The sequence below is a fragment of the Harpia harpyja genome, chromosome 19, assembly GCF_026419915.1.
Source record: "Harpia harpyja isolate bHarHar1 chromosome 19, bHarHar1 primary haplotype, whole genome shotgun sequence".
Lineage (NCBI taxonomy): Eukaryota > Metazoa > Chordata > Aves > Accipitriformes > Accipitridae > Harpia > Harpia harpyja.
The window spans coordinates 5,939,344-6,062,911 of NC_068958.1; the positions used below are offsets into that span (position 1 = coordinate 5,939,344).

A 123,568-nucleotide genomic window follows, 5' to 3' on the forward strand; every position below is an offset into this window, starting at 1 on the left:
GGTCTGACCCTACCCCAACTCGTAACTTTGGGGTTGTCCCATACTTCCCCCTCAAAACAGAGCAATAGCTTATTTCACCTTCGATGCAGAAGCCGTTCTGACATCACTTAAGCACAGGGCATTTGAAGCGCTGAAGCTCCTGGCGCCTGCAGAGCAGAACTGCAGAGGGATTCTGCAAGGAGCACTGACCCGGGAGCGACTCCAGCACCCTGCTCCGAGAGAGGGTGGTATGAGATGGCGGTGGTCTCCTCCAGTGCTGGAATAGGACACTGATGAGGCAGGACTGCAGCCTGAGGCCAGAGCATCGCCCACGGCTGCGTGTGCCCAGGAACCTGCAGCACCAGGGCTCAGCAACAGCCCTGCTATATCGTTCGAGCAACGCGCTTGCTGGCAATACACAACTTCGTTTTTATCTCGCGTTCAGGGAACGGTGCGAGTTCAGATACAGGCACTGGCAGCACAAAGTGTGCCTGTGTGCGATAAAGGCATGTATGGAGAAGTCCCGGCTCTGCAGCGGGAGCCAGAGACACGTTTGCAGAGAAGGAGCTTTGCAACCTACTGGCAATTGCAGAAAAACCAAGTGGGGATGGTGCGAGACAGGGAACGTGCTGTGCATAACCGCGGGACCCTCGGGGAGCCGAGACAGAAGCCCATGGGCACAGGTAGGCCGGCAGAGTTGAAAAACGTGCCGACGCATCCAGGCTCATTCCTCGGCGAGGACGTCGGTCTTTTCTCGATGGCTGCAAGACCCTAGGGCCTCGCTGCTGCAAGAGGGAGAAAGGACAGAGCTGGTCTTGCTGCCGACCGAGGGCTGCTCATCCCCACCGAGCTGCAGCCGCCTCTTCCCAGCCCCTCGGGCTCAACGCGACATTTATCTAGGAACAAAAACTCCCCCGGCACTACCAGACACACTCATGCCAAAGCCTCATGCAGGATTATTTTTCCTTGTAAGCAATGCTGAAAGCAATGCACAAGGGCAGGACACATGAAAACTAAGAAGGGATAAATAAAATGTCACTTCAGCCTCTGGGCCTGCAGCAGCAGGGACACGTACACGGACTGACGGGGCGAAGGCAGGCAGCTCTGCACAGGACGGCTGGCAGGGTGCAGGGACCAGTGTTGGCCAAGGCTGTGCCCCTGGTTCCTTGGCAAAGGGGTGGGAGGAGAGGTAAGTGCCACTGCCTGCCTTCACCTTTCCACGGCCTCGCTCCCTGCTCCCAGCAGCTGGAACAAAGGTCCGAGACGTTCAGCAGGACTTTTCTGACCTCCACCATCTTTCACAGAGATCCTACTCACCCCTGAGACTCACCGCACACACGCAAACACACCACAGCAGCTCGCTGTTGAGGCCAATAAGCCCATCCTGAGCCGGACGGTCGTGTCAGAAACACGTCTGGTTTCTCCCACGGAGCATTGCCAAGGTTTTGGTCATCAGCACGTCAGCTCTGTCCCCGGCACTGCTCAAGCAGGAAAGCGGCCATCAGCGACGAGGCAAGCCGAGGGATATAACCCAGCAGCACGGGATGAACTTCAGCCCTGCGATCCCTCCTCGGTTCGACAGCAGACGGATGCCACTGGCATTTGTCCTCTGGTCGCCTCTCTGCACCACGGCACTGCGGCACAGAAGGGCCAAAGAAATTATGTCCTTCCCTCCCAGGAGACAGATCCGGATGGAGGGGTATGGCCGAGACCATGCGTATTCTGGAATACCAAGTATTATACAGTAAAAACCTTTAAAACAAGAGATTAAATAATTCTTCTTTCTTTTTGTGCCTCTCTGTTGCTCTTTTAGCCTTCAAGGAAGCGGAAATCCCCGGTCTGGTCTCTCCATGGGTTTGGGGAGATCCTCTCTACGCCTCAGGCTCCCCTCTGCCCACCAAGTCTGTAACACCATCATTAGTGCTCTGCCATAGCAGAGCATCACCAGCCCTCGGCTTGCCACTGCCTCAAGGCCATGGCGTAGTCTCAGGGGAGGGAAAAAATAAGTGTGTTCTTTCATTAGAGATAATTAAGAATCCACCTTTGATAAAAGCCTTGGAGGATTTCTTCTCATACTGAAATGGCATGAAAAAAAGGTACAACCACATTAACACAGACAAAATGATAAGTTCCTTCAGAGTAGCTGTGGAATGGTTGCTCTTAGTTATTTGAGGATTAACCAGCACAGACAATAAAACTACTGAAACAAGGGCTCCAAGCTCAGCTAGTCCTTGGCTTCTTTACCAGGTCTGCCAAGACTGGGGCTATCTGTGTTACTAGCTTTATTCTTTGGTGGACATCTGTCCACAAAAAACTGGACAGAGGCCATGAGATCACAGGCCACTTAACACAGATGACAGACTGTAACAGCTTCTGGCAACCACCAACCAAGCGCCACACGCACTTGCCAAGTCCTTGAGTCATCTAATAAAAATGCAGGTTTTTCAAAGTCGACTTTGCTACATTTTGTGCATATTCCTGTGGGCTTGTGGTCACGATCAGCCTCTCTATGCTGCTCAGCTCCTCCAGCAGCTACTATGGAAACCAGGAACAGCACCCATTTCTCAAGGGCAGATAGTTCAGGGGGTTGGGTTGTTTCAGCCATGATTTTTGGAAGCATTGCAAGAAAATGCATGTTCAATCAGCACCTGGAGTAATTCTAATAGCTCTTCACTTGCAGAGGGTAAAGGAGTTAAACAGGTACCAAGCAGTACAGCAGGGACAACCCCCAACTGCTCCCATCATTCCAAAAAAGAAACTTTAAATGGCTCAGCACGCCAACATCACATTCTTACCAAGCCAATCTTCTCCATAGCAAGAGGTTTATTAGCTATCTGGGGGAGCACAGCTGATACGGCCTTGCTAGGAGGTGTCGCATGCCACAGCAAGGGGAGATTAATGCAAAGAATTTAAGGTCAATGGTTTGGGCCAGCTGCTATTTATAAAGAGGAAGCAAAGCAGAACAGCAGTATCACCTCTAGGCCTTAAGAAATGTTGTATAGTCAAGGAGAACATACTGGGAGGGCACACTTCAACCCATCTTCAGCTTTTTCTTCCATCTCCAAACCAGCAAATTTCAGAAAATTTTCTCCTCTGTTCTAGTGCTGTGGTCCCAGGATCCCTAGCACTCGCTCTCTTCCATTAGAGGGGAAGGGAGGTTATAAACAAAACCCCGACAACAGTGCTGCCTCTAATAGGACATGTGGCACACCAAGGTTCATGATCCGGGGCATATGTAAAAGCCTTAGAGCCTATAGTCTTGCAAAGCCTCTCCAGATCTAAAAATAAGCCCTCCGTGTACACTATATTTCCTGTATTTCAGTGGTCTTCCTTTTTAAAGGGCACCTACCTAATGTCATTCCCAGGTGCAGAGATAGGAAGGACACTTTCCACAACTAGGACAGGAGTTAGGTCGAACGCTAACATTTTAGGTTGACTTGAAAAAAGCAGTTTCTTCAGGAACTGTTGATAGATATAAGTATTTAGTTTATAAGACTGGACATGAAAACAAGCAGTTACCAACTATTTACAATTCCAAAAAGTGACCACATGCCCACCAAACCAGAAAATGACACTTGTCATCATATTGTGTAGTATTTAGGGGAGGTGAAAAAAAAAAAAAAAAAAAAAAGAAATGTTAGAACTTTTCTGCTGAAAATAGAAAAAGCAGAAGTAGCCCAAAATGTCCTGAAAGGACCAACAAGATAAAACCATCCAATCTGCATGTATTCAACTAATACATAAGCTGTTATTTCAAATGCATTTTTCACAGAGCAACAAAAACCCATTACATCATTTAGAGGTTTCATGGAGGTCAGATGCATCAAATAGAAAAAGTGTTTGTCCAGAAGGCCTTCAGGGCATTCTTTAAAACATTTGCTCAGTATGTTCAAGTATAAACATATGAGAATTTCACAAATGATATTGACTAAAGCTAAGAGCTACAGGGAAAAAGTACAATCTCATACATGTTAGAAAAAATGTAGCTGACAGTAGAATCCAACAGCCAAAGCCTTAAGCAGCAAAATCACTAATGCCTCTGGATGGAGGTCACACTTCTAATTCAAGGGCCAGAAGTTTTCCCTATAACCTGAGTTCCATTTTCTGAGTTCTGTAAAATTTAGAGAAAGGTAAAAATAGGAGAGCTTTTACTTCCCACCCCTTTGCTGAATGTTACTGCCATGGGAACGTGTTCTGCACGCTGCCAGTTTCTTCTCAGTTAATTTCCTATTTCTCCACTAAGCCTCTGGCTCACACATGACTCACTTTTAGCACTTCAGTGAGATAAGCATGTGCCCCATCCTATACTTAAAATTAGCAGGGCAAACTTCAGCCCCTTCTTAAGGGCCTAGGATAATCAGTCATTCTCTTCAATGAAAAATGTGCTGGTTTGTATCAGGAACCAACGTGAGCTACCCCCTTGTCTAGGCAAGGGATGAACAACATAAAGCTAAGTCCAGTACGGGGCTGGTAACCACAGCATACATCTATTTCCTCTAGATGCAGGGAGATAAACCCTTCCAACACAAATAACATCAAGGCAGATAAAATAGTTTAATATAGAGCGAGAACAAGTGTTGCATAAAAATAAGCAGAATCTTTTTCTTAAAAAAAAAAAAAAAAAAAAAGTCTGAGAACTCGTATTTAAAAGAAAAGCTGTTTGGATATTGATCCTGTAGGTGACTCATGAATGCAGGAGCTATGGCACAGTTCTAAAGGAGAGTTCAGGATGTTCCTAGCTTCTCCATCCACTAAACCCAGAGGAAGATCTGTGGAGCAAGAAAAAAAACCAACACAGCAATGAGTGCTAGAGTCTCCCTCAGGCAGTATTAATTCAGCAGATCTCTCAAACTTCCAGTCTCCCTAGTATCAGAAGCTTATTATGAGAATGCATTGGTATTTCTAGCATCTTTTACCTGAGACTGCATCAACACACACTAACTAGATATAATTATGCTTATTCTAGAGCCTACCATCCGGAGAGATACGGGCTCTCTCTACTTGGCAGGGAAACAACAAAGTTTAAGAAACTTGCTAAAAGTAATCCAGCAAGCCAGCGGCAGAGTGGATGAGAGTTAACCTCAGCTCTTAGTCCCATTCTTTAACTGTAAAAATCATCACCTCAATTCAGCCGGAAAAGTACCGATTTATTTCATTCCTTGTTTCAACCTGATAAATGGAGTAGATACTAGATTCACACATGCAGCTTCATGTGCCTGAGAGGTGGAGAAAGAGCATGATCTAACTGAAAATTCTCTCTTATATGAAAGATTAAACTCACTGGAAAGCACACATTCAGAGCCTGGACTTTGAGCTCTATGCAGTGCTCTATGCACCAGAAAGGAAATCAGAACTAGCATGTTACTGCTACTTTCAAAGCTTGCTCTTGTAAACCATTCAACTGTTTTATTCTGATTCTGTTCGTATTTTTAATGAAGAGTTAGACACAAAATGGTACTTACGTGTTAGATGATCCAAAACCAAACCCTGAAAGAAATGCAAGATTAGAAAAATAATTGTTAAAAGGTAAAATGAATGCATAACATTTGTAGTAAATGTCCCCTCCCACACACAGATTGAAAAACGTTTCTTTCCTGCCTTAGGCCAGGGAAGGAGCGATGGGCAAACAATGAAAGTCAAATCTCCATCTAGAAGAAAAGTGACTTGCCTTGGTTCCTAAGAGGGCTTTGCTTTCACTGCTAATCAGCTAGGTCCATTCATTAGTAGCAACTGCATACAATGTGCCTGGTTTATTCACCTCTCCATGAAAATAGAGGGCTGCTTTCTGAAGGTGAAGTTTGTGCTTAATGCAAGCCAATGGTGACAGGCAGACCACCAATGAACATATCCTCTCTCAAAGGCTCTGTTCTCAGCCCTGTGTCAATCACTGCAGCTTCACTGAATTACATCAGATGAAAATTTGGCCATTGGTGTTCTAGCTCAATTTTCCAGTGCATATTCTTCTGACATTAAGTACTTACATACAGATACCCACGCATATGGTACTTTCCTTTGAGAAGAAAGAACAACTCCACAAAAAGGGGTGCAAAGCAATAATCTGATGAGGTGTGCAGAAGAAGAGTGATTTACTGACATGCCACACAGCCAATCAAGTGATGGAATTATGAGCTAATGTCTGAGAAGACGCTACACCCCACCCTGCAGCTCAGTTCTCCAGGACACAGTGCCTTCCCTATAGCACGACCAGGAGCAGGCAGATTTTTGACAGGGAGCTGAGGAGTCACACCCAAGTTCCAGGGAAAAATGGAGACATAGGGCCTGTTAAGTTCATTATATTTTAGCTTCTCCTACCTCCTCCACCTGTCCCAAAAGCTGAGAATCCACTGCTTTGTGTGCCGAAACCGGTACCCTGCTGTGACAGCGATCCAAATGTTGGGGTATTTTGATTTGCTAGCGTGCCAAACGATGCTGTATTGTTACTGGTACCACCAAACCTGCAGTTTAAAGAGAAAATTTGTGTTTGCAAGCATCTTCTCACTTACACTGCAAGTTTGTCCCCATACCCGCAATGATAACAGTGCACTCCTTAAACGAGGATACATCAAAAGAACGAGACCACATAATTGTTCATTCTGGAAAGTGATTTTCTGGTTTGGGAAAGGCTATCGTACATACAAATGTCTGTTCAGCTGCCATTCTGCGCCAGGCAGAAAGGCAAATATGTTCACGCTTACACAGGGTAATGTTTTCAAGTGCTTGGAAATACCAACTCCCGCCATCAAATGGAATATATTAATTCACCCCTTTAAGCTCAAAAGTACAGCATTGTTTCGTTTCACAAACAGGGCAGCAAACACAGAATTGGTATGAGCTGCTCATGGCCAGAGCACAAAGCAGAACCTAGATACAGAGCCCAGACTCTTGACTTTCAGATGGTACCTTACCACTGCCCATGTAAACCATCTGCAGATTTCTCAATTCCTTTCTCTCCCCAGCCCATTTTGAATCACACACAGTTCCAGTGCTTTCCTGAAGATCTGCACCTACGTGGCACTTCTCCCCTTTGGTTTACTTCCCTAAATGCTTTTGGGACTGAAATAAGAAACACTTTTATGTATGGAAATTGGTCTCCCTTCTCCACCCACTCCGTCCAACCAGGTATTGTAGAGCTATCAGCATGACACACTAATGAGACCACAATATGCATTACGGTTCTCTGCTCCCCCCATAGACTTCTCCCAATTCTGAACGTAAGAGGTGCACTCAAAAAACGAGCTTCAATTTTTTCTCTAACTTAAACTAGGCAAAATGCAGACACAAAATTTTCAAATGACAAGCTCCACTAAAGCTCTGCAAGTGCACAATGCTACTACAACTAACCCAGCACCAGCTCTCCCCTGAGCAGACAGTTGGTGAAGTCAAATAGTGTGCCAGCTTTGCAAGGCTGTGCCTCACACAAGCTACTGTCATTTCTGACTTAAAATATGAACTGACAGCACATTAACCCACCCCCCCATCCATCCAGATCTAGTAGACTTTAAAAAAAAAAAAACAAACCAAAAAAAACCCCAAAAAACAAGCCACATCAAAACATATCTCTCCAGATAAAAGACAACCCTTGTAGCAGTGTGACAAGCAATTCATCTGGTAAAGGACATCACTTCTCCTATCCCAGACACTGTCAACCATAGACACCACTTCCATATACTGCATTAGCTACAACGGGCAGTTCAGTGACTTTGCATCTTTGGCCCTGCTAACCATCCCCTGTGCCTCTGGTTTGGCTCTTGACCAATGTACCTTGCAGACAACTTCAGCCTAGAACCACAAATGTGGTTTTCTCAGCAAGGGCAGAACAGGTGTTGTAGTTCTTTTTTAAAAGCAGCAAGATGGGGTGATGCATTTGAGAACAAGAGGTTCTTACAGTTCCATCTCCTCAGGACTACGCCACTAAACACACAAATTACGTGTACCCGGTGAAAGGAAGTGGAGGTGAAAATAGTGACATGGAAACTTGTGGTTCAAATTGCTTCTTTCAGTTACAACTAGAAGAACATGCCTGTTGAAAAAATGCTAAGCATAGTAGGAACAGAGAAACAGGCTAAGCTATAGAACAGATTTTTTTTTTTTTTTAAACATATAAAAGACATGAGATACAGTCATCGCCTGGTAACAATTTAATCAAACCTATCTTGCCCGGATTTTCAAGTCTTTTGTAAAGCTCCTATACAAAACAGAATTGAGAGGCACTTGAGGTTAGTTTATGAAAGCAAAACAGTATGTGCTCACAAACAGTTGGAATTGCAGACTTTGAAGAAGTGTAGTGGCTTCTATTTTTGACACCCGAGTCATTTATCAAGTGATGCAGATTTTTCAGAACTGAAGCAGCAATGAATTGCATGTATTTAAGTTAGCAGGGTGTTCTCAGGAACTCGGAGCTAATACTGCACAACGTATTGGCAAGTAACATCTTTGGATTTGGGATTTTTAAAGTTTCACTTCAAGAGAAAGGCAGAAAGGAAGTCCTGCACAGATGCTACATTATACTGCAGAATTAAACTATTGCTCAAAATTTTGCAGTAAGATTTGGGTTTTGTAAAGCTGCCTGGGAATTTTGCACACTCTTTTAAAGTTTTTAAAATCAAAATCAAATTCCTCAGGTAACTCTGAAAATATCAGACTGAGTCTGCACCTTTCTAACAGAGAAGAAATTCTCAAAACTCCCCACAAGTTAAGCCAATGAATTATCTTTCTTGAGTCTGCCGACTGCTTATGCAAGACCTCTGTTTGCATCACCATGCTTCTTGTTCTGAATCCCGTCTTATCTTTAAGCTTCCAACATTGTCACTGAGCGCGTCCAGTTTCAGTACAAAATCCTGCAGCACAATGGCTGAAAGTTGGAACGGAACAAAATATCAGCTGAATTGAAGCTAAGTTGTCCCTACAAGCGCATCCTTCTTTGTGCGGATTTAATTAAGCTGCCTCTATTTTTACCCTTTCCAAAGGGACTCTCCAATTTGCTGCACCAGAGTTCAGGACATAGCAGAAGAACCTAGCTGAAGCCTCCCACAGCTCAGGGGTGCCCTGGCAGATGGGTATCTGCCTAACCTCATGGGAAATTCACAAGTTACACTTCTAGATGGTCTAACGTGCCTTATGTAAGGGCAGTTCCTCCTGAAACTAAAGACAAATGCTTGTGAAATATGTAAACCCTAAGACCGGGAAGGCATCCAGTTTCCTCTTTTCACTGGAAGTTTTTCTTTTTTTAATTGGGTCTATTCAGTCTGAATATAATTGTAGGGCGTGAAGGAGAGTTGCTTGCTGGTAGTGCCATGTTGAAGAAGTGCATTTGCTGCCTATCGCAGAAGCTGCTTTGCAAGGTTTGAAATTCTGTATAATAGGAATAATGTGCTGTCTGCTCTGGTGCCAAGCACAGGCTTAAGGGGTAAAGAAACAGGTAAAAACAATCAGTGTGGGATAAACACAAATTGCTCTGGGAGCACAGGCTGTCACAAGTGCTTCGTCCCACCCCACAAAGGTGAGAGAAGAGACTGAATTCTCATTAGTATCTCTAGGCCAAATCTCACAAGTGGATAAGGTGGCTAGACAAAGTCACAGATAATGATATTTATTATTTTCTTTGCTAGGCATAGTTTGTAGGCCTAGATTTGAACTCATTAAGTGTGCACACAGAAAATACTCCTGCATTTCCTTAGACACTTGCAAGATGACTCACATCCCCCCTCACCCTGCCCCCCACCCCAATCTCTAAAGCTAGAGATTCAACATAGGAGTTTCAGCATTAAAACGAGATCATACACATTATTTCCTTTGGGGTTAAAGCCTTATTTCTATGCCTTTTTTATATTTAAAAAACAAACAAACAAGCAAAAAGCCCCAGAACCCCCACAAACCAAGGATACTTAGAGCTTAGCCATCAATCACAGAATATATTCTTTACATTAATGCAGCAGAGGTAACAGCATAATAGTTTTTGTCACGCAAGAACATTGTTTTCCCAAACCCTGGACCCTGGTTGGCTTACCCAAATCCTCCAGCGCTGGCTGCTGCTGTACCCTCGCCGAACACTTTGCCTCCCGTTGAGCCCAGAGGGCTTGAAAAGGTTGGGGCTGAACCGAATGCTGGCACCCCTCCAAACCCAGGGGATCCCCCAAAAGTCGGAGGGCTGCCAAACACTGGAGCAGCACCGAAGCCACCTGAGCAAAACAGAGGCAAAAAAGGGAAAAGAACATCACGTAAACAATAATACAGAAAGAGAAAGAGAAAACAAAACCTAAATTTCCTAGTAGACAATCTCCATAATGGCGCTGTTCATCTTATCATGTGGACACAGCATTATTTATAAAACTAACCGCCACAAAGCTTCCAAACTGCAAGGTATTTTGTTACAAAGACATGGATAAAAGTGCCTGAATGCATGCAAAAAACCTGCAACTGAGTAAGAGACTATCCAGAAGAAAACCACATTCTGGGTCTCTTGAACATTTGAGCACAAGATCAACTCAATCCCCAGAGCTGTACTGGAAGGTGGTAATATATCATGCATGCGCTTGCACACTGTGAAGGAATCTCCACTTGCGTTATATAAAAAAGACCAGTATCTTAATCGTGAGATAGCAAACATGCACAATAACCAAGTTATAGTAAAAATACATACAACAGGTGCTAGACTGATGCTTTTATTATTATTATATAAAAAAAAAAAGACATATCCATCCTTCATCATAAAACTAGCACTCCTTACCAGAAAAAAAGCTTAGCTTATGCAGTCAGTTTTAAAGTAAAGTTCTGCTCATCACCATTTAAACAAGTTACTATCCAAAGGAACTGCATGTAACAATGCAGAACGAAAAGTCTGCTGTAAAGGTCACCTTTGTGAACATTTGCTGCTGTGGTTTGGTTGCAGTGTTTTACTCTGGCTTCTAATCTAAAGCTGTGGAAGGACATACAAGTGTCCTGTGGACAGAATTTCATGCATGCAAGTGCTTAAACTGGAAGAACTCCCCAGTGCAATGGACAAGTCTCCCCCATCTCTTAAGATCAGAGGGTAGATTGCAAGCTTGCTTTTTAGGTGCTCCAGTGATGCAAAAAGATTCAGGAGGCAGGGTCTTATCTAATCCTGGTTTAAGTGGTAGAAACTAAGATGCAATGATTAAATGCCAGGTCAGTGGAACTGCACGATTCCTGCAGGGAATCAAGAACTGAACTCTGCTGTTGGCAATTTCTGCTTGGGGTTTAGTTGCCTTCTGCAGGTCTGAATGGACTTCTACCCAGATTATTTTATTCTACGTTCATCTGCTGATATTATTGGCCTGTTTCTAACTGACGTTGTGGAATGTGAAGGACACCTGCTCTTTTGTTTGACTAGGGATGAGGATGGGATACCACCACACATTTTAATACCCTGGGTGAAATTCCAGTCCATGTCAAGGTAATGGATACTGTTTGGCTGTAAACACAGAAGGTCTGGGAAAAAAAAAACAAAAACCAAAAAACAATGCTAGGCCTAAATTATTTAAACACAGATCAGATATCTTGTTACCTCTCTCTCTAGGACCTTAGACTATTTATCACAGGGCCTGAAGCTTTGCTCAGCATACGCTCTCTTCTGCAATGCCTATTAACATGTTTCACTTTCCTTTCTCCACTATTTGTAAGTGGTGAAACCAGGACAAAGGGGGATTCGAATCAAGTAAACCTTTCCACCGCAGCTGGGAGAGGAAGACACACCATTCATTTCAGTATTTAGCAAATATAACCAGAGGAGAGAAGGCTCTGAGGGCCTCTGTCAGAGTGGATGTGCCTTCTGCAGAAACCTCTTGAAAATCCCATCTCAAGAAGAATTTTGAAACCAAAATAATAAAAAGCAAGGAAAGAGTCACTGGGTGAATGAAAGAAGAACTTCCTTCAGGAATGCCTTTCTCCTCCTCTAGTAAAAATAACAGATGGGAGGTATGCCTGAGACAAGAAACTCAGTCCGCTACCAAGTGGAATGCAATACTTGAGAGACACTTTACAAATGGTTGTTGGATCTGATAGCATCATCATTACGCTCTCACCCACTTCACTGACACGAGAGCACTGCTACTGCCAAAGCAGAGAGCGCTGCCTCTCAAAGCACTGCTTCTCCAAAGGGAGCTCTTGAGCACCATTGTCTCAAGACAACTTCAAGGATGACCAAGCCTCCCCTACTTCCCCCAGTGATGAAGCTTCAATAGACACACTTGGAGCAGAACATCTATCTTCATCAATGTTCACTGTAAGAATGGTCTGAGGATAGAGAAGAAAAGCTTTGCTCTGCCTGACCCTTTGGACCTCCATTTTTGCCTGGTAATTAACAGAATGAACATTTTGCCATTCAGTTCTAAAGAACATATCACAGTCACCACTACTTTTGTGGCTCGCTCTTTGGGCAGATGACAGTAAAAAGAAAAGAGGTTTTGTGAAATTTCCAATATTTGATTCAATTAACCAACAGAGAGAACAACAGCTCAGCCACAGAAGAAAGTACGATGACAGGTCAGACTGATTTCAAAAGAGAAGGACCTGAAGCATGTCTGATAAGAATTTTACGAGGAAGCTTTCCCACTGTAGACACTTGTGCACTCACTCACATGAAGAAATGGGGACAAAAAGGGTTACAAAACCCACAGTGAAGTTTGGAAGATAATATTCCAAGGAAGCATCTAAAATAGGAAAAATTTATTCAGTTCCATGTTCGGTACTCTTCATTGTACGGTACATAGCTCTCTGCTCTTAAACTGCAATGGGAATTTCTGGAATGAACACCTGAAAATGTAGTTTACTGGATGCTTTTCTGCACAAGAGACTGTAAATCACTGCCTTGAATCCACCAGCTAAAGTTCCATTCACTAAGCCATTAGTTATTTTGTATTTGTTGTTCGGAGACAATTCATGTACATGTACTGAGTCCAGGCTCATATCTATATGGTATAATACTCTACTAAATAGCTCTCAGGTAAGTGTGGGTGCTCGTAGTGAGTGGAATAACAAAGTACCTGCTTTGTTTGGACTGGAGAACCCAAAGCCTTGAGATGCCACGCTTCCACCACCAGAGCTGAAAGTGCCCGTAGGCTTCTGGTCTCCAAAAGATGAGCTGCCAAATCCAAAAGTCTTTGCTCCGCTGTTTCCAAATAAGCTAGAAGAATCTGGGGAGATGAAAAATACTTGTGAAGCTCATATCAGACAATATTCTACATTACACTTCATTAGCTGCATCAGAAGAAAGGGAAATGCCTTTCACTTCCCCAACCCCAAGCACAAAATGAACACCACATTGAAAACAGCACTCTGCAGAGAGAAGCCAAGTTTTCCCTTATTCCTACAGGGCTTTGTAGTTCCACAAAGATCCATTCTGGATCTGGTGGACCACTGACAACCCTTTATTGCTACAATCTAGCAAATCACAGTGATGGATGATTTGTTTAGCTGCATCCTGTGCTGCAGTCACTAAAAGACGATCCCTCAAGCAAGAAGTCACAGCAGCTAGAATCAGTCTCTTGTAACAACACAAATATCAGTCCACCACAAATTAAAGATTCTCAGCTATTTTGGCAATGGCCAGTATTTCTTAACATGACTATCTGACAGGACCTTAAAGTAGGAGCCAAACTTTTCCAGCCCTACTGAGAAATAACTCAAGTTTTAATCTTTCACAAGGCTGCACAGAGTTTTAGCATCTAGTGGCAGGACACAGAATAACCAAAGCTCTTCTCTGGTGAACCATCTGTTTTATTTCATCACAAAACCCAGCACTGCAATAAAGGAGGACTAAATTAGTAAGGTTAGGGAACTGACCTCAACCATTAATCCCAATGGATCATTAAAGATGTAATAAAATAAATGGATTTGCTCTCCCAAGACTTGAAGTGCTACTTCTAGCCGCTTGCAGCTAATTCTATGGCTTTCCCTTGTTCCCCTACTTTTATGTCTTAGACACTGCTTCCCCTTCTTTGTGCTTTCTACCTGCTGGACTCCACCCCTTCTGCTTTCCCCTTCTGCCGAACTCAAGTCACAAGTGATGAAATCACAAAGCCCGGCAGTCTCATTAAATAGAAGCCACACTTAAGAAATCATTATGAATAGGTTTTGTGACACCAAAATCCATGTAACAAGCACAGATCTGCAATAGCTGCACATGAAAGGCATGAGAGCGCCTGCTAGTATTTCAAACTAATTGCTACAGCAGACAGTGGCATACATGCATCTCAGCTCAAATTTTAGAGTATTACTGAGACCTGTTAGCCCAGAAAACTCAAGACTAGTGTGTTTTTAACTTGACTCTGGCATTTTTTAAAAAAATAATCATTACGCTAATAGACAGTGATTGATTCTTGCCTTTACTGTTAATCCTTTATAGCTTCTAGAAAAAATTTCTAATAGTCCCTTAAAGTCCCTGGTGCAAAGGAACCTGAGGGTAGCTTTAACGTATTCTTAACTACTTTTCATGCATCCTTTTGTTAGGTTGGTTGGCTGGGCAAGAAGCAACATGTGGGAAAGTTGGTGTGGCGCCTCACGTACAGATTGATTTAGCTGAAACACCCATGCGGACTGATGTCTTTTAGCTGACAAGTAGAGAAAAAGAAAGGACAAGTGCCGAGTTCCTCCTCCCAAAGAGGGCTTTAACACAATTCCTCTCATCTACCCAGCTTTCACGATGCTTGTACAAGTTTATCTGTGAGAAACCCACCCTGTCTATCAAACCTGGATAAAAACTGATAAAAGGAACTCTATAATTCTGCTTCCTTACCAAAACAGACCACATCTCCAAACCAACCACTGAGCATATTTATTTTTCTTTACTACATCCATGTGACTGAAAAAATTCACATCTCCTAGACACAAAAAATGACTGAGAACTTATCCATATATTATAGCAAGTTTTGATAAAATATCTTGCATGTGCTGCATAAAGATAGCCATTTCTACAACAAAGCTGAGGAAACTGCTATCCATCACATACTTCTTAACTTGGTTTCTCTTGAGCATAGGATTCTTAACAATTTTTACAGTGTTAGGGCAGATGAGAAATAATTAAAGCTTTCTAACTTCCAACCAAGTTGGAAGCAGAAATTCAGTGACAAGAATTTAGAGTATTTGATTTTAAAGAACCATTTGGCCAAGAATTCCCTACAGTATATATTCTTCACACTTCTTGCATCTGCTTGTTTGTTTCAACAGCTTCCCTACTTGTTTTGCACAAACCTAAAAGAAAAATTCTGGATTACACATCATGCATACTCTCTGTCTCTGTTAACCCCTAGAAGACTTTCATGTTAACACAGAATTTACTCAAAGACAACTAGTGGCAGAAAAGCAGATGGGATCACAAAAGCAGATGGAAATGACAGCACGTTTTCTATTCTTGTTTTGTTCACTTACTCTGGGAAGCTGCAGATCCAAATCCTCCACTGGAGGAACTGAATGGATTCTTATTGGCTGCATCCTGACTTGGCTTTCCTCCCAAACCACTGAAGAAGCCTCCACCTCTCCCACCACTTCCAGCTGCAAACAAACCTCCACTGGACGAAGATGGCTGCTAGAACACAAAAAGGACAAAAAAGGGGATTTAAGATAAGTCAAAGCAGCACAGGCCCCCGAGGCTGATTTTTCTGTCTGGCCTGTTCCTCTGGATGTACAAAGGGGCTGATGAACCAGCAAGCAATTACCTTCCAACACGTAATGCAATGAAATCTTATTTAAGTCTTAAACCTTGTCTATGGTACAGAATAATGCCTTTGAAACTTGCCCTACACTGTCCACTTTCTATTTAGCATGGAATAAAGGCAGGTGACTTACTGCATCTCTATCTTACCTGGCATGTGATAAAATGTTTTTCTCCCCATACCCCTTGGAAAACATTCACGCGGATGCTGCTTTGGTACCCACTACAACAGCAAATATCTTCGGTACAGACTGGGACACTTTTTACTAAGCATATCAAATTGTTGGGTTTTCTGTTTTGGTTGGGGTTTTTGGTCGTTGGTTTTTTGTTTTTAATATATCGGAAATAGGTAGGGAACCCTGAACAAGTCCACTATACATAACAGTGTCTTGTTTCTACAAAAACCAATAAATACTTGCCTGGCCAAAGACAGTGCCTCCAGTATTAGCTGCTTGCCCAAACACAGAACCTGTGTTACTAGAACCAAAACCTGCTAAGAAAAGAAAAGAAAATAAACCACCAGAACAATTACCAGGTTGTAAGACAATTCAGGGAGGTGACACTAGTCCAGAACAGGGAGAGGACAGGTCTCCCATGCCAAAACACAGGGATACAAATGATGTTACCAAATGTATGTAGGTTGGACAAATTTAAAGTATGTGCCAACACACAAATAATCAATTCCATTGAAAGTTTATCTGAAAGTCATTCTCCTTTTCTCGTCAGCCAACTTAAAAACAAACAGAAAATAAAAGGTCTTTTCACTTGTGGGACTGTTGCTAACAATATAAGGGAATTGAATTTCTGTTAACATTGCTATAATAATGCTGTAAGTCATGAACAAGCACTGTAGCATTCTGATTGCCCTTGGGTAGGGAGGATCTGAGCTTTGTTACCTAAAGATTCCCGTTATAGATAATGAAATGTTTTGATTAAAAAAAAAAAGAACTCCCCATTCCGTTTCCCAGTTCACTTAAATGTGCATTTTGTAATAAACCTTGCATTTCTATAATTAGAATACCTTTCTCAAGCAGAGTTCACTTCCCCCAGTTTAACTATTCTCTGTTACTGTAGTTAAAATGAGCAAGCAGTTTGCCTACAGTGCCATCATTTTTAATTAAATGAGCCTAATTAGTTTTTCTTCTTTGGAAATACAAGTTCTCTATTATTACTATGTACTTTTCACTTTTCCATGGGAGCTCTCTGAAGATTATACAGACAAAGCTTTGGAAAAAACCAATATATTGTAGCAATGTGGAGAACAAAAGGAGACTGTCAAAGAAGGTTTGGTCTGCGCAAGTATTCAATTTAACTATGTAGACAGGTAGCTAATGGTCATGTTACTGCTAGATTTAATTTTGAGATGTTTCCAAATGCAAAAGCGGATTTAACAGATTAGTTCCTTGCTAACCCATCACCTTGAGGGCTTAAAATTTTTTTGCCATCCCAGATTGTGACACAGTACTATACCTGGCTATACAGCCACTGTTGCACATACTTAATGCAGCCCACTGAAGGAAGTGCTGCATCTGTATTCTTTGCCTTGATTATGGTCTCAGAGCTGCCTTGCCACTTCAGTGTAACAATTTACAACAATGTACTAGTTTAAGATCTTTTACACCATGCTGAATCCAACCCACTTATTGTGCAACAGGCAGGACAAAACATAATTCAAAATTAAGTCAAAGTAGACTTGTAAGTATAAAATGAATGCAAGATTGGGTTGAAAAGGCTATATTCAGAGGCCTACTGATGAATAGCGAAGCAGAGCAAAAGCTTCTTTGGTCTCCAACGTTAGCCTCCCTCTCACACACACTGCAGCTCCTATTCTTTCTAGTTGGAACCCTCCCCCCACACACCAAAAAAACCCCAAACAAACAAAAAACCCACCATCAAGTGCCATAGGGGGGAAAAAAACCAAAGGCATTAAAAACTGTCCTACTTTCCCCAGTGATATACTGCTCTCTGTACTTCAGCCAGACAGCACTGCTGGGATATCGCATCTCCCTGCAGTTTGTTCTTACCTGAAGCTTGGCAGAAGCTGAACCCAGCAGATGATGTTGTAGTAGTAACGGCAGCAGCGCTACCAAAGACGGATCCCCCTTGCCCAAAGCCAGCGTTCTGCCCAAACACCGGAGGGCTGCTTTGTCCAAATAACCCAGCTCCAGTGCTGGCAGATGGCTGCCCAAAGGAAAAGGAGCTGGCGCTGTTGGTGCTAGCCGGTGCTCCAAAAACACTGCCACTGCTTGAGGCCGCTGTGGAAGCCGCTGGCTGGCCAAAGGTTGGCATTGTCCCAAACCCAGACTGGCTAAAGGTAAAACCACCTGAAGAACTGCTCGCTGGTTGCCCAAAGGTTGGTGCTTGTCCAAAGGTTGGCTGACCAAAGCCCCCGGTAGTGGTGGTGCCGAAAGCAGAAGTAGCAAAACCTGAGCTGGCAGCCTGTGTGGTAGCAGTGGCAGTGGACAAGGTACTGGTGGTGAGTTGCCCAAACGGAGAGGATGCTGTGGTACCTGCTGGTAGTTGTCCAAAAACAGGTGGTGTGGAAGGAGCAGCAGTTGCATCACTGGCAGGCTGGCTAAATGCTGATCCAGAAGAGCTGGAACTTGGAGGCTGAGAGAACACCGAGGAGCCTGCAGAAGTGGGGGCAAACACAGAGGCACCCACAGCTGGACTTTGAACACATGTAGTAACATCAGAGGTAGCGGCCAACGCACTTGTGGCTTCTGCAGGAGAGGCAATGTTTGTTGTAGAGGTTGTCGCTGAGACATTCTGATCTGGTGGGACAGATGCAGAGGTGGCAGGAGGCACCGGTGCCTTCAAATCACTTGTGGAGGCAGAAGTAGTAACAGCATCTGGGGGAGGTGCTGCCGATGTGGTGCCAGAGCCCCCAGAGACGGTGTCCCCAGCTGTGGCCTGGGGTAAAGCGGGTTCTTTAATGGACTCTGAAAGCTGTGTCTGTGGTTGTGGTGACTGCGTCATTGGAAGTGAAGGCCCAGCTGCTACAGCTTCATTTTCAGATGGCTTTTCTGACACAGACGGTAATTTGGCATCCCCTGCACCCTTATTAGAAGTTGCAGCAGGGACAACAGTTTGTGATGAACTCAAGAAATTTCCAAATGAGAGGGACGTTGAAGCAGTGAGAGTAGAAGGGGTAGAGGTGGATGTGCTCATACTGTTTGCTTGCTGAATACCAAATGAAAAGGTGGGTTTGTTGCCACTAGAGCCTCCAAGATTAAATACCCCAGAAGACCCTGTGTTGGTTATCTGGACATTGCCAAAGAGACTGCCTGTGGCACTAGTGCTGATGGACGGGGATGCCGTGCTAGCCGACGTGACTGCCGTTGAAGCAGCTTCTCCAGCTTTTCCTAATGACAGAGGAGCACCAAAAGTAAACCCAGAAGGTATTGTAGATACTTTAGTTGACTGTGCTCCTGCAGCACTGGTAGATGGTGTTTTAGTGGTGGTCTTGGCATTATCATCTACCTGACCAACCCGTAGTCCTGAGAAACTCCCAAGAGTTTCCCCAGCTAGATTGCCCTGAAACAAGTGATCTCCTGGTTTAGATGGAGGGATATCCAACTTGCCAGAGGCTGTGGAAGGAGCAGATGTTGTTACAGCAGGTTTGTTTGACTGGGTGCCATCTGCTGAGGAGCTATTTCCTACTAAGGCTCCTGGAGCACTTGCTGGCTTGAGGGATCCAAAAGCAAACGAGCTCTCGGGGACTACTCCAAATTTGGAACCCCCAGCAAGCGAAAATGAATCGGTCTGGGTGGACTCTTTAGCAGCGGCTGTCAGTGAGAGAGACAGAAGTTACAAATTGAGTTATGGTATGCAAAGCTCATTTATCATTCTTCAACAATAATTGCATGCGTTAGTGCTTCACAGATTGTTAGACGGTGCTCTTGCCTCAAAACTATAAAGCCTCTGACCATCAGGTAAATGCCACTTCCATGTGCATTCAGGAGACAACAGTGACATCTGAAGCCTTTATGGACAGGGTTGCAGTGACAAACACTGTTACTTTCATGTCATAGCCTCCACTTAACCATCCTTCTCTTTGAGTACAGACAACTTCAGCCTTTGGCTCCTATCTCTTTTTTAACAGTTTGATAAAAACATAAAAGACCTGGTTAGTACAGACCATTTGCTGTTAACACCATTTTCACCCCTTCTTAGTTGGTTCAGCTAAACAATTCCTGACATTCACTAAAGAACTCTGTTTAAACCAATGGCTCAGAACAGAGTTTGGGTCATAAAAACACTTTCTGGCACTTGAAGAGTCTTCTACAGAATCAAATCTTTCTTTACAAATTCAACTATTTATAGACCACTGACCAGCTTCTAGACAGCCTGTTTTCAGCTTTGAAAGACTAGACAAAAGCTCTCAAATGTAATTGCCAAAGCACCTCCACTTATAAGATATACTGCTCTCCAGCAGTGTGAAACTGCTGAAGTTTTAAGGGAGACTGGACTAGTTTTATCTGATGTATTGTCATTTCGTTTCTGAGTACCACACACAAATCCTGACTTGAAGACATTGCATTGGTGTTTGGACTATGGGTTGATTTGGACAAGGTACAGGAAATCTGCACGGAGATCAAATAACAAAGAGCAAAAGCTTCTTAGCACAGCTGGCATTATCCTTGTGTTTTACCCTATATTAAGTATATTTAAGCATATTAGTAACTGACACTGAATAATGTAGCATTTGTTTCCTCCTGAGGCACTAAATCTCCTTCTGTTCTTCTTCCATCACCAGCCAACAGAGGCAAAGGTGCTCCTACCATTTCCTGGAGCAGCGTGAAGTTAACTGCCCTCACACAACGCTGTTGTTTACAAGTCTGTCTCCTGCACCTCCCACTCCTCCTTTAATCAGTGTTATTTACCTAAGCTAACTGAATCTTCAAGTTTTAAGCCAAGTTAGTTCTCTCTGCTTAACGTCAACAGAATATTAGTAGCATTGCTGTGGCTGTGATGGTCTAAGGGTATAAGCAAGCCAAGATTTGTAAGAAAAGGTGGTATCTTTTATTAGAGCAACCAATAACATTGGAAGTGAGATTTTGACCATACAATCTCGTTTGCAAGACTGAAATTAGAGGCAGAAAGCTTCAAGAATATTATAAAGCAGATGTATCAGTCCCCTTTTTCCAGACTGGGTAAACATGGTCTACCTATGAAACAGAAAGGCAGCCTATATATCACCAACTCAATTTTAGAAGCCAGACAAAGCCATCCCAAGCATTCCACTCCCATTACTAAATACTCATTCCACTTAATGACAGCTTTCTGTGTCAGACCACCTCGGCAACTTTAAATTTACAGATTAAAGACAGCAGAGGAAATGACTAGGGATGTTACCCTTTTCATAAACTAGTACCTCCTAGATGTTCTTGGCAGCAAATATTTTGCTTACTCTTAATCGAAAGGCAGGTGGCCTAGATTTCTGTGCATTACAGGGCATAATCCAGCATACGTATATAATGTTATTGCAGCTACTGCAATTTTAATAATAGAACTGCAACATAAAACAAGAACCACACGAATTGGGAAGAGTAAGCATTCTCTTAGCAGGGAAGAGGTGTCGTTTGCACACTCTTCCAAACTAACCTTGCGAGGAAGCAAGGCTGGGCAGCGTCGGTGATGAAGCAGCTGATGTGACAACACCAAAATTAAATCCAGACCTAGGAGGAAAGAGGAGAAAGGGAAAGAGTACACTTAGCTCAAAGTATTGAAATTTCCAACCCCACGATTAACACAGCTTTGAGACTCAGATTTCCAGTACAGACTTGCACAAAGTCAGGCACACAGGCACAAGAACAGTTTCTCCAACAACTAAACAGGCAGGGAGAAGTACGCACACAGACTGGGCTCCATTTGTTTCCCCTCTGACAAGGTTTCTAGAGGGTTAAAGAGAGTCAGAGTTCAAAGTTCTTCTGACCACTCCTCATCCTCCCATATTCTCTCCTTTCTGCTGCATGTTTCTTCCCCATTCAGCTCAGCAGCTGAACACCGTGCACCAAATCCTGATAGCTTTTGGGAGACTAGAAAGAGCAGAAGCCACAGTGGTGACTACAGTTTATTTAAAAGAGCTAAAAGGTAAGAGACAGTGCATGTACAAAAGGGAATAACTGGATACTACCACCCATCAAAAAGGAGATCACTCATAGCAAGACAGAAATTAAGTTTCCATGACTATTTCACACCAAAAATATTCTGTCTTGCAAAAATACTGTGATCTTTCATAATGAGCACTGCGGTCCTCCAGAGACCTTCATTCCCTAAGGCTTTTTAAGCTTTCTCCAATTCTTAAAAAACAGCTGCTAATATAGAAGTCAGGCTGCGTAACTAAGACATCACTGACAACTGCACTGTATTTAGCATATGGTTTACAGACTGAGGCACTGCAGCCTGGGATAAAGGCATGGTTTGTTTGCTTTTTGAATCTGAATTTCCATCTCTCAAAAGGACTAGTTCAGCCCTTTGAAGAGCACAGCAAGGCGTTTAGGTAACATCCACTTGACAAACTTGCAGAGAAATGGTTAAGACTGAAAGAAACCAGCCATTTGAAAATATGCGTATTCTGAAATACTTAATGTTACCCACTTCATAAAGAGAAATTCACTTGAGTATTAGACAGGTAAACACACAGAATTTCAAACAGTCATTTCCAAGGAGTCATCCCTCTCCCCCAAACATAAGCCATGATCAAAGTAGTATTTTTTTCATATCTGAAAAAACACTCCATAACAGAGATTTCAGAATAACTATACGTTCCTAACATGTGCCTTGCTTTGTGTTACTGTTATTGTTATAACAGAAATCACTAGATGGCATGAGGACTCTCTAGCCACCTTCATGAACAGACTATTTTTCAAGCCAAAACATGGAATTTGTTCTGTTGTACTAAAATAAATAAGTAATTCAGCAAGATTGACCATCAGCACAAATTTCAAGTCCTAATTGGGAATTCCAGCACTTCTGTCTCTCAAACCTCTGCCAGCATTTGAAACCCATATATGTATGCCCAGGTTAGAAAACCCAACATCATTCTCTTTGGAATCCATCTTCAGAGGTGACAAGTGTTAATATGACCATGTTCAGGTTTGTTGTTCTTCTCTGAGAGCAGAAGCTTCCAGTGTTCGACCTCTTCTCCTGCAGCTGTAAAGCCAAAGCTCATTCTCACATGCCTCTGCACAACTTGCTAGGGATGATTTTCCTGCTACTGCTCTTTTTTCACTAAATAAAGAACAAGGTTTAAAACTAGCTATGGACTGTCTCATCTTCCTCTTCCTTAACCCCAACATACAAGATACAGCATAAATGTTGTTCTCTGACTCCATGAGAAGTGGAGACGTGCACTCAAAGACAGTCACTGAACCCAGTGCATCAGACCATGAGTGGGTGCTTTAACCACAGTCGTATTGCTCTAATCTCAAATCATCACCTGATGATGAGAAATACCAGTACACACAGTATATGATTGTTCACTAGTCCATTATAGATAAGCCTGACAAGAAACCCAGTCATTATTTACTCTTGATTAGTTACAGACTGAAAAATCTCAAAGCAACACGATATTGTGTCAAATTCTCACAGACCTTCAGACCTCACTCAGGTAGGCTTCCATAAACAAGAAGGTCTTCCAAAGAACTCTGGTGTAGCCCCTGCCCTCCCAATCTAACATTTGCAGGTGCCATTTTACAGTACTACGCAGCTTGTAGGTAACACTTGCTGTAACAGCCAATATTCCTATTTAACATCAAATACAAAGAGATCTTAACATTCATACAGACCCCACAGAAGAAAACGAGAATGCTTTGTTAAGCTGTGCAGTTGTTGCTTGTACTGATGTCACTGTAGAAGAAGTCACAGCTGTAACTGTTTTTACTGTCCCTTGTCCTGTAAGTTACAAGAACAAGCATTACGAAAAAGAAAAAAAGCACCTTGTCATCCAACTATGAGAAAAAGAAGTAGTTTGCAGATGCAGTCTGCAATTTTATCAATTGGAAACAAAGCTTTTTTGCCACTTATACCAGGTCTGATATTTGTACACAGAAACATTCCTGCTACTGCTACAATATCAGAGAACGCATGAATTATTTCAAAGATTTAAGGCAGTAACATATATCAGATTAGAACAAAAGACAGGTGTCATCATCTTGACAATAAAAGTTAAACAATAAAATCAAGAAATCCTCGGTAAAATCTCTCATCAGCATATCAAAATACGTTTCAAATAAAAAGAAAGTGCTATCAAATTCAGGAGCTAACATTTTCAATAAATCAAAATTTAAGAAGCGTTTGCCAAGTCAAATACGATTCCTAGCTATTTTTACTGCTTCTTACCCCTGGCTAAGAGGCAACCTACATCCACGGATTAAAGGCAGAAGACCAACAGAGATGGATTTCAGACATTTATGCAAGGGGCTTACAAAGGCATGTCCAATGCAAGCATTATTATCTAATATACATTAAAAATCAATTCCTTCTTTCCCTCAGTGTTTCCTCTTCCCCCATTTGCACTGAATGATTTAAACTGAGCATTCCTTTCCTTAGAAGCTTCTAAACTGTGTGTGACTGATCACAGTGTCTGAACTGGCTTTGAAGTTGGTCATACAGATCAATGCTCAACAGACCCAGTACCTGAATTAGTTCATTTCAAGCTAGTTCAGGTACTTGTATAGTGCTGCATGTTTAAAGAGCAAATCGGCATGTTTAAAATATTTAAAAACAGCATGATTTTCATGTTTACAAAACAAAACAGCAAAGATGGCTGCTTTTGATTTGCTGTCAAACCACAGTAGCCTTTGGTAGATGTGCTTTCAACATTTCTCGATAACGGTTACACATTCTGAGTCCACTCTGAACAAGGAATTGTATCACTGAATTCTAGATGCAGGCACAGAGACAAAACACATACAAACCACCCTCCTGCTCCTCTGTACCTTGGTTTTTCAAATTGTCTCCCTCAAGATTGGCACAGCAGCCTCTCAGTGGAGGCAAATCTTTTTTCCTCAGTGTCTTCATTGCCTGGATTGTGCACCCTGACAGGTGGCAAGAGACATCCAGGCCTTATTTCCATCCACTAAAGACAACTTACCTGAGATTTTGTTGCCAGATGATGTTGGACCAGCTGTAGATGCCATAGGACAGGGTGCACACACAGAGGAAGGTGGAGTCTGTCCCTTAAGTGAGCTTGTTAGAGGTGTCTAAAAACACAATACCACTTCAGGTCAGTGCAGTCTGTCCATTAACAAAGGTCCTTCTGACCTTGGTCTGGTCTTGTAAGAGTCATGCAATGACTTAAGAACAAACTAGAGGGAGGTGGTTGAAGCACTTAGAAATGCTCTTCAATCTTGGACCCGTTATGTCTTGACATTTAAATACAGGGTCAATAGTCAACTTTTTCAAGAAGTCTCTTGCAGGGACCAGGAAGCCTCCACGGGCAACAGCTCAATGATGCCAGGGGACAAAGACTGCTGCATGGTTTTTTGATGTGTGGACATAAAACCTAGCAGCTTGTTGACCAATAAGAAATGTTTTCAGTAGAATAACAGGATAGGTAAACTACTCTCTCCCTTGATTGCCTAGCACTTTTTTTTTTTTTTGGTGAAATTTAGCTATAGCTACCTAATACAGTTTCCTTTCTTGTTAGTTGCAACCCTCACTGCTGCAAGGCTGTGGCCATTAGAAAGCTGCAAGTCTTCAAAAGAGAGAAACGGCAAGACGACATAAAGATATGCCTCACATCACACTGTCGACGTCACAGATAAATACATGGTTTGCCAAGAATGCAGGGCAAGCTGTGAAAAGAGATTTTTAGATGACCTGTTCACCAACAATTAAACCCCCAAAGTGTGTTGAGCATGCCCAGGTACAGTATTCCACAGGGAAAGGGTTCTATATCAAGATACCTGTTTAGCTTGATTTGTAGCAACAGTTGCCAAAACTTGGTGGACTGCCTGGGCTGCAGAGTGAGGTACAGATGATCTTAAAAAGAAAAATTAATATGTTAAATGAATGACTAGTCTAAAAGAGGACTTCCATGCCTCTAAAAAAGCAGAGCTTCCTGAAGTCCTGAACAACCGCCGCTGTTAAAGATTCCACACACAACTCCAAATGAACAAATCTGATTAGGGAATAAACCTCTTAAATGAATCAGCTGCATTTAACAAAGGCAGTCTGCAAATGTGTTTAAAGCTCTAGACTGAAATGATCAAGTCTTCTTCACACACTCTTGTCTCTGAAGAGAGTCAGGCCTTTCTATTTTACAGGGAGCTGATGAAAAATCAGCAGGTAAGGGGATTACAATTTTATGCCTAGTGGATAACAAATTTAAGAAGCCTCCTTTATAGTGTGGAACCCAGACAAGCACATGCAACTCTCAGAAATGCTGAGCAAGGAAACAAAGCTGGGGGTGGTGGGTAGAAGCACTTCACGTCTTTGAAGTGTAGTATAAACATTAATGAAGTCATGGTAAGAACTGTGATAAAATTAACCTATATTCTACATTATAGGTTTGGGAATTTTGACCATGAAATAAATTGTACATCAGAGCCCACAGACAATTACTGCAGAACGGCAGCTACTTCTGGGGTGAAGCATCCTACCTACATGCTGTGGGCCATTAACACACCAAATCACCGTAACTTGGGAACAGCCGTCCAGTTTTCAGTTTTAGCATCTCAAGTCTGTGGCTCACCAAGTTCAGCAGCTTAAATGGCTGATACCAGCAGCTTTTGGAAGCTTAAATTCAACACTGAGTGCATTGTCTTGGTGGCAAAGGCCAGCTTTTCCTTACCCTAGCAAGCTCTTTCCATCTTGACTCAGGCCAGGTGCTCCCTAAGGCAATAAGCAATCTCTATACTATAGAAAGGGCTGAGGCTGCAAATCCCAGACAGTAAGTGAATCTGGGCATCAAAACATGTATATCTCCTAAAGCACGAGGATTCCCAAACTGCATTTACTATTTGGTCAGCTACAGGCCAATTCACAGAAATTTCCTACTATATTCCAAAGGAAGGGGACACATGGCATGAAACAGTAATTTTGCATAACTATTTGGTCTTGGATAGGGTTTTGTGCCTTAATCAGCTTTGCATTACTAGTAAGTCCTTCCTTCCAGCAATGAGCACTCTCTCTCTACATTGCATGGCCTGGATTTGCCCTCTGCCCAGAGCAAAAGTAAAGCAAACAAGGAGAACTTCAGATTAGCACCGTAAAGAGTCCATGTTGGGAAGGTGCAGCTGTAAATTTCAAGTTCATATGAAGCCTGAACAAAGAAGAAAACAACAGAAGGTCTGTGAAATTCATGATAGGGTGGGACCTTTTCCCCAGAAAAGTCTCAAGATTACTTCACCCACCACTTCTCTGACAAGGCTATGAAAATGCTGGTTTTGACTTCAGTTGTGGAAAGAGGATTTTTTTGCACTGAAAACTATAAGTAAGTAACTGAACTGAGACCACCAACACACCTAGCCACAGGCCATTGAACAACTGATAACAACTGAAAAATCATTACTGCTTAACAACCCGAAGAGTGTGCTGTGGTGGCAAAAGAGAGCCAGGATATCTGAAGTAGCAAAAACTGATGAATTAACTTTGCTGGGTGAATGCTCTTTATTTTAGTGCTGAATCTGACTGGCAGGCATGGTTCATTTGGGTAGAACTTTTAGAGAGTACATTTTTATGAGGTCAGCTATAAAGTAAGACTGTAAAAAGCTTTCAAGATATCAAGCTAGCTAGTGCTCTACAAGGTAGAGAGATCAATCAATACTGCGAGTCTAAAACTACTTGAAAGAAAGACAGGTCTTTAACTACAGTTCAAGTGAAAACCAAATCTCAGTTATGTATCGCTCACTCATGTCCTTGTCTATGTACAGCCAGTACTGGTTACGTTTCTCATCATAGTTTTGATGAAACAAAGGGTGGAGAACTCTTCCTGGTCATAACACTGCTTTTAGCAAAATTTCCCAAGCAGAGTTGTTTGCAAATTTTACTTTCAAAAGAAAGAGGTTCCCCCTTTCAGTTTATCACTTTTAGGAGAAAATAAAAATAGTAAAAAGCTCCCAAACTGTTTCCCAATTAAAATGCAGAAGAAATCATGAAGTAAATTTCACGGTCAGCAGTTGAGTACCACCACTGTAAGACTCTGTTCCCTTTTTGAAAAGCTGCATCAAAGGAATTTCACCTTTTTTCTTGACAGTGAAGAGTATACACACATGTATGAAAACCAGAAGTGATGCAACAACAGAATTTGTTCCAGAAGCTGCATATATAGCCCACAGTTATATGGATAAAACACTTGCAACTCCATGTGGACTTATAATCAGATGTATGTGGTGAGTTTATCCTGCTTTATGCAGTAAGCCCAACTTTGCTCAGACTTTTCAGTAGTGCCCTTGCCTCCCCAGCCCAGAAATGGCCATGCATTATCTTGGTCTTAAGCAACAGCAGAAACTTCAAGCAAAGACAGTTTCAAGGTCGTTATGACGACAGGGAAAAGGACTAGTTCTGTGGCTGGTGACAGAGCCTGGTGATAAGACAGAAATCTCTGGAATGAGCTGAGCTGGCTGTTGTCTGTAGGAGGCAGAGAAGTAGGAAAGCCAAGTGTTACAGCTAACTCATGAGAAATCTTAACAAATTCAATATTAAATACCAGAAGACAACATTCATAATTTACTCATGAGGAAGACAACCTTGCAGCTCTGTATTTTTCCAAATACAGAGCCCCTGCTGACACCCAACCCTTCAGTCAAAATTCTGATATCAAAAAATTTGAGACAAGTTTCCAGAAAAGCCAGAGCACAGTTCTCCCTCCCTCCCTTGGCGGGTCAATCTGGGTACAGATAGAAGAGGCATAACTCCAGAGAAGGTTTGCTCTGTAATGGATGACAAAGTAGAAGGAACAGCTTAAGGCCACAGACCACACTCAGTGACAGAGGGGTGCGGTTCTCTCACAGAAAGAGGCAGAACAGAGGTAGCGACTGGAGAGATACCAGATCCAAAGTACATATTAGCAGTAAAACCACTGGATCCCAAAAGGAGATGATGCACTAAAATGCATTTCACAGGCTAATGGAGAAGGAGGTTAATACTGATCTTATTGCTTGTTCAGGACAAGCCATTAGCAAATCCTTGAATGACCTGGAAAGAAAATATTTCTTCTTTTCATTCCACAAACCCAATACTCTTTGCTAAATGCATCCACTTTAGGTCTTACATAGTTAAGACTATGTAAAATACTACTACTGCTCCCCACCGGCAGATGTGCTCTATTGCAAGTGCTATCGAAGGCTACCATGAAGAAGGGGAGCACCCACTCACCCTATTACCGCAGAGACAGCTGGAGTCAATGCACCAGTCTTGAGTTCTCGCACATTCACCACCTGAGGAACGTTTTTCAGAGTTGATTCAGTCAAGGAGGTACTTACAGCTTTAAGGAAAAACAAAAAAAAGGGGGGGGGGAAAGTAAAAATGATCTCCATATTAAGCATTTAATTCAATATGGTGCCTATGAGTAGCTCCAGAAGAAATCCATCCAAGTTCCTAAAAGGTATGTGGTGTATCTGGCCCAAAACATTCGGTATCTCAGCCTTCAATAAGGACACCAAAGCAACGGACAGCTTTCTATATAGTTGGTACATTTTTCGTTGTTAGCTGACCAAATCTAATTATTCTTACAAACTTCCCCCTACCTACATTGTAACATCTTGGGTTGACAGAAATGACCTGTGTATTTACACCCCAGCCTCTGCCAGAATTCATGTCACTAGCCCGCTTTCTGCATTTATGCTCTCTTTGGGCAAAGAAAATAAACTAATCCGATTCCTCTACTAGTAACGGAATTTTGTTTCTTTTCTGCACTGATGCTGCAGTACTGGGGAAGCACCAAGAAATGTCTAAAACCAAACAAGGAAAGCTTAAATTGGGGAACCTTTCTCCTGTCAACTCAACACCTTACAAGCAGATCCAAGGCTTAACTCAACAGTTCACCTTTAACTTTTCAATATTAAAATTGTTTTACAATTCAGATCTTTAATTGCATAGCTAATAGTGAAGTTATTAATATAGGCCAGTGACACCCTTTCCCTGCTCTCCAAGAGTTTCTTGCACACAGATCAATAGCCATGCCAGGATCTCCTAAGAGTCATTGACATTTCTGCCACTGCACAGATGAGAAGGGGTACAAAGAAACCTGAGGTGGGAGTTTCTCAGGCATTTTGTACTAGTAACTTACAGGAAGAAGGAAGACAAAGAAACACGGGATAGCTCGGAGATGCAACAAATACAGATCTGCGTCACATTTTGTTTGATTATCTTCTCCTTTGAGAGCACTAAATTCCTGTGAAAGACACATTCAACTGCTCAGAGGTCACTTTGGCAATTAGCCATCCTTTTACCTGGGGACTGGTTAGCCATCTGCCTCCGCAGAGCTGCAGCAGCAGCTGCTTGTGGTGCTGGAACAGTGACAGTGGGAGCAGGGGCCCCATGTTTCACAGTCTTTGTTGCAAGCATTGTACTGTCTGCCCCTTGTGGTATGATTCTGTTTGAAGACGTAGGCACTGAAAAACAAATGAACAAAAACATTACAGTTCACTATATCTCTACAGATCATGGAGACTTGAAAGCCTTTGCTGAACTATAGTTCCTCTAAGTACACAGCTTCCTTCTGACAAGACTGATGTGCGGGCCTTTTAAACAATCCACACAATCGGTCCCTGGCAGTTTCTGTATATCCCAATGAATTTAGCAAGTAAGTCCCAATAGCTGTCATTTCAATGCATTAGATGACTTTCAGTTTGCTCTTACAGACACTTCTGCTGACACCTTATTTTTCTCTCTGGCTACAGAGATACAATAACCTCTCTCACACAAGGAAAACTGAGTATATGCAAACATAGTTCTTACTGTGACTCAGTGGGCTCAGAACTCCTAACCTTGGCCACACCAACGAAATGCAGTAGTACTTCAGTTTCCTGGTCTTTGGGCATTATTTTAAGAAATAATGGCATACACTTAAGGCAAATTACTAAAGGAAGACAATGCTACCTTATGGGCAGTACTATCTGAAAGAAACAGGCTATCAGAAAAAGTCAGTGATTCAAGACATTTTAGCGCTTTTAGCTCAAGTTCATGAGGTTACAATGCCACTCTGCTAACCGCTTCTGGAAACTTGGCAATGTAAATCACCATGCTGCAATCTCATTTCTCCAAGACCTGAAGCACTGGCAATGGATACAGTAGTTAAAGATACCAACAAGAACATATGCAGAATAGGAGAGACATTGCAAAAAACGACTCACGCAAAGCACCCAGGGACAGGTGCTGTTTCCCAAAGGATGGAGACTGAGCCATCAAACCAGGCTGGATAGAGGGAGTACGGACCACAGGAGCATGACGAGGGACTTGGACTGGAGCAGCCTCTTCTTCCTGGTCCACTGCCTGTGAATCATCATTCTCCAGCGACTGGGAAACTGAGGATGTTGAACTGACTTCATCCAAATCTTCATAGTATCTTGTGGACAAGAAGGCAGATCGGGACAAACTTGCTGCAATATCAGAAAAAAAAAAAATCACATGTGTATATTAAGTTGAGGGAACCATCCAGCCCAGCAGCCAAGACAGAGACACCCCATTTTAGGATGCTCTTCTACTGGCTTGTTTTAATCCTGCATTGACAGGATTTGACTTCTTAACTGCCAGGAAAGGCAGCCTTCAACAAGATGGTAACTGAAGAAAATTCTTATTGAGAGCAATGAGGGAACAGGAAATGAGAACTAAGGGTTGAGAAGTGAGAAGCCAAAAGCTAACTTCAGGACTGATTCCCACAGCAGGTAAGTCATCCTCCTGGAAAGCATTTCAGACTTCTACAGTAACTAAAGGTTTACCTGGAGCTGTAGACCGAATTGGTGGAGTTTTCCTCTTGGCTAGGAAATTCCTCAACTGTGCCTGTTTCACGGGGGATAATTTAGCTGGAAAACCGAAGACAGTTATTAGTCTATAATCAAACTGCGAGTCAAAAAAAGTAATTCACATTTATGGTGTGAATGTCAGGAAGAAAGAATAAATTACCAGGTACTTTAGGCAGAGGCTTGGCATGTGATTCCAAGGTAGTTTTCATCAAGGCATTGCGCAGGCTTTCAAGGTCACTGTCAAAACTGGGACAAGGCAGAGCAATGAAAAACCATGATCAGCAGAAAGAAACCAACCAAATCAGGAACAAAAGGGGGCCAAAGGAACCACTAGAACCATTGGCTTATCTGGAAGAACAACTGACTCCTCTAGATACTGTCCTATTTAAAACGCATCTTGAATTATTTTGGAAACTCTAAGAGCCATTCACTTCTTCCCCTGAGTTCAGACAACCAGCAGTACCTCAGCCTGGAGACTCTATTATCCTGTTTACTATAAAAAAACGTAGCTTTTAGGGGAAACTTCTGAGAAGCATTGAACAGCGTACCACAGAATGTAACCAACGAGCTTCCGTATTACCTGGGCATAGTTTAGTATCATTTTTAGGACTTCCTGTCCTCACATATGTCCACAAAACATCATTCTTTGGAGGATGCACCCTTGCACATTACTGGGGGCAAGAGAGAAGGAGTGTCAAAACCACTTAGGAATTCATGTTTCACATACCTTTGAGCACTGCTAAGAGAAGATGTATCACTGGGAACACTCCACTGAGATGTCTGATTATACAGTCGGAGCTGCTGCAGGCTGTTCACAAGCTGATTTAGTCTCTTCCTCTGCTGATTGATTATTTCCCGGTTATTAGCCAGGGTGTTAAACAAAGTCTCTCGCTCGGGAACTATCAGACGCCTTAAGACATCAGATCAAGAGGCAGGGGTAAGGACCATTCTATGTATCTGGCTACAAGCAGGCATGCATACACAAAGTAGTTTAGTGATTCTAGCTACTTAAACACCATGAGGTCAAACATGGTTTGGTTTGAACACCAAAGCAGTTCAGTTCACCTCAAATGCATATTTCTCCTTTGGATATGCTGCAAGTTTATTCATTTAGCTCATTTATTTCAAGATGCTTTATTTATTTATTCAAGATGCTTTATTTATTAGAATAGATGCTCCATTTATTAGCTACCACCAACAGATGCACTTGGTTTCTACAAAGCTTATTTTATAGGTTTTTTTCCTATAAGCACTATTTACACTGTACACAGAGATGCAGCAAGCTTGTAACATGTACGAAGCCGAAGAGTCTGAGCCTATAACTCCCATTAGGTGTCTTAGTCAAGCTTTATTCCTAGACCCCTCGAAAATGATCATACTGTTAAATGGAAAAAGGCTTTTGTCTGTTGATTAGAGACTAATGCCCGATTCACTGACATGTTACTTACAGTTGTTCTGTATTCCAATTTCAGTTACTTACTTCTGCTTTCTCTTCTGTTCCAGGTGCCGATCCCACTCCAAATCCAGAACATCATTCACATCCTGAACAGCAAACTTCACATACTGGTGCAAGTGTCGAATTTCCTACCATGCAAAATAAAGTCAGCTTTTAATTCACTTCAGAAATCTCAGTTTCAGTTGGAGAAGCTGAAGACCCTTTGGGCTCACTCAGTCCAAGCCATGCGGCACTTCCCCATATTTCTGCCTTGAAAGTTTTATCAGCACAACAGAACCCCCAACATAGTGAAAATCTACTTATCAATCAATGGGGTACCCACAGGGCTTGGCTTGGACATTTTATCCCAGCTCTCAACTAGAAATAATACTTTCCATAATGTTTGCAAAACATTGCCAGGTCTTTACAGAAAGAGTTTTTACAGACATCAGGCATTATACAAAACAAACCTTATTTCAAATCTCATTTCCAGAACATGAGTCATTTGTTCCCATTTTACAATGTTGAAACTTCTAACAATTATAGGTGATCAAAGCTTTGCAGGCTATTCACATGGCTCTAGGATACCAGCGTTCACAGACTATGATTCATGAATGCATTCACAAATGCTCACAACTCCCACATTAAGGCAAGGAATTAACTTGATTTTTATAGGTAGGAAAGAAAAAAAAAAAAGCACAGAGAGAGTAAAGTGACTTATCCACGACCACATAGTTGCACAACTGGCACAACTAAGCCAGAGACCTCTGGCTACAAGCCCTGCTCCCTAAACAAACCCAGCGTTCAGTCTCATTATTGTCATCCCTCCAGCCTGTCACGGCATGAACATGTCTTGAACTCCGATCTCGTAAAATGGAAATGGAAACTGCAGTCGGTTTCAGTTCATCTCAACAGAATGCTCACTTAAATACAATGATGAAGCAGCCAAGTAGCACAGCTTGGGAAAAATTTCACTGCAGCTGTTTTCAAGATACAGCATGAAATTCCAACATGACATACCCAACCAGAAACCAAACCCCAGTCCTACTGTGGGCTTCGTGTTACACACTACCAAGCACAGGTTTCCTCTCTCCAGCAACTATGAGCATTATATAGCAGCAACTCTCTGGACAGCAAATCAATATGGCTGGACATCAGAAAAGCTTCAGGATCTTTAAAACTTCATTGAAAACTAATATACAAAGTTGACTAAGTGAGATTTTCTCACCCAGGAGAATGGGGATGATGTAGACTGAACAAAATTTAAGAGTCAGACTAGAACTGTCTTTCTTGTAAACTTTCAGAAAGTTGACCTCAAAGCTTTCTCCCCACATTCCAAGCCACTTCAACTTCTCTCCCACTCTGTTATTCTTTCCTCATGATCCTCTCTCTAGATCAGTGAAACAAGCATTTCAAGATTACCATCTCTCTGAAGCCAAAAGCATAAGCTTGAAATGTCAGAGACGTATTGGACATCAAAGCAGGCATACAATTAAGAGAGTGAATCAATCTACAGAATCCAGGTGAAGATTAGCAATCAGACCTAAAAGAAATTACTTCATGTCAGCTGATTTCTAGTAACTGTCTGTGTGCATGCTGCTGATACCTATTCTAACAAAGATGACATTCAATTACGTCTTCAGCTTGCTAGTCGAACTTCTTGAGGGGACCTTATCGGTTTATAAAAGACCAAGTATCATTTGTAGGGCACATTCACTCTGTTTTGCTTAGGGTTAAATAGCCCTCTCATCACCAGAGCTGTAACAAAAAGAGTGCTTCACCCTTAGTTGCTTTCATGTCTTTGAAAGCCTCTTTATGTACTGATGGTTATCTTCCTTTGTGCCCCAGCTTTTAGAATATCATTTAGCTTTATGCTCCACCATCCACGAAATTAACCACACAATTCTGTAAGTCATAATAAATCATCAAATTGTTCCATAAGGCACTTGCTGGAGATAAAAATAATTCCAAGAACTCTTCTATAAAGTGTTGAAAAAAAAAAAAAAGTTCTTTTAACTGAAATCCCCAAGCAAACACTACAGGCTGAGAGGGAACGGGATGTCAAGAGTCACATTCTAAGCTTAGAATATACTTGGATCTCGGGTAAACTACTTCCCTTCAGCAGGAGTTTTGAATCATCACTGCAAATGGCAACAACACAGAGGAGCTTTAGGAGAGAATTTTCAGCATGTCTTGCAAACTCATAGAAAACAAAGCTCATCCCACTTTTACTAGACTATGTTGAAACAGCAAATACCTAGGGCAGAACAAAGCTGCTGGGCACTTGCACACACAAGCCCCAGTTTTATTTTATTTAAAACTTTAGATTAGAAGTTAGCTGACATGCTTCATACCTGAAGCTGTGCTTCACTCTTGGGATCCAAAGGTTTCTTATAGAGCAAGTGTAAATACCCCGAGCTATGATTCCGTTCATTCTGTTCTCTAGCCTCTTCTACCCCTGCAAATCCCTCCAGCAAGGTTGTCTTCAGAATACTAATATCTCCATGAAGTGACTGCAAAGAGAAACAGAACAGATGGGATGAGGTTCAAAGTAACATTTTTTCATTGCCATCTCTAGCACAGGGGCTTCTGCAAGTGTCTGCCTGAATGCACAAATGCAAATGTCACCCCTACATTAAAGCTGCGTAGTCAGATGTTCCATCTACATCAGTTCAGCTTTAGCAGGTTAAGTAGGAACATCAGGTGAAGAACAGTCATTGCTGAGGAATGAAACAGTTTGAAGATACTCTGCTCACCTCTGTTGTCTCTTTAATTTCCAAGAGGAAGGTGTGAAGATCATCTGACTCTGTTCGCAACATCTTCATTTCCTCTGGAGTACCAACTTGGAAACAGGCTTTGGAAGTCCGGGCCTTCAGTTCCTCCATCTCCTTTTGAAAATGCGCAATCTACAAAGTCAAGCAGAAGTGCAGCCACTGAAACACAGTGGGGTCTGGAACAAATCTTGTAGCTCTTGGATGATGTTTCTACTACACCATAAACACCTGTCACTTTGCAACTAAAGCAGGAAATTCTTCTTGAACGTTAACAGGAAAGAATACTCAATTCTTCCAGCACAGCAACTGAAATTAAAGATGACTGAACAGGACACACAAACAGCAATTACAAACCAGGCTGATTATCTTGGGAAAAATTTCCATTCCGATTCCTGAAATACTGACAGACACCATCACAACATAGGTGAACTGAAAATAAGTGTCTGTGTACCTATACATGATCTTACAGCTTCTAAAATTAAGAAAACTGCTTGAAAATCTCACCTCCTCTCTGATTCCTGCTATGACAGGGTCTGAATCCTTCCACTGGTGGGACTGTTTCTCTAAAGCTGTGCTGGGGAGTGCTGATTTGCCCTGAAAAAGAACCAACCCAAAATAAAAAAAAAAAACCACAACAATATTAGGGATATATCCTTAGCAACAGGGAGCTTAGAATATCAAAAAAGGCCTGCTGTTAGAAACTCCATCCAGACACCAGTCACCAGGGAGACAATTGTCATAAGCATAAATACTAGTTCCACAGTAAATTAAGACTGGTATGTGCATGTTTGAAGTAGGACAGCAGACTACCTGGAGATATGTGGCTAAAGCTTTATGAAGGCAAAGGAAATCTTTGTGTGCTGCTCTGTATTACTGCTTTGATTTTAATATCAAACAAACTTGGTGTCTCTCTTAATACACAGTCAAGGTATCTCTTGACCACTTATTAGCAAGCAAAGCTGTGAAACCTCGTTTCCAGAAAAACAGGAACAACTGATTATGACAATATACATCAAAACACAGGTCTCTATAAAGACATGCACCGAACAGTTTTAGTCTCACAGATTTGCTACTATTTTAATGTCAAAAGCTAGCTAATTCTTTGACCTAAGGACAGTCATTCAGTCCAATGAGTTCTAAGCAACTCGTGGGCCATGTAAAACATTCACCCTCTAAAGAATCCACTCAAGTTCCCATTACCTGAGTAGAGCTTGGCTTTGCTGCAGACGGGGTGATTTTGGCTGTCTTCTGTAGTAAAGAAGCTGAAGGTATATTTTGAGCAGGACGTGCAACTGGAATTTAAAAAGAGGAACAGTAATTTATTAACTCATACAAAGCTTGAGAAAACAGGTTGTGATTAGATACAACCGTAATCACCGCTGTCAAATCCAAAAGCAATAGTGGTATGGGCCCCAGTGCAAGAACACACGTTCCCTAGGTGCTGTTTTACTCCCATCCAACTTCTCTGCTAACGGTAACAACTGTCCCTCTCCAATATCTGGCTGCACCACTCCTGAAGGACCTCAGGACCTGCAGTCACAAGATCATTTGAGAGATGGAATATTATTCTGCTAACAAATAAGTGCTATCTAATTTAAATTCATTTGTGACCACTTTGAACTCTAGTCACTCCAGATGCAAGATAAGGCACTGATTTGTGTGACTGCCCAGAAACTTTCATAACCACAGCTGTATTACAGAGCACTGAAAATGCCAGAACTTCTGGATGAACTTAAGCAGCTAAATATATTCATTTCACGTATGGCTCTCTGGGGAACAAAGTGCACAAATGGAAAAACTTCTCAGTTTCAGCACTAAAGTCCATCACATCATGACAGTGTGCAAACCAGGAGGCGTGCTGCATCAGTAAAAGCAGCAGGAAAAACAAGAAAGAAAGAAGCCAAACGAAGCTCATTATGTCCTAAAACTTTTAGAACATTGTTTATAATGCATTATGCCCAACAATATGCATCAGACTCCTACCTGTGGCAGGTACAGGGGTCGAAGCCTTCAGTGGTGTGGTAAGAGAGGCTGCAAGGGGCGTGGACTGGCTCAGAGGACCTCCAGAAGCAGTTTTTGAAGCGGTTGAGAATGAAAACATTGTGGAAGTGCATTGACCACTGCTGCTAGTGGGAGAAGAAGTATCTACAGCAGTGAACCTGCAACAGAAAGCAGAACATCTTTCAGCTCTGAACTGGTCCTGGCTGTTTCCCTCCATCCAAAATGAAGCACTAAGTTCTAATGAATTAGCATCCTCTGGGATCAGCAACAACTCAAGCTCCTGATACAAAATTACAAGTGTAGCTTCTGGAGACAGCGGGAAGGAGCCATTCAGGATCATTTCTGAATATGTGGAACCACAAAGACTGCTACCATAGACCCACCCAGTAAGCAAAAGCCATATGCCAGCAGGAAGTACTACCCTGCTTCAAAATGCACCTCATCATTTTGCACCAACTATAGCAAATCTGAGCTGCCCTTCAGTGTCATCCTTGCAGCAAGGCTCAAACAGAAATTCTGCAAGAAAATATGAATTTCTATTCATCTGCAAACTCGGCTCCTCAAGGCAGCCAATTTAAATATTCAGGCAATTCACAAGCGTATCATTTGCTTTATACACAAAATATAAAATTTAAAGAGCCATAAGAGCTACCATCAGATCCTGGTGTAGTAAAGATTTTTCTAATTAAAAAATAATCATTTGAACCATCAGAAATTTTTTATGATGCATTTACATGAAAATTGCTCTCCACAGAAAGCAGCTCCAATTAACACAGCTCTGTCTTTTAAACGATTCTTTCTAAAAACAGAGAGCAAGTCTCAGGAGTTGGAGGGAAAAGTAGGTATATGAAATCTGAGAACACTCATCACTCAAATCCATTTTGCATAGTTTCTAATCAATATTAGTTTTCTTTCAGTTGGCATGAACAAGCTTTGAAGATTTCAGATCCTGTGTTCAGTGACCAAGCACCCATTTAAGAAGATAACCAAAAGGTCTGGCACCTTTTCCACTGAACATGGGAGTGGAAAAGAAATCTATCAGCTATGGATACAGCTTCCTCTCAGCTCTGTGACTGACTCTTTAGGTTGGGGGTAAAGAACCTTCAACAAACAGTCAAAGAAATTTGTACTATCACCACCACACTAAACCAGTCCCAAACAAAGGATTTCAAATCCCAGTGCTCCCCAAGAGTCTTTAACCATGATTTGCATCAAACCAAGGCATGAAATTACTATTTGATGCCTACGAAGCGAAGATATGAAAAAACTAGGTCTCTGGCAATTTGGCAAATTATCAGTCTAATTTTTGACATCATCGCTTGACTAATATTTTGCCCATGAACATAACCTCTAGCACGGGAAGCACTGAGGGTTTTCACAGCCAAGATGGCTATGTCTGAGATAAAGAGAGGCTTCCTCAGTGCTTTCCTGGAAGCATGGGGAACAGCTGTCAGGGCAAAAAGCTAGAAACCATCTTCAGAACTACCATTGTCCATGCCTGGAGCAATTTTACAAGTATCCAGCCACTGCATTAACTACTGTATCTATTTACTTCTCATTGAGGTTCACTTTGACTGAAGAAGCTGAAGGGACAAAAGATGACTTCTGTGCAACAGGTGTTGTGGAGAGTGGTGGCCCAGGTGAGCTGTCTGCAGCTGGTTTAAAGTTCATGGATCCAAACGAAAAGGAGGTGGCAGTAGCTGTAGCGGTGCCTGCAGAAGGAGCAGGAGTCATGGATGCCTTGGGAGAAGCAGCGGAGAAAGAGAACGTTGCTGCTCCAGTCAGACTGGGAGCCAGGGCTTGCGTGGAGGCATCAGTGGCAAAGGGGTAAGGCGGAGGATCGCTGCCTGTAGAGCCAGGCATCTTCACAGTCGAAGGCATAAAGGAAAAAGCAGCAGCTCCACCCACTGCAGGAGACTGACTTGAGGCAGGCGCACTAGGAGCAACACCTGGTACTGTGTCAGGCTTTAAAGAAGTTGGGGGAGTGGTTGGCGTTGTGGCAGTACTTCCTGCAGAAAGACAAACGGGGAAGAAAGAGACTCATTTGGCTGCACTGAGTAATGGCAGAAGATATTGCAAGGCCAAATGCTATTTGATGGGGACAGTTCAGCACTATCTTGCTCACTGGACAGACAGTACAGTGAGGAAGAGAGATGGCAGAGCTGGGCTTCCAGTCCCCAAACCTAGTAAGTGATACAGAAACTGCACAAAGTCCAAGCCACGATCAATACTACAGTCTGTCTAGATTAATGTTGTCTGGAATTTCCTGTGAAGAGGCTTCACCTTTCTCCATTGATTTTGATGAGGTTCCTGCCATCTCAAATAAAACAGGCTGTCAGCACACAAGTCAGCCAGTGCTGCAGAGAGGCAGGCTGCCAAACAAAAGCATTCTCTTTGGGGAAGGAGAAGCAAATTTGGGGTTAGGGAAGAAAACGGTGGGTTTCCAATTATTATTCCATGCATGCAGACAAAACAATCAACTTACCTGCCTACCCCAGTATAGGAAACTGCCTACTTCACACTGCATATGGCGACACATGCATAACTCAGATAAAACTACTACTCTTCACCTGCTAACACAATTTTCACAGTGCTGCAGAAAGCTATTGTTTAAATAAGCTTTTGCTGCAGCCAAACACTTTAGTTCCTACCATGGCCTCCTGTGGCAAAACATATGGAGGAAAACCATCACCTCTCTGCAGCATGCAGACCATGCTCTGGGTCTGCACAGTGCTTGATTCTTGTCGCCAAGCAGAGCCTGCAGTCACTGCTGCAGTTCCAGCCATACACCCCAAACTCGGGCAAAGGGCCTCCTAGAATTGCTTTGGCCCTGTTACCCAAAGGTTGATTGCACAGTAGAGTCTAAGTGCACAGTCTGCAAAGTGTTTGAGATGAATAGGACTAGATATTTCACACTGATGAGCAAAAGACAAAGAACAGTCCTGGGAGCACAAAACACCCAAGAACTGCTACCCATTATCATCATAAAGAAAAACTAACTACCAAACTTACAGACAAAGATGACAAAGATCCACAAATGCAAGTGTTTCCCTAACACACCAGAGCACTTACCTGCTGACTTTGGAACTCTCTCCCCTACTAACAGCAATGGCTCTGGGGTCATAATAAGCGATCTGACCCCTGGGTTTTGATTGATCATGTAAAACGGGCAGAGCACACCATCCGTAGAGAGCAAGATCAGAACTGGAGCTGGAGCAAGGGTCTTCTCATCACCTGCCAGAGACCACATTTGTAAGTCTTGCAGCAAAAGTTTCCTGTTCTGTTCCTACTGGCATTGGCACCTTCATGTGACTTGCTTAGCACAATTATTTCTTACATTTCTCCCTTCTTCCTTTCACTTGCATCTTTGTTCCCTTGCTTCTCCGTGAATGCCCAATTCTCCTTTTTTCCTTCTTTATTCCTTCCTATTCCTGACTTCACGTTTCATAAATTCATAGATGAAGGGTTATTTTGACAATCAAATGTCATGTCCCAAATCACAAAGTCCAACTTTCACCCGTGAGTTCCTGTGCCAAGCCTTTTCATATTTTGAAGCAGTCCTTTTTCTTCACCTATACGCTGCTCCTTCCTTCAATCCTCTATGCCTTTGAGCAATCCCCACATTCCATTGGGTCCTGTCACATCATTAACATTCATATATATAAAGTATGAAAGAGAATTGCTAGATAGGAAGCTTTTTAACTTTAAAGAAAGCCAACATCAAACAAACATCCTGATGATCTGAACCTCTGATATAAAATACTTGCGTTTTGTGCAGCTGCAGCTTTGAGCCTAGAGTCTGCTTCAGTTCAAATACTCCCAGCACAGTTAAAGGCCCCAAACCACTCCCTGTATTTCTAAAAAGATTTCTATAATGGTTTAACTGTGCTTAATTAAACAAACAAACAAACAAAAGCAACAAATCTAGGATGCAGGAAAAATCACGGTGCTTTGTTTGTCAGGCAGTGCAGTGGATGGCTATGTTTCTCTACCTATTAGTTCTTCAGGAAAAGCATGCTAGGGAAGGGCAGTTTCCACATCGGAACAAGCTCCAGGACAAATGAGGTTTCTTTACAATCCAAACTTGCTGTGAACTGTAAAGCCAATTAATGTGCAGCCAAAACTGAGCTGATTACACTCTGTGAGAACACAGAGAATGTGCTAGCAAAAAGCTTCTCCAAAAACCTTTCTAAAAAGTCTAAGGCAGCACAACCTGGGCTTTAAAAAAAATCTGTCCCAACAGATTCCTTAATCCAATAACTGTATAGATTAACAGAGAAAAGGCTTTAGATTCAATTTGGCATTCAAGTACAAAGTTTGACCTCAATTCCCTACTGGAGGTTTTCATTCAGGTAAAGTTCTCAGTTAATCGGCACCCTCCTGTGCTCTTCAGGAACTCTTGACTGCAGTACCTTCCACTCTGCCTGAAGGCATCTCTATTTCAATCTGCCTCTGGGTTTTGAGAGAGAGTTTTCAGAATTCACTAAGGTACAACACAATAGCTCAGATGTATCTTCAGCTTCAGCCTCTGACAAGGTGCTTTGAAGCGCCTTCAGGCAGCACAGAAGGTACAGCAATAATGCAACTGGCTAGATGTAGAGCACAGCAGGGTTCAGTCAGTACAGGCCCCGTGCTTTAAAAGCAGAATTAAAATCTACGCGTTCACCTCAATAATCTTTGCTTTTTCTGGCTTTGAAACTAACCCCCTTTTCCTTTAGATCAGTGCAAATGTACTTCATACAAAACAGTTCTGCCAAACGACGTAAGCTACAAGAATAAAGAAAACCTCACAGGCAGTCTGAAATCCCCGGTGTTAGAATACGACTCCTTTAAACTCACTATTATCCTGGCTCTGTGAAACATAGACATAACTCAGGTGCTGTTAGTGTAGTATCCCAGGCTGCTGAAAGTTTTGACGAAGAATCATATTTAAAACTTTGCCATTTGAATCCTTACACAGAAGCAAGCCCACATGTGCTGTGGGCTTAGTATAAAGAGGCAGGATGCGTGTCGGTCTCCCTTTCAGAACGATCTCCCAGAACCCTGTGTGCCAGGCTGCCCCTCAAAAATATCTCATATATTGCTATTATTGGACTATTCCACAAAAAAGACTAACAAGACTTACTGATCGGGATAGGCATGTTACTGGTGTAGTCTACAGCAACACCAACAGGCAGAGTGTCATCACTCTTATCTGTCACAGGAAGTTCTGCTCTGCTGGAGTCCTCCAAAACCCATGATTCCCAGTTCTGCAAAAAGTTAGATTATTATTTTGAGTACTGTTTTCCTGTGATCAGCCTTCTTCAGAACTCTAGCCTACTACAGTTGAAAGATAAGACTGCAAAAAAGCTAGAGAGCATCTACTTGAATTTGTCAAATTAACAAATGCCAGAAGTATCAGGGCCCATCACAGATTTGTGTGTGATTTCTCACACATCATTGCATATCAGAGTTAAGGTCAGACAGTTTTAATGTTTAACTTCAACTGATGAGCTCACACGAATCACTTTATTACAGTGAGCTTGACCAAATTTTGAGACTGCCAAGTGAATCATGAAAAGTAGACCTCTAGTACTTGGTTCACAACATACTGTGTTTCTGTTTACCCTCTCTCTTGTGTCACTCAGATCTCTTGTTCACCTAAGAATTACATTTACCTTAAGATTATCCACAACCCAGATGTAAAAAGGCTGTTTGGGTGTTTTTTAAAAATATACCATCTCAATTGTATTCCAGGTCTTATATAGGTTATACTTGCTTAGATTTTCGAGAAAGAGGAGATACAAATGCACAAATGCAACAGGAAAAAAAAAATATTACCTGATCCCCTTGCCTGGCAAGAATGCTGACTTCTGTGGAAGCTGCTGAAGCCGCCAGAACCAGATCCCTGTAAGCATGGGCACAAATAGGTTAAAACCAACATGACAATCCACAGCAAGGTCCCCAGCTCCACAATTCATTATCATCTATACAAATTCATAACCAGGAATACAGTTGTAAGAATATAAAACTGACCTTTCCTCCCAAGATGAGGGAAACATGACTGGCTACATCACTACAGAACTTTTTAGAACTTTTTTTTTTTTTTTTCTTTAAAACTAGTCACCAGGGGCTGAATCCCCTTGCCAACCAATGATCTGACAGACACTGTAGCATCATAAATAATGATGGTCCGAGTCAGGTAGTTGAAAAGTTAGGAACAGCTTCTTCACATAGATACACAATTAAGCAAGACAAAAGGTCATGCTTTACCCAACCTATGACTTACAATCTCAAGGGAAATGGTTATGACAGATTTTAAACAATCTTACGCACCTGCATGAAATCATGTGAATTCTCACCAGACACACGAGTGTGTTGGCATGGAGATAATGTATGCAAGAGAAATGAGCTGTGCTTTCACAAAGCATTTTCAAAATACCAATTCCATTTCATTTCTCTCATATTCAGGTATTATATAGTTTACAAAAAGGAGTAACACAATATATGCGGAGAAACACTGACCACTCAGACGTGCATAACAAGGGAAAGACCTTGCCATGATTCCTGCCACTCACCATTCCTCAACATAGTTGAGGAAGTAATGATGCTGTCTCTCCGTGCAGCTCCCGTAACAAGGCTCCATGAAATTCACAAACTTCTCCGGTCGCTTCTCTTCCTTTTTCTGTAAGACCAACATTATTAATCTACCTTCCAATGACTGCATCAGGGTACACCAATAATTGCCACATACTTCAAGAGAGAACAGGCATCGTGAGACCACTTGAAAAACAAAGAAAAAAGCAAACAAACCAAAACCCTCCTCCAAAAGATAAAGGAACAACAAAGTAGTTACCAGATCTCACACTCCCCCCCCCGCCCCCCCCAGCAATGAATAACCTGATACTAAATAAGAGCATATCATCAGGCCCAAAAATCTCCTTAACGTAAACAAAAAAAATACACATACACACACACAAAAAGTATCAGGACTCTACATTGGGTAAGGTTTTCTTCCCAAGCGTTTACTTCAGAGGCCAGAAGTCTTCATGTCACAATTTGATCTCAGCAGAGAACAGGTTACTGATTGGTTTTCAATTGGATACTACTTCCTCCACTGTCGTGGTTTAACCCCAGCCAGCAACTAAACACCACGCAGCCGCTCACTCACTCCCCCCCACCCAGTGGGATGGGGGAGAAAATCGGGAGAAGAAGCAAAACCCGTGGGTTGAGATAAGAACGGTTTAATAGAACAGAAAAGAAGAAACTAATAATGATAATGATAACACTAATAAAATGACAACAGCAATAATGAAAGGATTGGAATGTACAAATGATACGCAGTGCAATTGCTCACCACCCGCCGACCGACACCCAGCCAGTCCCCCGAGCGGCGAATCCCTGCCCCCCACTTCCCCGTTTCTGTACTGGATGGGACGTCACATGGTATGGAATACACCGTTGGCCAGTTTGGGTCAGGTGCCCTGGCTGTGTCCTGTGCCAACTTCTTGTGCCCCTCCAGCTTTCTCACTGGCTGGGCATGAGAAGCTGAAAAATCCTTGACATTAGTCTAAACACTACTGAGCAACAACTGAAAACATCAGTGTTATCAACATTCTTCGCTCTGAACTCAAAACATAGCACTGTACCAGCTACTAGGAAGACAGTTAACTCTATCCCAGCTGAAACCAGGACATCCACTCAATCCCCCAACCCCAAAACCATGATTGACAGTAGTACCAAACTCGAATTCTACATGATGCCAATGTCAGTATTAAAAGCAACTTGCCATTGCAATAAACAAGTCAAACACAAGCAACAAACACTTCTGTCATTGTGACTTGCTGGCACTTACAGGCAATATGGCTATGACCACTTCTGGAGGTGTTTCCAGTGTCCCATCAGCTGCTGCATATACAATAGTAAAGACATATGTGCCAATCCACAGTACATCCAAAACTGAAAGAGAAGGAAACAAGTTACCTCAGGCAGAAACACTTCAGAATGATACTTTCTTGTATATCGATTTTAACTGTGCACAGCACACAAAAGTAAAAGACAAAAACAAATAAGGAATCACTAACTTCTAAACTACCAAGATAAAGAACTTCAATGATTTGGCTGCAGAACATCAATCTTATTAGGGGGAAAAACTATTTGATCCCAGAAATTTCCAAAACAAACCAAAAGAATGTATTTGATTTGCTTGACAATATCACAGGCGAGACAACGCCAGCGTTTCCAAACATGGATGATGTTTTGGCATATCCAAATGAAGTGTTTCTGCTCTTCTAAACTTACTGCTTTGACATTTTATTGAAGAGTCAAAATGATGAGATGAAACTTACATGAAATATGAGAATAGGATTTATATCCAGAAATCTTCATGTTAGAGGGAGATTACTTGTGACAGTACTGTCTATCACATTGGCGCGCAAAAAATAGCTTTTAAAATGCGTATTTAAAACATTCTAGAAATAGACAAGGACTCTGGATGACTGGTAATTTTTCTACACAACCCAGAGATAAAGCATATAATTATTTTTTTCCAAATATTTAAAAATCGCAGTGTAATTACGTAACCAGTGCAGTATACAGCTTCTGGAACTAAAAACAACATGAGGAGGAATGAGTAAAAATATTTTAAAAGAAAGAAAGAAAAAAATAAATTAAAAGATGTACCTTTAACAGGATTGTCCGAGTCATAGAAGGGAGGACAAGGGATTACTTTCTTCTCCTGCAGATTCTGCAAATAAAACTACTCTTAAGCACAAAGAAAAAGCCAACAAACAAAGCCAATTGCAAGTTTTGCAGAAAGCCCAGAGAACCGGATTAGAGCAACTCACCCACTCTTTAATATTCACCATGTGCCACTCTGAAATCATGACTTTTCAGTGGCAGGTGCAAACCTTAAACTAAACCCAACATTGGTTTAAGACACTCTTAATATTACTGAAGTGCTTGGGCAGCTTCACATGGCTCACACCATGTGCCACCTGACCAAATTCTGTAGCTTGCAATGCAAAGAAAATAAAGCATATTGCAAACTAGTGAACAGACATAAGGCCTTACTAGCAACAATACTTACAGGCAGATATTGCACCACGGTGCCATTTTGCTTCCCTACAGCCAGTTGCTTTCCCTTCGGGCTCCAACACACTAAGCAAAAAAGAGAATTTCATTAGCACTAAGGAACTGGAGAGTTACAAGGCCCCACAAAAGCAGGACCAATAAATTAAAACTGCAATTTTTTCCACCCTGCAAAAAACTATGAATCTGAATTAAACAAACAGGGAGTCATCCAGTCACAGAGAAAGCAAGACTGCAAGATCAAAAACCAGCAGATGATGACTCTTACTTGCGTGCTGCCTTGAAGATGACAGTCAAGCCTGAGACAGTACAAACCACAGGTGGGCACATCTGACTCTAATTCACAAGATGCAGCTCCTCCAATCAACTGGGAAAGAGCAGTTACATTGCAACACATTTTCCGAGTCTTAGGGAGTTTAAATCCTTCCTTTTTGTAAAGAATTTTTTTTAAGAAACATCCTCTCCAGACAAATAGCCTGTCTTTTTACACCTATCAATCCACTTCTATTCTTCAATGTCTGACATTCTGTATGCTATCCGAGGCTGCCACTCACCAGACGTAACAGCTACAGAGGAAGGCAGTGTGGCATACACTTTCACAGAGTCCGTGACCTGCAGGACAGAGATGCTGCCATCGGACAGGCAGATGGCCACCATGGTGGGACTAGCAGGGTTCCACTTCAGGTCATTGACCATTGCTGCACTTCCTGAGTCCTTGGCCAGTTTGTGATAAGCAAATGCACGTTTCTGCTGTTTTGCCTTTTGGGAAAGACAAATACATGAGATAGTCGAAGCTGATTACAAAACCAAGCTCTCCCAAAGTCATAATCCCAAGCATTTTTGACCTTCCTATAAATTAATGACTGATGAAAATAAGAAGCAGATTTTGAGTTTACTGAACAAATCCTTTACAAGACACCTCCTACAGAGAAACACAAAATCCCACCCAAGGTATGCCCCTCCTCCTGCTGTAACTTGAAAAACAAAACAAAACACTTTCCCTGTGCTTTACCTGATTTAAGAATGTGCGGACATCAAAAAAGCCAATGAAGGAACCGATCTCACTGGATATCATACAGACGGACAGCGTGAGATTATCACAGCTTAGAGCCAGGTGCTGTACAGGAAACTTCATGGGAACTAAGGTACTCTGAACATTCTCCACTTAAAACACAAAAGGAAAGGAAGATAAAATGAAGGGGACAAATTTAAATACCAAGAACTGTTCTTGTAAAACAATACTGTTAGAATAATTTTATGCAAAAATCACCAGTCCTATTAACAGCAGCTGTCAAAGCTAACATGTAGAAAAACTGAGTGAAAGCAAACCCCTTCATCTCTACCAATACAATCTCAAGAGTTGCCAAATGCCTAAGAAGAGAAGATTCCACTTTCCTTTCTCAGTAACCTGGAGGAAAAATAGGTGGACAGAGTTTTGGTTTTACATACGCATGCAAATGAATACCCCGGGCGGTACAGTTACTAAGGTCAAGGGGAGAATGAAAACCATTTTGCACTTTGGTGTATTTTGCACTTAAGTGGTAGAACAGTGATTGCTTCCTCTCTTGCAGGACAGTCATTTAGTCAGAGTGGATAACTCAGTGCGAGAACTCTGTCCCTCCACTCACACACATCCCTGATGCGTACACAGCTCAAAGACTGGCTACTAAGACACTGTGTGGCTGCAAGGAAAGGGGTACATTCTCGGTTAGGAAAAGTCAACCTCACTGTATGGCACTGAACACAGGTGGCCAAACCTGAAAGACACTTGAACAGGAGCTAGCACAGAACATCCTGGTGACATGTTCCCAACAACTGTACTTCATTTCAGCTAGGGGTACAGCAAATATTATTCCTGCCTTCTCATACAAGAAAACGTGGTAATTTCAAATGCACGAAAGAGCATGACAAGGGCTGTATCAGAAGCCAAGAGCTCCATATCACAAAAATGCATATAAAGCCGCATCTGCAAAGACCATGAGACATAAGGGTGCCTTACCAATTTTATTGGGATCTTCTCCCAGCTGGTTTTGCATGAGAAGATTTCTAGTGTGAAAGATCTGCAGGCTGCTTCCTCCACCAGCAAAGACCAGCCCGTATTTGTTAGACACTGCAAGGAGACTAGAGCGCTCTTTAGGAAGATCATCCGGAGCATCAAAGATGCGGACCTTCTTCAGTGCTCTGAACTGAAAATCCTGTTGTAAGAGAGTTGGGAAGTAGCTGTACATATGCTGGCGAAGAGGAATAGCTTATTTCAGTTTCTCTAAGACAGGAAGTTGAAAAGCCTCTCCACGAGAGCTGTAAAACACCTGCCAAGGCAGAGTCCACACCCACATCGTCACTGGCCATCCCATCACATTTTCTGTCTCATCTAAGAAAGACTGAGATCACACCACGTTTTTTCCATTGGCTGAACCTCTTTTCTACACAGCAGCCTATGTTCATAAAACCTGCGGGAGTTCAATCTGTCTGGGACACATAACCCTCTCAGAAACATACCAAAACTGGCCAATCCATAGAAAAGACAAAAAGAAAGAGAAGGGAACAAAGCAGAGATACAACATCATTGATTAAAACTTGTTGCTGTAAACCTACAAAGCACACATCTGCTTAGATGCATCTTGGTTTGCTACTGTAATTTATGACACACAGAACAGATACAGTTATTCCTTTCACCCACCGCCAGGAATGACTCTGTATAATCAGACTTATTTTTTGCATTCCTTTCTCTCATAATTTACATTGTCCTTTTGTAAAAGGAGGAAGAGAATAGCAGAGTGAGAGATTAAAAAAATTCCAAAAACACAAACTGAATTAAGAAACAGCAGTTATACTATTACCATGCAAAACCTGAGGTTCCCCTTAGGAGTGAGTGTCTCTTCCCAAGGTGCCAACTGTTGAACAGAGCACTGGATCTAATGCCAGTAACTCAAATTAAGCACCTGAGTTTTGTTTCCAAATTATTGCCAAAGCACTGAGTAAGTACATTCCTGCAGCCTGAGGAAGCTGCAGGAACTCAGAAGCTTCTGCAAAGCAAACAACCCAACTCCCTTGTTTTTGAAGGTGCCTGAGCAGAAAACAGCTGCACAAAGATCCACGTGGTCTTCAGGAATCTGTCCCACCAAGTCCCTGCTTAAACAGCCTCACAGTAACACTCTGGGAGACACAGCGATGGGCTAGGGTGGCACCGCACTGCAAGACTCCAGTTTACACCGTCTCGTAGCAGACAACCACACATGCTGTTCCCAAAAGCAGGACATTCCCAGTGCAAGGCATGCTGACAGGAAGCCTTAGAAACACACCACTCCTCTCCCAAAATAAGGTTCCTCCAACTCTCACATTCTGCCTCTCCTCCCCCAGGCATTACCAGGACCCCCCTCCACCAGAGGCCATGCCAGCCCCTCTTCCACTCCACACCCTTGCACCGGACCCTGCTGAAAACTCCTCAAGCGCTTCGCAAACCCTGCAAGGATGCCTCAAAAGGCCCCCGCCATGACCCGAGCCAACACCCCCACCGGCCTGTCAGCCCCACGGCCCAAGCCAAGTCCCTCCCACGGCCTATCACCCCTCACAGCCCAAGCCAAGCCCTCCCCAAGCCCCTTTCCCCTCACGGCCCGAGTCGACCCCCCACCACAGCCTGCCACCCCCCTCCGGGCCCAAACCAACGCCCCCGGCTCGACCCAAACCGCCTGTCAACTCCCCCACCGCCCCAGCCAACCCCCCCCCACCACCGCAGGCTTCCCCCTCACAGTCCGCCTGCTCCTCCCCCGCCCCTCACCTTCATCTCCCGCTCGGGGATCACGTCCATATCGTCCCCCATGGCGGCGCCGGCAGCCCCGAGGCCCGCGGTCCCCACCGCCCTGCGCACAGCCGGGAAACCCCCGCGCGCCTGCCAGTGCGCTCACTTCCGCTTCCGGCGCGGCCGCTCTAGTACAGCTCTCGATGCTCCTCGGTGCCGGGAGTCCTCCAGGGACACCCCCCCCCCCGTTGTCTGTCGCGGCTCCCGCGGGCTAAAGGACGGGAGGACAAACGGCCAGGCTTAGCAAAGAGGCTGTGTTTAATAAACCCTTTTTCCCTTATGTGTTTAATAAACCCTTTTTTCCTTATGTTCTGAGGTGGGGCCTGACGCGGTGGCGGTGGCTGCTGCAGGCCGCACCCGGCCCTTCTCCACCCTGAGGAGATCCAGCCCCACGGGGCTGTGCCCCCCACACACACACACACTCCCCGGGGAGGCCCGGAGGGGACAGACCCCGCTGGGGCTGAGCCTCGGCTGCCAGGAGGGATGGGGCCTGGCTGTCAGCAAGCCAGCTCTCCCAGCTGCGCAATGGTGGAGGCTGGCGGGGAGCTGCTGCACCTTGTCCATCGTCAAACTCTTGGTAAGGGGCTTCGGTGCTTTTTCCACAGCGAAAGTCCGACGCCGCTGCAGCTCTAAGCACATCCCACTCCCATAGCGTGGGCTGCAGTGGGAGCGCACGGTCCGATGCGCGGGGTCGGTCCCTGTACGCCTCCAGTTAAGGTGCAGCTGAGCTGGAAAGATGGAAGCTCTGTGAGCGGGGACAGCCTAGTTGCGCTCCAGGGCCCTGCAAAAGCAGCATGTGTTTTTTCAGTCACAACAGGACCCGTGTTTCTTCCCTTGCGCACTCCTGCCTCAAGTTCGGGGGGGTTCAGCCCCCACTCAGAGGGGTACATTGCCTTAGCGCTTAGCCCTGTGGGGACAAGGACATGTTGTGAAGGGCTGTTTCCAGCTCTAGCAGGTTGTGCTTGTCTTTTCCAGGACCAGAAGGACAAGGATTTCCACAGAGACAAAAGCAGTGATGGCTTTGGGCAGTGATCTGAACTGTGGCAAACCACATCCAAGTTTCCCTTGTGTAATATGCTCCCTTTATTTTCTAACTGAACAACAGCTTTAACACACATAGCCCAGAAAAGCAGGTGCCTTCCCAGAGGCTAACAGGTAGCAGAAAGCAGACACAGGGCTCTGATCTAAGGGCAATTCTGTCCTTTTGAGGAACACATGGGAAAAAAAGTGTACCCAGTCATTCCCCCAGGAAACCTGGTCTCCATTTTGATAACTCACATCAGACAAGAACCTCAGGCGATTGCTTCAAGAGCAGAGAGGATGGAAAAAAAAAATAAATAGTCTTTCAAGAGAAGCATTACAAGTATCTGCTCTTGATAAACAAGTTATTCCTTAAAACAAGCACTGCCACCTGCTTGCTTTCAGCAAGTCAAAAAAAAGACAGCTTTCAGGAGGTGGCCTCTGCATTTCGTAACACAAACTCCATGGCATTCAGTCAGTTATTACAGATCAAGATCAGATCAACACAGTCCAAACCTATCTCTAGGATCTATTTAAGGGTTTATATTAACAGACTTGGAAACCAGCTCACTTAATCTGCAACAATCACATGGACCAAGCTTCAGAGGAGCTAAACTAAATACACTGACACACAGTGTAGCTTCAGAAGATTTATTTTCAGTCCTTAAAGTAGACTGGTGCTGCTTTTGCCCATAATTTTTCTCTCCATTACAGTTTTGGTTTTCACGCAAACAGTAGTGAGAATTTTTTTTTTTATTTAAAAGTGCGGCCTTTGGCAGGAACAAATCAGCCTAGTAGAGTTAATCATCTGTATTTCCATTAAAAATCTTATTTATTAAACCACGATTTAAAAAAAAAAAAAAAAAGTTAAAAGCTGCCAAGAACATTTAAGAAACAGTAGGGAAAGGGCAAAGAGCAAACATCTGGATTCCAGAAATTGTGTACGGAGCAAGAATCACCGCAGTAACCAGAGTGTGGATAGCACAGTCCCAGCTACATCTGGATCCCAGCTCATACTCCACACTTACAGCCATTCTTATTTTGCAGATTTGAGGGCTTATCCATCAGGGAAATGTACCCAATAGCCCCAGGGAACCAAGCTGAAACACATACAGGGAGGTCTGCAAAAATCAGAGGGACAGAGCAGCTGCATGAGGACAGATCTTCATCTGCAACTGGTCTGACAGGGCTCACAGTTTAGTCACCCAGCTTCCTTTCACCTGAAGGTTTAATTTCCTCTAGGCCTTCCCGAGGGGCTGCAAAGGCATAACAGCAGGCTTGTTTCTGCACTCGATGGACAGGACAGACAACCACCCGTTCAGAGGTTATGCTCCTGCTCAGATCCAAGTAGAGATTTTTCAGGAAGGGGGCCCCTAAGGTAGATGTGATCATCCTCACTTGCAGTGGCTGGTGTTGGACCCACTGAGATCTGACTGCAGGATGAACCCACGGAGCTGACAGCAGCTGTCCCTGCAGGCAGCCATGCCCACCTCCAAGCTTAATGGCCCTGCAGGCAGACCTCTGGTGTCCATGCACCTTCCCACGTTCACCTAGCGTGCGACTAGGCCACAGAGGTGGGAGCCTGACCTGTGTTTTGGTGAGGTCAGGAGGGGAAGAACTAGTCCAAAGTCAGGAAGTGTAGGACGGAGCAGAGAAGGCACTTATTTCTTTGCACCCATGAAGCTGCTGTCGGGGGCTTTGCCAGAGAAATGGTCGATGTCTGGCAGCAAGGCCCTTTAGGAACCTGTCGTGACAAGCACAGCTCTGAATCCATGCACTGGGAGGAAAGTAGCTCCTTGTCTGAGAATAGCAGGAAGGGCAGAGGAAAGAGTAAGATCACAGGATATTTTTTTGTTTTGGTCTCACATTACAATTGGTGCTACAGCTTCTGTCTAACAAATCAAGTTGGCTAAGGGATGCAGCAGAAAGACACGAGCTGGGAGTCTCCAGCTTCCCTTGCTGTTCCTCTAAGGCAGGTTAGTTGAAAACTAGGACTGTCCACAGTAAAGAGTAACAAAGCACAGGTAACCTCTGTTACAGACCAGCAAAGCAAAGAGTGCCAATTTTTCAGCCTGTCCTCTTCAAGGGAGGCTGGCTATGTCTCTCTCTGGAGGCGGACCAGAAGGTTTTGGGTTGCTTTCATTGGCTTTTCCTTCAAACATCATGACCCTGCAAAACACAACAGATAATACCAATGACAAAAAGCAGGTGCATCTTTACCCATCATTGGGGGTGGGATTATCTCATCTGCTGAAAAATAGCGTATGCCCCCCATGCAAAGGGCATCCGATAGTTAACAGAGGAGGGGAAGCCAACAGAGGGCACTGCTGCCAGCCTGGCAGGCAGCTTCGCTTTTCCAGCAGCTTCCAGGAGTGGGTTCCCAAAGCCCCTGCGGGTTTTCCTCTCAGAGCCCAGAGGATTAGCATGTTTTATTTAGACAGCCACTTCCGAAATCCCCTGGGCGCACACTGCACGCCAAGTTCTCCTGACGCATAGAAGCAAATACTGTCCCTGGCCCACCTTGTACACAACCACACAGCTGAACGTTCAGAAGCCAACACCAAGCAAGCAACAGCAGTTACAGCCAGGGAAGAGGGCAGAGACAAGGAGCAAAGCACTGGCTAGAAGAATCCCAACCATTCTGCAACCACTAGCACTGTCTTCTAACCCAAACACTGCAGCTACGCTGGGAATGCCAACTGCCACGCTGGATCAAAGGACTGTACCGCTCTTGGGACAAGTTTCACATTTCTGCTCCTGCTCTAAAGAGTCCAGTAGACAATGGGGCATCTGTTAGCAAAGGAAGGGACCCATGTGTGAAAGCTGTTGCAGTTGGGAGGAAGGATGGAAGATACGGGACAGGCTGCAGGCTCGGCCTCCTTCCCATGGAGAAAGAAAGGAGGACCAGGGGTGTCAGAAGTCTGTGCATGCTTGGAAGAGGAGCACCCCAACACACAGACACAGGGCACTCAGTGGGGAGAGGAGAGACTCATTGCCAGCAAGCACATACTGGCTTAGAGGGACCATGTGAGACGTGGGAGCAAGATCCTTCCTCCCAACCTGCTGGCTCCATTTCTAAAGCTGCCTTCAGAAAGGGGCAAGGGGGATGGAGAGGAGCAGCTCCTATTCATTGTGGTTACAGACACAAGAGCAGGGCCAGCCTCTGTGACTGTGAAAGGCGAAGCCAGGCTTCAATGGGGTGGAGATGGAGCCAAGCAAGTGTTCGGAAGCCATTTGTTACAGCAGGACTTTCAGAGCCCTGTCGAGAGGGCAGAGGGGGCCGTGGGAGGCTGGTGCTGGCAGCCAGTACCGCAGAAAACCTCTCCCAGCACAAGCCAGCTGTTTCAAGCATGTGTCCTCTCTCCATCTACTGCCCGTCTCTCCAAAATCAGGCAGGGAGGGAGCGTTCTGTGGGAAATAGGAGCCAGCACTGCTGGTGTTGGCAGGACCATCATTCACTGCTCAAGTCCTGCCACCATTCACAGGGGAAGCCTGTGTCCCCAAAGCCAGCAGAAGCCCCAGGGAAGAGACGGGAAGAAGTCCTGCAGTGCCGAGTGCCTGCACACCCTCGGGCAAGGGGGAGAATCACTCCACACTGAGCCTGTGGGAGGAAGCCTGTACTAACACGCAGCAGGCAGCTCTGCTGTGAGCGCTCACCACTGCTCAGCCCAGACATGGGCTATTACACCCTCTCGTGTCTCTCTGCAAACTCCCCCTTCACAAGGGTCCTTGTCTCCCCTCTGCGAACAGCAAACATGCACAGCTCCACCTCCACCAGGCAGAACAACTTCTGCTTCCCAGCTCCCGCAACATGCCAGCTCAGGTCCTGCATCTCCCCCCCACTCCCTCCCAGGGACACTCACAGTTTAAGCACAGCAGAGCGTTTCCCAAGCATCACGTTGACAAAGTCCTGGTACGAGATGGTCTCGCTAACTCCTCCAGTCACCTCAGAGATCATCTTCTTCAGCTCTAGGTGGGTTTTCGGAGCCCCCATCTTCTCCATCATCCTCTTGACAGACATCAAATCTGCAAGAGCAAGGCAATCGGTGCTGTCGAGAGGTGACCGCACTGAGCACAGACAACCCTAGGGACATAGGCATGAGTTCCCACCTCAGACCACCTCACCTGCAGACTCTGGGGCTGACAGCACCAAGGTGTTGCTGAAAGCCAAGAGAAGCCTTCCAGTACAGCTTACTGCTGTACTGCCCAGTACAGAGCATCACTTCCCATTTGCGCAGCTCAAGATAAAAGCACCACGCACGCCGAAGAGGGACGACTCTCCAAGTGCTCCAGACACGTGGGGACACTGCTCCCTAGCTCAGAGCGTGGTGCCAAGAATCACAAGGATGGGGAGGAGGGAAGCAAGGCTGGGGTTAGAGCCAAACAGGCTGTGGGGAGCAGGTGCCCCTGCCCATGGCCACAGGCCGTTTCCTTCCATTGCTCTGCTGTGAGCTGCGGCCCCTTCCCTCCAGGAAACGGCAGCGCAGCTGAGTCAGGCCTCCTCCCGCTCCCCACAGGCTTTCCTTCAGCTTGAGGACTGGTGGAGGAGGGGAATAAGGCAGCAGCCTCCTGGAAGGGCACAGCATGCGAGTGATTACGCTTCAGTGTCAGCTCCAGGCCTGCAGAAGGCTGGATCTTTACGTAACTGGTGCTTTCTGGGCCCAAACCAGGGCCGCTCAGCTGAGCCAGACTCACACCCAAGTCCCCTGCTTCCCTCCGCTCCCCTCCCAGCCAAGCAAAGAGCTCCTCTGCACAGCAGTGCTCGTGGTTTTATACAGCTTCTGCCTCAAGCCAGGCAAAACCCAGGATTGTCCAAGCCCTGCAACTTCCTAGCTCTGGAAATGCTAAGGATTGAGAAGACCTCAGTGGAAAAAAAGGGAGGAAAAAAAAACATTTAGAGCAAGCAGAATGAAGCAGAGGAGCTAAGCAGAAACTCAGGAGGAAAATAGGACTGAGAAGAGCTTAGGTCTTGAAGCAGGTGAGGAGAGACTGAGGAAGCTGAAAGGCAGGGGCTGGAGAGCCAAGGAAGCCCCTGGCTGGCAATCGAGATCCAAGCAAGGCTGGACATGGGAAAAGCCCACAGGTTTTCCTCCTCGGCAACAAGAGTGCAGTGGGAAGCAGCAGATACAGCAGCAGACACCACCTCAGCAAGCTGTTGCTTTTCCAGCTCAGCACCAGCATCCCCGAGTCACTCACCGATCTCGCCTTGGTTGTTCAGGTCAAACTCCATGTACTTCTCTGGAAGAGACACAGATGCAAGTTAGCAGGACGCTAGAGCAGGGGGAATGCAGGGCTTTGGAGGCCTTCCTGCTTAGAGCAATGAAATAAAAGATTAGGGGATAAGATTGATATACTGCTGAATGCAAACAGTTCAGAGAGGGAGACCATCTCAAGACCTGGTTTTAGCACCCTTATCTCAATTCCAGGGCCCTGGAGTTAAGCACTCTTTAATTGTGGCTGCTTTTCATTTAAGCTGAAGGAAAACACTGGCATGAGAACAAGGTATCAGCTAGCCATGAATAGCATTAAAAGGTTTCCAGCCAGAAAAACAAAGCTCTGGAACAGCCTCCCACAAGGAGTAGCAAGGAAAACAAAACCCTGAGCACTCCCAAAATGAAGCTTGATCGGATTAGGAGGGAGATTAAATGACGTAGTTGCCTGCAATAGCAAGGGACAGGCTCTACAGTCCTCCCAAAGCTGTGCTGCACTCCCAGAGCAGCACCTGCCAGGAGAGATGCTCAAGGATCACAGCAAGAGGGCAAAGCCAAGAACACACCTAGGAGGAGTTACGCTGGAGCAGGTTGTTTGCCCTTCCAGCCTGCAGTCAAACATTGCTGAATCGGGCAACGCCAGCATCCTCGGAGAAAGGCAGATCCCGCGCAAGAAAGTCTGGTTAGCTCTGCAGGACAAAAGCTCACATGCTGTAACAGACAGAGCACTGATTTGAGTTAGAAAAATCAGAACTTCAGTCCTGTGCTGCTTCTGACCTTTGGAGTGGCACACCTGTGTGCTTCCTACCCCTCCCTCCCTCCCCTGCTAGCTGTTCCCCATTTAGACTTTAAGCTCTTCAGGCAAGGATTTGTCTGTCTTGCAGACAATACAGCTCCTAGCACCGCAGGGGGCCCCCCATCATCTCAAGTTCTGCTAAATGAGAAGAACAAGATGCCTGCTGCCACCGTCCATCTGTGCTGAGCTGGAGAAGTCTCCACTTGCCCTGCAGTTAGCACTTGCTCCCCAGAACAGCCTCGGAGGACTCAAATTAAGTGAGAGCTCCCAGGCCGCTCCTTTCCCCAAAGGGAAAAGACCTTTTGCCTCTGCTCCAGGCACACCAGCAAGCAGATGAGTGTGAACAGAGAAGTGGCAGGCTAATTTAAGGAGCTAAAGGGAAGAGGGGATATTTCACACATTGGAGCCTTCCCAGAACCTGTGTTTCTGAAGGAAAGTCCTGGGTTAACTGGACTGATAGCAACTACAGGCAGGAGGCAGAGGAATAGCTTGACATGTCTTCACCTGGGTCTCAGCTGGTGCATTACCGCCATCATGAGCTGACCAGGACAGACCTATGGGAATACCATGTACAAACCAAAGCTGTTCATGCTTCAGGCAGAAATAAACATCTTCCTTCGAGCATTAAGCAACCGATCCTAGATGAAATTGGGGCCGTCACATGTGCCCAGGGGTCAAAGCAATGCTTGATGTGGAACCGGCTCTCCCCACACTCTGCCCCACCATAATAACCTTGTCCAAATGAACCAGCACCTCCCTGGGCAGGGGTCAGGCACCCCAGCAGGCGTTCAGGGACACAAACCCTGCTCTGCCGTGTCCGTGCCCAGCACATGTTTTCTTTTCTTCTCAGCTGACGCTTAGCCAAAAGCACAGAGAACAGCGGCAGCTTTACATCATCATGCTCTGAGCCTCGGCTCGCACATTTGTCCTTCCCTCCCATCCCAGCTGCAGGGATTTGGTGGGGCAAAACCATGCGTGGTCCCTCCCCTCACAAATGCATTTACACAAACACTGCATGGGGGCTCCCCGGGCCCGGCTGGGGAGGGCAGCGGGAAGGACGGCAGAGAAGAAACGCTGCTCCCATCATCACACAATGAGCCGATTGTTGGAGGAGCGGGAGGAGGCGTTGGAGAGCGGGACAGGCCATGGAGGCAAACTCACGAGGCAGCGGGAAGAGATGCCAAAGGCTCTCGTTACAGGGAATTCTGAGCCTGTGACCTACAGTTGCAATGTTTGAAGAGCCCCAATTGTGATGGGAAAAATAATGTGGGGCTGCAGCCAAAAGCCAAAGCCATACAAAAGGCAACAGAAAGAACGGGGAGCGCAGGAGGCTTCTCTGTGCGCAGCAGGGTGAGGGATCACAAAACCCCAGCCAGCTTCTTCCATGCTGAATTGCAAAGCCAAAATTCAAAGGGAAAAAGCAGACAACGCCTGAAATGGAAGCAAGGTCAGGTTTTATTTGGTTAGAGCCAGGCTGAGGACAAACCTTGAGGGCAGTGTGACGCAGGAGGCATGTTTTCTCAACTGCCTTCAGCCACTGCTTGGAAAGGAAGTGGAGGTATCCAGAACAGCCCTGCCAAACATTGCCCTGTAACCTCTTTGGGGACAAGCTCCAGAGGACCCCAGGCCTTTGAGCCATTTCTCTATCCCCCATCCCAGCAAATGGCCCAAACTTAAGCCCCAGATCTGCAGACCCACTGGAGTCCGGCTTTGGCCAGGACTAGAGACACATTGCTGGTGTTGCCTCAGGTACCAAGGGGCTGGGGAAGGACCAGATCAGACTGAAGAAACTTTTGGGGAGAGAAGGTCCCTGAGTCCTTCAGGAAGCAGCTGAGACCTCTGCTCTGTGGGAAGAGGTCCTCCTACTCACTGGGAAAAAAGAAAAGAAAAAAAGAAAAAAAAAAAAAGTCCAGCTACTGCATCATCCATTGTACCAGCTGGCTTGTCTAGGTATCTAGACAGAAACCATCCTCCTTTGCTGCTCCCCACGGTTTTGCCCACGCAGCAGGTTTTGCAGTAATAGCAGCCACCAGGCAAGATGTCTGTAGGGTGACATGTCCCTGCCCTGCAAGTGGGGGAAGCACAAAGGCTCATGTGGGAAAACCACCCCTCTGGGGAGTTTCACCGAGTCCCACAAGCAAGGGGGAGGCATCCATCCCAGCTCAGTCACTTGTATTTGGCAGAGAATCTCAGGCTGGTAAGATCCATGTGCTGAGGAAAACAATCTGTTCAGAGCAAATAGTCAGGCTGAAAGGACAGGGAAACCCTCCAGTTCTCACCTTTGAACACTGCCAACTTCTCCTCCAGATCTTCTTCATCACTGAACTTTGGGTCACAGAGAAATTCCTAAAACAGAAAAAAAAGAGTATCCCCAAGGTTAAAGATGCAAAGGAAAACACCCTAGAAGGCATGTACAAATGCAGCATTACCCAGAAGACCTACGCAATTCCCAGAGCGCCACATTTGAGCAACAGTGCCAGGAGGCTTGAAAAATGGGTTGAATCCCCCCACACCTTGTCATTAACATTCCAGCGCAAGCGGAATGCCTCTGGTGTCTCAGATTTCCCACCAACAGCTCGAGGGAAGACTGGACCCCATGTGCCTTTGGAATAACTGCATGAAACTCCCTCTTCTTGCTCATCCAAGGTTTCAGTTCCCCACATCTCTACTTAAGCCTGCACAGCATGGGTCGAGCACCTATTTCCAGCAACGGCTCCTCGTCCTTGCAAAAAGCACTCTGATCTCCGATTTCAAACTCTTTGGATAAACTCTGAGGGCTAGCAAATAGAACGGGCAAAGGTCACAGACCGCCATGCACCCAAGAGAGGACAGGTATTTTGGGGTAAGGAACAGGGTCTCACTCTCTCAGACTGTCTACTCGTTTTTCCCCCTACCCTGCACAGGCTGAAGAGGAAATCCTGGGTCACTTCTGGTCACTTGTCCCTAGCCCCACCTCAGAAACCTTCAGGTACCCGAGAGAACAGACCACAACTTGCACAGCCAGCCCCACTGCTATGCCCTGCCAGCAACACCCCCCGCCCCTGCAGCTGTGAGCAGCAGGGTCTTGCTCCTGTCTCTACCCTCCCACACCGCCTAGCTCCAGTGAGCCCAGCACAGCTTAATGACTCGATCTGTGTTCAGCAACAACACCACATTCTTCAGTGTAGAAATCATTAACATCTGCACAGCTTATGCATGGCCTGTCCAGGATAAAACCCCTCCAGGGGTTAGGGTGGATGGAGGGCTGAGGCTGTTCCTTACTGCGGGCATGTGTTCCTCACCACTGTTCTCCATGCTCCCAAGGAAGGCAGGAGTGGGTCGCCAAGAGACTAGGATCTCCGGCACTGGTAGTACTGGGGCAGCATCACTTGTGATTAATGAGACCACCCCCGCCCAAAGAAGCCCCATCGGCAGGCACTAGGGCATCAGGACTGTAGGAGGTCCACACAGCCATCAGTAAACCAAACGCCCTCCAACCTCCAGAGCATGTGCTCATTTCTTCCAGAAGGAAAACTGAAACCAGCTATCCCCCAGGTGGGATGAGCTGTGCCAGTCTGGCTGCTGGGCCAGCTCTGGAAACCCTGCAGCCCCAAGCTGGTGCCTGGTTCCTGCTGCCACAGCCAGCCCCAAGCCTTTCGTGCTTGATCGCTGCCTGCCACCCTAACCCTGCAGCACATGCTCCCGGCCCCCCCAGCCCACACACCCGGAGCTGCCCCTCCTTTCTCGCTGGGACAGGGGAGCCTGGACCTGCCCAGGGAGTCCAAATGCCTCAAACCCTCACTGCCAGTTAACCACTGCTTTGGTGTGTCTTTTCTCTGCAGCTGAACTGAGGTTTTGTAGGAAGTGCAGTAGGACAGAAATGACTGCCATCCCCTCCTCCCATCTCACAAACTCCAGATGGGACACCAGAGTCTGTGCCCACTAAACCAGCGTGACACAGACTTCCCTTATCACCATGGACACCAACTCAAATTGAGAGCTGTGGTGAAAAGCTATGCTCCCAGTTCCTTCTTTTGCTCTCCTTTGCCAACTCAATTTCATTTATCTCAGTTATTTCTACCCAGGGGTATCATTTGCCAGCCCAACACAAAGGGCCCGATTCAGCTTTGAGACCTGGGCTCAGCCAGCAGCAGAAGTCACCAGAGCGCGGAGTAGTGTTACCTACTGCCATTGCCACCGAATAGCCTCTGTCGAAGGAACTTGCCAAACATCACTGAGAACTGAAACGGGGCCAGAGCATCTCCTGGCCACCAGGTCAGAGCCTCATTGCTGCCGTGCAGGAGCAGCAGACAGCTTCCACCTATCAGCAGGAGAGGGGATGTGAGAGCAGAGTGCTGTACTTCTCTCGGAGCAAGCAGTAGCACAGAAATGGTAAAGACCAAAGGGAATGTTACATCCATACACGATAGCTGAGGGACATGTGCCCGGGGGTCCAACAGCCCTTGGCAGCGTGGCAGGAGAGCAGGATGGGTGACACTGTGCACACACCTAGCACCCAGTCCCCTTGCATTTCAACTGGAGGGGAACTGGACAGCCTACCAGTGTCACAGCTCTGCTCCAGACCGAAGGAAGCAACAGGGGAGCATATTTCAAAGGCATTCCACCCTCCACATTGTATGCAAGCCGGGCTGTGACTGCGATAAGGCAAACACTCACAATAGCACACAGGAATTCAGTCCCCAGGGCCAGTGACTCAGAGTGGCTGAAGTTCCTCCTAGAGCCCTTTGCTAAAGCTCCCATTTTAAGGGCTATGTTCTATTAATAAGAACTGCTTCATAAGCCGCAGCCTCTCCCCCACTCCTGCCCTGAACAGCCTTTCTTGGGCAGAGATACTTTTCTAAGCCAATAAGAGGAGCCACACAAGTCCCAGCTACCTGCAAGACAACGTGAGCAAAGCCAGATGCTTCCTCCCTTTCCAAAAAGGTATCTCCAACCAGCAGGCCAAGCCCCCACTGGGCTGTTTAAGTGCTCAACGCCAGCCACCCTGCCTGCTGGGGCTGGGAAGGGGCTGAGGGATGCCCATGCCTACCCTGGATGGGAGAAGCAGGCACCTGCTCTCCAGCAGGCTGAATTCCTTCCCCGCAACCCAGAGCATTAGAGGGTAAAACTAGGTTGAAATTAATCTGGGCTGGATTAGACTTGCCACCTTGATGCACGAGGCTAAACAATGTGATTGCCATTCCCCAGGAAGAGAGGAACGGCCAAGAGGGGATCCCAGAGGAGCGTTTCAAGCTGGAAGAGAGAATTCAATACTGGGACTCAGCTGTCCTTCAGCAGCACGTGTGCACTCAGGACACGGCCTGCCAAAGACCCTTATCCCAGTGAGAGCTCTGGGGTAGAAACCAGCCAGAAAAACAGGGCTGGGAGGGAGCTAAGTGTTAGGATGAGACAATGAGATTAAGCCTGATAGGAATTTGGCCTGATAGGTTTTATTAGGAGCACTTTACTGGTTTGCAGCCCTGGGGCTCCTCAGGGTTTGGGAAATCCCCTCCCTGGCTCCAGCCACAGTATCAGCCCAGGTCTACATATCAGCTCTGTGTCGGAGGGAGGTGTGAGCCGCTTTGCTGCGCACCCGCTCACAGCAAACTCCCCCACCACCGCTGCACAAAGCTGGCAGAGCGAGCAAAGCGCAGCAGCTTGGGGTTTGCTGCCCAGAGCCGCTACAGCGCGACAGCTTCTCGGGATCCATGGGCTGCCACTACCCATGCTATCTGCAGCTTGATTTCTAGCTGCTCAAATCTCCTCTCCTAGCACTGAGCCGACACACAGGGCAGCAAGGAACAAGCAGCTCCCACCTCCATCAGTGGGAAGTTATGTAGCTTGTTTCATTTTTGTCACCCAAACTTCACCCAGAGAAAAAGCTTGCCAGAAGTGATGGCTGCTTAGGGGAGGGATAGGAGCCTGTCCCCTGCATGGGAGGAAGAGCAGCCCCCAGCCCTGGGGCACAGCAGCAACACATCAGCAGTGTCCCTGGAAGCATGACTTCCCAGACTCAGTCCTACAGCACCTACCAGATCACGTATCCACCCTGTGCCCGAGTGATGCTGGAGGACAGCTCTGCAGCAGCAGAAACTGCAGCAATAGGTACAACACACTCCCTTCCTCCCCCAAAGGTCAATGCCACCTTGAAGGCATTAGACCCACCTACGTACCTCCTTGGCACAGGGCATGTCATGTCTGCCTTCCAACACCAAGTTTCAAAGGCTCCTTTTAGCCAAGTGCTCTTATTCTACACCTTATGCCGCAGCACCTCTTTTCCACTCCTATTCCATAGCATCTCCTGGTTTCTAACAATGTAATTGCCTTTCCAGTGACCTACATAAACCTCACCTCCGCTGTCTCACCCCTGCCTGGAGGAACATATTAGCACTTTTCACAGTCTAGACAACGCCAGGGCAAGGCAAGCCCACCTTCTCTTCCAGGCTCTCATCTTGTGCAGCTCTGGTTTCTCCACCTGTAACACCAAGATGCCGCTGGCTGCATCAGCAAGCGACCACCAAACCCACCTAGAAATGACCCTAGAAACCCCTTCGTTAATTGTTTCAAGGTTAAAACCTTCTTTTCACCCTCAGAACCGCTCTTGGCCAGGAGGGATGCCAACGGAGCTGCCCCCGCAGGCCATGCCAAGCAAGGGACAGGGCGAGGCTGAAGCTCCAGGACGAGGACCTTGCCTGACCCCAGCACCAAGGGCACGCAGCCCAGCGTACTTTGCACTAATCCAGGAGCTGCCATTCCCCCTACCCAAGGCTTGTGGGACGTCCAACCATCCTGGGTCCCCCATTCACCCACCGCAATTAAAAACTAGAAAGGCTTGAGTCAGCTTTTCTGAGCAGCAGAAACTCCTCGCTCCCAGGAGAAGAAATCGAAGCACTCGACACTGCGGACGGGAGGTTGAAGCCCTCCGGTAGAACAATAGCAACTATTCTTGCTGGGGCACGGTCCCAAAGGGACTTTCGTGGCAGCCGGCCGCTGAGCATCCACCGGCACGCAGTGGCCCTCTCCCACCCGCCGGGGCTGTGGGGTGCTGCAAGGGGAAAAGCCGCCTGCGAGGGGAACGCCACGGGTGGAGGGGATGGAGAGCAAACCCCCCCCCCAAGACCACCGCCTGCCTCCTCGAACCGGACTCCCCTCCGAGGGGGGGACACCGGCAAAGGCGGGGGGGGGGACAGTTCCACCTGTCCCCACCTTCTCCCCCCTCTCCCCCACCCGGCACCGCCGCAGCCCCCGTCCCCACCCGCGCGTGGGGCCAGCCCCGACGCGGCCGCCCCCCATCCCGCCCCGTGCCCCGCGGGGCTGCCCCGGCAAGGATCGGCTCGGGGAAGGGATATGTGTGCGTGCGTGTGGAGGGGGGGGGGCGGCCCCAGCCCCACCTTGTTGATCTCCTCCAGCCGCCCGTCCTGCGGGGCCCGCCGCAGCCCCCCGCCGCTCGGCCGGCGCGGAGCCGCCATCTCCCGGAGCCGCCCCACGCCCGCCGCCGCCTTAAGTAGGGGCGGGCAGGGCCGGGCCGGGCCGGGCCGTGCCGGGCGGGCGGTGCGGGCCCTCCGCCCCTGCCGTTAACCCCTTCCCCGCCCCGCCGTCCAGAACGGACTGTTGACCCCGGGCTGGCTCTTACTGGAGAACGGCAAGGTCCCGGAGCAAGGTGGGGAAGCGGCGGAGAAGGCAGCGGTCAGCTTCCAGCGGCCGAGCCCCCGACGGGAGGGAGGCGGCGGGATGGGAAGGGACAGTCTCCTTCCAGCGCCCACCGTGCAACAGCGGCTGCGACCCCCGCGATCCCCCCGGGATCCGCTCCGGAGACACCCCGGGGCAGGTGCACACCCCGCCGCGCCGCCTCGGGGGTCCCCGCTCGGGTACCGGTGGTGGGTTTGCAAGGTGCTGTGGTGGGATACACGCTACGTGGTGTGGGATAAAGTACAACCGCTTGCGAGTCCGTGCGGGATAAGCCCTGGAGCAGGAACAGCAGGAGAAGGCATCCACCGCAGGACAGACACGACCGAGCTGACGATGCGTGTCCTGGCCGGGATCTAATGCGGGCGGTTGTACTCGGCCCCCTCACTCGCCCTGCAATCTCAGCTAGACGCCTTTTTTAAAAAACCTGGACCAAAGCGGGTTTTAGTAGGAATTGTCAGCCAGTTGCCCCACACCACCCCAGAGCCAGCTGCATTTCAACCCCGGGTGCAGCTACCCCTGCTCTTTGAGAAAGCGGCAAGCACAGGTACAGCGTGTGGCCCTCCTGCTGCCATGCACTCAAGGGGATGGGCAGCTATGTATTATATTAAGACTTTTTAATGGATACAGCTCTAGGCAGGTGTCAGCAGCTGAAAAAACAGAGTTCCAGGGAGAGCAGGAGGGAGGATGAACCATATCTTCAGCAGCAGGCACAAGGCAGAGGCTTGACATTTCTGTAACAGCAGCAAATTTGTGTGTCGATTGGAGATGTATAATTGGAGATGGTAAGTGGCTGTGGCTCCCTGCCTCTCGGCCAAGGCGGATCACACTGTGCTCTCACTGCTGCATGGTTTTGCTTTTGCAGAGCTGTCCTTGGGCAGCGAGAGGAGAGCCCCTGCTGTTACGCTCCTGCAGCGCCGCTGCTCTGGCACCCCGCTCCTTGGGCAGCTTCTGTGCAGAATTAGGAGGGAGATGAGTTTGTTCGTGGCAGGAAAATCCTGTGTCCCTTCCAGACCACTGGACCCACCACAGATGACGCTGGGGGGGATCCGGTGTCTATGGCAGCAGTTTCACATACAGTGTTCGAAAACACTTTAGCAAACCTGATTTCCAGCACCGTGAGCAGAGCACAGGTAAAACAGGTTAAAAAGTGAAGTGGGCTCCAGCCTGGGGGCTCATTTCTGGTCTCACGGGGGTGACTTCAGCTGCTACCTGGAGTCACGGCACAGCCAGCGCAGGGTGGGCTGAACAAGGACCTGGCTCTGCTGCTGCCCGTGTGGCCCCACAGACCAGCCCGCATGGGAGGCAGGGGTGAACGCACATGCCTTTCCTTTAAAGGCGATACAGCCACTGACCTCTGCCACCCGGTGGGAGTGACACTGGCAGAAGCTGGCCGTGTCCAGCTGCGTCCCGTCCAGCCCATGCTGGCTGCACAGCCTGGTGCCACCAGCCAGCTCCTCTCCAGTGGGGAGGGCATGCGGGTGCTGGTGCGGGTGCTGGTGCGGGGCTGCGGGTGATGCAGCTGCAAGCGTCAGCTCTCCCACCTCCCTGCCCGGTCCATTGCTATGCCGCCCAGCCCCTGGGACTGCCAGCAATTGGGCTGGTTTATAGCCAGACCTGGTGACATCCAGTGAGCCAAGTGGAGCTGGGAGAGGACACAAAGACCAGAGTTGTAGGCAGCGGCAACCTTGTGCTACCCTGGAGCAGGGGAACAGCAAGAGCAGAGCTGCTCTTACCCTGCAGCAAGCAGAGGATGCCCTACCTGGATGCCCTGCCTGCCTGCCAGGAGCTGGTTAAGGGTCCAGCTTTGGTTCTGCTTGGCCCCACTTTAGCCCTCTCTGCTGTGAACTCCCTTCCCCTGGGAAGCAGGCAAGCTGCATGCCCTCCAGGGAGCAGCTCTCTGCCTGGCTTCACCGGGATTCCTCTCCGCACCTCCGTGACCACAGCACATGAACATCACACTGCAGGGTGCTGTGCAGCAGGACCAGCTTCCAGCATGCGTGCGACAGCCTCTCTCATCTTCTTCTGGGGCAGGAGGGACTGCTGGGTGTTACAGCTTTGGTACGTTACATACTTGATAAGCTGTCCCTCCCCGGTGCGCTGTGCTGCAGTGGGGAAGGAGGGATGGAGGGACATGTCCAGCATGGAGGAGACTTGTGATGGTTCTTTGTTCACTCCATGGTGAGAGACCAACTCTGTGATGGCTCCATATCCTGCACAGAGACATCGGTGGTCCCTGGTAGCTGGTTGTCCCCCTGCCCGAGGACAGAGCTGGTGGCTGAAGTCACGCCGCGGAGCGCTCAGGACGCTGAGCCTGAACTTGTGCGGATAAGGACCTGGGGTGTGATATTGCATGGTGGGCAGTTTGAAGAGCAGTGGGAGGGATCGATGCTGGTGAACGCAGGGTGTCCTTCGCTCTGCCATTCCCTGTGCAGGGGGGGCACGGAGGTGGTGGGGCGGTGGCCAGGGACCTGTCACTGCCACTGCGAGCAGCCCTTGGGGAGGCTCCGCAAAATGTCCTCCAGGTTCTGCTTGTCGGCCCGGATCTCAGCCAAGTCGCTCTCGAACGCCTGGATCTTCTCCTGCTGCCGTGCCGCCTCCTGCTGCAGCAGGCTGAGCTGGCCAGCCAGGGCACCCGGCGCAGCCAGGCGCAGCCACAGCCGCTCCAGCTCCAGCTGCCCGGCGCTCAGCACCGCTTCCACCTGCACAGCCTGCTCCAGGTTGCCTGGGCAAGGGGAGAGGACATGGATGAGAGGCAGAGAGCCGGGCAGGAGAGGTTCTGGACAAGCTCCAGGGGCTCAGACCCTCGGCACCAGACAAACTGTAGAGAGTGGGTGCAGCGGGGCATGGAGGCATTGCAGCTTCCCAGAGATCACAGATAAGTAAATAGGACTGTGGCTCCAGGCAGGGCCTGGGCACATCTCTCTCTTACAGATGGGTGATGATTTCCACCCCTTTGCAAAACTTCTCAGATGCAAGAGTCCAGGAGCGCTCAGCAATGTACCCAGACAATCAAAGCAGGAGGAGCTGGAGCAAAACCAACCAGTAACAAAGAGCAAACCCAGCCCAGCACAGCCCTCAGCTCCAAAGGGACTGAGCCCTTGACCCAGCCCTGCTCCTCCCGGAGATGCCAAGGGAGATCAGTGTCCCCACACCAGGCATGAGCACACACATTCAGCAAGCCCCAATACATTCTGCACGAGGGCTTTCCTCGAGACGTGAGCCCTCAAGAGGCTTTGCTAAGACCCTGAGCGATCTCAGCCGACGGACAGCCAGCTTAGCCCGGATGGCCAGCGAGCAGGAGAGCCCCGGGCCCCAACAGCTTGGTCCTTCCCCAAGAGCCTGCACCCTGCTCCTGTCCGGGTCTCACCTAGGCTGCTCAGCAGGTTGTTCAGGGTCTTGATGTCTGAGATGAGTGAGCCCCGGGCTTCCTGGAGACTTTTTGCCATCTCACTCACCTCTGTCCTCACCTTCCAACACAGACAGACCCAGATCAGGGACACTGTTGACCCTTGGCTGGATGGGAGAGGGGAGGGGATCCCAGGAATGGCCCCAAGGCATTCCCCATACAGTGGAGCCCAAAAGCCAGGATGCTCCCTGAGCTTTGGGCTATGGGCAAAACCCCTTCCAGGCTCTGGATTACACAGCCCGAGGGGACCCGACTCACCCGGTGTGCTTCCTCCAGGTCCCCCCTGAGCTTCTCAGCCACATGCTCCTGCCGGGAGAGCTCCCGCTGGGTCTCGTTGGCACGCGTGGCGAGCTGGCTGGCGTGCTTGCGGGCCTGCTTGCTCTCCTGCAGCATAGCCTGTGCCCTCTGCAAAGGGATGGAGATGGGGACAGTTACCTGGGGACATGCGGGGGGACCGTGGCTGGCTCCTAGGCTGGAGCCCTGGTTGGGTGCATCCCCCTGGTCTGCACGCAGACAAGGGTGGGCTGTGCTGGACGGGCAGCAGAAGCTGTATTTGGGAGCTCTGCAGCCCTGCCTGCAACAGGCTGGGCTCTGCCTGTGATGGCTGCCAGCCTGGCTGTGCCCTGCAGCCTGGCGCAGGCTCCCCGCATGCCACATCCCTCCGCTCGGACCTTGGTGCTCTCCCCGGAGACTTGCTCAGCCTCCCTGGCTGTCCTCTGGGCTGCGGTGGAGACAGACAAGGAGTTTCCCAGCGTCTTCTCTGCCTGTTTAATCTTCCTCTGGGCCTCCATCAACGCCCTGTCCTGCACAAGTGCCATCCTCCTGCTCAGGGCAGCCTGGCCCTTCCGATGCCCTAGCACCTTCCTCATGCCTGTGGGGACAACCCAGCCGTCACCAAACTGTCCCTTTCTCCCCTTGGGACCCGGAGCCAGCACGGAGAGAGCCGAGCTGTGGCTGGAGATGCTCAGGCTAGTGCCTTTTACCTTGCAAGCTGGCCAGCAAGGACTCCGTGTCGGAGAGCGCAGCTTTTCCACGTGAGACGGCCGAGGTGGCTGTGCCATGGGCAGAGCCAGCCCGGTCCTGCAGCTGGGGAGAGGAGAGAAGGAGTTAGGCTTGGGAGGGGGCAAAGAGCTGCACACAGCTGGGAAACATGGGCCCCAGCCCGCTCCCACTTGGCAGGCAAGCTCCTTGGGAGATCTGGGAGCCTGAGGGGAGATGTCTCCCACAGTATCTGCTTCTGACCCCCTGGCTGCAGGCATGGTCCCTCCGGTCACTGGAGCAGCAAGGATGGGGGTCACCCACCCCCCCGTGCCTTCAGATGGGAGGCAGGAGAGGGATGCACCCAGCATGCCCACAGCTCCAGCTGGAACAGCGGGTCCCCATCACTTATTTTGCAGGGACACCCCGTGCAAGTAAGCAGCAATTACCTGCGCGAAGCCACGAGTCCTCTGCAGCTCCCGGCGCAATCTGGCTGCCAGAGCACGGGATGCCTCAACAGCCTGCTGAGCCAACGGCTCCTGTGCCTCTGCTGCCTGCTCCAGCGCTGCCAAGTCCTGTGCCAGGGCTCCAGCCTGCGCCGGCAGCGCCTGCTGCGGGGTCAGGGATGCCAAAGGCTCCGTGAGAGCATCTCCCAGCCTGGGAGGCAGCGCTGCCCAACAGGTAAAGCTAGGGGTAGGGATGCAAGCAGGAGCCTTAGCTTGGATGCTGCTCACCTGCCCCAGTGCAGCCACCTGCAGAAGTTTCTCGGCCACGTCTGCATTTGCCTGCTGCACGGCTGCGAAAGCTCTCCCGGCCTCCGCTGCCACCTCCGCCACGCCGGCGCCCAGCTCCTCCTGCGCCCGCTGGATTTCCTCGTACCTAAGTGGACAGGACGCCGCCGTCACCTGGGGCCCTCTGGTCCCTCGAAGGATAGAGATAACAACTGGGGACCTGGCCCCAGACACAGATGTAGCGGGAAACGCTGGGGGCTTTCCCTTTAACACCCCCAGCACAGAGCACTCTGGGTCTCCGCTTTGTAACGCTGTGGTGCGATGAGTTTGATGGGACTCGGCACGCCCCTGTTGGGCAGATGCCAAATCACCGTGACCGAGTCCTGTAACAGGGACCTGGCCAGAGGCAAGAGGTTGTGGTGCCCTGCCAGCCCCCCCACTTGCTGCCAGCCCCTCACCCGGCCTCCAGCTCGTGCTGCGCCTTCTGCATCGCATTCCCTTCCAGCAGGCTCCGCAGGAGCTCGGAGCTGGCGTTGGAGGCACGCAGGGCTCTCCCAACCACCGCCTCCACCTGCGCCGCAGCGTCCCGGTGGCTGCAGGGACAAGGGCACCCAGAGAGATGATATTAGGGTCGGCCTTCTGGGAAAGCAATGGCCATCCCACACCCCCAGCTGGGCAGGCAGCCTCCTCTGCCTGTGCATGCCAGGGTCAGACTTGCAAGCGTACCTCTCAGCCAGTGCCCGCGCCTCCAGCGCCCGGTGGCTCCAGTTCGTGGGCTGCTGAGGGATTTCCTGGGGAATCTCCTTGAAACACAAAGAGCGGCAGTGAGACCCCGGCGGGGATCAGGGACCCCCAGACTCTGCCAGCCCAGCACCAACGACAACCTCCCGAAGGGCTGGAGGAGGTTTACAAACAGGAGTAAGCAAGGGAAATAGCTCCTCTTGACTCAGCTGCAAGGAGGGCTATACCCACACAGACCCCAGGCTTTCCCACTCACCCGCTGGGCTGGGCACATCCCACCCCACTAGTCCTGCACATCCCACTGCCCCCCAGGACTGCCACCAGCCCCACCAGGAGCCCGGGGCCGGTGGGAGCCCGCACCGTGGTAGCCAGGGTGTCCGCAGCATGCAGGATCTCCCGCTGCGCCGACTGCAGCACAGCCCCAATCTCTGACAGCAGGATGCAGGTCTTGGGGGGTCCGTGGCCAGAGCAGCCGGTGGCCTTGCTGGCGTTGCTGAGATGGTGTTGCGCGGTGCCCAGCACCCCTGCCAGCCGCCCCACCTGCATCAAGAGGGCGGCCCGGGCACCTGCGGGCAGCGCAAGCAGCTGCTTGTTGCCCACAGAGGTGCTCGGGGCTCCCCGCTTGCCTGTGGGGCTGCCCCATGGCTGAGCACCCCCCCTTCTGCCTGCTGATGAAAGGGGAAGACAGTCCCTCCTGGGTGCTCAGGAGGGACCCAGGGATGCAGCACCCAAAGGGATGCTCAGTCCCCGGTAATGCCCATCACCAGCTGCTCCAAAACCTCACGGGTGCAAGCATCCCTGCGGTGTTCTGTTCTACACAAAAAGGCATGGCCCCCCCCGGCTGCCCTCCCCCTCTCCATCACCCCATCGCTGACCTGGGACCTCCTTGCACCCACCCAGCATGTCACAGCACCCTGCGGGAGCAGAGGGTCCCCAGAGGGGTGATGTGGGGCTCCCCCCGTGGGGGAGGGAAGGGGTGTCCCCCGTACCTTGCAGGAGGTGAGGGCTGGGCAGCCCGTCTCCCCGGGGTGCATCTCCCAGCACGGGGGACTGGCCCGGGCGGGCATCGCAGCTTGTTTCTTGCAGCCATTCCTCCATCTCCTGCAGCCTGGCCTTCAGCCGGTCAGCCTGCGGGCGAGACACGGGGGGGACATGGGGGGGACACTTAGGCAGCTCTGGGCCGGGATGCTGTGCCCACCTTGGCAGGGCAGGGGCTGTACCTCATCCTTCACCAGCCCATAGCAGGCAGGACACTGCTGGCAGCGGGAGCTCGGTGGGTCGAGGAAGAAGTTGGTCTGGCACTGGTCACACTTGTAGCCCACGAAGCCGGGGTGGCAGAGGCAGGTGCTGTTCTCGTGGCACTGCGGGGTGGCGGAGCCCAGCGGGGAGCAGTTACAGGCTGCAATGGTGGCAGAAAGGCGTCACGCTGCGGCTGCCAGCCCCAGTTTTGGGACCGAGGTGCGGTCCCCGTCCCCGTTACCTCGGCAGCCCCTGGCAGAGAAGCCAAAGAAGCCGTGGTGGCATCGGTCACATTGCTTCCCCGTGACGCCCGGCTGGCAGGAGCACTGCCCCGTCAGCATGTGGCACCCGCTCTCCTGCGACCCCGTCGGGTGGCACTCGCAGCTGGCACCGAGAGGCGAAGGGTGATGAGCGAGCAAGAGATGCAAAGATCAGAGACCAAAGCCGGGGACGCAGAGCCGCGGCTGCCCCCTCGCAGCCCCATGCCGTGCCCCGCATACCTCTTGCACCCCACGGCAGGCTGCAGGCCGTAGTAGCCAGGCTGGCAGAGCCCACAGGCTCTGCCCGTCACGTGCGGGAGGCAGCGGCACTGCCCCGTGCTGGGATCGCAGCCCTCCTGCCCCGGGGCTGAACCGTCGGGGTTGCAGTCACAAGCTATGGGAGACAAAATACGGCTTACATCCCAGCATGGGACTGGCAGGTGGGGCTCCAGGGCTGAGCCCCCCCCCCAGTGTGGAGGGCCACATCCTCCTCATCAAATAGAGCTCCAAGAGGCTGAGCCCCTGCAGCCCAGGGTATCTCCGGGGAAGGACAGCAGTGGAGAGAGGGGGCAAAGGCCATTCCTGAGCATTTGGAACCAACTCGGACCATCACTCAGCCCCTAAGCCCACTGGGCATCCCCTTTCCACCCTCTGCCTCCACTGCTGGGAGGAATTTGGCTGCAGTGGGACTCAGAGGAGCAGGGCCAGCTCCAGGGGCCATACGTACGTGCACATTTCCCAGCAGGGTCGGGACCCAGCGCGTCCCCATAGAAGCCCGGCTGACACCTCTCGCAGTGCTCGCCCGTCGTGTTGTACAGGCAGCGCAGGCACCGGCCGGACACAGGGTCGCAGTTCCCCACGGCGTTGAGATCCACGTTCCCATGACACTGGCAGGGGACGCAGGGATGCACGGGGCCCCTCTGCCCCAGGGGGTCCCCGAAAAACCCATCATCGCAGAGTTCGCAGCGTTTTCCTGGGGAAGGCGAAAAGATGGGGAGCGTCTGGCTGTGTTGGTGCTACCCACGGCCCCCTCACCTGCCCACCCCCAGCCTCACCTCTCTGTCCTGGGGGGCAGTGGGTGCAGACCACCTCCCCACTGCCAGGCATCTCGGTGCAGGGTGAGTGGCCGGGGCAGGGGCACGGCTTGCAGTCATCGAAGCGCCCTACGAAGGGGTTGCCATAAAACCCGGGGCTGCAGCGCTCGCAGGAGGGACCTTCTGTATTGTGCAAGCACTGGCAGTGCCCTGCGAGGAGGAAAACGGAGCTAAGGGTCTGCAAAAACCCAGCCCCGAATAACAGCAGGGACCGCGGGAGAGATGGAGAGGCAGTGCTGAGCATGGCACACCGCGGGTGCCAAAATGGATGCACAGCTCCAGCCAAGGGATCACGTTGGGATTGCACGTCCCCAATCAGGACTCGGAACATTTTCCCTCCCTGCCCCGTCCTTGCTCAAGGGAGAAGGTTTTTGGAGAGGATGCTGGGCCCCAGCGCCAGCCCCGCGCTCCCCCGCGGCTTGGGGACGAGGCGGCGCTGGCCCACGAAGGCAACACCATCAACGTGCACGGAGTCTGTCGGCGCCTGCGATAATCGACAACATATTTCTCAGCGACGAGGCGCATCGTTTCCAGCCTGTCATGGAAAACACAAGCAGCCGGCCGGCACCCAGCAGGGAGCGAGCGTCTCCTTGCGAGCCGAGCCGGTGAGTCACAGCCTTCTGAAATCAGCCGGGAGGAAGAGGAGGAGGAGGAGGAAGGATGCCCAAGGAACCCCCCACCTCCAGGCAGATGCTCTGCTTGACTGGAGAGAGAGAAGGAGCCAGCGGGAGGATTTTTCCCCATGATTTGTGGGGTCAGGTTGCGGGTTGCGCAGGAGGGAACGGGTGTTTTTCCATTTTCCCCACATCCAGGCGGAGCCGGATGATGGAAAAGAAAGGAAAAGCGGGTGGCAGTAAGGAGTGGAAAAATAAACAAAAGGAATTGCGCGGGCTGGCTCGGGCTGGCAGCACTTGGGCCGGGACATCAAAAGCCTGGCTCCGTCCCTGGGGATTGTGCAGTCGGCAGCGCCAGCCCCGGCTCTGTGAGATGAGGGGCAAGTTTGCAGAGCTGCTGCCTCGTTTCTGCTGGCAGGGCAGGGGCACTTGCTGAGCACAACGCCTCTTCCAGCCCTTTCCATCCTGGCCATACACTATTGTCGCTCCTCACCGAGGGGAGCCAGCCAGCAAGGAACCCCAGGGGCTCCGACTGGGTACCGAATGCATCACCTTATTTCCAAGCTCTTTTCAGCGCCAGTCGGAGCTTTTGCTTTCTGCAGGGGTGGATGGGGAGCAAGGCAGCATCTCATGAGCGCCTCACAGCTCTCGTCTGCCTTTCCCCAGGGCTGACAGCAGCGAGGCTGGTGCTGGATTCACGCAGCCACCTCAAGCTCCAGGGCAGCAGTTTGCAATCCTGTCCCCCTTCCCTAACCAAAGCCATCCAGACACTGCCTGGCAGGAGAGGGGAGAGCCAACACCCTGTGAACCACCCCAGACACAGCCACGCTGCCTTGAAGACTTTGATTTTGCTTTTTCCTCCCTTCAAGCCACAGTCTCTGCTGCAGTCACGCACCTCTGAGCTGAATCTGGAGGCAGAGCAGGGCTTGGGCTGGCAGCACGAGAGCTGGCTCCTCTGGTGCTTTCCTGCAAGCCTGGCACTGCTGTATTTTCCTGCTCTTTTACTTGTTTCTCTGCTCAGATTCACCCCCAGTTTGCAGGCATCAGGGCTGTGCCCAGTTCTGCTCCCCTCCTCGGGCAGCGATGCTGCCTGCGATACCTGTCCTGGCAAAACCCTCTGCCCTGACCCCTGTCTCCCCACTTCTCTGAGGACCAGCACCCTTCCTTTCTTCTCCTTTAAGGTCATAAATTACCGTGAAAGATGCCTCTCTTATTATAAATTACCACCGTTACTGCACTTCGTTAATTATCTCTGTCTTTGCATTTATGAACCCAGTCCCTACAACCAGCCAAGCAATTCAACTCGCAAGTTTTGGGTACCGCAGCCTCACAGATGGTTTTCAGCATCCCTCAGAAACAAGCAAAGACACCGATTCGTCACCCGTGCACACAGCGACGGGGCAAGCGGGGGGGGGGGTGCGCACCTCCGAGGGGGTCACAGTCCCCGTGCTGGTTGCAGGTACAGGGCACGCAGCTGATGAAGGGACCACCGAAGGGGATCTCCCGCTTGAAGCCGAGCGCGCAGGACTGGCAGAACTGCCCGGTGTAGCCCGGGGGACACGTGCACTCCTCCACCCAGCCCGCCCGTGCCCCCGGCCCGGGGCGAGCGGTCGTGAGCTGGACCTCGCTCAGGGACAGCCTGCCTGCGAGAGGGGAGAGCAGCGTGAGAATGGGATGGCACGTCCCCCGGCCCTGCTCTTTCCATCCTGCCTGGAAATGCTCCAGATAGGTGTAGGAGACCCCAGAATACCTCCTGGACAGCCCAGGGGTGTTCACAGAGAGGAGCCAGCCCCTGCCCCCCAACACACCCCCTGCAATGCTTCTCGTCCCTGAGGGCTTGATGCTGCTTCGATGTCCCCAGCCCCATCCCGGATTGGTCCCCATGGGGACATTGCACGGAGCCACCCACCTTGCACAGGGCCACGGCTCACGCGGAGGCGGAGGGTGGTCAGGTTGGAGAGCAGGCGCTGGAAGCTGAAGGCCGACAGCGAAGGCTCCACATCCTCCTCTGCCTCGTGCAGCCTGTTGGAGAAGGAACGTGGGAGGAAGGACAGGGCCAGCCCGGCAGCCATGCACCGCAGGACAGCTCAGCTCCCTGACCGGGACCCAGGTGCAGCGATGGGGGCACAGTTAAATCCCCGAGAGGGTGCAGGGAGCAGGGCTGAACCCCAAAGCACAGGGCAGCCCAGGCAAGGTCGGACACGCTGTGTCCCAAACCCAGCCGAGGCTCCCCAAAGCGCCGTGATGGGTACCTGAAGGTGACAGCCTGCTTTCCGCGCTGGGGCTGGCTCTTGCTGCTGGACATGGTGATCTGCATCCCCTCACCCTCCAGCACCAGTTGGACCTGGAGCAGGGGCACCCCGGTCTCCATCCCTGTCCCGTTCCCCTCCACTCCCAGCAGCAGGGACAGGAGCTGCCCGTAACTGAGACGCTGGTTCTGCAGAAACTTCTCTGCGAGGGGAGAGAGGAGCAAAGTCTGTAGGACATGGAGGTACCAAGTCTGCCAGGGCTGCCGGTGCAGTCCTGTTCCCACCAGCATCACCAGGAGGCACGGCCACCCTCCTAGAGCAGGGCCAGCTCCAACCTGCCCTCCCAGGGTCCCAGTCCACCGCTCCAATCCCCACCACTGCCCTGTGTTATTGAAACATGCTCAGCTCTGGGATTGAGCCCAGTGCCTCACACACCGGTGTAGCAGTGGGATGTCCCACAAGAGCACCCAGGAGTCCCCATGGCAGAACAGGACCCCAGGGTCCCGGCACACATGATACCTGGTGCAAGAAATTCCACCGGCTCCTCTCCATCCCACTTGGTGACGATCTCCCCATCAGCCCAGCGCAGAGGCAGGTCTGCGATGCCCGCAGCTGCGGCAGCCCAGCCCTCCAGCCCTGCGTGACAGCACAGAGCGGCAGTGCAGGGGCAAAGGGGTGCTGTTTTCGGGGGCTCTGTCCCTCCTCCCGAGACTCTGCAGGGTTTTGTAAGGGGCCGGTGTTTTGTAATACCCTGCTCTGCTCGGGCTCTGTGCTCTCATGCACTGGAGAGTGGCCCTAGCCAGCCCCTCCCTCTGTTTATTTTCTTAGATTCAGAGGAAATTATTATCTTTAAACTTTCTCCCCCCTGCCTGTGCTGCGGTTCCAATGTTACTGTGGGCTGGAGAGCACAGGAAGCCCAGGGAGAGATGGGGTGTAATTGCATTAAGTCGGTTTCCTTCAGAAATCAGTTAAAATCCGCCCCCCCACACTCCCCAGGGTGAGTTATTTCTTCCAGCCCTGGGCGCCTGCAGGACGAACACTTGGAAATCCCTCCCTGGCTCTTGAGTGGGCTGCACTCGATTATCAAATCATCCCGAATTTGGACCCTTTCACCCAGCACTGATCCAGCTCAGCTGAGGACTGGGGAGCAGGGTTTTAGGAGGGTGGGTGGCTGCACCCTGCCCCGCGCTGCCCGGCCATGCTGAGCCTCTTGCAACCCAGTCCAGGGTTCTGCCAAACCTGTCCCTAAAGGAGCAGCCCCAAATTGGCTGCGTGAAGGGTGGAAAAAAGACTCGCTTTAAAGCCTGGCTCTATTTCAAGGCCGTGGAAGACATTACAGCAGTACAGCAATTGGCAGCATGGTTTAGAGGCAATCAGGATAAACCCGCGCCTGGCGTGTTCGCATCCATCTGCTCGCTGGCGCGCACACCCCGTCGGGGTACAGCCGAGGCGGAGAGCCGGGCTGCCCGCGATGGGTGCCCGTACCCTGCCGGGGTGCAGGCGGGGGTCCCGGCGCGCAGGGGTTGCGGTGGGTTCCGCGGTGTGCCCGCAGCCAGGGCTGCACACGTCGGGCTGCGCGGCAGATGGCAGGGTTTCCCCGAACATCCCGCACGCATCCAGCCCTGCCACGCACAGCCCTGGCTGCAGCTGGGCAAGAGCACCCCATCCCGCACCCCTGGCCCCCCCTGTCTGCCCTACCCCATCCCAGCTGAGGATGGGGAGAGGAGGGAATAAGGGGGAAAGTTCCCACCAGGCTCCATCCTTTTAGTTTTTATTTTTCTGAGCTGATTTTTAGGGCTCCTAACAGTGCCTGGTGTGGTGGGACGGCAATGCCCGGCTTCGCAGCATTCCCCGAGCCATACACAGCCCCGGGAGCAGGTCGGCATGGAGGGACGCCACGGGGAGTCGGGGAGAGCCTGTCCCCACGGAGCTGGGGGCAAAAGCAGAGGTTTAACAGCGAAATAGGGGCGAGCCAGAGAAAACCCCCTCCCACCACCACCACCACCAGTTAGTCCCAAAGGGGGATGCTCAGCCCCAGCCTTCCCAAACTGCTGGAATTTTTTGGCTGGAATTTTTTGGCTGTGCCCTCTGTTTCTCCCTGGGGCTGGGGGGTCGGTACCTTGGCTGAAGTCGGAGCGGACGTGGGTCACCTCGTAGCCATCTGCCGCCGCGCAGGCGGTGGAGTGGCCGTAGCAGAAGCAGCTGGTGCAACCGGCGGGGTTGTGGGGTTGCAGGTTAAACCAGCCCGGCTGGCACCTGGGCATGGGGAAGAAATGGGAGCAGGTGGCACAGGGCAGGCAGAGCCACAGGGGACCACAGCAGCATCCCAGGTGGGGACACTGGTGGCAGCTCCGAGTGAGCCCAGTCCCAGCGGTCCAGAGGGATGCAGCTGCACTCTGCAGGGAGCGACCCCGCAGGATTCCCATCACAAAGTCCCTGTGAGGGGTCATGTGTAGGGGCTGGGAAAGCACCGATTCCCCACGGGAGTGAAGACACCTGCCCTGCACCGACCACCGAGCCCCAGCACAGAGCCCAGCCTGGAAAGGGGCCGCAGTCCCGTCCCCATCCCGGGGCAGTGGTGCTTACCTGTTGCACAAGTGCCCCTCCACCCTCTCCTTGCAGGTGCAATGCCCTGTGTTGGGGTCGCAGGTGCCCACGCTGCCCGCCGGGTCGCAGGCGCAGGGTCTGGATGGGGCAAGACAAAGGTACAAAGTGAGCCCCGGTCCCATCCTGCTGCTCCTGCCCGGGGGCCGGGCTCCTCCTCACCTGCAGCCACCTTCGCTGAGGCTGTGGTAGCCGTCCTTGCAGCGCTCGCACTTCCAGCCCGTCACGTTGGCTTTGCAGAGGCAGGTCCCCGAACTATCACACTGGGGCTGCAGGGAGCCTGTGGGGACCCCAGCCAGCCCTGAGGCTCGACCCCAGCCAGGGAGAGATGTGGCGGCGGGGGGAGATGGGGAGACCCCGGGCGAGGGAGAACCGACCAAAACCATCCCTCCCCGCCAAGCCCCGGCTAGGGCAGGGATTTCGCAGCCGGAGCCCGACTCGGCGCAGCCCCACGCACCTGCGGGGTGGCAGTGGCAGGGCTGGCAGGCTGCCCGCTGCTCCCAGCGGTAGTGGTTCTGCTGGCAGCGCTCGCAGTGGGGCCCGGCCGTGTTGTCGCGGCAGTTGCGGCAGTGGCCCCCGTGCCCGCTGCGGCGGTACAGCTCCCGGTCGTAGAAGCACTCGTCCGAGCGGCCGCTGCAGTTGCAAGCTGGTGGGAGGAGGGGGAACACAACAGGGGTGGTCAGCATCTGGGGGGTACAGGGCTCACCCAGGGGTTAAAGCAACCTCCTGGGGGTTGGATGAGCCAGAGGGGCTGCTTGGCTCAGCGGTGTGAGCTTTCGGCAATGCCTCTGCCATTGGGAGCAGAGGTGGGTGCAGCACCGCGCGTGGAGCAGACGGCTGCGCTCATGGGGTAAGGAAATGTCAGGGAATCCTCAGGGCGATGCTGTGAAGCGGGGTCCTGCGGTACCAAATCCTCCCTCCCTGCCCAGAGCAGCCTTGCAAAATGGAGCAGGCGCTTTCTTCCCGCGCAGGAAGGGCAGGAGCTGCCGGACGAGCCGACGCAACGCCAGCGCAGCCCGTCGGGGCCGACCACACACCGTGACCACGGAGCCAGCCTGGCAGATACTCACGGAGACACTCGTTGGCGGCCTCGGCGGTGCCGCGAGCCCAGGGCCGATCCTGGTAGAAGGGCTGGCAGCGCTCGCAGTCGGTGCCGGCCGTGTTGTGCTGGCACACGCAGACCAGCTGCCCGGCCTCGTCCGGCGCGCACTCGCTGGCGTGGCCGTTGCATTTGCACCTGCAGCGAGACCCCCGGCGTGGGGACGAGCCCCTCTGAGCACCGGTGTGGGCAGCAGCCGGCAGTGGGACGGTGCCCAGGCTGTGCAGAGTGTGGCCCTGGTGCTGGGGCGGCCACGGGGTGAGGAGCGGGGCAGAAAGCCGCTTGGGCTGTGCCGGTGTTGGGGCTGCCCGCTGTGTCCCTGAGGCGATCCTGGCCCGGCCAGCTGGGAGGTCACGCACTGAGGGTGGCCCGTGTGAGATGCTAACCAGCTCCAGCTGCTGGGACCCGTGGGGGGGGGATGAGAGGACAGCGATGGGGGCTGCCGGCCGGCTGGGAGCAGCCCCAGCCCCGCTGCCTGGGGGAGGCAGCCCTCACCGGGATGGAGAGGTTTCCCACTCCTCCCAGCCGGGGAAGGGCACATGCAGCACAGCCCACGGGCAGCACTGAGTGGGTGTCACTGGTGTTTCTGTCCCACATCGGCTCCCCCATCCCTCCGGCAGCTGCTCCGGCTTCTTGGGCCGTGCTTGTGCCGACTGCAAGCTCCTCCACCAGTGTCCGCAGCCTCGGGGCATCTCTCCGCTGGCACCCCAGGACCCCTCTTTTGCTGTGCCCAGGGACTAAGCAGGACCACAGGAGGAGCAACACAAGCCCCAGTGCCATTAAAAGACATGGGAGTGGGAGGGGGCAAAGAAAATACAGCTGCTGGCAAATGGAGAGGGCTTGGGGGGAAAAGACCTCCTTTCTGCACAACTGGAAGGGCTCCAGGTTTCATCACCCATCTCTGCACTGCCAGCTCTGGTTTACAAATGGAGGAAGCCACATCTGAGCAGTTTGCCCCAAAAATGCAATTCAAACAAGACTGAGGTGGGGAGCAGCTGCCCCGGCCCCACGGCCCCCTCCCTCCCACCCTCACCTCGGTCCGGCTGCCCCTCACCTGCCGCCGACGGAGAAGTCAGAGATGGCGTAGTAGTATGACTGCAGCACCTTGGGGTCCTTGAAGATGTCATCCCCAAATGTGTTGAGCCGGTTCAAGGAGATGAGCAGGTCGGTGACAGTCACCCACTCCTGCAGGAGACACAGGGAAGGCACCTTGGCCAGGAGCCTGGGCCACCAGCTCCCCACCCCAACTGGGACGCATCCTGCACCTTTTCTTACAGGGATGCAGAGCATCACAAGAGCTTTCACCCCAGGTGGCTGCGTTAGCGCACTCGCTCCCGGGGGACCACGCACCCACCCCCATTCCCAGCCCAGCAGCACCTGCAGCGCAGGACTCCCGTCAAAATTGTAGGCGCTGGGCCGTCCCTCGAGGGTGGAGAAAGCCACGTTGCCCCCGCTCAGCGGGGAGATGTCGCTGAATTCGTCGGTGCAGAAAGCCACCTGCTCGTCCTCCCCCGGCCGCAGGTAATGCCGCTGCCGCTTCCCGTAGGTCTTCTCGCAGGACGCGCTGTAGTACTGGAAGGGCACCCAGGGCCCGTCGGCACGGCTGCGCTTGTAGATAGCGAAGCTCTCGGGGCGGCTGGTGTGAAACTTCAGCCGCACGTAGGTGATCTCATAGGCTTTGCCTGGGGACAGACCCGCAACGCCGTCACCCTCTCCTGGCTGCCCGATGGGTACCACAGCCTGCGCCGGGGCTGAAGTTAACCCGGCGCCCCATCCTGCACAGCTGTCGGCAGCCCCCTGCTCCCACCGCCGGCACCGTCGCCCTCTTCCCTCCAAGCTAAAAGAGGAGAAATCACCATCCAGCTGCCCTTAACCAGCTCCTCCTCACTGCAGCCCAAACCCCATCCAGCTCCAAATCGGCTCTTGCCCCAGTGCAGCCGCCCACCCATTGCCTGCATGCACCAGGCGGGTTGTACGGGCAAGAAGCTGCTGCAAAGCCAGGCTCTAAGCAGCAGCCGGGGGGGGGAAGAGTCAGACCCACGGCACTGAGCAGCATCCCTGGGTCAGCAGTGCCACAGGGATGGGGAGGTGGAAAGGGTCAAGGCCGGTCCCTTCCCAGGGAGCTGCGTGCCGGCACCCTGCATCGCTGCCGTCTTTGCTGGGATGAAGACAAAGAGAGGCCACCAATCCCCAGGGCAGCCGACAGCTCTGAAAGCGCTTGAAAGAATTAGCAAAAAGGGGAAAAGAAAACACCAAAGTGAACATCAGAACAGCTTAATTGCCAGAGATGAAGGACCAGCTCAAAGACTGGATTGCTCCATAACAGCACCGCTCCTGACAGCACAAAACAATTAGCTGCAAGGTTTTGGCTTTATTTGAAAAGATAATGAGTTGGGAATGTTAGAGGGGTTATTCCGGGACTAGGAAAACAAGCCTTTAATTGGGCCCATATGAATACTGTCGCATATGTGCTGCGACTTTGCTGCAGGGGAGCCGAGGCAGCCTGGCTACTGGCGCTGGGAAAAGCAGCTGCCTCCCATCAGGGATGCAGGGAGCACCCGGCCGAGCGCCCGGGGGGGGACAGAACCGCTCGCAGCCCACCCAGAGGTGACGAGGGCCAAGAAGGGGCTGGAACTGGGCTATCCCGCCGCCGCCGCGCTCCCCTGTGCCTCTCCCCAAATTCACTTCCCTCCGGGACCCCTCCAGGCTGGTGACAGCAGGGGTGCCCCTGCCCTGCACCCCATGGGGGGGGGACACGCCTGGCGGGCGCCGGTTCCCAGACAGCACGGTCCCGGGGGGGATGTCTACCAAAACAGCGAGGTCGAGGCCATCACCTCCTGGAGCAGTTTCTTCTGGGAGAGGAAGGGAGCTCGGCGCTGTGTCAATAAACAGCCCCTGCCCCAAGTGGCCCCACATGAGGGGGGGGCGGCTGGACTGGGGGAGCCCGATCTCGGTGCCTCCAGCTGGGATGGAGGAGACTCGCCGCCCTGGGGAATCATCCCGAGGGAGCACGTGCTTTTCCCAGACAGGCATTTTAATCAGCCAAATTCTGCTTAAAAAAAAAAAAAAAAATCCAGAAAATAACCCAGGCTGGTTGTCTCCGCTTTCTTGCTCGGGAAGGTGTGACGTGTCCCAAAGGCAGGCATGCAGCAGGACAGGGATGCTGGGAGGGTGCACAGGCAGCTGAGGGTGACAGCACCAGGACCCCTGGATGCTCTCCCATCTGTGCTGTCTTCCGAACAAAGTGTTCAACCCACCTCCCGCAGAGCCCAAACTACAACTCGTACTGCACCGGGGGCTCCAGGCAGAGGATTTTGGAGAGGAGAGAGGAGCATGCGGGACGGTCACGTCACCTACATGTCCCCAGCCACCTCCGGCTCCCCCGAACCTCAGCCTTGGGAGCCTGCCGCAGGGTCACATCCCACAGGAAAATCAGAGTCAGAGTCGCAGATGTGGATACCGCCTGATCTAGGCACTCTGAAATGGACTGGTGGCATTCAGAGAGCTACCCGAGGAGCCCCCGTGCCTGTTGCCTTTGCAAGCCTGTGGATATTTTGGGTTCCTCCCTGACATCTGAGAGGGTAAATGGAATGGCCACAGGCGCTCTGGATTATCGATCTGCTCCGAGCCCGATGCACTGTAACAGCATGGCTGAAACCTCACAGAGAAGAGAGATTTAAAGGAGGATAATCTAATTAACGCCAATCAACAGCATGCAGGTAAACACAGGTCTTGTCCAACTCATTCGATATCTTATTTAATAAGCTCCCCAGGTAACCACGCTGGAGAACCTGACTCGGGACTGAGCAAGATGAGCAAGCTGGCAGGGACACGCTACGTGGGTTAAAAAACCCAATTACTCGGTGGAGCTCACCAGCGAGGACTCGTCCTGGGCTGCGTCCCGGGGGCTGCAGGGACCTGTTGGGCTTTTTCTCCTAAGTGAAAGCATTAAGGTAGCAATAAAAATGTGTGCAGCTGGGACAAGAACAGCACCCAGCAGCTAGGGGAAAGGTCAGACAGCAATGCAGCGGGCACCAAAATGGCACTTTTTAGCATGGCAAGATATACGAGCCATGCAGGAAGAAGGGTACATTTGCAGGGGGATGCTCTGGCTCAGGAAGGGATCCAGGGACCGGGGCTGACAATGAGCTCGGTGCAACATTCTGGCCTCGGGTATGTTAACGGGAGACAAACACGGCAGGGTGGTCACAGGGACTGGACAAGACTCCACTGGAAACCCAAGCGCGGGGTCCAACAGGGCCCGCAAAGGAGCTGGGGAAGAGCCAGAAGAAAGACAGAGACTGGGAAGCAAGCCCCAAGGCTTGGGGAGCTCAGGCTGGGGCAAGGGGCTGCTGCACATGCCGGCGTGCCGGAGCCCGCACGTAACTTTGTGCCGAGCTGGGACTGAAAGCCGCAAACTCGCCCGGCGGCGGCTTGCTCAGCCACGCAAGTCGCATTCGGGTTGTCTACGGCCCAGGTCAAACACGAACAAATTTGGGGCAATCTGATAGCCTGCGTTAGATGGGCAAAAGGCCGGCAGATCCCTTCCCGCGGGGCTGGCAGGAGCGGGAGCAGGGATGGCAGGCTCCTCCGGCATCGATTCCCATGCCCGGCGGGGAGCCGAGCCCCGGCCTGGTGACGAGGACCAGATGTCCGCCCGCTCGCAGGGGGCTGGGAAAGCGGCGACCTCCGCCCGAACGGGCAGCTCCCGCGTCACTGCCGGGGCAGGCGCGGACCCTCCACCGTCACCCCGACCCTGGCCGTCGGGTCCCACCAGCACGGCTCCGTGCCACACGGCTGCTTGGTTGTCCCCTTACCGGGTCCGACCGCAGCCCCTCCGCTACCCCCCTTCGGCATGCAGATGGCAGGAGACTGCAGAGAATGAAGATTTTACAGCGCTGGCCAATAGCCAGGGTAGTTTAGATGGCAGGAAAATGTTAAAAACCTTTTTAAAATGCCAGGCATGCCCCATGGGTTTAAGTACCCTCCAAGCGGACGACTTGCATAGTGTCTAAAATATAGAGGGTCGGATCCCAGCTGGGGAAACCTGCCGGGGCTGCACGGTGTGTGCAGAGCTCTGCCCCCCCCCCCCACCGGAGACATACCGGGCATCCTCAGCAATCCACGGGGGTAAAACAGCACGGGCTTGGCACCCCCAGTGCTCACCCCCAGTGGGCAAGGCTTTCCCAGTGGGGGGCTGGGAGTAGGGACCCACCTGCCTCCTGCTCCACAAACTTGCATAATCGGTAAAAAGCAGCCTCGGGTGAATGGGAGAGCAGACACCCCGGGCACGGCTGGCTGGGAAGCAGCACAGGCAGGCATGGCCGCTGGCATCCTCACCCCCCAAAGGACCGGGGCTCGACTGATGGACGGGGCAGACCCTCCCCGGGTCCTTTCAGCGATCCACCCGCCCCTCCTTGCACCCCCTAAAAGCCCTGGGGAAGGTCCTGTCTTTAACCCAAAACAGGCACCAAGAGCTACGGGATGCAGGAGCATCCACCCCCCCCCGTCTCTGCACCCAGATCTCGACGCACCCACCGCCGTTTTCCCTCGCTGGCACCGCGGGAGCTCCCGCCGGCACTTACCCAGGTGGAGGGTGATGTTGACGGAGTTGGGGTGCTGGATGCCGAAGGCCATGGACTGGCTCTGCCACCAGGTGCTTTCCTCCTGGCTGTGGAAATCGGTGAGGAAGGAGGCGTTGTGGTGGTGCCGGGGGTCGGTGGCATCGCAGCGGTGGCACAGGGTGCTGGCGTGGCGGGCGCCCATCTGCAGGCAGTAGTCCTCAGGGGGTGAACCGCACGTGTTGGTGGCCTGGGCGGCCCGGCCGAAGGCGGCATTCTCGAAGACAGGCATGCAGCGACGGGGCTGGCCCCGGGGGTCCCGGCAGGCGGGTGAGCCCCCCGTCCCCAGCCCCAGCCCCAGCAGGACCAGCAGGCAGAGCCCGGGAGGCCGTGCCATGCTGGGGCTCGCCTGGCTGGACTCTGAGCCTCCTCCCGATGGCATGGTGGGAGCAGGCGGGACGGGATGGGATGGGACTGGATGGGATGGGATGGGACTCGTCCCCCTGCCCGGCACCTCCTCTCGTTCCGAGGTCCATCTTGTGGAAGCTGCTGGGAATGTCGAAAGCTTCGTTTGTGAGCCCAGTCTGCAGGGTTTGGGCTTCCCCCAGGCCACCCCGGTCCCCAGGCTTCGAGGCCGGGCAGGATGGGACCCTTCCAGCGGGATGCACCCTGGGCCCGTTGCTTCGGGGATGGGGGTGTTGCGTCTTCAGTTGCACGGATGGAACTGAGCTCCTCCATTTCTCAGCTCCGGGGATGAGCTTGTGGTGATACATGCCTCACCCACGTGGGTTTTTCCTTAAATTGGCGGGGGTCACCACTTTTCTTGCAGCCTCAAAATCAAGAGGGGGTGGGGGAAAGGCTTTGGAGCAGACCCAGCACCCTCGTGTCCCCCCATACTGATTTGTGGGAATCCCACTGCTCCCCCACTCACACCAACCTGGCTGGGTTGTGGGTCTGTGACACCCCCCATGCTTCCACACCAGCACCCACGAGTGGGGGTCCCATCCCTGCCTGCTGCCTTGGGGCAGCTCATTCCCCTGAACCAGGGCGAGGGCACATCCCTGTGGAGGCATCTCCATGGGGTGGCAAAACCAGATCCTCACCAGACTTCATTAGCAGCTTCACAGTTAATGCTAATGATAGTCTGTGCCAGAGGGGATCCCTCTCAGGACTGTGAGACCCTCCAGATTTGACCCATGGGGACAGGAGGGTGACAGCAAATGGGGAGAGAGGCAGGCTGGCACAGTGCCGTACCCCTGGGCAGACCCTGGCCCCCACTCCACGGGGGATATGTTTGCAAAAGTGGGGTGCATGGGGGAATGCTGCCTCTGCCCCCCCCACCGCTCAGCTGAGCTGCCCACAGGAGCCCTGGAAACTTAGCCCTCATTTATAATTTAAGCTCCCTTCCTCCCCTCCCCTTCTACTCTTATTTATTTTATTCTCCTTCTCCATACACACTGCGGGGAGAAAGCACCGGAGGGAAGCTGTGAATCAGAGTCTTCAGCAGCGGCTCCCGCAGCAGCACCGTTTCAAAGCCCCATTACCATATATTGACCCGGGCTCTGACAGCCGGAGCCAGCTCCGCTGGGAAGGGTGAATTTCCCAGCACCGAGGAGCTGTGCATCAGAGAAAGAGAAGGGTTTTCAGCTCAATAATTGCCCTGTGCATCTCCGCCACCTGTTTTAAAGGGATTTGCATCCTGCAGGGATGAGGTTTTCCAGGTGTTTTGCTTTTCCCTTGCTATTGAGGCTGCAAGCTCTGAGCAGGAGAGGCTCTCTTGTGTCATGGGTTTGCCACCTCCTCCTTCGGATGTTACACAAACCCAGGAGGTGTTTTCCCTGCCCGGCCCATCCCCTCTTGCAGACGGGTCCACATTAGAGAGTGATGAGACCACGCAACCAGGGCTCGGTGGCTGCTGAGGGGTTGCACAGTGGATTTGAGCAAAGCCGATGAGTATCCCGAACCCACCTCCCCCTCCAGCATCGCCCACCCAGCGTGGGGGGATGACCCACGGGGCCAGAGCTTGATGGGAATCGGTGGTGACACTGCTGTGCACAGCAGTGGGGATGCTGCAGCTGGTGCAGGAGCTGCATGTCCCCAAAACGATTCAGCTGCACCCCAGGCTGGCTGAGCCCCTCACCAGGCTCCTGGCAGGTGCTGGGCCCAAGCCCTTGCCTGCCCAAGGAGATGCCCGACACTTGCGGTGCATGGGATGGGTGCTCCGGGCAGGATCCAGCCCTGGCTCGTGGTCTGGCACTGCTCTGGGACCGGCTGCTGCTGGCGACTCGGACTGAAGGCTGGCTGGAAAAGCTCAGTTCCTCTCCCATGCACAGCAATTCCCTCCGGTCAGGTTTCCCTGGGTCATCTCTGAGGGCAAACTGGGGAGGTGGGAGACCCAATCTCTGCACACATACACCCCCAGTCCTGGGGACTGGCAGCCACCTTGACGTGGCCCGCAGGTGGAGGCAGGTCAGCCAAGGGCTTTGGCCCAACCCTGTCCCTCACAACTGTCCAGTGAGGGAAAACCCCATCACAACTGATGTCACTCCACAAGAGAAGGGCAGGAGTAGCCCCAAATAATCCCCTTTTCTCTGAGAACAAGGCGCTGGACACGTTTTTCCTGCACTCCAATGCCTACCAGGTTTGGACGGTGCCTTCTCACAGCGAAACCTTTGCACGCAGATGCATCACCTTGCCATGGGTGAGCTTCACCCCTGGACGGGATGAAGAGCTAAAGTTGGTTACGGGAAACCCCTTGTCTTTCAGGGACATGGACGAGCTTGAACAAGGGTGTCCGTAAGAGCAATCAGAGCTGGGATTTGCTCCCAGTCCCACTGGTATAGTGGGGTCCAGCCTCAGCTGAAGTCCTCTGTACCTGGGGAGACTTCACCCGCTGCCCCAGGACTTTGGTCCAAGCGTGGTGGAGACGGGGTGACCAAGGCTGTGATGACACCCCAACCTGCCGTCACAGCCCAGGAGCCTTCTCCTGCCCCGGCACGGACCTGGCACCCGGCAAGGGTTAAGAGCCACAGAGGCGGTGAGGGGAAAACGTTCTTCTGATTTGCTTAATGAACGTTAATTAAGAAGACAGAAGATAGCAGATTCCTTCAGGGTACAGATGAAAAGCCTGTTAATTAAATCCGGAGAGAGAGCGCAGGGCCGACTGATCCTCCTCCTGATCAGACCTGACAAGGCAGGCACAGGGCCGGAGCGAGGTGTGCCAGAGCCCAAAGCCCCCGTCTCCTCTAGCCCAGCTCAAAGCCGGCAGCACGGCCAGGTTTCAGCAGGGTGCTTGGCCGTGGGACCGGGTGCTACCACCTGCTTACCTGCCTCCAGCACCCGTGAGGCTGAAGGTGGCCCCGTCCCACGGGGCTGGGGTGGGAGCTGGGTCGGTACCCCTGGCTCCTGCTGCACCCCGGGCCAGTACTGCGAGATGGACACACGCTTGGTTCCCAGCAGAACCTTCCCCAGAAGGGATGAGGTGCCCTCGCTGTAGTGCTGGGTAAGAAGAGGGGTCCCTTGGCCAGCTCCATCCTGGGGAAGAAGAGGAGAAGGAGTTTTTGCCATCCAGCTTGGCGGTTTGCCCCAGGTCCCACCACCAAAGTCTGCGGGAGCTGGGCACGGGTTAAACGGGAGCAGATCAGAAAGGCACCGGGTACCACTTTGTGCCAGTGCATCTCCATGCCAGGAGGGGCAAGTCTCCAGGGCCGGCTGTCGCACACTAACGGGATTCTGCTAGCAGCCTGCTGCCTCCACACCCACGCTCCCCGCCAGCTCTTAGCCCAGGCTTATTTTTAAAAGCAGAGCAGCCGAGCATCCCAAATTACCCCTCTGAAACTGCAGCAGCCCTACCTTCCTGCCCTGCCTGGCCCCTCCAAGGCAGTGGCCGTACCCGCTCCCTCTCTCCCGCTCCCACCCCATCCCTCGCCCCGGGACTGGAGCGAGGATTAGAGGCAGGTTCAGCCACACAACGCCACGAGCATTTCAATCAGCACAGCCACAGCGCTTCACCGCTCTCCCGGCACGCAGAGGCATGTGAGGAGCAGAGATCTTTGGGCTTTGCGGCAGGGTGGTGGGGTGGTCCTCACCAAAAGCAGTGGCCCCTTGGGCAGAGGGGACCAGCCCAGGAGAGGGCAGCTGGCAGCCCCCACCTCGGTTCTGCTCACCCCAGGGTGAAGACCCCATTGAGTGGGAAATGGGACGTGCAGTGTAAATAACGTCTGGAGCATCTCTTCTGTGCGCTGGCTTATTTTGTAAACCTGATCTTTGCAAAATGTCATGAAATGGAGAAATGGGAGGCCTGGGATGAGTAAATCTCTATTAGAAATTCCCCAGGATGGTGGCAGTCATGTTCTTGCTCAGTGATGGCACATTAGAGCCCAACCCCGGCTCGGGGAGTGGGGTCATGTGCGGCACTGATTGCAAAAAGTATTTAATTAACACTGCCATAAATACAGCGCTAGCGATGCCAACCAGACCATGATGGGGCAGGATGCTGCTGAGCTGCGTGAAGTTTTGCCAAGGCAGACAGGAGAAGATGAGGGAAGGCAGAGAAAATCCAGCAGATTTTGCTCCCTGACTTGCGCCAGCCCTTGGGGGCCTCAGGGGGGCAAGAGGAGGATGGGACAGGGACATTGCCCTCGAGAGAACGTCCCCTGAGCAAGAAGGCTTCACCATCAGCACCTGGACAAGTGGGGAAACCCCATAACTGGGAAATGAGCTCTCTGGGGGCAAGATGCTCCCAAAGCAATTGCCAGAACAGGCATCACCATCCTCTCCCCCGATGCACAAATAGTCTGGAAGCCAACTTTTCAGACCTAATCCCCAAATTTTCTCAATACCTGGCAGACAGTGAAAATAGGGACATCCCAGCTTCAGTCATGCATGACCACAAGCTCATCATCTCACCGATGAGCTGAAGAACTCCAGATCTGTCCCAGCCCAAGGACACAGGCTGAGAGCCGAGCCATCGTTGTCCCCAGGACACACGCTTCACCCATCTCCTCAGGGCTCAGGAGGTCGGGGACCACGAGATGAGGAAGAGCCAGATCAGCGCAGGACCAGGCGATTTTAGGCACAGCCAAAAAGGCCCTTTCCCCGCCTGAGCTCATCAGTAGCTTAATGATACCTGCTAAACAGCTCCAGAGTCCCTAATCGCTCATCATATTACGGCTGCTCACAAGTGAGGCCAACCAGTACAAACCTCCTCGAAGCCTTTCTAATTAACGAGCAGGAGCTTAGACTCTTCCAGCCCAAAAGCAGCATCTCAGATAAAACTGGCAGCCTTCCTGCTAGCCCGTGGCCTCCCCTGATTAAACCCCCCCTTAATGGGCTTGTTAGCATCACCTAAGGCCACCTCGTTGGCTAACGAGGTGCATCTGTCTGTCTGTCCTCCCCTGCCTCCCTGCTGTGGGTGGGAAGAGGTTCATCCATCCATCCATCCATCTGTCCATCCATCTATCCATCCATCCGTCTGTCCCCACCATGGCAGGAGCCATGGGATGTGCCTGGCATGGCTGCCCTTAACTCTGTGCTGCGTCCCTGGACACGTCCCCTGGGTACCCCATCCACGAGGTGCCCTGAGCATCCCCTTCACCAGGAGGGTGGGTGACAGCTGAACAACAGCAGATGCCACCAGATGGTCACCCCAACTGGAGACCCGGCTAAACCGATAACTGGGAGGGTGCTGGAGCCCCCTCATTTGATAAATGACTCCCCATATTGGTCCCCCTGGGAGACAGGAGCGAGCTCAGGACGGTGGCACCGAGCTCCCGCCCGCAAAGCCCCCGGGACCTTTGTAATGCCGCAGCACCTGCATCAGCGTTGCCGCATCAGTCTGTGGTTGCAACCACCCTCCAGGCTCTTTCCTGAGAGGTGCTGAGCACTCACAGCCCATCGCTGTGATGAGCTGTGAGTGCTCAGCTCCTCTGCTGGGGGCTGCCCCTCCGCAGGGACAGCCTCCCCCCCTTCCTCTCCCTCCCATCGATAAGAGATGGTCCAATAGACTCTGACAAATAGGAAGTTGTTGTGATAACTTTGACTTTAAAGCAGGAGAAATAACCGCCCCCCTGTAATGCGATCTACCGTGTCTTTATATTCTCAAGCGTGTTGCCCCGGATCGGGGCTGGGGCTCTGATTTAATAGTCTTATGGAAACCAGTGCCCTCATCCAATTACCACGGAGATTTTGGTGCAGTCAGCAGCTGAGCCGCCGGCAGCCCCCGGCGCAGGAGCGAGCCCCATGGGAGACTGGACCCACGCTGGTCTGACCGGGGCCACCCCAAAAATGTTGGGGGGTCCTGAGGTAATTTGCCACCCCCAGATAGGGGCTGTGCCATGGGCTGGCTTGGACTGGGAAGCACTGGTGGGAACTGGGAGAGCAGCAAAGGCAAAGCATCGCTCCAGGCGGCGGCAGAGAGCTCCGTGGGTAACGTCTCCAGAGATTTCCACTTACAGCGGGACTAAAATCCCTCTGTTTCGTACTCGAATGCCTGCTGCTCCGAATCCCCCTCCAGCCACAGAGGCTGGATGCTCGCTGGTAATCCTGCATCATTTATTTTCATTGGCTGACAGAAAAAAGTGCCGTCAGAAAACCAATGTTAGCTATGCTGGCTGGCATATAAAATGTTGCTTTAATTGTATTTTATTTGGCAATAAGAAAATAGAAGCAGGGACAAACCCTCCAGATATTCCTGCCCTCCCCCCCGTTTAAAATTTTAATTTGCTAATTTTATGACTACATTTCAGATAAAGCCCAGCAAAGCACATTAAAGTAAGAGAAGTGATTTATCCTTTTCAGTGGCACATGATCTTTGGACATATTTCCTAGCCTACAAATATTAAGACAGTTTTTTAAAAAAAAAAAGACTGGTTTTTTTTTTTCATGTCAACTGTTATTTTTCAACAAACAAAACCACTATTTTTTCCAATCCTTGTTTTCAGCCTTCTGATCTCTAAAGGCAAAAACCAGGGAAGTATTGGACATCTGAACTGAAATAACAACCATCACGGAGCAGCATCACACCCTCCAGCCCGGGCCTGGGCATCACGCCGTGTCCTGCTGCGATTTTACACTTTCAAGGACATTTTCATTTGTGAGGAGGTTAGGAGACCGACTTCAGCACTCTTCATCCACTTCCCAAAGAAACGGTATAATTGATTTAATACTGAAATTGGAGGAAGAGGCTGGCTCGTGCTCCACCTCTCCCGAAGCCGATGCCAGGCGGGAGCTTTGCGGGCTAGCCATGATTTGGGGTTTCCCTGACCTTTTCCCAGCATCTCCACAAGTCAGGAGGATGAAACCTCCCAAACTACCGTGACATTTAGAAACCAAACCTCTGCCATCAATACATAAACCTGAGGATTTCTCTGTGCCACCCAGAATAAAAAACTCCGAGTCTTCACCAACCGGCTGGGTTCGGCTCGCCCGCCTGGCAGAGCAGCACGAGCATCCTTCAGGTACCACTGCAGATTTATTTGCTGCGTAAAACCCCTGCTCACGCCCGGCGTGGCAGCGATGCCTTTGAAGCATGGGGTGCTGCGTGAGGTGCGGGGGGCTCCGGAGAAGGGGTTAACGGGTGGGCAGAGGCAGTGCTGGGGAAGTTGCTAGGAGACTTGGGGCTTTAGGATGCTGGAAGTGATGCTCAGCCAGTGGAGGAGTCCTCTGACAGTAAATCTGCTAATTTGGGTTTCATTGATTGCTGGGGGTTAGGGGTGGATGTGGGTAGGGCTGAGCAGGGCTGACCCTTCTCCTCCCAGCCGGACGGCTGCTTTCCCGTCCTGTTCCTGCAGTTTCAATTAAACCGCTGAATTAATCTTTTGCGATAAACTCGGCCCCTATTGCAGTTTGCGTTGGGATTCATAATCACTTTTCTGCAAATATAAGAATTAAACAGAGAGGTCTTGGTAGCTCGGGAGGGAAAACCGGGGCTCTTCCAGGCTGCTGGCTGGGATTGGGGTGCCCAGCTGCCCACCGGGGTTAGTTTTTACCAGCCGAAAACCCTTTCAGGGGGCTGCTGATAGAGAGGGAGCTGGGGGAGGCACTGCTGCCTTCCGCGCACCTGCATATGCTCCTCCAGATGGCCCGGGCTGTTGCTCTTCATGCAGGAAAAGGTTTTAAATTAAAATCTTGCCTGTGATTTTTGGAGGTTTTTTGGTTGTTTTTTTTCCCCCGCCCCTTGCTTTCCAGAGCTCCGGTCCACTTGCCATCATTAAGTACAGATGGAGCGGCAGGGCGGTGGAGTGGGCAGGGGGACACATGGGGGGCTGCAGGCGCAGAGTGTCGGTCAGCGGGGGTCTCCGGCTGGGGTCCTGCCCCTCAGAGGTGGCCGTGCACCCCGTATTGAGCCCCTTTCAGGCCGGGGCCAGCCCCTGCTCTCCGCAGCCTTCCTTGGCTGCCGGGAAGCTGAATCGCTCCTCTCTGTAGAGCCCCCACTGAGCCCCAAGCCAGCCCCTCTCATCGGCTCCGATGTCCTCCTGTGCCACCGTCCCCTGTCCTGCCAGAGAGACAGGAGAGCTCCTTTGAGTGCCCGGCACTCTGGACATCCATCCCAGCAGGATCCGACCTGGCTCTGCTCCAAACCAGCGCCTTTTCCCACCCCGCACCATCCCTCCTAGCAAGCATTTAGCCCCCGGCTTTGCAGGGATGGGATGGGGGGGGACGCAGCCTTCCCGCTGCACCCCAAGCCCGGCAGAGGAGCAAGTCCCACGCTGGGGCAGGATCCGGCCCCTCCAGGGACTCCAGGATGCCAACTTTTCACAGAAACAGCGGATTACAGCGCATCAGCTCCAATCGATACTCTGCCGCGGCAGAAAGCAAAGGGAAAAGAGGAACAAAAAGAGATTTCTCAGTCGTGGAGGATTTGGGGGTTTTGTTGTGTTTGGAATGAGGAAAAAAAAAGCCTGAGAAAGGGCTGGGCAGGAAGGGCTGGGGGGGGGGGGACAGCAGGATCCCCCCAGCACCGGGCTACAACCCTTCGAAACACACCTGGTGCCAGGGAGAGGACATGGGCATGGGATGGGTGCAGGGTGGGCACGGGGTGGGCATGGGGTGCTCCACCTCCACCTGGCACGGGGGCTTTGACTCCTTCCTCCCCAGATTGGGGCATCTGCAGCAAAACCCTCTCGGCTCCAGCCACGTGAGCGGGGCAAAAGGTGGAGAGGTTTTGGCAGGGAGAAGAGAGGTGAAGAGATGCTCAGCCCCTGGTCTGGTCCTGCTGAGACCCTCACAAAGAGCGATCAGGTTCAGGGATGCTCTGGACAAAAGGGTGGCATTTAAAGAAGGTTTTTTGGAAACCCAAAGGTCTTGTACAGGGATGAGCAGAAGAGATGTCCCGGGAGCTGCTGCCAAGGACCCACTTTTGGCTGAAGCCCAAGACCTCTTTGCAGGTAGTTTGTCTCATTGTCTGAGCTATCGATTCCTTCGGTGGAAAGAAAAGGCCCTGGCACAGCAAGCAGCGTCACTAAATGATGGACAGAGTGCTCTGCCCTTGCAAGAGATGCTCTTTCCCCGCCAGCCGAAATGGCTCTTCCCCACCAGACAGGGGGACGGGGGACCCTGCACTGGGCAGTGATGGGGACAGGACCTGGGGGACACTGCGGGCTGCCCCGCTCTCACACAGGGACTCCCCTGCAGCCAAACTCCCAGCAGGGAGAGTGAGGGGGGGGACCTGGCATGTTTTTGTCACCCCAGGTCAGCGGCCCGGCAGAGGACCGGCCGGCCGGGCATCGCAACCGCTCTCCCTGCAGCTGCTTGGGATGAGGCTCACGCACCTCCTCTGCATTCTGCGCTCTCGCCGGCGCAGGGGCGAAGAGCTTTGAAGGAGCTGCCCTTTCATTATTAATATGATGATGATGTCTGACGCCGTGTGTGCACAGCGACGGCTCTCTGCCTCCGGTGGCACCCTGCCAAGAAAAGCGCACACTGTTCCTCGGGGAGGGGTCGGTCCCGTTCCCCCCCCCATCAGCCTTTCCCCCATCCCCAGCACCACTCCGCATCTCAGAGGGTAAATAATGGAGCTGTTCTGCCCTGCACAGCCCCTCACCGGGGCCTGGAAACCTGCAGGATTGGACCCATGGGACACGGGTCCCCTCGCCAGCTCTGGCCCCGTAATATCCTGGGGATGCAGACCAAGTGCTGGCTGAACACGACGAGGGGGGATAAAGTGCCACTGAGTCCTGTTCTCGTGATGTCCTGCTCCCCAGAGGGTCCCAGCCCCGCAGGGGGCACGGAGCCGACCCGAGCCCAGCCGTTGCCCATCGCTACCGCTGCTCACTGTCTTGGACCGCAAAATAGAAGACAGCATCTGAAATTTTTTTAAAAAGGCTCATTTTATTGCATGGGTCTGCTCTCATGTTGCTTCAGTTGTTTTCTGCCCCCAGGCCAAGCCAGGACCCCCAGGCAGCGTGGGCAGAGTCGGCTCAGGGAGGGGAAACGCTGCCAGGAGCCGCAGCTCCCGGCAGGACCCGATGCGGCAGCCGCAGCGGCCTGCCCGCATCCTCACATCAAACCTCTCTCCCGTTTTTGCCCTCGGGCCACAGCCTGAGACATGAATCATCCCCTCCGTCTGCCTATCGATCTGCTGGCAGAAACCCCATCCCCACCCAGCCAAGCCGCTGTCAGCCCCCGGGGGGGGGGCCGATGCCCACCGGTGCCCGGCCACGGTGTGTGCCCAAGTCCTTGGGTGCGTGGCTGCACCCTGAGCACCCGACGCCTTCTGGCACAAGCCGTGGGGCTGGATCCGGAGCCATAGGGCCACCAAGGGTGGCAGGGCTGGAGCCATGGGGCGCAGCCGGCCAGGGACGTCCCTTCCCATGTCCCCAGCATTGCAACTACAGCCAGACCCCATGACGGGTAACACGGGGTGACATGGCTTGGCATGAGTCAGTGACGAGCCAGACCAGCGTCCGTGCCGGCCCCTGGCCTGCCTGAGCAGCGTCCATGGGCATGGTTCACCCTGAGCATCGCTCAGGCTCCCAGAAACACGGCCTCCTCCGCCAGGCAGGCACCCTCCGTCCCGCTCACCACCGCATTGCCACGGCTCAGAGAGCCACGCACCAGCCTGGGGAATGGCACTGGGACCCGCCGAGCCGGACCCTGCACCCGCACCCTCACGGGCACCCCAGTGTCAAGGTGCAGCAGGGGCATCCCAGTCCCACTTACGGACCCCTGCCCGGTGAGCTCCCAAGCATCCCGTCCTGCGCCAGCCTTCGCGATTCGGCTGTGGATTATGTCAAGGTATGTTGGATTGCAAATTAAACGTCAGCCCCGCTGCACGGTCCCGGCTCCATCTGCAGAAAATGAGTTGCTGGACTTGGAGAGTGTCCAGTTGTGCAGCTCGGCGTGCCTAACACCCAGGGCTGACAAGCCACTGAATCACTCCTCCCCGCGCTGCCAGGCCACATGAAGCCAAGATACATTTCTTTTTAATGATAAGTTTTTATTGTTTGGAGTTCAGCTAAAACAGTCTCCCAGGCACCTGCTTCCAGAAGGGCCGAGCGGTGCGGGGCTGAGCCCGGCCGGTGCGAGCACGCCAAACACCCCACGGGTGGAATGAGTTGGACGGTCTCAGCTGTAAAGGGAAGTCCTTGAAAACCGCCTGTGGGGAAGGAACTGGGCTGCTGGCCATGAGCATCGCCCGGTAAATCCACACAACATCGCCGCAGCCAAAGGCAGGATTTGCACCTGGCTGGGAGACAAGACACACACACACACACACACACACACACACACCCCCCACACACACACCCCCCAGAGAGCCCTTTGGCACCGTTTGCTGGCCCAGCATGCATCCAACTCTTCCCAAAATGGGGTGTGTGTCCTGGAGAGAAGCCACTTGGACCCCTGGCCCCCAGCAAACACAACTTACCGCCCCTGCGCCTTGTATGCTGCTGCGGGGAGGCAGCCCCCCCACCCCTGCAAAGCCACACGGGAGCTGCCGGGGGATCCCAACTGCGGCTGAGCTCCGGGAACAGAAACCCAGGGAGGGTCGGAGCAGCCCCGTTGGGCCACCTGCCCAGGGGACAGCCCCGTGCTGCAGGAGGGGGAGCGTGCGGAGGGGCTGCAGGGCCCCCCCGGGAGGTTTCCCAGGGGCTTCTTGGCATCGAGAGGGAACCCAGCCTCCCCGCAGCTGGATTAACGCAGGGCTGAGCCATCGCTGTTCTCACGACGCTCCTCTGAACCTCTTAGCAACGCTCCTGCCTGCAGGTCAGACAAGCGGCAAATAAAAGATTTAAGGCAGGTGCCGCAAAGGTACGGTAAAGAAAAACCACATCCACGCCCGGAGAGGTGGCAGTAAATCAGGCCGGGGAGGGACTGCTGCGCGGGAGCTGGTGGCACGCAAGGCCAGCACGGCTGCTTTGGGCTGGGAACACCGGTGTTTGGGCAAGTGATGCTCCAGTGGGTATCGGTGGGACCCCGTGTGCTGGGGGGTCCAGCCACTGCCTCCCCCCCAGCCAGCAGCAGCTTTCCACCATGCACTGGGTTTTGCTAAGAGGCCCCCCAGCACTTTGGCTACCCTTGGGCATAAAGGTTTGGGGGGGGCGATGCCAATGTCCCCCCTCTCTCTGCCCAGCACCCTGCCCATGGGTGGGACTGAACCCCATCAGCATGGGGTGCTGAACTGGGGACCGCAGCTTTGGAAAGGGGGTGAGCTGGTCCCTGGGGCATCCACCCCCCCCCCGCCCCCCGGCCACCCCGTAACACCCCTGGACCCGCTGCCACCAACCCCTGCCTTACCTCCTGCCGCTCCTCCAGCTGTGCTTCCACATCTGGGCAGCTGCGGAGCCCCGGGGCTGGGGGGGGGGTCGGATCCGAAATGACTCCGGAGCCGCTGTAGCGGCCGGGGGGGGCGCAGGGGCCCGGAGCGGGGCCGGGGGAGCCCCGGGGTGGGGGGGAGAGAGCGGGGCGGGCGGGGAGGGAAGATCCACCCCCACGTCCGTACCCGTGTCCTCCCTCCCTCCTCTTCCTCCCTCCTCCTCCTCCTCCTCCGCCGCCGCCGCCGCCGCCGCCGCCCGTCCTCCCGCCGCGGCCAGCCGGGCAGCGCGGGCGGGCCGGGGGCTGCGCTGCCGGGAAAGAAGAGGCGGGGGGGGGGGTCTGGGAAAAGGGGAAGGGGGGGTCTGGGCACTTAGGTTGGAAGTTGGAGGCGCGATGGGGAACGAGCGCTGGAAAACCATGGGAGGAGCCTCCCAACTTGAGGACGGGCAGCAGGAGAAATCGCAGGTACGGGGCGGAGGGGGGGGTATGGGGGGGGGCAGAGGGGCAGGAGCCAGCCCGGGGGTGTCCCACCGAAACCTCCCCCCCTCCCCTTCCCCCGTTGCCCCCAACGAGCTTTTCTCCCGGTGCGGAGCTCCCCGGGCTGCCTCCCCTCACCCCCCCCCCCTCGAATTATTGAGTTTATTTATTAGCAGCCAGTCGTCTCCTCAGCCCCCAGTGCCAGGGCTGCCCCTCGGCCAGGCAGCGGGCAACGCTCCGGGGCTGCCACACACACCTCCGATGAACCGCTGCACGTTTTAAACTGCTTAAATAACCCTTTAAAAGGGATTTGGCATCTCAGCTCCCTGCTGCAGCCGGAGAGCCATTCCTCTCGGTTCGGGGACTCCCGGCTGCCTGGCCCTCTCTTAACCTCCAGCAGCCCCCCTGGTTTTTTTGGAGGGAGAGGCCGGCGTTGCGGTGGGGTGCGGCGAAGCGGTGGCAAAGCCTGCGGCGACGCGCGGGGAATCCGGCACGTGCCGGAGCCTGTTTGCACAACCCGCCGCACGTGTGCCAGCTTCTTCCAGCCCAGCGTAACCAGCAGGTAATAACGGGCAGCTGCCCGGCCTTCGGCCACCGAGTACGAGGGAGCAGGTAGGGAAGAGCAGGCATGGCTGCGTGGCGGGGGCATGCGGCCGCCCTGCCTGCACCCAGAGCGCAGGCAGGGAGGGAAGGAGTGCGGAGTATATGGGCAAGCGTTCCTGGGAAGAGCTGGGGGGGGAAAAGCGAGTCTCCGATGGAGGTTGTGAGGCAAGGGAAGGAGCCAAGAGCTGGCAGCGCCTGCCCTTCCTCTGCATCCCGGCACTGGGCGAGGATGGAGGGGGGGAGCAGCTGGACCCGGCTGTGAGACCCCCTTGCCCCCAGGTCTGCCACGTCCCTGTCCTCCTTCCACCCGCAGCGATGCAGGAAAGGGACTTCTGCCTGACTTCTCCCTTCTGCACACCCTTCTCTGAGCCCTTTTCTTCCCGGTTAGCCCATCCGTGCCGAACGGCTCCCTCGCCGAGAGGCACGGGAGGCCCCAAACCGCCCTGAGAGAGAAACCTCGCTCTCCTCTCCCCTTCCCGGCAGAGCTGCCTCCCTGGCACGCAGCCCCTCCACACGGGGGTCCGAGCGGTGCCGTCCGGCTGGAGCCAGGCTGCCGCTAGCCGTGCGGCTTTATACCCCCCCCATGGTCCCAAGGATGAGCTGGGCAGGATGGATCCAGCCCCACCACCCGTACGGGGCTGGACAACACAGCCCAGAGCTGGTGGTTCACGCAGGGGGTTGCAAAGGAGGTACGGAGTGTGCCGTGCAGCTGGTGCTGGGCTCCCAGCTCCCAAAAGCTCCAGTAGAAACCCGTCCCAGCTCACCTGCATGCTCACCCATGGAGCCGGCTCCGGTGCACTCCCCAGCCCTCTCCTCTCCTCTCCCTGAGCCGCAAAGCGCGCCGTGCTGTAGGAGCGGTAGCAGGCAGGCTTTGGATGACGGAGGAGAACAGGTAACGGGAGTGGGATTCAGTTCATCTGCCTCCGTGCCTGCAGGGAGGGAGCGAAGTGCGGCGTTGGGCTCCGGGAGGGCACGGGGAGCAGCAGGGTGCGGGGGGGGGGGTGGCTGGGGTACAGCCCCTGCCCCACGGCGAGCGGGGACGGGGGCTGCAGCCCTGCGCAAAGCTGAGCGGCAGCAGAGCTGGACAGGCAGGGAGGGTGGAGAGGGACAGGGGTGAGCGGCTGGGATGTAAAATGAACTGCTTGGGCAGCTCTGGAGTGAGCAGTGGCTTGGGGGGGGGGGAAGGGGACTGGCCCCTACTGCCCTGGGGCTCCTTCAAGGCTGGGTGGATTCTGGCAGTAAGGTGGGGGTACCAGGACTAAAGTTTGCCCCAGCAATTGAGCCTGGGCAACGCAAACCACAGTGTCTGCCTGCCTCAGAAGCACAACCGGGGTCCTGGTTCATACCTGGCTGAGGGCACGGCTCAGGGGGAGAGCACCCAGGGCTGCCTGCGATCGCTGCCCACCATCCCACAGCGCAGAGCTTGCCTGGCGAGCCGGCAAAGAGCAGCGGCTTTGGCAGGAGCAAAGGGCACCTCCTCCTTGAGGAGCATCTCCCATGGCAGAACTCAGCTTCTCCCACCATCGCTCTCCATCCGTGCTCCCCAGGGGCCAGTCCACCTCCGGCTCTGCTCCGGCTGCCCCAGGGACAAGCCAGCTCGTGTCCTTCCCTCCCCGCAGGCTGTGGGTGCCGGAGCTGCTGTCTCCCACACCCAGCACAGCCGCTCGCCTGTCCGGCTGGCAGAGGAGGCTGGGGGATGCTCGGTGGGGGGGGATGATGGGCACTGGGGTGGCAGGGACCCACAGTCCCAGGGTGCAGGGCAGCCCGCAGGGTGCTCACGTGGCGTGGCTGGGGCACCGAGGACCCTGCCCCCACGGGGCACGGTGGCCAAGCACAGAGATACTGCCTGAGCCGGCGCAGGGCATGGAGAGCCCCGCTTAGCTTTGCACTGGGAAGGCAACACTAACTCAGTTCCTGCCTGGGGCTCCCTCCCGAGCTCCAGTCCCAGCTCCAGAGCAGGTTTGCAAGTGAAGCTTTCTCATCGCGAGCACCTCCCAGCCTCCCAGCTTCTGCTTTCCTTAGGAAGGAGTGATTTGGAGCCATGGGGACCTCCAGCCTGATGGATGTCCCCAGGGGCACATCAAGAACTGAGGCAGGGGGATGTCCTGCCTGAAAGCCTTGGCAAGAAGATCCAGGAGCCCAAGGCCATGCAACGGACAGCAGAAACCCTTGGAGTCGTGAGGGCCATGGCCATGGTGGGGCAGGAACGTGCAGCAGAGGCATCTGCAGGGCCCCATGCTGGGAGCTGGGCATGCAGCTGCAGCGCTGCTGTGCTGGGGGGGTTTGGGGGACCCACACCCCAGTTTGGAGCATTGCTGGTGCCGCTGGCTGAGTATTTCCCTGCTCTCCCCACTGCAGGTTGCCAGGTAACACAACCTGCCAGCAAAATGCTGTGGGACTCGTAAAGCTGCCACCACTCAGGATCTTGCGGTCGCAAGCAGAGGGGGGCACTTGCGAAGGGGATCGGCCCCCAGTTCTTGCCCCAGTTCTCGGTGCTGGTGGGAGGGCAGTGATGTTGGGGCTCGAAGGCTGGAAAACTGCTGGATGCAGCTCCCGGGCAGAGCTGCAGGATTTTAGCGTGTTAAAGCCCAGTTGGCATTTGTGTGGCTGTGGGAAACGGAGCATCGGCCGTGCACGGCTCTGCTCCTGAAACCCTCAATGCTGATGGGTCCCTCGGCCATTGCAGCCCCTCTGCGTGTCCCAGCAGGCACGTTTTGAGCTGGGGACATCAGTGTGGTGGGGACCAGCAGCATGTAGGATGGAAGGGCGCAGATCCATGGAGCTGAAGGTGCTGCGATAGCCAGGACAGATGCTGGGACATGGTCCCTGCTCGCCCCGCGGATCCCAAACCACTCCTGTCGCTTCCGCACTCACTGGGTGCTGAGGGGTCAGGTCGAGCCCAGGTCCCAGGTGTCCACGTGAGGGTGTCAGCGATGGGAATCTCCCACCTCCGTCTGCCACCGTCCTGCTGCTCCAGGGTGCCCCTCATGCCCCCGAGCCAGGGCTCCATGTCTACAAACACAGGACAAACTCCTCGACCCTCTGCTTGCCGAAAGCTCCCCATACTGCCTTTGACATCTCCTTTTAACGCACACCGAGGGGCTGAGCCTGGGGCTGCCTCGTTATGGAGGTGCCCCCCCCCCGCAGGGTGGCTTCCCATTCAGCCCAGTGCCGTTTCCATCTCCAGCTTCGCTCCATGGGCTGGGGGAGAAACCCGGAGCATCCCCTGGGGCTGGTGGGGCATCCCCAGCCCCCCGGCCCCTGGCCGGCCAGCCCTGCCGCAGCCGAGGTCACCTTAATGCAAATGGTTGCGAGAGCGTGAATGAAATGAAGGGTGCTTGAAGGAAGGTGTCACTCCAGATAGATGTGCACAGGAGGGGAGAGGGCCTGGGAAATCTTTGCAGATGCAGCAATTTTCTCCTCATTTCTGGGGAAAGTAGTCTTTGTCTCTCCGAATCTGCAGTTTTCTGGCAGCCCTGCAATTCCTTGTGACAGCCGTGGCCGGGGTCAGGGGAAAATCACAACCTCTGTCCTGCAGGTGTAATGAGAAGGGGAGGTGGCGGGGGGCACGGCGGGCTGATGAGACCGGGTGGCAGCTCGCTCCCTTTGCGTTGTCGGCATCGGCACTTCACGCTTTGCAAGGAGAAAAGGCTTTTGGTGCGCACGGAGCAGCTCCCGGGGGCTGAGCCGATGGGTCCCTGCAGCAGCGGAGCTGCCAGAGGGGCTCGGGGGGGGTCAGAGACCTTTCCCACAGCGACTCCCCCTCACCGGGAGGCTCTGGGACAGGTCCGAGGGCTTTGGGAGCAGCTCTGCTCCTCCCCAGCAGGCAGCGAGGGTGCAAGGGGGACGGGGACGCATGGCCCCCCCCCAGCTGCGAGATGTCCTGTGCAGAGCAGATCCCCGTGATGCTCAGGGTGACGGGGCCCCAGCACCGACCCACAGCCTCCCCTTGCTGCTGGGGACAGCCCCTGCCTGCCCTCGCCTCCTTGCTTTCCCCGCGGTCCCCACTCTGGGGGACACAGGGCGTGTTTTCCCTTTTTCTCCCCATATTTGTGCCCAGGGCAGCAGGGAGCCCTGCACGCACCTCCCGGGGAGCTGGGGCTGCTCCAGCTGAGTATCACCACCTTAAATAAAACATGCCAGAGGGAGCAGGCGGCTGCCACACGTTCGCTCTCTTTATTATTTCATACCTCTGGCTCCCAGGCGGGTTTAGCTGCTTTGCTCGCTGAGCGCTCGCCCGTGGCCTCCGTGTCCCTGGCAAAACCGCAGGGCTCCCCGGGGTCCCCACGTCCCCTCCTCTGCCACTATCCCCATGTCCAACATCGCCTCCCTTGTTGCTGGACCCCCCCCCCAAGTCTGTAAGGGTTTGAACCCACCTCTCAGTTGAAGGGGAGTGGGATGGTTTCGTCTGGATGGGTCCCGACGGTGTCTGTCTCTCTGTCCGCAGAGGATGAGCTGCGGGTACATCTTGTGCACCGTCCTGCTCTCGGTGGCCGTCCTCCTGGCAGTGACGGTCACAGGGGCCATCCTCTTCATGAACCACTACCACACGCCCGTCACCGAATCACCCCCCGTCATCAGCACCAACCCCGAGGAAGCCAACGCGCTGGTCACCATCGAGAAAGCCGACAGCTCCCGCATCAACATCTTCATCGACCCCAACTGCCCCGACGCGGCGGGCACCTTCGGGCGCCTGGAGGGGCTGCAGACCTCCCTGCTGCGCGCCGTCACCGACCACGATGCCGAGGCCAAGGCTACCAAAAGCCAGCAGAAGGCCTTGCTGGTCACGGTGGCGGACGAGGTGGCCAAGCTGCTGACGCACGCCGTGCAGCTGCGCGCCGACTGCGACGGCCTCAAGAAGGGGCACAGCGCCATGGGGCAGGAGCTCAGCGCCCTGCAGGGAGAGCAGGGCAGGCTCATCCAGGTGAGCTGGGGCTGGGAATGCTGCACAGTGCTCCTTGGGGACAGACGTCCCCTGTCCCCGTGTCCCCAGGAGCAGAGCTGTTTGCAGCCTCTGCCCACGCTGTCCAGGGAAGACCTCCAGCAGAAGGAGCTGAGGTTTAAGGCGGGTGCTTGGGAATTGCAAGTTAGGAAGCACAACTTCAGCTCCAGCTCATCAGCTGCCTGTGTCTCGCTGCCAAACTGCCCCGGTGCTAGTGAGCCGAGTGTGCAGCCTCCCACGATGTGGCTCTCCCGGCTCCAGGTCCAGTTTGGGGGCTCTGAGCAGAGCCGAGCACAGCACAGGACCATCCCAAGGGTGCTTCATGCAGCAATCAGCCCCCCCTTATATACAGTCCCCAAAATTTCCCAGCTGATCCGCTGTGTTGAAACGCTTACCTGGGTATGCCGGGGGTCTGCCGGGCATTGTAGCAGGACCCAGGGCACAACTGGATGCTCGGCTCCGTGCCCGTCCCTCCTGGTGCTCATCTCCCTCCAGCCGGAGCTGCTCGATTCCCCACTGCTTTGCTTCGCTCCCCATCCTGCTGCTTTGCCGCGGCCACCCCATGTCACTCACCCAGTCCAGGTCACCTCGGGGGACAGCGGAGAGCTGGCGGCTGTCTCGGGACACGGCTATTCCTGCCGCCTCCACGATCCCGTCCCTTGCCCAGAGATGCTCTTTATCCCACGGGGTGGCGGCACCGACGCACCCAAGTTCGGGGATTTCTCAGCCCTGATGGCAATAGGCGATATCTGGACCCTGACCCCAGACCAAAAAGCACTGGAAATGCCGTATGGGATCTGCTGTGGCTTTTATGTCCTCACCTGCTCCCCACCAGCCCGTACCCCGGCAGGGAGCGTTGCTGCCCGCAGGTGCTTGGGGAGCCGTGGGAGTGGGCAGAGCATCCTCACGGCGGGGTGATCAAGGGGCTGGGGCGTGGAAGGGGTTTAACCACATTTAACCACAATTCCTTGTCCCCTCATGTGTCCCCTGCCCACAGCTACTCTCAGAGAGCCAGACCAACATGGCTCGGCTGGTGAGCTCCGTCAGCGACGTCCTGGACACGCTGCAGAAGGAACGCGGCGGTGCCCGGCCCCGGCTCAAGGCCGACCTGCAGCGAGCGCCGGCCAGGGGAGCGCGGCCCCGGAGCTGCTCCAACGGTGAGACGGCATCCCTGTCGGTCCCTGGGGAGAGGGATGCTCCTGGGGCTGCTCTTGGCAGGTCTCTGCCTAAGAAGAGGGGAAACAACCAGCCTGGAGAAGGGATTTAATACAGTGGGGGGCCGGCAAGGAGATGGGGAGATGGAACAGGAGGGAGATGTAGACCCACCCGTTCCCCACGCAGATGTAGCTGGGGCAAAAGCAGAGCAAGAAGCGACCATTCGCCTTCATTCGGGTGCAGACGGCTGCGCTGCATGGGACTCAGAATAAACAGTCACATTCATCATCATTTGGTTAAGATGAAGCTGAGTAAGAGTGTCCCAGGGCTGCAAACACGTGCCCACACTCTGCCTGCAGCTGCCTCCGGGCATCGGCTCCCTCGTCCCCAGCTGGGTCCCAGCCTGCCCTTGCCATCACAAGGGGACATGGGGTCGGTCCCTGCCAGCTGCTGGGGGGGTGGTCCCCATGGTGGCTGCATCCCCCCCGGCACCGCTCGCCCTGAGCATCGGAGGAGAAAGGAGGCAAAGAGCAAGGCAGCGCTGAGCCGCCAACTAGAGCTGGCAGCAAGGTTGAGCGCCTGAAAGAAATGGCAAGACATTAAATTAGATCATTAATTAACCAGCTTTCCTCTCATCCCACCCCATCCCAATGCCATGCTGCAGGCTCCCGGCCCCGAGACTGCTTTGACATCTATGCGAATGGACAGCAAGAGGATGGGATTTACTCCATCTTCCCCACACACTATCCCTCCGGCTTCCAGGTCTACTGCGACATGACAACGGACGGGGGCGGCTGGACGGTGAGCTGCCGCGGTGCTGGGGGCCACCGGGTGATGCCACCGCCGGCCACGGGCTTGTCCCCGCGCCGGGATGCCAGGGGCGGGAGATGTCACTCTCAGCACTTGGATGTGTCATCGGGATGGGGGATAAATGCTAATGGGGTCTGCATGTGCACAGGGTGCCCAGTCTTGCGGGGAAGCAAGTAAACAGGCTAGTCCACGTTACCCGTGCTGGCAGCATCGGCGGTACTGCTGGCCTGAGCCCTGTGCTGGAGTCCAGCCGCCCTGCCCTGGGCTTGGGGAGCTTGGCTGGAGCTGGAGGGTGGTTTTAGGTGGGGAGTTGGATGCCACGGCTGGAGTTCATCCTTCTCGGCAGGGCTGGTGCCCGGCTAGGGCACAGGGTAGCTGCAGTTGTGCTGTGGGGTGAATGGTTGTGCTTTGACCCAGCCTCGTGGTCCCGGTGAGCTGGTGCTGGGGCTCAGTGTGGACCCCAAACCCAGTATGTTTTGCCTCATCTAATGCAGGGGTGCCCGGGGCACCTCCAGCGCTGCGCTGATTCACTCGCTCCCCGGCTGCCCTGTCCGATTCACTTTGCCACGGTGGCTGCGACGACCCCGTAATCACAGTAATGGGGGTAGGGAGCAGGGGGGGACACGGCACTGGCAGCCCCAAGCCTGGAGACCCCCCTTGCTCCAGGGACCCCTTGGGTGCGAGCAGACCCTACCCACGAGGGCATCGCTCAGGGTGCCGGCAGGGCAGCGAGGGGGTCCCACGGAGGTGGGGGGGGGCTCACCGGGAGGGGTGGGCAGGCAGCCTCTCCCCTGAGGACACACTGGGTGAGCCGAGCTGGCCAGCACCCCTCCAGCTGGGCGCTCTAGGAAACAAATCCCCACGATCTGATTCCCCTAAGCAGCTTTGAGCAGTGCCAGGAGGGAGCTTAGCCCCCCTGCCCTTGGGGGGCTGATGAGCCTTTGGCCTCGGTCTGCCCAGAGCCCACCCCGGGCAGGAGCAACCTGTCATACACAGGTTGGTACCAGCAGCTCCGGCGGGGAAACTGAGGCACAGCGCAGCCCTGGGAACCGAGACTCCTGGGGGGGCTCACAGAGGGAAAAGGGGGGACCCCACTGGCTCCCTAGGGTGGGGATGGTCCTTGCAAACCCCACGCACAGTCTGCACAGCCTCTGTCAGTCCCAGCCATGCTCGAGCGCTGCCTGAAGAGCAGCCCAAGGTGATTAGCGAGACACTCAGAGGCTTATTTAAAGCTGCTGCAGCCAGGAGGGCTCCGGCTGGGCTGGGGAGGGGGCGAAGCAAATGATTTTACACCCGAGAGCACCGTGGGATCCGGCAGCGGGGCTAGCACGGTGCTGCCTGCAGCACCACAGCTCTGCCTTGCCTCGACCGGGGCAGAGGAGCCAAACCGGGTGCCAAATCCCAGCGTTCCGGAGATGGGCGCATCCAGAGCGGGGCTGAGGGTGCTCACCCCAGGCCCCCATTTCTCAGGGCTGCTCTGCAGCAGAGGCTCCCAAACATACCTCCAGTCCCTTGGGGTGCAGGGGGTGTCTCAGCCATCTCCCGTGGGGCTGGGGATGTGGGGGGGTCCTTGGGGCACTGGCTCACCCAGGCTCCAGGTAAGCCATGACACGGCTGGGCACCATGGTGCAGAGCCTGGGAAAATTCCCTCCCCTCCTCCTCCTCCTCCTCCTCTGGAGCGATTACTCCTGACATTTGGGCTTATTTGCATGTGGGTGGGTGGGTGGAAGCGATGGCAGCAGCTGAATCAATTTTGACTCCGGAGCTTGGGAGCTGCTGAGCTAAGCCTTAGCCTGCATGGACGGCTTAGAGACCACGGGGAGCGGGGCTGGGGCAAGAGCTGCCCCGATGCCCCGTCGGGGAGAAACCCGGCCGGGGTCACCCACCTCCCCATGCCCACGGTGTGATCTGCAGTGTCACCCTGTCCCCTTGCCAGAGGCAGCATCCCCGGTCGTTCCCCATCCCCTTCATAGGGAAGGCTGAGCGAGGCACAGCCCTCGCCAGACCAAGACCTCTTCTCCCCGCAACGGCCGCATCCAGCCTGGGGCAGCCAAAGTCCCCTGCGCTGCGCAAGCGGTTGCAGCTCTGGGACTGTTTGCTGCCTGTTTTGCGTAGCCGAAAACCAGAAATCTGGCAGAGAGGGCAGCCAGCGTCGGCGTCCATGCAGGAGCCCCCAGCGCGCACCCCCAGTCTGTTTTGTCCCCTCCTCGGCCCGTTTGCAGCCAGCTGGGGCGTAGGTCCGGGTCGGTGCCCTCCAGCACCAACGGGAACATCCGTGTCCTGCGCTCAGCGCCGACTTTAATTGCAGCGACTCCCCCGGGCTGACCCAAGCCTCGCAGCAGTGCTGGGCTGCAGCTGTGTAATTGCCCAGCCTGACCGTGACCCCCCCCTTTGACACTCACCTCCGGCACTTTATTAAAGAAATAAGGGGGTGACGGCAGGTGGGGGAGGCTCAGCATCCTGGGAGGCCTGAAAAAGTTGCCTCTTCACGTGCTGTTGTCTTGGGAAGTCTTTGCAAACGCCCCACACTCCTCCCGGTCCCCCTGAGCCTCCATTGCTGCCCAGCTGGGGCAAAGTCCCCCGGGATCAGCATCTCAGCCCCGTAAGCAACAGTGCCGCGACGGCTCCATCCACCTCAGCATCATTTTCCATGTACGGCGCGTATTGGGAAGCGGTGGGAAAGCCGAAGGATGCGGAAGGAAAGGCTGTGCCAGCAAGACAAGGGCTGTGGTGATGTTAAGTGACAGCTTCCAGCTTCGCGGGCACCTGCCATGCCGGGGATGCTCACGGGGACGGCTTCGCCCAGCCTGCTCATCACCCGCCAGAAGGGTCCCGGAGCGGGCTGGGGGGGTTTGAGCAGACACGGATGCATTTACACAAGGGCTGGGATAAGCCGAAGGCAGCGGGTGAGACAAGCCTGGGGAAACACGTGCTGTTTCCAAAAGATGTGACTTATGTGTTGCCACAAATGGGAACGAGACACTTCTGCTGGTGGGGACAGGCAGGAGGAGCTGGGTCCCCGGGACAGGCAGCGTTGCCGGCTACGATGTTCGCAGGCTACCACACGGGATTGGCACTTCCCGGAGACCGGCTCCTGCGATGCTCCGAGTTTGTCTTCTCTGTGGCTGAACCCAAAGACCGTCTCCCCGCTGCGATGGGGGCTCAGAGGAACGCCGTGGGGCCGGGGCTGTGGGGTCGATGCCACGGCTGCTGAAAACCCAACCAGGAGCTCGAGCACTGCGGTGGCAGAAAAGCGATGGCCAAGCGTCTCCCCAGGCTGTGGCTGTGGTGTGGTTTCGAGCCCACTCTTCTCTGTTTTTAACCCATTTTTCTGGGTTGGTGCCTTTGCAGAAGCCTGTCCCTGCCCCGCGAGCTCAGCACGACCGGGGGAGGCAGAGAGCGGGGGAGATAAATATTTCAGCCTTGCCTTTAAAGAAGGGAAGGAAATCCTTTTTGCTTAAGAGGGGGTGATGCATATTTGATGAGGAGGAAAAAAGCAGTGAGGCAGGGCTGGGAGCGCAGCAGCGAGCCTGTGGGTCACCGGTGCACGCAGCATCCCGGTGCCCGCAGCATCCCGGTGCAGGGGACAAGGAGGAGGCTCCCACATCCCTGCCTGCACACAGCGGGTGCACAATGAAGCACGAGGAGGGACCGTGCACAAGAGATGATGAGGATGGAGCAGGAGACCCAAGAGGACGCGGGACCTCCAGCACCCACCAGCCCTTCCGACCCAGTTTCCAGCCCCCAGGGGCCGAGCCTGGTGGGCAGCAGGGCACCGAGGGCTCCTCCGGCATCCATGGTGATTGCCGAGCCGTGCCGAGGCTCAGCCAACAGAGATGTGCCCCGCTCACTTCCCCGGGCACCGCTCAGGCAATTGGCCTATTTACAACCGCGGGTCAAAGCCGATTAAGAGGGAGCATCGGTGCTGCTTCCGCCGCCTTCCCCATGCGGCAGCGCCGGAGCCGACTTTGGCCAGGGAAAATCAGCTTCAGGCCCCTGTCCAGCTGTGCCATCCCCCTTTCCCAGCAAGCCCAAAGAAAGCCCCTTTAAACGGGCTTAACCACAGCTTCTCAAGTGCTCAACGCAGGGATAAAAATTAAGGCTCTAATTCTAGAAGGTAAGTACAGCAGGATCAGAGCCTTGCCATGCCGAGGAGCGTGCCGGAGCCTGCACCAGGCACCAGCGGCCCCAAAAATGCCGGTCCGGTGAAGGGCAAACCATCGTGAAGCTCACAAGCTGGGTCTCCTCCGCATGCCGCGATGAAACCCCGCATGGGCAGGAGCAGCCGGGAGGAGGCTGCGAAGGAGCATCCCCACCGTCGAGCAAAGCATGGTGGCTTCCCAGCCGGTGTGGGGGCTCGGCAGCGTTGCCCGAGCCTGGGATGCTGGAAACAGGGCAAATGGGCTCGGCGGCACAGCCGGGACCCAAAGACAGGGTGCTTTGTCCCCTTGGCTGCCGGCACACGGGGTGGCTGTTCCGAAATCACCAAACACGCCATCCACCCCCGCCGTGGCCACGGGAGCGCGGCACTTGGTGGCAGTTGAGCGGGCTGGCTCAGCCAAGTTTAATGCAATTAATCCAGAGCTGGAGGCTTAATTAAGTTCAAATGGTTGGACACAGGGCAGCATTTTCTGGATCATTGTCAATAAATCAAACCTGAAACTACGGATAAAAGGGGATGAAACACACAGGGCATGACATGCCGATAAGCAGATGGGAGAGGAGAAGGGAAAGGCTCCAAGGAGAAAAGCCATGCTGAGTCCTGGGGATCTGGCTGGGATCTGGGGGCTCTGCAGGAGTCAGGGCGGTCGGCACCCCACAGTTAATTTCTCTGGGAGACTAATGAGGCCATTGCAGGAACGATGCCTGATAACAGGGCAGCTGCCCTGGAGAGAGCATGGACCCAGGCGGGGGAAATCAGCTGCTTAGTTTTACACAGTACTGAGCATCCCGCCGTTTGCAGGATGGCTGGGACTGACCCGGGCAGCACGTGCTGCGGGGACGGACCTTGAGTCACGCTGTCCGTCTGTCCATACCTCCGCTCCCACGTGCAATGACAGAGCCTGGGCTGTTTCGAGCCGGGTGCAGGGTGCCCACCCCTCCCAGGGCACCGGCCACCTTCCCAAAGGAGCACACCGCGGGTTTCCCGAGCTCTGCTTCAATTTCCAGGTGGAGGATCCAGTGAAGGATTTTATCCGAATGGACTCGCCCATCCCTGGGAGCTGGCAGATGACGATCGGCATTTCCCCTGGGGACCCACTTGCCAGTGTCCCCATGTAATTACTGAGTTGAAAGGGTTTAATTTGCGCCCGCGTCTAATAACGTGGCAACAGGGAGGGGTGGGCAGCACGGTGGGGAGCAGGGGGGGCTGCTTGGGGCTCGGAGCAGCCCCACGACTGACGCCCCGCATGTCTCCCTCCCCAGGTGTTTCAGCGGCGGGAGGACGGCTCTGTGAACTTTTTCCGCGGCTGGGAAGCCTACCGGGATGGCTTCGGGAAGCTGACGGGAGAGCACTGGTTAGGTGCGTGGGGCTAGCAGTGCTCGCTCCCGGGCCGGCTGGCAAAGCCTGGGGCTTGCCAGCCCCCCCCAGAGAAGTCCAGGCTTTCCTTTGCAGAGGAAGGGGACACTGAGACCCCCCCGGCCAGAACTCACATCCTAGGAGCGACGGCCTGGGCAGGGGACCGGGTGGCTGCACAGGGTCAGGGAAGCGATGGGGCTGTTTGCCCGCGAGCCGAGCACGTGCCCTCGGCCGTGCGGCAATAACAGAGCGAGGGCTGGAGGGTGGGAACCGCTCCCTGTCCTACCCCGTGCCCCCTCCCCAGGGACCCCCAGCCACCCCATCCCCGCCAGGGTCCCCCCGCTCACCCCCTCCCTCTGCCGCAGGGCTGAAGCGCATCCACGTGCTGACGGTGCAGGGCAGCTACGAGCTCCGCATCGACCTGGAGGACTTCGACAACGGCACTGCCTTCGCCCACTACGGCAGCTTCGGCGTGGGGCTCTTCTCCGTCGACCCCGAGGAGGACGGGTACCCCGTCTCCATCGCCGACTACTCGGGAACGGCAGGTAGGGCGGCGGGACGGGGGGATGCGCGTGGTCCCACGGGGCAGGGGGAGCCCACGGCCACCAAATCCCCTCGCCGGGGTGTTAGCCGTCTCCTCCAGCACTGGTGGCAGCGCCGGCTGCATCCCTGCAGCCACGGGGAGCTGGAGGCAGGAGAGGGTCTGCGGTTGGGCGTTTGCAGGGTGGGTGACACCAAGTGCCCCGTACATCACCGAAGGAGCCCCACTGGGGTGCCCAGGGGAGCCCCCCGGGGTGGGAGATGGCCCAAGGGCAGGGTGAGGGGCAAGAAGGGCCCATCACGGCTCCTTTCCCCCGGTGGCAGGCGACTCCTTCCTGAAGCACAACGGGATGAAGTTCACCACCAAGGACCTGGACAACGACCACTCGGAGAACAACTGCGCGGCTTTCTACCACGGCGCCTGGTGGTACCGCAACTGCCACACCTCCAACCTCAACGGGCAGTACCTCAAGGGCCACCACAGCTCCTACGCCGACGGCATCGAGTGGTCCTCCTGGACCGGCTGGCAGTACTCCCTCAAGTTCACCGAGATGAAGATCCGGCCCGTCCGGGAGGAGAATTAGCTGGATGGCATGAGCCCCCCCACCCCGTGCCCAGCCCCATGCCCGTCCCCCCCCCACCCCGCAGCCCCATCCCCCCGGCTGCCATCCTCCCCATCCTCCCCAAGGGCTGGCCCGTCTTCGAGGGGCTCCTGGGGAGCACCTGCCCCTGGCGAGGGTGGCTTTAGCTCCCGGGCACCCGTGGACATCACCGGACCTTTGCTTCCTACCGCCACGGCTCCCCTGCAGCCAAAACGGGTCTGCTGGCCGGAGCGTGACCCACGGCCGGTGCTCATGGCTGCGGCAGAGAGGGCAGCGGGATGCGGGGATTTGGGGAGCGGTGCCCAGCGGGGTCCAGCAAGGAAAAGAAGGGGCAGCCTGGAGGGAGGAGGGCAGGCGGGAGGAAGGGATGCAGCAGCCCAGGCAGGCTGGGCACCTCTGCTCATCTCCGCTTCGGGCACAGACACCCAGCAGTGGCCTCGCCAAGCTGGCAAGGGACTAGGGGACACTCGCCGTGGGGAGCCCCGAGCCCCACAAAGCCCCCAGGACTGGGACGAGGCTGCTGCTCCACAGTTCCAGCTCACCCCATGGTGCTACTGGGAATGGGGAGGGCTCGGCTGAGTTGCAGCCTGCGCAGATGTCTGACCGTGCCAGTGATTCCTTCTCCGGTCTGCAAAATGCTCACCTCTCCCCCTGCAAGAGCAGTGCAGCTGGAAAGGGACAACTACAAACTCCTTTGTCCCCATTGTCCCTGTCCTGGCTCCTGGAGCCTTGCCAGTGGGTCGGGACACCCCAAAGCAAGCCGGCACGGTGCTGCAAGGACGCTCACCCAGAACTGAGTACGGCATGGAGCTGTTTTGGCAGCGCTGGGGAAACGGGGAGCACAGCAAGGAGGAGGAGGCGAGGAAGGCTCGCTTCCCGGCACGGCTCTGCCTGCATTTCCCAGCTCCTCCCTCCCAACCAGGTCCACTCGGATTCACATCGGACTTTCACCATCCAAAAGCTGTGACCTTTCCCAAAACCCTTGGCTTTGGATAGTACACCCACGTGCCCCCGTGTGAGCCCCCACCGCTCGCTCCCGGCCTGGGGACCCGCATTCATTTTCACCCAGGATGAGCCGCGCTCTGGCTCGGCACCTGCAGATATTCAAAGCCTTTCATTTCTTCAAATCCCATTAAGGTTTTGCAAAAAGAAGCCCTGAGTGGGGCTTAGCATCTGCAGGGCCCTGATAACCGGGCGGCAGGCGATGCCTCGTGCTGGCCGACCCAAGGAGGAGCTGCCACGGGGTGTGGGGCTGACTTCTTTCTCTGGCTCCCTGGAAGGACTCAAATGGGGGCTTTTGTCTGAAAAAAAAACCAAAACCAAGCTTGAGTGGACTGTGTAGGAATGGGGAGGGGGGGACAGCCGGGACCCTGCCACGCTTTACATGATGTTCTGCCTGTGCCGCAGCAGCAATGGGGAGCAGAGCCCCCCATGCCACACCGTCGGACGGACAGACTGCCCGAGGATGGGAGGAAAGCTCCCACCATCCCCATTTCCAGGGGGGGGTTAAGGCATGGGAAGATCAAAGGCTCATCTTCCTGGCTGTGGCAGATTTGTACTTCCCTACATGCTTCTCTTCCTTTTTTAATCCTTCGCCACCTCGGATCCCGTACTGGATGAGCCCTTTTGCCTGCCGGGGGTCCCCATCTGTCTGTCCTGCCAGGGAAATGGGGACACACAATGCCCTGGGGATCACTGCAGCTTTCCCCTCTGCCAGAGACATTCCTTAGAGCCCTCGGGTGAGGACGAGCTCCGAGCGCAGGCATCAGCTCTACCTGCTCCATCCCTGCCCGGAGCAGGCGGCCAGGCTGGCTTTCTCGAACGATGGGATTTGGGGGAGCTCGGCGGTGGCATTTCCCAGCCAGCACAAGAACAGAAGCCCCCAGCAGCTTCCAAGGGGCTTCCTGCGCCCCGCCGGACCCCTCCGGAAAGGGTCCCACGCAGGCGAGGAGCACAACGCCCACCTTTACTTTTTGTTCATTTATTTCAGTGGATTAGCTGTAGCTGGGTTTTCTAGCACTTGCCTTCGGGACAAGAAGGCACATGGAGCCGTGTGCCCCGGGCGGGAAGGCTCGTCCCCTCCCTGGACCCCTGCGCCGGTGTTTTTCTGTGCCGGGGAGGGGATGTTGTACGTGCAGTTTGTCAGTAGCACACCCTTGTGTAACTGCCTGTGTCACCCAGGACTCCCTAATGACTTTGTTTTGACTTGCACGAGAGGTATTTAATCCATGCCGAGACGCAGGATTCCCAGGATTATTCCCGAGAGCGCACGCGTTACTCCGCAGCCCCGGATTAGGCTAAACCCATCCGTGGTGACACCTCCCCGGAGAAGGGTGGGCAGGGGTGGCCGGGGGGTCTGGGACCTGGCCGCGTACCTTCCCGACGAAGCCCTGGGCCGGGTCGTGGTGTGTAGCAGTGCCGTGAAGTCTAGGTCGTGTGTGAGTGGTGTCCAACGCTGTACATGTGGACTTTCTAAACTCCTTAATAAAAGGAACTCATCGTTAGCTGGCGTGTCGGCGGCCGTGCCCATAGTGCGGCGCGGAGACATCGCCAGAGGAACCCGCCGCGGTGACGGCAAAGGGAGCGGCGGCGGATCGCCACAGCTCCCGCGGGTGACGGCTCCTTCCTCGCACCGGGCTCGCGGCACGGCATCCCGGGAACCGGCCCGTCGTGGCCTTGGACTGCCCAAACCGCTCCGCAAAACTGCCGGGGAGGGCTGGGGAGACCCGGCGGGGCAGGGATGGGGCAGCGAAAGCTTCCTGGGGCTCCAGCCCAAACCCAGGCACCTCGGGGTGGCCCCAGGGCCAGGACAGAGGGTGGTGGCAGGTCTAAGCGCCGAGGGGACCCGCTCCCCCCTGCCTGCGCCGATGGGCAGAGCATCGAGCAATGCCCCCGGCCCCTGCCGAGCAGCGGGGTGCTGCCCACCCCACGTCCCGCTCTGCCCCAGGCCAGGACGGAGCCGGGAGGGGACAGCTGGGTGCCAGGCGTCGGGGACCACATTTTAGGACCAGTGGCCGCGCGCACTGGCCAAGGATGGGGGAAGCACTCAGGCTTGTGCGTGCAGGGCCAGTCCCTGAGCGGGTTTGGGGGTGCAGGGGTCTCTGCGGGTGCCTGGGCACCCACCACGCTTGCACACGTATCTGGGACCCCCAGCAGCCACACATGAGTACGCACCAGCCGAGGGGGTGGGGGACACTTGTGCCCCCGGAGGAGACCCTCCGTCCCACCAGCATCCCCGCCAGATACCGGTGACTCAAGGCCAGCTCCAGCACGGCGCGCACCCAACCTCTCCTCCAAATGAGGCAGCAAACGAAAGAGGCTCGTTAATCAGCGGTGGTGCCGTGCTCCCATTGTGGTGGCTCCGCCAGCCCCCGTCCCCCTCTCCAGCCCCCTCCCCGCCAGGATCCCAGCCTCTGCTCTCTGCAGCCATAGCCCTGCGAGCCGGCCACGCGCTCGAGGGGTGACACGGCAATTAGCACCGGTGGGTATTTAACGGCGGGGGAGGCGAGCTGGTCAGCTCAGTCTGGGCACGGGCTCGGGGCGGCACGGAGGAGGTCCAGGACGGGCAGCACTGGGGCATCACCTGAGGCGGAGAGGTGAGTTGCTGGCGGCCGTCTGTCTGTCTGTCTTCCCCTGGGTGCCTGCTTTGCACCCTGTCTCAACAGGCAGCGAGGAGGCAAGGGCTGGTGGGAGGCAGCTGGGGGCCCCAGGCAGGGCACCCACCAGCACCCCCAGACCCCAAAACGGGACTCAGCAGCTCCGATCGCTGGTGCTGGGAAGGTGCTCCCCGCTCTGGCTGCATCCAGCGATTTGGCTCCACGATGGGCAACTGGGCGTGAAAGGGGAGAGCGTGGAACAGCGGCAAGGTGCGAACGAGGCAGGGAGCACCCCAAAGCGAAGCCCACGGGTGGGGGGGTTGCTGGGGAGGACAGGCGGGGGCTTAGGCTCAGCTAGGTCCAGTGCAGGAGCACGGAGCACCCACAGCAGCCCCCCACCCTGCAAGCACGGGGCAGACACCCTGGCCCCCATCACCTGCAATGACTTTAAAGGCAACATCTCCAGGAGCAAATAATAAAAATAATAATAAAAAAACCCATTTCCCCTTTCTGAGCCTTTGCGGGAGGACGAAGGGGAGGCAGAGCAGCCCTGCCCGCGCTCAAGGTCACCCCGGGTGCCTGCGGCATTGCTGCGCGCGGTCCGGCACCACGCTCCCTCCCGCTCTGCTCAGCAGACCCTGCTGTCGGCGGGGCACCTCCGAGCCCCATAAAGCAGAGGGATGTCGAGCACCTTCCTCTGCACTCGCATTAGCCAGGCACTGCAGGTAGGACCTGTGCATTGGGAAGATAAGGCCGGCTCAGGTGAATGCACTTAAGTCCTCCCTGCAGTGCCTCTAAGAGGAGCAGGCGGCTCCGGAGCCCATCAGCCTTCCCGGCTAATAGCCCACTCAGCCAGCCCCATCCAAGCAAAGCCCAGCTCTTGGCTGCAAACCAGGGGAGTAGCTATAATTTGTGAGCACAGAGCCGCTAAAGATGAAGGGGAGCGGGTCTGAAGGAGGCAGCGGAGAGGTAGAGCGAGCTCAGACATCCCCCCCCCAGCATCCCCACTGCAGCCGGGTGCTGGTGCGGAGGCTGCAGGAGGAGTGGTGGGTGCTGGAAGGGTTTTCTTGCAGGGTGTCGGGGTGGCAGGGCTGGTTGGTGGGTGCTGCAGCAGGGATGGGGAACACGTGCTAGCCGAGGGCAGCCCTTGCTGCTGCTTTAGCTGCTGCCCAAGGATGCTCTGTGGTTTACCGACATGTCTTTCCCTTCCTGCGCTTCCCCCAGATGAAAGCACCCTACTCGCTGTCCTGCCTCTTCCTCCTGAGTCTGGGGGCCTGCTTCCCTCCCAGCGAGCTGCAGGAGCAGGGAGACCCCGGGGAAGGGACCCCGCTCAAGCCCAGCTGGCAAGCGGCGTTTGAGGACTTGGGTGCCGGCTGGAGGGCAGGAGCAAAGCGGAGGCAAAGCGAGGAGCCGAGCACACTGCTGGGCATCGTCCGGGAGCTGCGGGGCTATGGCAAGGAGGGGACCGGGCAGCAGCCGGGCAGGCGAGGGGGCTCTGAGCTGCTGCCGGCGGGAGGGGAGAAGCGCAGCGGCACGCTGGGGAACCTGGCCGAGGAGCTCAATGGCTACAACAGGAAAAAAGGGGGCTTCACATTCCGCTTTGGGAGATGAGGGCCCAGACTCGACCCCCCAACTCCTGCGGGTCACCCCGTCCCGTCCTTCCCTTCCATCGCACCTAGGTTTGCTCGGACAAAAGGGTATCGGGGGGGTTCGCTGCTGGGATCGCCTTGGGGAGGGGGGACACCGCGTTTGCTCCGCTTGCAGCCCTGCTCCAGATCTCACGTCCCCGTTTCCAGCCGGTGCGATGGAAGAAGAGGAGGGTGCCTTAAAAAGAAGCCACCGTGTCCCTTCCCCGGTCACGCGTGGCCTTTGCTGGGGCACAGGGAAAGGGCCCTGCGCTGGGTGTCCAGCACCGCAGTGCAGGCGGAGAGCAGGGATGCCACAGCAGGACAGGCAGAGCTGGCAAGGCCAGGAGTCGAGGCTGGAGGCAGGTGGGCTGAAGGGTTACAGCGGGATAGTCCTGGTGGTGACAGTCCCCCGGGGCTTGCCTGTAGCTGCCAGCCAGGGCAGGGCTGTCGGGGAGGAGCAGGTCCCTCAGAGCTCTCCGCAGAGTCACAGAGCTGCTGCTCTCCTGCCTATTAAGGAAAAGTCCCTCCGGCAGCAAATTCTGCTTAGTGTCAAGATGCCACTTACAAGAGCCGGCTCCTGCGTGCAAACCAGGCCAGAGCAGCAGGGTTCGAGAAAATTTTGTCCTTAGAAATCCCTGGCGTGAGCACGGAAACCTGCCCTGGCATCACCAGTGCTGCTGCAGCCCCACCGCCCCGCTCACACCCCGACCTCAGGTGCTGTCGTAGTCCTCGCCAGGGTGAGATGGCGACGACCGACCTTCAGCGTCCTCGTCACATCCCCCCAGCACTTGCCTGAAAGCCTGCCCCTTCCTAACCCCCATCTCCACCTATTCCCAGCTGTAGCTGCTGCAGAAACTTGGGTGCAGAAGGGCTGAAACAAGGACCCCTGCACCTACCCGGGACCACCAACGGGTGCTTGGTGTCTTTCTGCTCTCCAGTCCCCTCCGCTGCCGACGGTGCAGCTCGGCAGAATCGCTAGCCCCAAAAGCCAGCACAGCCACGGCTGCGAAGGACAAGCCCCACTCTACAGCAATTGCCTTCTCCTTTGGGTAGATTTAGTTCTGCCAATGCCAATGACATTTGCTTTTGTGCCTGCCACTGCAGGCAAAGGTATTAGTAATCAGAGGTCTAACTACCTGGCTTGCAGGCACTAACGGCAAGTTAGACACCTAATGACTGTTAATATTTCATTGCAGGCACAAAAATGAAGCAGGGCAATGATTTGCAAGCGCTAAATTGCGCCCTCAAAATCAAAGACCGTGGCAGGACTTGGGGCGGGGAGGGGGGGAATCAGGCTCCAAGAGGTGCATTGTAATATCCATCAAGCAGACAGACCACTTAATACGGCGCTGCCAGGGCTGGTGTGAGTTACTCTCGCAGCAGGAGCGGTGTGCAAGCAAAGGCTGAATGGAGGCAAGCTGGAACCCGCAGGAAAACACCAGCCGTGGGGCAGCCAGGTCTAGGGAGGAGTGATGGAGGCACAGGAGCAGGCTCCCCTGGGGAGCTACACGTGGGTCACAGCCCCACGGGTGCAGAAAGGGAGGAACTCCGGATTTGCAGGGATACAGACGATGCCAAGGTTTGGCCCTCGCACGAGGACAGCGCCGGCTGCGAAGGCGATGAAGGGCATTTTCCTTCCCCTGCATCTCTGCTGCGGTAATCATCTCGCACCGCAGGGACTACAGCAGCGACCAACAAACCCGGTGGCACTCGGGGTGGCTGAGCCCACGCAGCCCCCAACCCCGGGCACCCCCAAACCCACCTCCGATCCATCTCGACTCCCACCCCACCAAAGGCCGCCGGTTAGGGGGAACGCAGGCGCAGCGCTCACATCGCGGAGACGGGAGCTTTATCGATGTTTCTATGGCAACATCTTTTTTTTTTCTTTTCCCTTTCTTTTGAGTGTTCAAACCATCAATAAATATGCACTGATCAATTTTACCCTCCGCTGGAGTTGGGGGGAGGGATGGGAGGGAGGAAGGGGAAAGAGTTTTGAGCAATGCTGGGTTAGTGAGGGCTGGTAAATCCCTGGCTTTGCCACGATGCAGGGAAAAAGCGGCACCGTCTGTTGCGGGAAGGGAAAAGAAACCTGCTGAGCGATTCTGGGGCCGGGGAGGATGCCTGGGCTCCTGCTCTCAAGTCCAGGCGAGGAACAGGGTCAGAGCAGCGTGATAAAACCCCACATATAACGAGGCTTTGATTGAAGTGCAATAACCCTCTGTATAACTTATTTAAAAGTAAAAGCCAGTGCTTCCCACAGAGCTTACCTGGCAGGTGGGACAGAGCTGGGCTCAGCCCGTGCACCCGGGGGGCTCCTTGATGGGCAGCTCCGTGCTGTGGGGGCGATGCCATCACCCCCCTCACCCTCCCGGAGGAAAGGGGCTCCTGGCAGGCTGCGATGTGGGGCAGGCGAGGGGTCGCAGCACCCCTGGAGCACCCCTTGGCTGATGTGCTCGGGAAAAGGCAGCTCCAGGCTCTTCGTTATTGCTCCTTGGTGATTGAGGCTGGGGGGGAGGAGGAGGTGGTAAAAGTGATGGAAAATAACTGCCTGAAGTTTGGGGGTGTTGTCTGGACGAAGGAGGGTGGAATACACCAGGAGCAACCCCCAGGAGGCTGGAAAGCCCATCCCTGCATGCTGGACATGGTGTCTCCCGTCCAGCTCCCATGGGAACATATTCCCTTTCCCAATTCCTCCCCTCCTGGGTCCCTTTGCGGGGCAGCTCCCAGGGGGACACCCAGACCCCCAACACCTTTGAGAGCCGGAGAGCTCGGAACCAACCCACACACCGATCCATAAGGAGCCAGATTCATTGCGGCATGGCCGTGCAGGCAGCAGAGCAGAATGTAGACAAGGCAGGATGACTTGCCTGGAGCACCGGCACCACCGCCTGCCATGCAGGACAGCCCACAAAGGGATGGCATCGAGTAGGCATTGGATTCTTCTACACATGGCCAGCGGACCCAGCCAGCAAGGACCGATGCAGACACGTGCTGCCAGCTTCGCCGCTGCTGGAACCCTCTATAAAACACCCCATTATCCTTCCCTGACCAGGGCACAAGCCTCGTCCTTGCCCCAGCCCCATCTCCACTCATCTGCTCCATTCCCGTAGGCTGCTCCTCATTTTTCTGCCGTCCCGAGCAGACCCGCAGCACTACAAACACACACAACAGGAGCAGCAAATCTCAGAAACCCAAGTGGATCCTCTGTAGAGAAAGAGGCCGATTTAATCACGTCCAAGGGACTCGTGAAGAGGCTAATGCATCATAACTGGGTCATTCAGCACTGCGGCTTTGGGAGCACAGGTAGGACCTTTATCAGCAGACTGGATGTTAGGGCAAACACAGAACCTTCAACAGGGGGGCAATTGCTGAGAAAACAGTTCACCGTAGCCTGGTTTGCAGGTAAACTTTCTGCTGAGCTGGATCTACTGTTGAAAAAACACCGAGCACCACTCCACTCCCAGGGAGGGCAGTTTTGATCCCAGCCTAAACAGTCAAATGACTTGCAGGGCTGTCCTGAACCCCACAGCTTTAGGGGCACCGACAGCACTGTCAAGGCATCAGGACTGACCTGAGAAGCAGATTGATCCAGGAGCATCACACCCAGCAACCTGCCCAGGCCAGGCCTCACCCTCGGACCAGGAGCAGCTCCCGAGCCCATCCCACTCCGCTGCCAGCCCGCTTTTAGATGCAGGTGTGATGCCACGAACAGTCTCTTCAGAGGTGACACAGAGCTTAGGTATATTTTCCTCTCTTTTCAATCGTGAAAGGATTAACATCAAACAAGGAAGAGGCTGTCAGTTGGCTCCCGATCAACCCTGGGGGCAGGCAACGCTCCCGCACACCTGAGAGTGCCGCTGGTGCAGCAGCATCTCTACAAGACAGGCTGCCACACCAGCCTATCTTTAATAACTTTTTTTTTTTTTTTGAGAAAGAGCGTAAAACACTGACCACATCTTGTGACAAACAACTTCTCCACAAAAGGCAGGATGACATTAAAGGAAAACTTAAAAGAGTGAACATTGTAATTTCAAAGACACAAAAACCAAAACAAAAACACAAACACAGCTATTTTTCCCCCAGAGCACTCTCACTTTCAAGCTCAATAGCCTTGAAAATTGGTGCAATCAAACTGTTAAATGCATTGATCTGTTAAATCAACTCCTACTGTACTCGGCTAAATTTAGCCTTTAATCCCCTCTCTTTCACTCCCACCACTGCAGATCCCAGGGCTTTCCCCAGCCAGGTCAACTGGCCTCTGCCTTCCCACGACACCATGGACTTGTCCCTAAGCAAGGAGAGATGGAGATCACCAGGACTGATCGTATTTAGGGGCAGGTTAAGCTTCTCCATCTTCCCTCACCCCACAGCTATTCACCGTATTCAAGTCTTCATGCTAGAGATTGTATACAAAGAGCAGCCTGGACATTGATCTTTGCCAGGGTCATCACCACAGAATAACCAGGAACCCCTTGTAGCTCTGCGTGTGCGTTCACCGGACACCACCACTTTGCCGAAAAGTAGCCCGAGCCTTGCCAAGTGCAGACCATTAACTGCACTTATACTTGCCAACAGCATCCTCCGGCTCCTCTTTTCATCTTCTTCAGGCTCATTTAGAAGCGGACCAATGCAATCACTGTCACGGCAAGACAAGGTTTCCGACAAGCCTTGTTCCCATGGTCCACCAGCGAGCAGTTCCCCGCGCCAGGACCGACAGATTTCACCAGGGACTTGTTGAGGGGATCAGAAACAGGGTGAGCTGGGTTATGACCCTAAACCATCACTGAGCAACTGCGGGACATCAGGCACACCACTCACGGTCATCTGCCCTTGTTTCCTTCTCATCCTTTTTTAGTCTTCAGCATCTGCAGTAATCAAGGCAGTATCTCATTTTAGAGGCTGCTTAGTACCTGGATATGTCCCTCCCTCAAGATTTCCTGGAAAGGCTGAAGGTACTCTGAAAACAGAAGATAAGGATGGACAACCAGAAATGAGGGAGGGAGCAGCCAGAACTCTCTGAGGACAGAAACTCACAG

General features: G+C 52.9%; 6 protein-coding genes across 10 annotated transcripts; 2 read left to right on the forward strand and 4 right to left on the reverse strand.

Moving 5' to 3' along the window:
• Positions 1–4,519: 4,519 nt before the first annotated feature.
• Positions 4,520–50,757, reverse strand: NUP214 (nucleoporin 214). 4 transcript variants are annotated; one of them, XM_052816018.1, is made up of 36 exons: positions 50,618–50,757; positions 48,839–49,034; positions 47,852–48,003; positions 47,394–47,598; positions 46,838–46,908; positions 46,432–46,495; positions 45,605–45,708; positions 44,328–44,434; positions 43,591–43,657; positions 42,896–43,019; positions 40,843–41,004; positions 39,323–39,779; positions 37,753–37,928; positions 36,970–37,061; positions 36,274–36,363; positions 35,752–35,901; positions 35,350–35,508; positions 33,041–33,144; positions 32,288–32,470; positions 31,721–31,806; positions 31,537–31,620; positions 30,952–31,197; positions 30,049–30,210; positions 28,973–29,081; positions 25,561–25,636; positions 24,747–24,855; positions 23,440–23,545; positions 21,254–21,327; positions 17,671–19,434; positions 16,066–16,136; positions 15,364–15,517; positions 12,981–13,130; positions 9,986–10,157; positions 6,292–6,434; positions 5,442–5,466; positions 4,520–4,748 (listed from the first exon to the last, which is right to left on the reverse strand). In XM_052816018.1, exons 1-36 carry the CDS (start codon positions 50,657–50,659, stop codon positions 4,715–4,717), a joined length of 6,270 nt encoding a protein of 2,089 aa, XP_052671978.1. In that variant the 5' UTR covers positions 50,660–50,757; the 3' UTR covers positions 4,520–4,714. The 4 variants fall into 4 exon arrangements, with proteins under 4 accessions (XP_052671978.1, XP_052671976.1, XP_052671977.1 ...); XM_052816016.1 differs by having other exon boundaries at positions 15,364–15,520; XM_052816017.1 differs by having other exon boundaries at positions 16,066–16,139.
• A 1,538-nt stretch (positions 50,758–52,295) lies between these two features.
• On the reverse strand, positions 52,296–65,164 carry AIF1L (allograft inflammatory factor 1 like). Its single transcript, XM_052815304.1, has 5 exons — positions 65,035–65,164; positions 59,944–60,010; positions 56,855–56,896; positions 55,522–55,684; positions 52,296–53,827 (listed from the first exon to the last, which is right to left on the reverse strand). The coding sequence occupies exons 1-5, from the start codon at positions 65,110–65,112 to the stop codon at positions 53,740–53,742; spliced, it is 438 nt and encodes a 145-aa protein (XP_052671264.1). The 5' UTR covers positions 65,113–65,164; the 3' UTR covers positions 52,296–53,739.
• Positions 65,165–65,929: 765 nt separating this feature from the next.
• On the reverse strand, positions 65,930–86,462 carry LAMC3 (laminin subunit gamma 3). Its single transcript, XM_052815733.1, is given in 29 exon segments — positions 65,930–68,054; positions 68,700–68,799; positions 68,997–69,143; positions 69,410–69,609; positions 69,722–69,824; positions 70,166–70,327; positions 70,451–70,595; positions 70,906–71,040; positions 71,174–71,250; positions 71,549–71,754; positions 72,178–72,316; positions 72,409–72,587; positions 72,669–72,811; positions 72,928–73,081; positions 73,415–73,660; positions 73,743–73,931; positions 75,820–76,038; positions 76,305–76,417; positions 76,648–76,846; positions 77,164–77,280; positions 78,764–78,900; positions 79,231–79,329; positions 79,411–79,528; positions 79,706–79,894; positions 80,319–80,485; positions 81,402–81,532; positions 81,725–82,029; positions 85,933–86,395; positions 86,397–86,462. Coding segments are annotated over 29 exon segments (4,881 nt in total). The 5' UTR covers positions 86,445–86,462; the 3' UTR covers positions 65,930–67,803.
• Positions 86,463–99,006: 12,544 nt separating this feature from the next.
• FIBCD1 (fibrinogen C domain containing 1) lies at positions 99,007–115,812 on the forward strand. Its single transcript, XM_052815668.1, has 7 exons — positions 99,007–99,126; positions 104,189–104,665; positions 105,681–105,840; positions 106,503–106,639; positions 112,073–112,169; positions 112,532–112,711; positions 113,031–115,812. The coding sequence occupies exons 1-7, from the start codon at positions 99,055–99,057 to the stop codon at positions 113,288–113,290; spliced, it is 1,383 nt and encodes a 460-aa protein (XP_052671628.1). The 5' UTR covers positions 99,007–99,054; the 3' UTR covers positions 113,291–115,812.
• Positions 99,296–105,238, reverse strand: LOC128154686 (uncharacterized). Of its 2 annotated transcripts, none has more exons than XM_052815670.1 (2): positions 105,079–105,238; positions 99,296–100,670 (listed from the first exon to the last, which is right to left on the reverse strand). In XM_052815670.1, the coding sequence occupies exons 1-2, from the start codon at positions 105,218–105,220 to the stop codon at positions 100,408–100,410; spliced, it is 405 nt and encodes a 134-aa protein (XP_052671630.1). In that variant the 5' UTR covers positions 105,221–105,238; the 3' UTR covers positions 99,296–100,407. The 2 variants fall into 2 exon arrangements, with proteins under 2 accessions (XP_052671630.1, XP_052671629.1); XM_052815669.1 differs by lacking the exon at positions 105,079–105,238 and adding an exon at positions 101,088–101,168.
• A 983-nt stretch (positions 115,813–116,795) lies between the features above and the next one.
• Positions 116,796–119,352, forward strand: QRFP (pyroglutamylated RFamide peptide). The gene is made up of 2 exons (XM_052815494.1): positions 116,796–116,904; positions 118,129–119,352. The coding sequence occupies exon 2, from the start codon at positions 118,129–118,131 to the stop codon at positions 118,513–118,515; it is 387 nt and encodes a 128-aa protein (XP_052671454.1). The 5' UTR covers positions 116,796–116,904; the 3' UTR covers positions 118,516–119,352.
• The last annotated feature ends 4,216 nt before the right edge of the window (positions 119,353–123,568 follow it).

What these genes read in the sequence shown, in the direction of transcription:
- LOC128154686 (XM_052815669.1), bottom strand. Translation starts at nt 100,511, where the DNA reads ATGCAGGTGAGCTGGGACGGGTTTCTACTGGAGCTTTTGGGAGCTGGG.
- NUP214 (XM_052816015.1), bottom strand. Translation starts at nt 50,659, where the DNA reads ATGGGGGACGATATGGACGTGATCCCCGAGCGGGAGATGAAG. An exon ending in TCCCCGAGCGGGAGATGAAG is followed by an intron (nt 49,035 to 50,617) that starts GTGAGGGGCGGG and finishes CTCTTACAACAG; the next exon opens with GATTTTCAGTTCAGAGCACT. An exon ending in TTTTGGGACAGGTGGAGGAG is followed by an intron (nt 5,467 to 6,291) that starts GTAGGAGAAGCT and finishes CATTTCTTTCAG; the next exon opens with GGTTTGGTTTTGGATCATCT.
- QRFP (XM_052815494.1), top strand. Translation starts at nt 118,129, where the DNA reads ATGAAAGCACCCTACTCGCTGTCCTGCCTCTTCCTCCTGAGTCTGGGG.
- FIBCD1 (XM_052815668.1), top strand. Translation starts at nt 99,055, where the DNA reads ATGGGGAACGAGCGCTGGAAAACCATGGGAGGAGCCTCCCAACTTGAG. An exon ending in GACGGGAGAGCACTGGTTAG is followed by an intron (nt 112,170 to 112,531) that starts GTGCGTGGGGCT and finishes CCTCTGCCGCAG; the next exon opens with GGCTGAAGCGCATCCACGTG. An exon ending in CGACTACTCGGGAACGGCAG is followed by an intron (nt 112,712 to 113,030) that starts GTAGGGCGGCGG and finishes CCCCGGTGGCAG; the next exon opens with GCGACTCCTTCCTGAAGCAC.
- AIF1L (XM_052815304.1), bottom strand. Translation starts at nt 65,112, where the DNA reads ATGGCGGCTCCGCGCCGGCCGAGCGGCGGGGGGCTGCGGCGGGCCCCG. An exon ending in GGCTGGAGGAGATCAACAAG is followed by an intron (nt 60,011 to 65,034) that starts GTGGGGCTGGGG and finishes TTTCTGTTTTAG; the next exon opens with GAATTTCTCTGTGACCCAAA. An exon ending in GAACAACCAAGGCGAGATCG is followed by an intron (nt 55,685 to 56,854) that starts GTGAGTGACTCG and finishes TTGCTCTTGCAG; the next exon opens with ATTTGATGTCTGTCAAGAGG.